The 144,179-nt window shown below is 42.1% G+C and overlaps 1 protein-coding gene across 2 annotated transcripts; it reads right to left on the bottom strand.

Moving 5' to 3' along the window:
- Window positions 1–51,324: 51,324 nt before the first annotated feature.
- Window positions 51,325–131,203, bottom strand: MRPS5 (mitochondrial ribosomal protein S5). 2 transcript variants are annotated; one of them, XM_009556549.2, is made up of 11 exons: window positions 131,046–131,203; window positions 121,634–121,771; window positions 112,046–112,171; window positions 111,500–111,733; window positions 105,587–105,621; window positions 76,821–76,911; window positions 69,192–69,238; window positions 68,067–68,124; window positions 62,144–62,206; window positions 53,088–53,224; window positions 51,325–51,699 (listed from the first exon to the last, which is right to left on the bottom strand). In XM_009556549.2, exons 1-11 carry the CDS (start codon window positions 131,101–131,103, stop codon window positions 51,478–51,480), a joined length of 1,209 nt encoding a protein of 402 aa, XP_009554844.1. In that variant the 5' UTR covers window positions 131,104–131,203; the 3' UTR covers window positions 51,325–51,477. The 2 variants fall into 2 exon arrangements, with proteins under 2 accessions (XP_009554844.1, XP_053919817.1); XM_054063842.1 differs by lacking the exon at window positions 62,144–62,206.
- Window positions 131,204–144,179: the final 12,976 nt, after the last annotated feature.

The raw sequence follows: 144,179 nt of genomic DNA, 5'->3' as shown, positions 1-144,179 counted from the left end.
TTGACAGGCAACTTTTTACGAAAAAAGAAACTACTTATGGATAACTAGGCAGACAGGTTTTTCTGTGAACTAGAAAGGCAAAGACGAGGAAACTCTAGTATATTGTTCTTCAATTCCCATTTGCTTTTTGCCATGAAAGCGCTCCCGGGACAAAGAGCTAACGAGGAGCAACAGTCTGGGATAGCATGTTCCCTTTGGCTGTTGTTGGCGTAATGTTTCCAATTCAAAAGCAAAGCTTTCCTGAGAACGAACCTGTCCCAGCTCTACCGGTCTATACTTGAGGAGACTCTTAACCCTATTGTGCAATTCCAGTAACAGTTCTGCAAGAGATGTGATTCACACGCAGCTTTTACGAAACAAGAAACTACTCTTGGATAGCTTGGCAGACAGGTTTTGCCGTGAACAAGAAAGTCACAGATAAAGAATCTATACTACAGTGTTCTTCTATTGCCGAGTTGCCCTTTGCATTGAACGCGCTCCCGGGACAAAGAGCTAAAGAGCAGCAGCATTCCGGGTTAGCTTGTTTCCCCTGACTGTTATTAGCGAATGTTTCCAATTCACAAGCAAAGCTTTCCTGAGAACGTTTCTTCTCACCGCTTTACCAGTCTACACTTGAGGAGACGAGGAGACTCTTAACCATATTGTGCATTTACAGTGACAGTTCTGCAAGCGATGTGATTCACACGCAGCTTTTACGAAACAAGAAACTACTCCTGGATAGCTTGGCAGACAGGTTTTGCCGTGAACAAGAAAGTCACAGATAAAGAATCTATACTACAGTAGTCTTCTATTAGCGAGTTGCCATTTGCAATGAAAGCGCTCCCGGGACAAAGAGCTAACGAGCAGCAACACTCTGGGCTATCTGGTTCCGCTTATGTGATATTGCTGAACGTCTCCAATTGAACAGGAGAGCTTTTCTGAGAAAGTTCTTGTCGCAGGTTACCGTTTTATAGTTAAGCAGATTCCTTACCATATTGTGAATTTTATAGAAACAGTTCTGCAAGAGATGAGATTCTACACGCTGTTTTTATGAAAGAAGGAAGTTCTCATGTTTATTTAAACAGAAAGGTATTGCTGTGAATGGAAAGTTACAGATAAAGAATCTATAGTACAGTGTTCCCGTAATCCCGATTTGCCGTTTGCAATGAAAGCGCTCCCGGGACAAAGAGTTAACGAGCAGCAGCATTCTGGGTTAGCTTGTACCCCTTGGCTGTTATTAGCGAATGTTTCCATTTCACAAACGAAGCTTTCCTGAGATCTCTCTTGTCGCCGCTCTACCAGGTTATACTTGAAGACACTCATAACCAAACTGTGCATTTACAGTGACAGTTCTGCAAGGGATGTGATTCACACGCAGCTTTTACGAAACAAGAATCTACTCCTGGATAGCTCGACAGACAGGTTTTGCCGTGAACAGAAAGTCACAGATAAAGAATCTATACTACAGTGTTCTTCTATTGCCGAGTTGCCGTTTGCATTGAACGCGCTCCCGGGACAAAGAGCTAACGAGCAGCAGCATTCTGGGTTAGCTTCTTTCCCCTGACTGTTATTAGCGAATGTTTCCAACTCACAAGCAAAGCTTTTCTGACAACGAACCTGTCGCAGCTCTACCGGTCTATGCTTGAGGAGACTCTTAACCATATTGTGCATTTACAGTGACAGTTCTGCAAGATGTGATTGACACGCAACTTTTTACGAAAAAAGAAACTACTTATGGATAACTAGGCAGACAGGTTTTTCTGTGAACTAGAAAGGCAAAGACGAGGAAACTCTAGTATATTGTTCTTCAATTCCCATTTGCCTTTTGCCATGAAAGCGCTCCCGGGACAAAGAGCTAACGAGGAGCAACAGTCTGGGATAGCATGTTCCCTTTGGCTGTTGTTGGCGTAATGTTTCCAATTCAAAAGCAAAGCTTTCCTGAGAACGAACCTGTCCCAGCTCTACCGGTCTATACTTGAGGAGACTCTTAACCCTATTGTGCAATTCCAGTAACAGTTCTGCAAGAGATGTGATTCACACGCAGCTTTTACGAAACAAGAAACTACTCCTGGATAGCTTGGCAGACAGGTTTTGCCGTGAACAAGAAAGTCACAGATAAAGAATCTATACTACAGTGTTCTTCTATTGCCGAGTTGCCCTTTGCATTGAACGCGCTCCCGGGACAAAGAGCTAAAGAGCAGCAGCATTCCGGGTTAGCTTGTTTCCCCTGACTGTTATTAGCGAATGTTTCCAATTCACAAGCAAAGCTTTCCTGAGAACGTTTCTTCTCACCGCTTTACCAGTCTACACTTGAGGAGACGAGGAGACTCTTAACCATATTGTGCATTTACACTGACAGTTCTGCAAGCGATGTGATTCACACGCAGCTTTTACGAAACAAGAAACTACTCCTGGATAGCTTGGCAGACAGGTTTTGCCGTGAACAAGAAAGTCACAGATAAAGAATCTATACTACAGTAGTCTTCTATTAGCCAGTTGCCATTTGCAATGAAAGCGCTCCCGGGACAAAGAGCTAACGAGCAGCAACACTCTGGGCTATCTGGTTCCGCTTATGTGATATTGCTGAACGTCTCCAATTGAACAGGAGAGCTTTTCTGAGAAAGTTCTTGTCGCAGGTTACCGTTTTATAGTTAAGCAGATTCCTTACCATATTGTGAATTTTATAGAAACAGTTCTGCAAGAGATGAGATTCTACACGCTGTTTTTATGAAAGAAGGAAGTTCTCATGTTTATTTAAACAGAAAGGTATTGCTGTGAATGGAAAGTTACAGATAAAGAATCTATAGTACAGTGTTCCCGTAATCCCGATTTGCCGTTTGCAATGAAAGCGCTCCCGGGACAAAGAGTTAACGAGCAGCAGCATTCTGGGTTAGCTTGTACCCCTTGGCTGTTATTAGCGAATGTTTCCATTTCACAAACGAAGCTTTCCTGAGAATCTCTCTTGTCGCCGCTCTACCAGGTTATACTTGAAGACACTCATAACCAAACTGTGCATTTACAGTGACAGTTCTGCAAGGGATGTGATTCACACGCAGCTTTTACGAAACAAGAATCTACTCCTGGATAGCTCGACAGACAGGTTTTGCCGTGAACAGAAAGTCACAGATAAAGAATCTATACTACAGTGTTCTTCTATTGCCGAGTTGCCGTTTGCATTGAACGCGCTCCCGGGACAAAGAGCTAACGAGCAGCAGCATTCTGGGTTAGCTTCTTTCCCCTGACTGTTATTAGCGAATGTTTCCAACTCACAAGCAAAGCTTTTCTGACAACGAACCTGTCGCAGCTCTACCGGTCTATGCTTGAGGAGACTCTTAACCATATTGTGCATTTACAGTGACAGTTCTGCAAGATGTGATTGACACGCAACTTTTTACGAAAAAAGAAACTACTTATGGATAACTAGGCAGACAGGTTTTTCTGTGAACTAGAAAGGCAAAGACGAGGAAACTATAGTATATTGTTCTTCAATTCCCATTTGCTTTTTGCCATGAAAGCGCTCCCGGGACAAAGAGCTAACGAGGAGCAACAGTCTGGGATAGCATGTTCCCTTTGGCTGTTGTTGGCGTAATGTTTCCAATTCAAAAGCAAAGCTTTCCTGAGAACGAACCTGTCCCAGCTCTACCGGTCTATACTTGAGGAGACTCTTAACCCTATTGTGCAATTCCAGTAACAGTTCTGCAAGAGATGTGATTCACACGCAGCTTTTACGAAACAAGAAACTACTCTTGGATAGCTTGGCAGACAGGTTTTGCCGTGAACAAGAAAGTCACAGATAAAGAATCTATACTACAGTGTTCTTCTATTGCCGAGTTGCCCTTTGCATTGAACGCGCTCCCGGGACAAAGAGCTAAAGAGCAGCAGCATTCCGGGTTAGCTTGTTTCCCCTGACTGTTATTAGCGAATGTTTCCAATTCACAAGCAAAGCTTTCCTGAGAACGTTTCTTCTCACCGCTTTACCAGTCTACACTTGAGGAGACGAGGAGACTCTTAACCATATTGTGCATTTACAGTGACAGTTCTGCAAGAGATGTGATTCACACGCAGCTTTTACGAAACAAGAAACTACTCCTGGATAGCTTGGCAGACAGGTTTTGCCGTGAACAAGAAAGTCACAGATAAAGAATCTATACTACAGTAGTCTTCTATTAGCCAGTTGCCGTTTGCAATGAAAGCGCTCCCGGGACAAAGAGCTAACGAGCAGCAACACTCTGGGCTATCTGGTTCCGCTTATGTGATATTGCTGAACGTCTCCAATTGAACAGGAGAGCTTTTCTGAGAAAGTTCTTGTCGCAGGTTACCGTTTTATAGTTAAGCAGATTCCTTACCATATTGTGAATTTTATAGAAACAGTTCTGCAAGAGATGAGATTCTACACGCTGTTTTTATGAAAGAAGGAAGTTCTCATGTTTATTTAAACAGAAAGGTATTGCTGTGAATGGAAAGTTACAGATAAAGAATCTATAGTACAGTGTTCCCGTAATCCCGATTTGCCGTTTGCAATGAAAGCGCTCCCGGGACAAAGAGTTAACGAGCAGCAGCATTCTGGGTTAGCTTGTACCCCTTGGCTGTTATTAGCGAATGTTTCCATTTCACAAACGAAGCTTTCCTGAGAATCTCTCTTGTCGCCGCTCTACCAGGTTATACTTGAAGACACTCATAACCAAACTGTGCATTTACAGTGACAGTTCTGCAAGGGATGTGATTCACACGCAGCTTTTACGAAACAAGAATCTACTCCTGGATAGCTCGACAGACAGGTTTTGCCGTGAACAGAAAGTCACAGATAAAGAATCTATACTACAGTGTTCTTCTATTGCCGAGTTGCCGTTTGCATTGAACGCGCTCCCGGGACAAAGAGCTAACGAGCAGCAGCATTCTGGGTTAGCTTCTTTCCCCTGACTGTTATTAGCGAATGTTTCCAACTCACAAGCAAAGCTTTTCTGACAACGAACCTGTCGCAGCTCTACCGGTCTATGCTTGAGGAGACTCTTAACCATATTGTGCATTTACAGTGACAGTTCTGCAAGATGTGATTGACACGCAACTTTTTACGAAAAAAGAAACTACTTATGGATAACTAGGCAGACAGGTTTTTCTGTGAACTAGAAAGGCAAAGACGAGGAAACTATAGTATATTGTTCTTCAATTCCCATTTGCTTTTTGCCATGAAAGCGCTCCCGGGACAAAGAGCTAACGAGGAGCAACAGTCTGGGATAGCATGTTCCCTTTGGCTGTTGTTGGCGAATGTTTCCAATTCACAAGCAAAGCTTTCCTGAGAACGAACCTGTCCCAGCTCTACCGGTCTATACTTGAGGAGACTCTTAACCCTATTGTGCAATTCCAGTAACAGTTCTGCAAGAGATGTGATTCACACGCAGCTTTTACGAAACAAGAAACTACTCTTGGATAGCTTGGCAGACAGGTTTTGCCGTGAACAAGAAAGTCACAGATAAAGAATCTATACTACAGTGTTCTTCTATTGCCGAGTTGCCCTTTGCATTGAACGCGCTCCCGGGACAAAGAGCTAAAGAGCAGCAGCATTCCGGGTTAGCTTGTTTCCCCTGACTGTTATTAGCGAATGTTTCCAATTCACAAGCAAAGCTTTCCTGAGAACGTTTCTTCTCACCGCTTTACCAGTCTACACTTGAGGAGACGAGGAGACTCTTAACCATATTGTGCATTTACACTGACAGTTCTGCAAGCGATGTGATTCACACGCAGCTTTTACGAAACAAGAAACTACTCCTGGATAGCTTGGCAGACAGGTTTTGCCGTGAACAAGAAAGTCACAGATAAAGAATCTATACTACAGTAGTCTTCTATTAGCCAGTTGCCATTTGCAATGAAAGCGCTCCCGGGACAAAGAGCTAACGAGCAGCAACACTCTGGGCTATCTGGTTCCGCTTATGTGATATTGCTGAACGTCTCCAATTGAACAGGAGAGCTTTTCTGAGAAAGTTCTTGTCGCAGGTTACCGTTTTATAGTTAAGCAGATTCCTTACCATATTGTGAATTTTATAGAAACAGTTCTGCAAGAGATGAGATTCTACACGCTGTTTTTATGAAAGAAGGAAGTTCTCATGTTTATTTAAACAGAAAGGTATTGCTGTGAATGGAAAGTTACAGATAAAGAATCTATAGTACAGTGTTCCCGTAATCCCGATTTGCCGTTTGCAATGAAAGCGCTCCCGGGACAAAGAGTTAACGAGCAGCAGCATTCTGGGTTAGCTTGTACCCCTTGGCTGTTATTAGCGAATGTTTCCATTTCACAAACGAAGCTTTCCTGAGAATCTCTCTTGTCGCCGCTCTACCAGGTTATACTTGAAGACACTCATAACCAAACTGTGCATTTACAGTGACAGTTCTGCAAGGGATGTGATTCACACGCAGCTTTTACGAAACAAGAATCTACTCCTGGATAGCTCGACAGACAGGTTTTGCCGTGAACAGAAAGTCACAGATAAAGAATCTATACTACAGTGTTCTTCTATTGCCGAGTTGCCCTTTGCATTGAACGCGCTCCCGGGACAAAGAGCTAACGAGCAGCAGCATTCTGGGTTAGCTTCTTTCCCCTGACTGTTATTAGCGAATGTTTCCAACTCACAAGCAAAGCTTTTCTGAGAACGAACCTGTCGCAGCTCTACCGGTCTATGCTTGAGGAGACTCTTAACCATATTGTGCATTTACAGTGACAGTTCTGCAAGATGTGATTCACACGGCAACTTTTTACGAAAAAAGAAACTACTTATGGATAACTAGGCAGACAGGTTTTTCTGTGAACTAGAAAGGCAAAGACGAGGAAACTCTAGTATATTGTTCTTCAATTCCCATTTGCCTTTTGCCATGAAAGCGCTCCCGGGACAAAGAGCTAACGAGGAGCAACAGTCTGGGATAGCATGTTCCCTTTGGCTGTTGTTGGCGAATGTTTCCAATTCACAAGCAAAGCTTTCCTGAGAACGAACCTGTCCCAGCTCTACCGGTCTATACTTGAGGAGACTCTTAACCCTATTGTGCAATTCCAGTAACAGTTCTGCAAGAGATGTGATTCACACGCAGCTTTTACGAAACAAGAAACTACTCCTGGATAGCTTGGCAGACAGGTTTTGCCGTGAACAAGAAAGTCACAGATAAAGAATCTATACTACAGTGTTCTTCTATTGCCGAGTTGCCCTTTGCATTGAACGCGCTCCCGGGACAAAGAGCTAAAGAGCAGCAGCATTCCGGGTTAGCTTGTTTCCCCTGACTGTTATTAGCGAATGTTTCCAATTCACAAGCAAAGCTTTCCTGAGAACGTTTCTTCTCACCGCTTTACCAGTCTACACTTGAGGAGACGAGGAGACTCTTAACCATATTGTGCATTTACAGTGACAGTTCTGCAAGAGATGTGATTCACACGCAGCTTTTACGAAACAAGAAACTACTCCTGGATAGCTTGGCAGACAGGTTTTGCCGTGAACAAGAAAGTCACAGATAAAGAATCTATACTACAGTAGTCTTCTATTAGCGAGTTGCCATTTGCAATGAAAGCGCTCCCGGGACAAAGAGCTAACGAGCAGCAACACTCTGGGCTATCTGGTTCCGCTTATGTGATATTGCTGAACGTCTCCAATTGAACAGGAGAGCTTTTCTGAGAAAGTTCTTGTCGCAGGTTACCGTTTTATAGTTAAGCAGATTCCTTACCATATTGTGAATTTTATAGAAACAGTTCTGCAAGAGATGAGATTCTACACGCTGTTTTTATGAAAGAAGGAAGTTCTCATGTTTATTTAAACAGAAAGGTATTGCTGTGAATGGAAAGTTACAGATAAAGAATCTATAGTACAGTGTTCCCGTAATCCCGATTTGCCGTTTGCAATGAAAGCGCTCCCGGGACAAAGAGTTAACGAGCAGCAGCATTCTGGGTTAGCTTGTACCCCTTGGCTGTTATTAGCGAATGTTTCCATTTCACAAACGAAGCTTTCCTGAGAATCTCTCTTGTCGCCGCTCTACCAGGTTATACTTGAAGACACTCATAACCAAACTGTGCATTTACAGTGACAGTTCTGCAAGGGATGTGATTCACACGCAGCTTTTACGAAACAAGAATCTACTCCTGGATAGCTCGACAGACAGGTTTTGCCGTGAACAGAAAGTCACAGATAAAGAATCTATACTACAGTGTTCTTCTATTGCCGAGTTGCCGTTTGCATTGAACGCGCTCCCGGGACAAAGAGCTAACGAGCAGCAGCATTCTGGGTTAGCTTCTTTCCCCTGACTGTTATTAGCGAATGTTTCCAACTCACAAGCAAAGCTTTTCTGACAACGAACCTGTCGCAGCTCTACCGGTCTATGCTTGAGGAGACTCTTAACCATATTGTGCATTTACAGTGACAGTTCTGCAAGATGTGATTCACACGCAACTTTTTACGAAAAAAGAAACTACTTATGGATAACTAGGCAGACAGGTTTTTCTGTGAACTAGAAAGGCAAAGACGAGGAAACTCTAGTATATTGTTCTTCAATTCCCATTTGCCTTTTGCCATGAAAGCGCTCCCGGGACAAAGAGCTAACGAGGAGCAACAGTCTGGGATAGCATGTTCCCTTTGGCTGTTGTTGGCGTAATGTTTCCAATTCAAAAGCAAAGCTTTCCTGAGAACGAACCTGTCCCAGCTCTACCGGTCTATACTTGAGGAGACTCTTAACCCTATTGTGCAATTCCAGTAACAGTTCTGCAAGAGATGTCACTCTTGCAGCCTTTTACGAAAAAAACGATACTTGTCATGGATTAGCTTAGGCAGAGAGGTTTTGCTGTGAACATTGAAAGTCAGAGCTAAAGAATCTATTACTACAGTGTTCTTCTATTGCGAAGTTGCAGTATGCAATTGAACGCGCTCCAGGACAAAGAGCTAACGAGCAGCAGCATTCTGGTCTAGCACTTTTCGCCTTAGCCGTTATTAGGCTGAAGGTATCCAATGACCAGCAAGCTATCCTGAACACATTCTTCTCACCGCTTACTAGTCTATACTTAAGGAGATTGCTTACCATATTGTGCATTTTACAGTGACAGTTCTGCAAGAGATGTGACTCTTCGCGCAGCTCTTAGGAAAAAAGAGATGCGTCTCATGGTTAGCTTGGCAGAAATGTCTTTCTGTGAACAGGAAAGTCACAGAGAGCGAATCTGTACTACAGTGTTCTTCTATTAGCGATTTGCCGGTTGCCATGAAAGCGCTCCCGGGACAAAGAGCTAACGAGCAGCAACAGTCTGGGTTAGCTTGTTTCCCCTGACTGTTATTAGCGAATGTTTCCAATTCACAAGCAAAGCTTTCCTGAGAACGTTTCTTGTCGCCGCTCTACCAGTCTATACTTGAGGAGACGAGGAGACTCTTAACCATATTGTGCATTTACAGTGACAGTTCTGCAAGAGATGTGATTCACACGCAGCTTTTACGAAACAAGAAACTACTCCTGGATAGCTTGGCAGACAGGTTTTGCCGTGAACAAGAAAGTCACAGATAAAGAATCTATACTACAGTGTTCTTCAATTCCCATTTGCCTTTTGCCATGAAAGCGCTCCCGGGACAAAGAGCTAACGAGGAGCAACAGTCTGGGATAGCATGTTCCCTTGGCTGTTGTTGGCGTAATGTTTCCAATTCAAAAGCAAAGCTTTCCTGAGAACGAACCTGTCCCAGCTCTACCGGTCTATACTTGAGGAGACTCTTAACCCTATTGTGCAATTCCAGTAACAGTTCTGCAAGAGATGTGATTCACACGCAGCTTTTACGAAACAAGAAACTACTCTTGGATAGCTTGGCAGACAGGTTTTGCCGTGAACAAGAAAGTCACAGATAAAGAATCTATACTACAGTGTTCTTCTATTGCCGAGTTGCCCTTTGCATTGAACGCGCTCCCGGGACAAAGAGCTAAAGAGCAGCAGCATTCCGGGTTAGCTTGTTTCCCCTGACTGTTATTAGCGAATGTTTCCAATTCACAAGCAAAGCTTTCCTGAGAACGTTTCTTCTCACCGCTTTACCAGTCTACACTTGAGGAGACGAGGAGACTCTTAACCATATTGTGCATTTACACTGACAGTTCTGCAAGCGATGTGATTCACACGCAGCTTTTACGAAACAAGAAACTACTCCTGGATAGCTTGGCAGACAGGTTTTGCCGTGAACAAGAAAGTCACAGATAAAGAATCTATACTACAGTAGTCTTCTATTAGCCAGTTGCCATTTGCAATGAAAGCGCTCCCGGGACAAAGAGCTAACGAGCAGCAACACTCTGGGCTATCTGGTTCCGCTTATGTGATATTGCTGAACGTCTCCAATTGAACAGGAGAGCTTTTCTGAGAAAGTTCTTGTCGCAGGTTACCGTTTTATAGTTAAGCAGATTCCTTACCATATTGTGAATTTTATAGAAACAGTTCTGCAAGAGATGAGATTCTACACGCTGTTTTTATGAAAGAAGGAAGTTCTCATGTTTATTTAAACAGAAAGGTATTGCTGTGAATGGAAAGTTACAGATAAAGAATCTATAGTACAGTGTTCCCGTAATCCCGATTTGCCGTTTGCAATGAAAGCGCTCCCGGGACAAAGAGTTAACGAGCAGCAGCATTCTGGGTTAGCTTGTACCCCTTGGCTGTTATTAGCGAATGTTTCCATTTCACAAACGAAGCTTTCCTGAGAATCTCTCTTGTCGCCGCTCTACCAGGTTATACTTGAAGACACTCATAACCAAACTGTGCATTTACAGTGACAGTTCTGCAAGGGATGTGATTCACACGCAGCTTTTACGAAACAAGAATCTACTCCTGGATAGCTCGACAGACAGGTTTTGCCGTGAACAGAAAGTCACAGATAAAGAATCTATACTACAGTGTTCTTCTATTGCCGAGTTGCCGTTTGCATTGAACGCGCTCCCGGGACAAAGAGCTAACGAGCAGCAGCATTCTGGGTTAGCTTCTTTCCCCTGACTGTTATTAGCGAATGTTTCCAACTCACAAGCAAAGCTTTTCTGAGAACGAACCTGTCGCAGCTCTACCGGTCTATGCTTGAGGGGACTCTTAACCATATTGTGCATTTACAGTGACAGTTCTGCAAGATGTGATTGACAGGCAACTTTTTACGAAAAAAGAAACTACTTATGGATAACTAGGCAGACAGGTTTTTCTGTGAACTAGAAAGGCAAAGACGAGGAAACTCTAGTATATTGTTCTTCAATTCCCATTTGCTTTTTGCCATGAAAGCGCTCCCGGGACAAAGAGCTAACGAGGAGCAACAGTCTGGGATAGCATGTTCCCTTTGGCTGTTGTTGGCGTAATGTTTCCAATTCAAAAGCAAAGCTTTCCTGAGAACGAACCTGTCCCAGCTCTACCGGTCTATACTTGAGGAGACTCTTAACCCTATTGTGCAATTCCAGTAACAGTTCTGCAAGAGATGTGATTCACACGCAGCTTTTACGAAACAAGAAACTACTCTTGGATAGCTTGGCAGACAGGTTTTGCCGTGAACAAGAAAGTCACAGATAAAGAATCTATACTACAGTGTTCTTCTATTGCCGAGTTGCCCTTTGCATTGAACGCGCTCCCGGGACAAAGAGCTAAAGAGCAGCAGCATTCCGGGTTAGCTTGTTTCCCCTGACTGTTATTAGCGAATGTTTCCAATTCACAAGCAAAGCTTTCCTGAGAACGTTTCTTCTCACCGCTTTACCAGTCTACACTTGAGGAGACGAGGAGACTCTTAACCATATTGTGCATTTACACTGACAGTTCTGCAAGCGATGTGATTCACACGCAGCTTTTACGAAACAAGAAACTACTCCTGGATAGCTTGGCAGACAGGTTTTGCCGTGAACAAGAAAGTCACAGATAAAGAATCTATACTACAGTAGTCTTCTATTAGCCAGTTGCCATTTGCAATGAAAGCGCTCCCGGGACAAAGAGCTAATGAGCAGCAACACTCTGGGCTATCTCGTTCCGCTTATGTGATATTGCTGAACGTCTCCAATTGAACAGGAGAGCTTTTCTGAGAAAGTTCTTGTCGCAGGTTACCGTTTTATAGTTAAGCAGATTCCTTACCATATTGTGAATTTTATAGAAACAGTTCTGCAAGAGATGAGATTCTACACGCTGTTTTTATGAAAGAAGGAAGTTCTCATGTTTATTTAAACAGAAAGGTATTGCTGTGAATGGAAAGTTACAGATAAAGAATCTATAGTACAGTGTTCCCGTAATCCCGATTTGCCGTTTGCAATGAAAGCGCTCCCGGGACAAAGAGTTAACGAGCAGCAGCATTCTGGGTTAGCTTGTACCCCTTGGCTGTTATTAGCGAATGTTTCCATTTCACAAACGAAGCTTTCCTGAGAATCTCTCTTGTCGCCGCTCTACCAGGTTATACTTGAAGACACTCATAACCAAACTGTGCATTTACAGTGACAGTTCTGCAAGGGATGTGATTCACACGCAGCTTTTACGAAACAAGAATCTACTCCTGGATAGCTCGACAGACAGGTTTTGCCGTGAACAGAAAGTCACAGATAAAGAATCTATACTACAGTGTTCTTCTATTGCCGAGTTGCCCTTTGCATTGAACGCGCTCCCGGGACAAAGAGCTAACGAGCAGCAGCATTCTGGGTTAGCTTCTTTCCCCTGACTGTTATTAGCGAATGTTTCCAACTCACAAGCAAAGCTTTTCTGAGAACGAACCTGTCGCAGCTCTACCGGTCTATGCTTGAGGGGACTCTTAACCATATTGTGCATTTACAGTGACAGTTCTGCAAGATGTGATTGACACGGCAACTTTTTACGAAAAAAGAAACTACTTATGGATAACTAGGCAGACAGGTTTTTCTGTGAACTAGAAAGGCAAAGACGAGGAAACTCTAGTATATTGTTCTTCAATTCCCATTTGCTTTTTGCCATGAAAGCGCTCCCGGGACAAAGAGCTAACGAGGAGCAACAGTCTGGGATAGCATGTTCCCTTTGGCTGTTGTTGGCGTAATGTTTCCAATTCACAAGCAAAGCTTTCCTGAGAACGAACCTGTCCCAGCTCTACCGGTCTATACTTGAGGAGACTCTTAACCCTATTGTGCAATTCCAGTAACAGTTCTGCAAGAGATGTGATTCACACGCAGCTTTTACGAAACAAGAAACTACTCCTGGATAGCTTGGCAGACAGGTTTTGCCGTGAACAAGAAAGTCACAGATAAAGAATCTATACTACAGTGTTCTTCTATTGCCGAGTTGCCCTTTGCATTGAACGCGCTCCCGGGACAAAGAGCTAAAGAGCAGCAGCATTCCGGGTTAGCTTGTTTCCCCTGACTGTTATTAGCGAATGTTTCCAATTCACAAGCAAAGCTTTCCTGAGAACGTTTCTTCTCACCGCTTTACCAGTCTACACTTGAGGAGACGAGGAGACTCTTAACCATATTGTGCATTTACAGTGACAGTTCTGCAAGGGATGTGATTCACACGCAGCTTTTACGAAACAAGAAACTACTCCTGGATAGCTTGGCAGACAGGTTTTGCCGTGAACAAGAAAGTCACAGATAAAGAATCTATACTACAGTAGTCTTCTATTAGCCAGTTGCCATTTGCAATGAAAGCGCTCCCGGGACAAAGAGCTAACGAGCAGCAACACTCTGGGCTATCTGGTTCCGCTTATGTGATATTGCTGAACGTCTCCAATTGAACAGGAGAGCTTTTCTGAGAAAGTTCTTGTCGCAGGTTACCGTTTTATAGTTAAGCAGATTCCTTACCATATTGTGAATTTTATAGAAACAGTTCTGCAAGAGATGAGATTCTACACGCTGTTTTTATGAAAGAAGGAAGTTCTCATGTTTATTTAAACAGAAAGGTATTGCTGTGAATGGAAAGTTACAGATAAAGAATCTATAGTACAGTGTTCCCGTAATCCCGATTTGCCGTTTGCAATGAAAGCGCTCCCGGGACAAAGAGCTAACGAGCAGCAGCATTCTGGGTTAGCTTCTTTCCCCTGACTGTTATTAGCGAATGTTTCCATTTCACAAACGAAGCTTTCCTGAGAACTCTCCTGTCGCCGCTCTACCAGGTTATACTTGAAGACACTCTTAAACAAATTGTGCATTTACAGTGACAGTTCTGCAAGGGATGTGATTCACACGCAGCTTTTACGAAACAAGAAACTACTCCTGGATAGCTCGGCAGACAGGTTTTGCCGTGAACAGAAAGTCACAGATAAAGAATCTATACTACAGTGTTCTTCTATTGCCGAGTTGCCGTTTGCATTGAACGCGCTCCCGGGACAAAGAGCTAACGAGCAGCAGCATTCTGGGTTAGCTTCTTTCCCCTGACTGTTATTAGCGAATGTTTCCAACTCACAAGCAAAGCTTTTCTGAGAACGAACCTGTCGCAGCTCTACCGGTCTATGCTTGAGGAGACTCTTAACCATATTGTGCATTTACAGTGACAGTTCTGCAAGATGTGATTCACACGCAACTTTTTACGAAAAAAGAAACTACTTATGGATAACTAGGCAGACAGGTTTTTCTGTGAACTAGAAAGGCAAAGACGAGGAAACTCTAGTATATTGTTCTTCAATTCCCATTTGCTTTTTGCCATGAAAGCGCTCCCGGGACAAAGAGCTAACGAGGAGCAACAGTCTGGGATAGCATGTTCCCTTTGGCTGTTGTTGGCGTAATGTTTCCAATTCAAAAGCAAAGCTTTCCTGAGAACGAACCTGTCCCAGCTCTACCGGTCTATACTTGAGGAGACTCTTAACCCTATTGTGCAATTCCAGTAACAGTTCTGCAAGAGATGTGATTCACACGCAGCTTTTACGAAACAAGAAACTACTCTTGGATAGCTTGGCAGACAGGTTTTGCCGTGAACAAGAAAGTCACAGATAAAGAATCTATACTACAGTGTTCTTCTATTAGCGAGTTGCCCTTTGCATTGAACGCGCTCCCGGGACAAAGAGCTAAAGAGCAGCAGCATTCCGGGTTAGCTTGTTCCCCTGACTGTTATTAGCGAATGTTTCCAATTCACAAGCAAAGCTTTCCTGAGAACGTTTCTTCTCACCGCTTTACCAGTCTACACTTGAGGAGACGAGGAGACTCTTAACCATATTGTGCATTTACAGTGACAGTTCTGCAAGCGATGTGATTCACACGCAGCTTTTACGAAACAAGAAACTACTCCTGGATAGCTTGGCAGACAGGTTTTGCCGTGAACAAGAAAGTCACAGATAAAGAATCTATACTACAGTAGTCTTCTATGAGCGAGTTGCCGTTTGCAATGAAAGCGCTCCCGGGACAAAGAGCTAACGAGCAGCAACACTCTGGGCTATCTGGTTCCGCTTATGTGATATTGCTGAACGTCTCCAATTGAAAAGCAAAGCTTTCCTGAGAACGAACCTGTCCCAGCTCTACCGGTCTATACTTGAGGAGACTCTTAACCCTATTGTGCAATTCCAGTAACAGTTCTGCAAGAGATGTGATTCACACGCAGCTTTTACGAAACAAGAAACTACTCTTGGATAGCTTGGCAGACAGGTTTTGCCGTGAACAAGAAAGTCACAGATAAAGAATCTATACTACAGTGTTCTTCTATTGCCGAGTTGCCCTTTGCATTGAACGCGCTCCCGGGACAAAGAGCTAAAGAGCAGCAGCATTCCGGGTTAGCTTGTTTCCCCTGACTGTTATTAGCGAATGTTTCCAATTCACAAGCAAAGCTTTCCTGAGAACGTTTCTTCTCACCGCTTTACCAGTCTACACTTGAGGAGACGAGGAGACTCTTAACCATATTGTGCATTTACAGTGACAGTTCTGCAAGCGATGTGATTCACACGCAGCTTTTACGAAACAAGAAACTACTCCTGGATAGCTTGGCAGACAGGTTTTGCCGTGAACAAGAAAGTCACAGATAAAGAATCTATACTACAGTAGTCTTCTATTAGCCAGTTGCCATTTGCAATGAAAGCGCTCCCGGGACAAAGAGCTAACGAGCAGCAACACTCTGGGCTATCTGGTTCCGCTTATGTGATATTGCTGAACGTCTCCAATTGAACAGGAGAGCTTTTCTGAGAAAGTTCTTGTCGCAGGTTACCGTTTTATAGTTAAGCAGATTCCTTACCATATTGTGAATTTTATAGAAACAGTTCTGCAAGAGATGAGATTCTACACGCTGTTTTTATGAAAGAAGGAAGTTCTCATGTTTATTTAAACAGAAAGGTATTGCTGTGAATGGAAAGTTACAGATAAAGAATCTATAGTACAGTGTTCCCGTAATCCCGATTTGCCGTTTGCAATGAAAGCGCTCCCGGGACAAAGAGTTAACGAGCAGCAGCATTCTGGGTTAGCTTGTACCCCTTGGCTGTTATTAGCGAATGTTTCCATTTCACAAACGAAGCTTTCCTGAGAATCTCTCTTGTCGCCGCTCTACCAGGTTATACTTGAAGACACTCATAACCAAACTGTGCATTTACAGTGACAGTTCTGCAAGGGATGTGATTCACACGCAGCTTTTACGAAACAAGAATCTACTCCTGGATAGCTCGACAGACAGGTTTTGCCGTGAACAGAAAGTCACAGATAAAGAATCTATACTACAGTGTTCTTCTATTGCCGAGTTGCCGTTTGCATTGAACGCGCTCCCGGGACAAAGAGCTAACGAGCAGCAGCATTCTGGGTTAGCTTCTTTCCCCTGACTGTTATTAGCGAATGTTTCCAACTCACAAGCAAAGCTTTTCTGAGAACGAACCTGTCGCAGCTCTACCGGTCTATGCTTGAGGGGACTCTTAACCATATTGTGCATTTACAGTGACAGTTCTGCAAGATGTGATTGACACTGCAACTTTTTACGAAAAAAGAAACTACTTATGGATAACTAGGCAGACAGGTTTTTCTGTGAACTAGAAAGGCAAAGACGAGGAAACTCTAGTATATTGTTCTTCAATTCCCATTTGCTTTTTGCCATGAAAGCGCTCCCGGGACAAAGAGCTAACGAGGAGCAACAGTCTGGGATAGCATGTTCCCTTTGGCTGTTGTTGGCGTAATGTTTCCAACTCACAAGCAAAGCTTTTCTGAGAACGAACCTGTCCCAGCTCTACCGGTCTATACTTGAGGAGACTCTTAACCCTATTGTGCAATTCCAGTAACAGTTCTGCAAGAGATGTGATTCACACGCAGCTTTTACGAAACAAGAAACTACTCCTGGATAGCTTGGCAGACAGGTTTTGCCGTGAACAAGAAAGTCACAGATAAAGAATCTATACTACAGTGTTCTTCTATTGCCGAGTTGCCCTTTGCATTGAACGCGCTCCCGGGACAAAGAGCTAAAGAGCAGCAGCATTCCGGGTTAGCTTGTTTCCCCTGACTGTTATTAGCGAATGTTTCCAATTCACAAGCAAAGCTTTCCTGAGAACGTTTCTTCTCACCGCTTTACCAGTCTACACTTGAGGAGACGAGGAGACTCTTAACCATATTGTGCATTTACACTGACAGTTCTGCAAGCGATGTGATTCACACGCAGCTTTTACGAAACAAGAAACTACTCCTGGATAGCTTGGCAGACAGGTTTTGCCGTGAACAAGAAAGTCACAGATAAAGAATCTATACTACAGTAGTCTTCTATTAGCCAGTTGCCCTTTGCAATGAAAGCGCTCCCGGGACAAAGAGCTAACGAGCAGCAACACTCTGGGCTATCTGGTTCCGCTTATGTGATATTGCTGAACGTCTCCAATTGAACAGGAGAGCTTTTCTGAGAAAGTTCTTGTCGCAGGTTACCGTTTTATAGTTAAGCAGATTCCTTACCATATTGTGAATTTTATAGAAACAGTTCTGCAAGAGATGAGATTCTACACGCTGTTTTTATGAAAGAAGGAAGTTCTCATGTTTATTTAAACAGAAAGGTATTGCTGTGAATGGAAAGTTACAGATAAAGAATCTATAGTACAGTGTTCCCGTAATCCCGATTTGCCGTTTGCAATGAAAGCGCTCCCGGGACAAAGAGTTAACGAGCAGCAGCATTCTGGGTTAGCTTGTACCCCTTGGCTGTTATTAGCGAATGTTTCCATTTCACAAACGAAGCTTTCCTGAGAATCTCTCTTGTCGCCGCTCTACCAGGTTATACTTGAAGACACTCATAACCAAACTGTGCATTTACAGTGACAGTTCTGCAAGGGATGTGATTCACACGCAGCTTTTACGAAACAAGAATCTACTCCTGGATAGCTCGACAGACAGGTTTTGCCGTGAACAGAAAGTCACAGATAAAGAATCTATACTACAGTGTTCTTCTATTGCCGAGTTGCCGTTTGCATTGAACGCGCTCCCGGGACAAAGAGCTAACGAGCAGCAGCATTCTGGGTTAGCTTCTTTCCCCTGACTGTTATTAGCGAATGTTTCCAACTCACAAGCAAAGCTTTTCTGAGAACGAACCTGTCGCAGCTCTACCGGTCTATGCTTGAGGAGACTCTTAACCATATTGTGCATTTACAGTGACAGTTCTGCAAGATGTGATTGACAGGCAACTTTTTACGAAAAAAGAAACTACTTATGGATAACTAGGCAGACAGGTTTTTCTGTGAACTAGAAAGGCAAAGACGAGGAAACTCTAGTATATTGTTCTTCAATTCCCATTTGCTTTTTGCCATGAAAGCGCTCCCGGGACAAAGAGCTAACGAGGAGCAACAGTCTGGGATAGCATGTTCCCTTTGGCTGTTGTTGGCGTAATGTTTCCAATTCAAAAGCAAAGCTTTCCTGAGAACGAACCTGTCCCAGCTCTACCGGTCTATACTTGAGGAGACTCTTAACCCTATTGTGCAATTCCAGTAACAGTTCTGCAAGAGATGTGATTCACACGCAGCTTTTACGAAACAAGAAACTACTCTTGGATAGCTTGGCAGACAGGTTTTGCCGTGAACAAGAAAGTCACAGATAAAGAATCTATACTACAGTGTTCTTCTATTGCCGAGTTGCCCTTTGCATTGAACGCGCTCCCGGGACAAAGAGCTAAAGAGCAGCAGCATTCCGGGTTAGCTTGTTTCCCCTGACTGTTATTAGCGAATGTTTCCAATTCACAAGCAAAGCTTTCCTGAGAACGTTTCTTCTCACCGCTTTACCAGTCTACACTTGAGGAGACGAGGAGACTCTTAACCATATTGTGCATTTACACGTGACAGTTCTGCAAGCGATGTGATTCACACGCAGCTTTTACGAAACAAGAAACTACTCCTGGATAGCTTGGCAGACAGGTTTTGCCGTGAACAAGAAAGTCACAGATAAAGAATCTATACTACAGTAGTCTTCTATTAGCCAGTTGCCATTTGCAATGAAAGCGCTCCCGGGACAAAGAGCTAACGAGCAGCAACACTCTGGGCTATCTGGTTCCGCTTATGTGATATTGCTGAACGTCTCCAATTGAACAGGAGAGCTTTTCTGAGAAAGTTCTTGTCGCAGGTTACCGTTTTATAGTTAAGCAGATTCCTTACCATATTGTGAATTTTATAGAAACAGTTCTGCAAGAGATGAGATTCTACACGCTGTTTTTATGAAAGAAGGAAGTTCTCATGTTTATTTAAACAGAAAGGTATTGCTGTGAATGGAAAGTTACAGATAAAGAATCTATAGTACAGTGTTCCCGTAATCCCGATTTGCCGTTTGCAATGAAAGCGCTCCCGGGACAAAGAGTTAACGAGCAGCAGCATTCTGGGTTAGCTTGTACCCCTTGGCTGTTATTAGCGAATGTTTCCATTTCACAAACGAAGCTTTCCTGAGAACTCTCTTGTCGCCGCTCTACCAGGTTATACTTGAAGACACTCATAACCAAACTGTGCATTTACAGTGACAGTTCTGCAAGGGATGTGATTCACACGCAGCTTTTACGAAACAAGAATCTACTCCTGGATAGCTCGACAGACAGGTTTTGCCGTGAACAGAAAGTCACAGATAAAGAATCTATACTACAGTGTTCTTCTATTGCCGAGTTGCCGTTTGCATTGAACGCGCTCCCGGGACAAAGAGCTAACGAGCAGCAGCATTCTGGGTTAGCTTCTTTCCCCTGACTGTTATTAGCGAATGTTTCCAACTCACAAGCAAAGCTTTTCTGACAACGAACCTGTCGCAGCTCTACCGGTCTATGCTTGAGGAGACTCTTAACCATATTGTGCATTTACAGTGACAGTTCTGCAAGATGTGATTGACACGCAACTTTTTACGAAAAAAGAAACTACTTATGGATAACTAGGCAGACAGGTTTTTCTGTGAACTAGAAAGGCAAAGACGAGGAAACTCTAGTATATTGTTCTTCAATTCCCATTTGCTTTTTGCCATGAAAGCGCTCCCGGGACAAAGAGCTAACGAGGAGCAACAGTCTGGGATAGCATGTTCCCTTTGGCTGTTGTTGGCGTAATGTTTCCAATTCACAAGCAAAGCTTTCCTGAGAACGAACCTGTCCCAGCTCTACCGGTCTATACTTGAGGAGACTCTTAACCCTATTGTGCAATTCCAGTAACAGTTCTGCAAGAGATGTGATTCACACGCAGCTTTTACGAAACAAGAAACTACTCTTGGATAGCTTGGCAGACAGGTTTTGCCGTGAACAAGAAAGTCACAGATAAAGAATCTATACTACAGTGTTCTTCTATTGCCGAGTTGCCCTTTGCATTGAACGCGCTCCCGGGACAAAGAGCTAAAGAGCAGCAGCATTCCGGGTTAGCTTGTTTCCCCTGACTGTTATTAGCGAATGTTTCCAATTCACAAGCAAAGCTTTCCTGAGAACGTTTCTTCTCACCGCTTTACCAGTCTACACTTGAGGAGACGAGGAGACTCTTAACCATATTGTGCATTTACACTGACAGTTCTGCAAGCGATGTGATTCACACGCAGCTTTTACGAAACAAGAAACTACTCCTGGATAGCTTGGCAGACAGGTTTTGCCGTGAACAAGAAAGTCACAGATAAAGAATCTATACTACAGTAGTCTTCTATTAGCCAGTTGCCATTTGCAATGAAAGCGCTCCCGGGACAAAGAGCTAACGAGCAGCAACACTCTGGGCTATCTGGTTCCGCTTATGTGATATTGCTGAACGTCTCCAATTGAACAGGAGAGCTTTTCTGAGAAAGTTCTTGTCGCAGGTTACCGTTTTATAGTTAAGCAGATTCCTTACCATATTGTGAATTTTATAGAAACAGTTCTGCAAGAGATGAGATTCTACACGCTGTTTTTATGAAAGAAGGAAGTTCTCATGTTTATTTAAACAGAAAGGTATTGCTGTGAATGGAAAGTTACAGATAAAGAATCTATAGTACAGTGTTCCCGTAATCCCGATTTGCCGTTTGCAATGAAAGCGCTCCCGGGACAAAGAGTTAACGAGCAGCAGCATTCTGGGTTAGCTTGTACCCCTTGGCTGTTATTAGCGAATGTTTCCATTTCACAAACGAAGCTTTCCTGAGATCTCTCTTGTCGCCGCTCTACCAGGTTATACTTGAAGACACTCATAACCAAACTGTGCATTTACAGTGACAGTTCTGCAAGGGATGTGATTCACACGCAGCTTTTACGAAACAAGAATCTACTCCTGGATAGCTCGACAGACAGGTTTTGCCGTGAACAGAAAGTCACAGATAAAGAATCTATACTACAGTGTTCTTCTATTGCCGAGTTGCCGTTTGCATTGAACGCGCTCCCGGGACAAAGAGCTAACGAGCAGCAGCATTCTGGGTTAGCTTCTTTCCCCTGACTGTTATTAGCGAATGTTTCCAACTCACAAGCAAAGCTTTTCTGAGAACGAACCTGTCGCAGCTCTACCGGTCTATGCTTGAGGGGACTCTTAACCATATTGTGCATTTACAGTGACAGTTCTGCAAGATGTGATTGACACGCAACTTTTTACGAAAAAAGAAACTACTTATGGATAACTAGGCAGACAGGTTTTTCTGTGAACTAGAAAGGCAAAGACGAGGAAACTCTAGTATATTGTTCTTCAATTCCCATTTGCTTTTTGCCATGAAAGCGCTCCCGGGACAAAGAGCTAACGAGGAGCAACAGTCTGGGATAGCATGTTCCCTTTGGCTGTTGTTGGCGTAATGTTTCCAATTCAAAAGCAAAGCTTTCCTGAGAACGAACCTGTCCCAGCTCTACCGGTCTATACTTGAGGAGACTCTTAACCCTATTGTGCAATTCCAGTAACAGTTCTGCAAGAGATGTGATTCACACGCAGCTTTTACGAAACAAGAAACTACTCTTGGATAGCTTGGCAGACAGGTTTTGCCGTGAACAAGAAAGTCACAGATAAAGAATCTATACTACAGTGTTCTTCTATTGCCGAGTTGCCCTTTGCATTGAACGCGCTCCCGGGACAAAGAGCTAAAGAGCAGCAGCATTCCGGGTTAGCTTGTTTCCCCTGACTGTTATTAGCGAATGTTTCCAATTCACAAGCAAAGCTTTCCTGAGAACGTTTCTTCTCACCGCTTTACCAGTCTACACTTGAGGAGACGAGGAGACTCTTAACCATATTGTGCATTTACACTGACAGTTCTGCAAGCGATGTGATTCACACGCAGCTTTTACGAAACAAGAAACTACTCCTGGATAGCTTGGCAGACAGGTTTTGCCGTGAACAAGAAAGTCACAGATAAAGAATCTATACTACAGTAGTCTTCTATTAGCCAGTTGCCATTTGCAATGAAAGCGCTCCCGGGACAAAGAGCTAACGAGCAGCAACACTCTGGGCTATCTGGTTCCGCTTATGTGATATTGCTGAACGTCTCCAATTGAACAGGAGAGCTTTTCTGAGAAAGTTCTTGTCGCAGGTTACCGTTTTATAGTTAAGCAGATTCCTTACCATATTGTGAATTTTATAGAAACAGTTCTGCAAGAGATGAGATTCTACACGCTGTTTTTATGAAAGAAGGAAGTTCTCATGTTTATTTAAACAGAAAGGTATTGCTGTGAATGGAAAGTTACAGATAAAGAATCTATAGTACAGTGTTCCCGTAATCCCGATTTGCCGTTTGCAATGAAAGCGCTCCCGGGACAAAGAGTTAACGAGCAGCAGCATTCTGGGTTAGCTTGTACCCCTTGGCTGTTATTAGCGAATGTTTCCATTTCACAAACGAAGCTTTCCTGAGAATCTCTCTTGTCGCCGCTCTACCAGGTTATACTTGAAGACACTCATAACCAAACTGTGCATTTACAGTGACAGTTCTGCAAGGGATGTGATTCACACGCAGCTTTTACGAAACAAGAATCTACTCCTGGATAGCTCGACAGACAGGTTTTGCCGTGAACAGAAAGTCACAGATAAAGAATCTATACTACAGTGTTCTTCTATTGCCGAGTTGCCCTTTGCATTGAACGCGCTCCCGGGACAAAGAGCTAACGAGCAGCAGCATTCTGGGTTAGCTTCTTTCCCCTGACTGTTATTAGCGAATGTTTCCAACTCACAAGCAAAGCTTTTCTGACAACGAACCTGTCGCAGCTCTACCGGTCTATGCTTGAGGAGACTCTTAACCATATTGTGCATTTACAGTGACAGTTCTGCAAGATGTGATTGACACGCAACTTTTTACGAAAAAAGAAACTACTTATGGATAACTAGGCAGACAGGTTTTTCTGTGAACTAGAAAGGCAAAGACGAGGAAACTCTAGTATATTGTTCTTCAATTCCCATTTGCCTTTTGCCATGAAAGCGCTCCCGGGACAAAGAGCTAACGAGGAGCAACAGTCTGGGATAGCATGTTCCCTTTGGCTGTTGTTGGCGTAATGTTTCCAATTCAAAAGCAAAGCTTTCCTGAGAACGAACCTGTCCCAGCTCTACCGGTCTATACTTGAGGAGACTCTTAACCCTATTGTGCAATTCCAGTAACAGTTCTGCAAGAGATGTGATTCACACGCAGCTTTTACGAAACAAGAAACTACTCCTGGATAGCTTGGCAGACAGGTTTTGCCGTGAACAAGAAAGTCACAGATAAAGAATCTATACTACAGTGTTCTTCTATTGCCGAGTTGCCCTTTGCATTGAACGCGCTCCCGGGACAAAGAGCTAAAGAGCAGCAGCATTCCGGGTTAGCTTGTTTCCCCTGACTGTTATTAGCGAATGTTTCCAATTCACAAGCAAAGCTTTCCTGAGAACGTTTCTTCTCACCGCTTTACCAGTCTACACTTGAGGAGACGAGGAGACTCTTAACCATATTGTGCATTTACACTGACAGTTCTGCAAGCGATGTGATTCACACGCAGCTTTTACGAAACAAGAAACTACTCCTGGATAGCTTGGCAGACAGGTTTTGCCGTGAACAAGAAAGTCACAGATAAAGAATCTATACTACAGTAGTCTTCTATTAGCCAGTTGCCATTTGCAATGAAAGCGCTCCCGGGACAAAGAGCTAACGAGCAGCAACACTCTGGGCTATCTGGTTCCGCTTATGTGATATTGCTGAACGTCTCCAATTGAACAGGAGAGCTTTTCTGAGAAAGTTCTTGTCGCAGGTTACCGTTTTATAGTTAAGCAGATTCCTTACCATATTGTGAATTTTATAGAAACAGTTCTGCAAGAGATGAGATTCTACACGCTGTTTTTATGAAAGAAGGAAGTTCTCATGTTTATTTAAACAGAAAGGTATTGCTGTGAATGGAAAGTTACAGATAAAGAATCTATAGTACAGTGTTCCCGTAATCCCGATTTGCCGTTTGCAATGAAAGCGCTCCCGGGACAAAGAGTTAACGAGCAGCAGCATTCTGGGTTAGCTTGTACCCCTTGGCTGTTATTAGCGAATGTTTCCATTTCACAAACGAAGCTTTCCTGAGAACTCTCTTGTCGCCGCTCTACCAGGTTATACTTGAAGACACTCATAACCAAACTGTGCATTTACAGTGACAGTTCTGCAAGGGATGTGATTCACACGCAGCTTTTACGAAACAAGAATCTACTCCTGGATAGCTCGACAGACAGGTTTTGCCGTGAACAGAAAGTCACAGATAAAGAATCTATACTACAGTGTTCTTCTATTGCCGAGTTGCCCTTTGCATTGAACGCGCTCCCGGGACAAAGAGCTAACGAGCAGCAGCATTCTGGGTTAGCTTCTTTCCCCTGACTGTTATTAGCGAATGTTTCCAACTCACAAGCAAAGCTTTTCTGACAACGAACCTGTCGCAGCTCTACCGGTCTATGCTTGAGGAGACTCTTAACCATATTGTGCATTTACAGTGACAGTTCTGCAAGATGTGATTGACACGCAACTTTTTACGAAAAAAGAAACTACTTATGGATAACTAGGCAGACAGGTTTTTCTGTGAACTAGAAAGGCAAAGACGAGGAAACTATAGTATATTGTTCTTCAATTCCCATTTGCTTTTTGCCATGAAAGCGCTCCCGGGACAAAGAGCTAACGAGGAGCAACAGTCTGGGATAGCATGTTCCCTTTGGCTGTTGTTGGCGTAATGTTTCCAATTCACAAGCAAAGCTTTCCTGAGAACGAACCTGTCCCAGCTCTACCGGTCTATACTTGAGGAGACTCTTAACCCTATTGTGCAATTCCAGTAACAGTTCTGCAAGAGATGTGATTCACACGCAGCTTTTACGAAACAAGAAACTACTCTTGGATAGCTTGGCAGACAGGTTTTGCCGTGAACAAGAAAGTCACAGATAAAGAATCTATACTACAGTGTTCTTCTATTGCCGAGTTGCCCTTTGCATTGAACGCGCTCCCGGGACAAAGAGCTAAAGAGCAGCAGCATTCCGGGTTAGCTTGTTTCCCCTGACTGTTATTAGCGAATGTTTCCAATTCACAAGCAAAGCTTTCCTGAGAACGTTTCTTCTCACCGCTTTACCAGTCTACACTTGAGGAGACGAGGAGACTCTTAACCATATTGTGCATTTACAGTGACAGTTCTGCAAGAGATGTGATTCACACGCAGCTTTTACGAAACAAGAAACTACTCCTGGATAGCTTGGCAGACAGGTTTTGCCGTGAACAAGAAAGTCACAGATAAAGAATCTATACTACAGTAGTCTTCTATTAGCCAGTTGCCATTTGCAATGAAAGCGCTCCCGGGACAAAGAGCTAACGAGCAGCAACACTCTGGGCTATCTGGTTCCGCTTATGTGATATTGCTGAACGTCTCCAATTGAACAGGAGAGCTTTTCTGAGAAAGTTCTTGTCGCAGGTTACCGTTTTATAGTTAAGCAGATTCCTTACCATATTGTGAATTTTATAGAAACAGTTCTGCAAGAGATGAGATTCTACACGCTGTTTTTATGAAAGAAGGAAGTTCTCATGTTTATTTAAACAGAAAGGTATTGCTGTGAATGGAAAGTTACAGATAAAGAATCTATAGTACAGTGTTCCCGTAATCCCGATTTGCCGTTTGCAATGAAAGCGCTCCCGGGACAAAGAGTTAACGAGCAGCAGCATTCTGGGTTAGCTTGTACCCCTTGGCTGTTATTAGCGAATGTTTCCATTTCACAAACGAAGCTTTCCTGAGAACTCTCTTGTCGCCGCTCTACCAGGTTATACTTGAAGACACTCATAACCAAACTGTGCATTTACAGTGACAGTTCTGCAAGGGATGTGATTCACACGCAGCTTTTACGAAACAAGAATCTACTCCTGGATAGCTCGACAGACAGGTTTTGCCGTGAACAGAAAGTCACAGATAAAGAATCTATACTACAGTGTTCTTCTATTGCCGAGTTGCCGTTTGCATTGAACGCGCTCCCGGGACAAAGAGCTAACGAGCAGCAGCATTCTGGGTTAGCTTCTTTCCCCTGACTGTTATTAGCGAATGTTTCCAACTCACAAGCAAAGCTTTTCTGAGAACGAACCTGTCGCAGCTCTACCGGTCTATGCTTGAGGGGACTCTTAACCATATTGTGCATTTACAGTGACAGTTCTGCAAGATGTGATTGACACGCAACTTTTTACGAAAAAAGAAACTACTTATGGATAACTAGGCAGACAGGTTTTTCTGTGAACTAGAAAGGCAAAGACGAGGAAACTCTAGTATATTGTTCTTCAATTCCCATTTGCCTTTTGCCATGAAAGCGCTCCCGGGACAAAGAGCTAACGAGGAGCAACAGTCTGGGATAGCATGTTCCCTTTGGCTGTTGTTGGCGTAATGTTTCCAATTCAAAAGCAAAGCTTTCCTGAGAACGAACCTGTCCCAGCTCTACCGGTCTATACTTGAGGAGACTCTTAACCCTATTGTGCAATTCCAGTAACAGTTCTGCAAGAGATGTGATTCACACGCAGCTTTTACGAAACAAGAAACTACTCTTGGATAGCTTGGCAGACAGGTTTTGCCGTGAACAAGAAAGTCACAGATAAAGAATCTATACTACAGTGTTCTCTTTTTCTGCAAGAGATGTGATTCACACGCAGCTTTTACGAAACAAGAAACTACTCTTGGATAGCTTGGCAGACAGGTTTTGCCGTGAACAAGAAAGTCACAGATAAAGAATCTATACTACAGTGTTCTTCTATTGCCGAGTTGCCCTTTGCATTGAACGCGCTCCCGGGACAAAGAGCTAAAGAGCAGCAGCATTCCGGGTTAGCTTGTTTCCCCTGACTGTTATTAGCGAATGTTTCCAATTCACAAGCAAAGCTTTCCTGAGAACGTTTCTTCTCACCGCTTTACCAGTCTACACTTGAGGAGACGAGGAGACTCTTAACCATATTGTGCATTTACACTGACAGTTCTGCAAGCGATGTGATTCACACGCAGCTTTTACGAAACAAGAAACTACTCCTGGATAGCTTGGCAGACAGGTTTTGCCGTGAACAAGAAAGTCACAGATAAAGAATCTATACTACAGTAGTCTTCTATTAGCCAGTTGCCATTTGCAATGAAAGCGCTCCCGGGACAAAGAGCTAACGAGCAGCAACACTCTGGGCTATCTGGTTCCGCTTATGTGATATTGCTGAACGTCTCCAATTGAACAGGAGAGCTTTTCTGAGAAAGTTCTTGTCGCAGGTTACCGTTTTATAGTTAAGCAGATTCCTTACCATATTGTGAATTTTATAGAAACAGTTCTGCAAGAGATGAGATTCTACACGCTGTTTTTATGAAAGAAGGAAGTTCTCATGTTTATTTAAACAGAAAGGTATTGCTGTGAATGGAAAGTTACAGATAAAGAATCTATAGTACAGTGTTCCCGTAATCCCGATTTGCCGTTTGCAATGAAAGCGCTCCCGGGACAAAGAGTTAACGAGCAGCAGCATTCTGGGTTAGCTTGTACCCCTTGGCTGTTATTAGCGAATGTTTCCATTTCACAAACGAAGCTTTCCTGAGAACTCTCTTGTCGCCGCTCTACCAGGTTATACTTGAAGACACTCATAACCAAACTGTGCATTTACAGTGACAGTTCTGCAAGGGATGTGATTCACACGCAGCTTTTACGAAACAAGAATCTACTCCTGGATAGCTCGACAGACAGGTTTTGCCGTGAACAGAAAGTCACAGATAAAGAATCTATACTACAGTGTTCTTCTATTGCCGAGTTGCCGTTTGCATTGAACGCGCTCCCGGGACAAAGAGCTAACGAGCAGCAGCATTCTGGGTTAGCTTCTTTCCCCTGACTGTTATTAGCGAATGTTTCCAACTCACAAGCAAAGCTTTTCTGACAACGAACCTGTCGCAGCTCTACCGGTCTATGCTTGAGGGGACTCTTAACCATATTGTGCATTTACAGTGACAGTTCTGCAAGATGTGTTGACAGGCAACTTTTTACGAAACTTGAGGGGACTCTTAACCATATTGTGCATTTACAGTGACAGTTCTGCAAGATGTGTTGACACGCAACTTTTTACGAAAAAAGAAACTACTTATGGATAACTAGGCAGACAGGTTTTTCTGTGAACTAGAAAGGCAAAGACGAGGAAACTCTAGTATATTGTTCTTCAATTCCCATTTGCTTTTTGCCATGAAAGCGCTCCCGGGACAAAGAGCTAACGAGGAGCAACAGTCTGGGATAGCATGTTCCCTTTGGCTGTTGTTGGCGTAATGTTTCCAATTCAAAAGCAAAGCTTTCCTGAGAACGAACCTGTCCCAGCTCTACCGGTCTATACTTGAGGAGACTCTTAACCCTATTGTGCAATTCCAGTAACAGTTCTGCAAGAGATGTGATTCACACGCAGCTTTTACGAAACAAGAAACTACTCTTGGATAGCTTGGCAGACAGGTTTTGCCGTGAACAAGAAAGTCACAGATAAAGAATCTATACTACAGTGTTCTTCTATTGCCGAGTTGCCCTTTGCATTGAACGCGCTCCCGGGACAAAGAGCTAAAGAGCAGCAGCATTCCGGGTTAGCTTGTTTCCCCTGACTGTTATTAGCGAATGTTTCCAATTCACAAGCAAAGCTTTCCTGAGAACGTTTCTTCTCACCGCTTTACCAGTCTACACTTGAGGAGACGAGGAGACTCTTAACCATATTGTGCATTTACACTGACAGTTCTGCAAGCGATGTGATTCACACGCAGCTTTTACGAAACAAGAAACTACTCCTGGATAGCTTGGCAGACAGGTTTTGCCGTGAACAAGAAAGTCACAGATAAAGAATCTATACTACAGTAGTCTTCTATTAGCCAGTTGCCATTTGCAATGAAAGCGCTCCCGGGACAAAGAGCTAACGAGCAGCAACACTCTGGGCTATCTGGTTCCGCTTATGTGATATTGCTGAACGTCTCCAATTGAACAGGAGAGCTTTTCTGAGAAAGTTCTTGTCGCAGGTTACCGTTTTATAGTTAAGCAGATTCCTTACCATATTGTGAATTTTATAGAAACAGTTCTGCAAGAGATGAGATTCTACACGCTGTTTTTATGAAAGAAGGAAGTTCTCATGTTTATTTAAACAGAAAGGTATTGCTGTGAATGGAAAGTTACAGATAAAGAATCTATAGTACAGTGTTCCCGTAATCCCGATTTGCCGTTTGCAATGAAAGCGCTCCCGGGACAAAGAGTTAACGAGCAGCAGCATTCTGGGTTAGCTTGTACCCCTTGGCTGTTATTAGCGAATGTTTCCATTTCACAAACGAAGCTTTCCTGAGATCTCTCTTGTCGCCGCTCTACCAGGTTATACTTGAAGACACTCATAACCAAACTGTGCATTTACAGTGACAGTTCTGCAAGGGATGTGATTCACACGCAGCTTTTACGAAACAAGAATCTACTCCTGGATAGCTCGACAGACAGGTTTTGCCGTGAACAGAAAGTCACAGATAAAGAATCTATACTACAGTGTTCTTCTATTGCCGAGTTGCCGTTTGCATTGAACGCGCTCCCGGGACAAAGAGCTAACGAGCAGCAGCATTCTGGGTTAGCTTCTTTCCCCTGACTGTTATTAGCGAATGTTTCCAACTCACAAGCAAAGCTTTTCTGAGAACGAACCTGTCGCAGCTCTACCAGTCTACACTTGAGGAGACGAGGAGACTCTTAACCATATTGTGCATTTACAGTGACAGTTCTGCAAGAGATGTGATTCACACGCAGCTTTTACGAAACAAGAAACTACTCCTGGATAGCTTGGCAGACAGGTTTTGCCGTGAACAAGAAAGTCACAGATAAAGAATCTATACTACATTGTTCTTCTATTAGTGAGTTGCCATTTGCAATGAAAGCGCTCCCGGGACAAAGAGCTAACGAGCAGCAACACTCTGGGCTATCTGGTTCCGCTTATGTGATATTGCTGAACGTCTCCAATTGAACAGGAGAGCTTTTCTGAGAAAGTTCTTGTCGCAGGTTACCGTTTTATAGTTAAGCAGATTCCTTACCATATTGTGAATTTTATAGAAACAGTTCTGCAAGAGATGAGATTCTACACGCTGTTTTTATGAAAGAAGGAAGTTCTCATGTTTATTTAAAGGGAAAGGTATTGCTGTGAATGGAAAGTTACAGATAAAGAATCTATAGTACAGTAGTCTTCCCGTAATCCCGATTTGCCGTTTGCAATGAAAGCGCTCCCGGGACAAAGAGCTAACGAGCAGCAACACTCTGGGCTATCTGGTTCCGCTTATGTGATATTGCTGAACGTCTCCAATTGAACAGGAGAGCTTTTCTGAGAAAGTTCTTGTCGCAGGTTACCGTTTTATAGTTAAGCAGATTCCTTACCATATTGTGAATTTTATAGAAACAGTTCTGCAAGAGATGAGATTCTACACGCTGTTTTTATGAAAGAAGGAAGTTCTCATGTTTATTTAAACAGAAAGGTATTGCTGTGAATGGAAAGTTACAGATAAAGAATCTATAGTACAGTGTTCCCGTAATCCCGATTTGCCGTTTGCAATGAAAGCGCTCCCGGGACAAAGAGTTAACGAGCAGCAGCATTCTGGGTTAGCTTGTACCCCTTGGCTGTTATTAGCGAATGTTTCCATTTCACAAACGAAGCTTTCCTGAGAACTCTCTTGTCGCCGCTCTACCAGGTTATACTTGAAGACACTCATAACCAAACTGTGCATTTACAGTGACAGTTCTGCAAGGGATGTGATTCACACGCAGCTTTTACGAAACAAGAATCTACTCCTGGATAGCTCGACAGACAGGTTTTGCCGTGAACAAGAAAGTCACAGATAAAGAATCTATACTACAGTGGTCTTCTATTAGCGAGTTCCCGTTTGCATTGAACGCGCTCCCGGGACAAAGATCTAACGAGCAGCAGCATTCTGGGTTAGCTTCTTTCCCCTGACTGTTATTAGCGAATGTTTCCAACTCGCAAGCAAAGCTTTTCTGAGAACGAACCTGTCGCAGCTCTACCGGTCTATGCTTGAGGGGACTCTTAACCATATTGTGCATTTACAGTGACAGTTCTGCAAGATGTGATTCACACGCAACTTTTTACGTAAAAAAGAAACTACTTATGGATAACTAGGCAGACAGGTTTTTCTGTGAACTAGAAAGGCAAAGACGAGGAAACTCTAGTATATTGTTCTTCAATTCCCATTTGCCTTTTGCCATGAAAGCGCTCCCGGGACAAAGAGCTAACGAGGAGCAACAGTCTGGGATAGCATGTTCCCTTTTGCTGTTGTTGGCGAATGTTTCCAATTCACAAGCAAAGCTTTCCTGAGAACGAACCTGTCCCAGCTCTACCGGTCTATACTTGAAGAGACTCTTAACCCTATTGTGCAATTCCAGTAACAGTTCTGCAAGAGATGTCACTCTTCGCACACCTTTTAGAAAAAACGATACTTGTCAGGGTTAGTTAGGCAGAGAGGTTTTGCTGTGAAATTGAAATTCAGAGCTAAAGAATCTATTCTGCAGTGTTCTTCTTTTGGCGAATTGCAGTATGCAATGAAAGCGCTCCAAGGACAAAGAGCTAACGAGCGGCAGCATTCTGGTCTAGCACTTTCGCCTTAGCCGTTATTGGTGAAGGTATCCAAAGGACCAGCAGAGCTATCCTGAACACATTCTTCTCGCAGATTACTAGTCTATACTTAAGGAGATTGCTTACCATATTGTGCATTTTACAGTGACAGTTCTGCAAGAGATGTGACTCTTCGCGCAGCTCTTAGGAAAAAAGAGATGCGTCTCACGGTTAGCTTGGCAGAAATGTCTTTCTGTGCAAAGGAAAGTCACAGAAAGCGAATCTATACTACAGTGTTCTTCTATTAGCGATTTGCCGGTTGCCATGAAAGCGCTCCCGGGACAAAGAGCTAACGAGGAGCAACAGTCTGGGTTAGCTTGTTTCCCCTGACTGTTATTAGCGAATGTTTCCAATTCACAAGCAAAGCTTTCCTGAGAACGTTTCTTGTCGCCGCTCTACCAGTCTATACTTGAGGAGACGAGGAGACTCTTAACCATATTGTGCATTTACAGTGACAGTTCTGCAAGAGATGTGATTCACACGCAGCTTTTGCTAAACAAGAAACTACTCCTGGATAGCTTAGCAGACAGGTTTTGCCGTGAACAAGAAAGTCACAGATAAAGAATCTATACTACAGTGTTCTTCTATTGCCGAGTTGCCCTTTGCATTGAACGCGCTCCCGGGACAAAGAGCTAAAGAGCAGCAGCATTCCGGGTTAGCTTGTTTCCCCTGACTGTTATTAGCGAATGTTTCCAATTCACAAGCAAAGCTTTCCTGAGATCGAACCTCTCCCAGCTCTACCGGTCTATACTTGAGGAGACTCTTAACCCTATTGTGCAATTCCAGCAACAGTTCTGCAAGAGATGTGATTCACACGCAGCTTTTACGAAAAAAGAGATGCGTCTCATGGTTAGCTTGGCAGAAAAGTCTTTCTGTGAACAGGAAAGTCACAGAGAGCGAATCTATACTACAGTGTTCTTCTATTAGCGATTTGCCGGTTGCCATGAAAGCGCTTTCTGGACAAAGAGCTAACGAGCAGCAACAGTCTGGGTTAGCTTGTTTCCCCTGACTGTTATTAGCGAATGTTTCCAATTCACAAGCAAAGCTTTCCTGAGAACGTTTCTTGTCACCGCTCTACCAGTCTATACTTGAGGAGACGAGGAGACTCTTAACCATACTGTGCATTTACACTGACAGTTCTGCAAGAGATGTGATTCACACGCAGCTTTTACGAAACAAGAAACTACTCCTGGATAGCTTGGCAGACAGGTTTTGCTGTGAACAAGAAAGTCACAGATAAAGAATCTATACTACAGTAGTCTTCTATTAGCGAGTTGCCGTTTACAATGAAAGCGCTCCCGGGACAAAGAGCTAACGAGCAGCAACACTCTGGGCTATCTGGTTCCGCTTATGTGATATTGCTGAACGTCTCCAATTGAACAGGAGAGCTTTTCTGAGAAAGTTCTTGTCGCAGGTTACCGTTTTATAGTTAAGCAGATTCCTTACCATATTGTGAATTTTATAGAAACAGTTCTGCAAGAGATGAGATTCTACACGCTGTTTTTATGAAAGAAGGAAGTTCTCATGTTTATTTAAACAGAAAGGTATTGCTGTGAATGGAAAGTTACAGATAAAGAATCTATAGTACAGTGTTCCCGTAATCCCGATTTGCCGTTTGCAATGAAAGCGCTCCCGGGACAAAGAGTTAACGAGCAGCAGCATTCTGGGTTAGCTTGTACCCCTTGGCTGTTATTAGCGAATGTTTCCATTTCACAAACGAAGCTTTCCTGAGAACTCTCTTGTCGCCGCTCTACCAGGTTATACTTGAAGACACTCATAACCAAACTGTGCATTTACAGTGACAGTTCTGCAAGGGATGTGATTCACACGCAGCTTTTACGAAACAAGAATCTACTCCTGGATAGCTCGACAGACAGGTTTTGCCGTGAACAAGAAAGTCACAGATAAAGAATCTATACTACAGTGTTCTTCTATTGCCGAGTTGCCGTTTGCATTGAACGCGCTCCCGGGACAAAGAGCTAACGAGCAGCAGCATTCTGGGTTAGCTTCTTTCCCCTGACTGTTATTAGCGAATGTTTCCAACTCACAAGCAAAGCTTTTCTGAGAACGAACCTGTCGCAGCTCTACCGGTCTATGCTTGAGGGGACTCTTAACCATATTGTGCATTTACAGTGACAGTTCTGCAAGATGTGATTCACACGCAACTTTTTACGTAAAAAAGAAACTACTTATGGATAACTAGGCAGACAGGTTTTTCTGTGAACTAGAAAGGCAAAGACGAGGAAACTCTAGTATATTGTTCTTCAATTCCCATTTGCCTTTTGCCATGAAAGCCCTCCCGGGACAAAGAGCTAACGAGGAGCAACAGTCTGGGATAGCATGTTCCCTTTGGCTGTTGTTGGCGTAATGTTTCCAATTCACTAGCAAAGCTTTCCTGAGAACGAACCTGTCCCAGCTCTACCGGTCTATACTTGAGGAGACTCTTAACCCTATTGTGCAATTCCAGTAACAGTTCTGCAAGAGATGTGATTCACACGCAGCTTTTACGAAACAAGAAACTACTCCTGGATAGCTTGGCAGACAGGTTTTGCCGTGAACAAGAAAGTCACAGATAAAGAATCTATACTACAGTGTTCTTCTATTGCCGAGTTGCCCTTTGCATTGAACGCGCTCCCGGGACAAAGAGCTAAAGAGCAGCAGCATTCCGGGTTAGCTTGTTTCCCCTGACTGTTATTAGCGAATGTTTCCAATTCACAAGCAAAGCTTTCCTGAGAACGTTTCTTGTCACCGCTCTACCAGTCTACACTTGAGGAGACGAGGAGACTCTTAACCATATTGTGCATTTACACTGACAGTTCTGCAAGAGATGTGATTCACACGCAGCTTTTACGAAACAAGAAACTACTCCTGGATAGCTTGGCAGACAGGTTTTGCCGTGAACAAGAAAGTCACAGATAAAGAATCTATACTACAGTAGTCTTCTATTAGCCAGTTGCCATTTGCAATGAAAGCGCTCCCGGGACAAAGAGCTAACGAGCAGCAACACTCTGGGCTATCTGGTTCCGCTTATGTGATATTGCTGAACGTCTCCAATTGAACAGGAGAGCTTTTCTGAGAAAGTTCTTGTCGCAGGTTACCGTTTTATAGTTAAGCAGATTCCTTACCATATTGTGAATTTTATAGAAACAGTTCTGCAAGAGATGAGATTCTACACGCTGTTTTTATGAAAGAAGGAAGTTCTCATGTTTATTTAAAGGGAAAGGTATTGCTGTGAATGGAAAGTTACAGATAAAGAATCTATAGTACAGTGTTCCCGTAATCCCGATTTGCCGTTTGCAATGAAAGCGCTCCCGGGACAAAGAGCTAACGAGCAGCAACACTCTGGGCTATCTGGTTCCGCTTATGTGATATTGCTGAACGTCTCCAATTGAACAGGAGAGCTTTTCTGAGAAAGTTCTTGTCGCAGGTTACCGTTTTATAGTTAAGCAGATTCCTTACCATATTGTGAATTTTATAGAAACAGTTCTGCAAGAGATGAGATTCTACACGCTGTTTTTATGAAAGAAGGAAGTTCTCATGTTTATTTAAACAGAAAGGTATTGCTGTGAATGGAAAGTTACAGATAAAGAATCTATAGTACAGTGTTCCCGTAATCCCGATTTGCCGTTTGCAATGAAAGCGCTCCCGGGACAAAGAGTTAACGAGCAGCAGCATTCTGGGTTAGCTTGTACCCCTTGGCTGTTATTAGCGAATGTTTCCATTTCACAAACGAAGCTTTCCTGAGAACTCTCTTGTCGCCGCTCTACCAGGTTATACTTGAAGACACTCATAACCAAACTGTGCATTTACAGTGACAGTTCTGCAAGGGATGTGATTCACACGCAGCTTTTACGAAACAAGAATCTACTCCTGGATAGCTCGACAGACAGGTTTTGCCGTGAACAAGAAAGTCACAGATAAAGAATCTATACTACAGTGTTCTTCTATTGCCGAGTTGCCCTTTGCATTGAACGCGCTCCCGGGACAAAGAGCTAACGAGCAGCAGCATTCTGGGTTAGCTTCTTTCCCCTGACTGTTATTAGCGAATGTTTCCAACTCGCAAGCAAAGCTTTTCTGAGAACGAACCTGTCGCAGCTCTACCGGTCTATGCTTGAGGGGACTCTTAACCATATTGTGCATTTACAGTGACAGTTCTGCAAGATGTGATTCACACGCAACTTTTTACGTAAAAAAGAAACTACTTATGGATAACTAGGCAGACAGGTTTTTCTGTGAACTAGAAAGGCAAAGACGAGGAAACTCTAGTATATTGTTCTTCAATTCCCATTTGCCTTTTGCCATGAAAGCGCTCCCGGGACAAAGAGCTAACGAGGAGCAACAGTCTGGGATAGCATGTTCCCTTTTGCTGTTGTTGGCGAATGTTTCCAATTCACAAGCAAAGCTTTCCTGAGAACGAACCTGTCCCAGCTCTACCGGTCTATACTTGAAGAGACTCTTAACCCTATTGTGCAATTCCAGTAACAGTTCTGCAAGAGATGTCACTCTTCGCACACCTTTTAGAAAAAACGATACTTGTCAGGGTTAGTTAGGCAGAGAGGTTTTGCTGTGAAATTGAAATTCAGAGCTAAAGAATCTATTCTGCAGTGTTCTTCTTTTGGCGAATTGCAGTATGCAATGAAAGCGCTCCAAGGACAAAGAGCTAACGAGCGGCAGCATTCTGGTCTAGCACTTTCGCCTTAGCCGTTATTGGTGAAGGTATCCAAAGGACCAGCAGAGCTATCCTGAACACATTCTTCTCGCAGATTACTAGTCTATACTTAAGGAGATTGCTTACCATATTGTGCATTTTACAGTGACAGTTCTGCAAGAGATGTGACTCTTCGCGCAGCTCTTAGGAAAAAAGAGATGCGTCTCACGGTTAGCTTGGCAGAAATGTCTTTCTGTGCAAAGGAAAGTCACAGAAAGCGAATCTATACTACAGTGTTCTTCTATTAGCGATTTGCCGGTTGCCATGAAAGCGCTCCCGGGACAAAGAGCTAACGAGGAGCAACAGTCTGTGTTAGCTTGTTTCCCCTGACTGTTATTAGCGAATGTTTCCAATTCACAAGCAAAGCTTTCCTGAGAACGTTTCTTGTCGCCGCTCTACCAGTCTATACTTGAGGAGACGAGGAGACTCTTAACCATATTGTGCATTTACAGTGACAGTTCTGCAAGAGATGTGATTCACACGCAGCTTTTGCTAAACAAGAAACTACTCCTGGATAGCTTAGCAGACAGGTTTTGCCGTGAACAAGAAAGTCACAGATAAAGAATCTATACTACAGTGTTCTTCTATTGCCGAGTTGCCCTTTGCATTGAACGCGCTCCCGGGACAAAGAGCTAAAGAGCAGCAGCATTCCGGGTTAGCTTGTTTCCCCTGACTGTTATTAGCGAATGTTTCCAATTCACAAGCAAAGCTTTCCTGAGATCGAACCTCTCCCAGCTCTACCGGTCTATACTTGAGGAGACTCTTAACCCTATTGTGCAATTCCAGCAACAGTTCTGCAAGAGATGTGATTCACACGCAGCTTTTACGAAAAAAGAGATGCGTCTCATGGTTAGCTTGGCAGAAAAGTCTTTCTGTGAACAGGAAAGTCACAGAGAGCGAATCTATACTACAGTGTTCTTCTATTAGCGATTTGCCGGTTGCCATGAAAGCGCTTTCTGGACAAAGAGCTAAAGAGCAGCAACAGTCTGGGTTAGCTTGTTTCCCCTGACTGTTATTAGCGAATGTTTCCAATTCACAAGCAAAGCTTTCCTGAGAACGTTTCTTGTCGCCGCTCTACCAGTCTATACTTGAGGAGACGAGGAGACTCTTAACCATACTGTGCATTTACACTGACAGTTCTGCAAGAGATGTGATTCACACGCAGCTTTTACGAAACAAGAAACTACTCCTGGATAGCTTGGCAGACAGGTTTTGCTGTGAACAAGAAAGTCACAGATAAAGAATCTATACTACAGTAGTCTTCTATTAGCGAGTTGCCGTTTACAATGAAAGCGCTCCCGGGACAAAGAGCTAACGAGCAGCAACACTCTGGGCTATCTGGTTCCGCTTATGTGATATTGCTGAACGTCTCCAATTGAACAGGAGAGCTTTTCTGAGAAAGTTCTTGTCGCAGGTTACCGTTTTATAGTTAAGCAGATTCCTTACCATATTGTGAATTTTATAGAAACAGTTCTGCAAGAGATGAGATTCTACACGCTGTTTTTATGAAAGAAGGAAGTTCTCATGTTTATTTAAACAGAAAGGTATTGCTGTGAATGGAAAGTTACAGATAAAGAATCTATAGTACAGTGTTCCCGTAATCCCGATTTGCCGTTTGCAATGAAAGCGCTCCCGGGACAAAGAGTTAACGAGCAGCAGCATTCTGGGTTAGCTTGTACCCCTTGGCTGTTATTAGCGAATGTTTCCATTTCACAAACGAAGCTTTCCTGAGAACTCTCTTGTCGCCGCTCTACCAGGTTATACTTGAAGACACTCATAACCAAACTGTGCATTTACAGTGACAGTTCTGCAAGGGATGTGATTCACACGCAGCTTTTACGAAACAAGAATCTACTCCTGGATAGCTCGACAGACAGGTTTTGCCGTGAACAAGAAAGTCACAGATAAAGAATCTATACTACAGTGTTCTTCTATTGCCGAGTTGCCGTTTGCATTGAACGCGCTCCCGGGACAAAGAGCTAACGAGCAGCAGCATTCTGGGTTAGCTTCTTTCCCCTGACTGTTATTAGCGAATGTTTCCAACTCGCAAGCAAAGCTTTTCTGAGAACGAACCTGTCGCAGCTCTACCGGTCTATGCTTGAGGGGACTCTTAACCATATTGTGCATTTACAGTGACAGTTCTGCAAGATGTGATTCACACGCAACTTTTTACGTAAAAAAGAAACTACTTATGGATAACTAGGCAGACAGGTTTTTCTGTGAACTAGAAAGGCAAAGACGAGGAAACTCTAGTATATTGTTCTTCAATTCCCATTTGCCTTTTGCCATGAAAGCGCTCCCGGGACAAAGAGCTAACGAGGAGCAACAGTCTGGGATAGCATGTTCCCTTTGGCTGTTGTTGGCGTAATGTTTCCAATTCACAAGCAAAGCTTTCCTGAGAACGAACCTGTCCCAGCTCTACCGGTCTATACTTGAGGAGACTCTTAACCCTATTGTGCAATTCCAGTAACAGTTCTGCAAGAGATGTGATTCACACGCAGCTTTTACGAAACAAGAAACTACTTCTGGATAGCTTGGCAGACAGGTTTTGCCGTGAACAAGAAAGTCACAGATAAAGAATCTATACTACAGTGTTCTTCTATTAGCGAGTTGCCCTTTGCATTGAACGCGCTCCCGGGACAAAGAGCTAAAGAGCAGCAGCATTCCGGGTTAGCTTGTTTCCCCTGACTGTTATTAGCGAATGTTTCCAATTCACAAGCAAAGCTTTCCTGAGAACGTTTCTTGTCACCGCTCTACCAGTCTACACTTGAGGAGACGAGGAGACTCTTAACCATATTGTGCATTTACAGTGACAGTTCTGCAAGAGATGTGATTCACACGCAGCTTTTACGAAACAAGAAACTACTCCTGTATAGCTTGGCAGACAGGTTTTGCTGTGAACAGGAAAGTCACAGATAAAGAATCTATACTACAGTAGTCTTCTATTAGCGAGTTGCCGTTTACAATGAAATTGCTCCCGGGACATAGAGCTAACGAGCTGCAGCATTCATGCTAGCACTTTCCCCTTAGCTGTTATTGGTTAAAGTTCCCAATTCACTAGTGAACTTTCCTGAGCACATTCTAATCTATACTTAAGCAGAATCCTAAACATAGAGGGCCGTGACAGTTCATCAAGAGATCTGATTCTCACGCAGCTTTCAAGGAAACAAGCAACTCTCCACGGTTAGTTAGGCAGAAAGTTTTTGCAGTGAACAGAGGCATCACAGATGAAGAATCTATAGTACAGTGTTCTTCTATTGGAGAGTTGCATTTCCATTGGCATTCTTCTGCAGATTACTACTCTATACTTTAGCAGATTCTTTACTATATTGTGCATTTTACAGTAACAGTTCTGCAAGAGATGTGATTCTACTCGCAGCCTTTTAGGAAGGAGAAAACTTGTCATGGTTATTTAGACATACATGTTTCGTCGTGAAATGAAATTCACAGATAACGAATCTATAGTACAGTGTTCTTCTATTCCCTATTTGCCGTTTGCAAATGAAAAGCACTCGCGGGACAAAGAGCTAAAAGGAGCAGCATCTGGGCTAACACGTTCCCCTTGGCTGTTACTAGTTAATATTTCCAGTCCACCAACAGAACTTTCCTGAGCACCTTCCTGTCGCTGCTGACTAATCTATATTTAAGCAGACTCCTAAACATATTGTGCATTTTACAGTGACAGTTCTGCTTTTTTTTAGGCTTAGGATTTAGGATTTAAGTAAATTTATTTCTGGTTTAGGATTAGGATTTTTGTTTTGAGTAAAGGTTGGGATTAGGATGTACATTTATTTTTAGAATTTAGGTTCAAGTTCAGGGTTATTACCTGGATTAGAGTTAGGGTAGGATTTAGGTTTTAAGTTATGGTAGGTTAGAGCTGGGATTTAAATTTTGGTTAAGGTTAAGTTCAAGTTACTTATTTAGGTTTAGTGTTCATATTAGAATTTAGGGTGTGGGTTATTATTTAGTGTTAGGGTTAGATTTCTTAATCTAGATTTTGAGTTTCTATCAAAAATAGTATTCTGTAATTTTCCAAGGAACACAGAATCATAGATCATTGAGATTGAGAAAAACTTTTAAGGTCATTTGAATGTAACCTCAGACCTAACACTGCCAAGTACACATCTAAAGCATATACTTAAGGGAAGTCCATGTTTTGCAAGGCTAGGATTTGGATTTTAACTTTGATTAAGGTTAGGATCAGGGTTAGGATATAAGTTTTGAGTAATTCTAGGTTAGGTTTAAGATTTAGTTTCAGTTTAGATGTTTAAGCATATTTGGAAAAGGAAAGGAACTTTGTATGAAGAACATAAGCTGGAATTGTTATTAGCCTGGTTAAGAGGCAATAATATGCCCCCAGAATCCCCACGTGTTTTTGATACTGGGACTTGGAAGGAAGCAGGCAAAAAATTGTTTGAGGGTGCCTCCAAGGGAGATTTAAACGCAAATCCAGTTTTAACAACGTGGTGCTTAGTAGTAGACGCATTGACAAACTTGTGGGCAGAAAAACAAATTGCCACTTGCACACAAACTCTCTGTTTGAAAATAACCATGAACAGGAAACTGTAGAAACAAAGTGCGGGTGGTGGAGCGGTACCGCCATCTAGTGACCAGATTAAGGAACCAATCTATACGGACGTGTCTGCAAAGCGAGATCGAACCCGGTGGTGAGGAGGATTTTAAGGACGAAATATCATTGTTGGAGTATAAAGAGCAAGGAAAGAAAAGGAGACAAGCTCAAACATGTGAATAACTACCCCCAAAAGGGAGGTTGCCGTACAATTAGCTTCAGTGGTCTTAATGCTTACACAAAAATTGTTGTGGTGGGACCGATGGCTCGAGTTTTGTGAAGTAAATGCAATAGAAAGGGCATTCTCTTGCAGAACTGTTACGGTAAAATACACAATAAGTTTAGGAGTCTGCTTAAGTATAGATAATATATAATAATTTAGACAATATGTGCTCAGATAATATTTCTCCCTGAAATGAGTCTTTGTTGAATTGAATATGGGGTTTGCATTTGTCTGCTTTTGCTAAAGCTAGAGCATTTTATCAGAGGCATTGCAATGTTAGCACTCGTCTCATAATAGCTGTTTAGTCACAATTCCTCCATCCTTTTCATTTCAACTAAACCAGTGTTAGAACACTGTGGTTTTTGAAGACTATTATTATGTATAGAATGCAATAGACTATATCATATGGGTATCGTTGTTGACTGCATTATACCTGTGGAAAAAAATAGAGTCAGTAGGGGAATGATAATCTTATGTAATTACATTTCTTCTGCTTAAAGATAATTGTAAATGACTGAATAAAAAGAAACAGAGCTTTTATTTGGGTTTAACCTTAGAACTTTGGATATTTTTAGCTAATGATGTTGTGAGTTTTATGAATGTATTTGTTTCCTGACTTCAATGATATTTGACAGTGAGAGTTTCCAAAGAACACAGTAGAAGAGTATTTTCTTCCACTAGTAAAACTTTTGTGAATCCTCCCCTTATCATTCACTATCCCATTCTTTGCTATTATAATGTTGCCTGAACAGAAGTGTCATATTAAAATTCACTGCTCTTCTTATGATAATGGTAAATTGAGCAAAATTCTGTTAAAAAAAATCTATTAAAAGATGATGGGACTATAATGCTATAAAATTTATGTGAGTGGGAAGAAACCCCACTTTGATATTGTGTTTCCCCACTTAGTTCTTTATGTTTTGAAACATACACATCAGATTTTAAGCATCCAAATTTCTATTTTTAACTGAAAACACAAATAAGATATATTTCCACTTTACAGTCCTGTAAGAACTTTAAAATAAAATGAAGGGAGTTACTGGTAAGAAAGGTTGATCTTGAAAATACCAATAACCTCTTATAGCCAACTTCCATATCCAAATCATTCATTTTAAATCCTGAAACATAATTCAGAATTTAATTAAATGCTACAACAATTGAAATAAACTGTTTTAATGTTTTGTTACATATATACTTTAAATTAAAATACTATCACAATTCGTTCACAAACAAATCTTTGTTGGATCAAATATTTGAATGCTTGAAGTTTTATATGACATGCAAATCACAAAATTGCTTACTTGCATTGTACTGGGAGGTACATTATAAAAGGAATGATGCAGTACAGTGACTGCAGTACAGTGTCCTTCTATCCTCAGAAAATTTTAAATTGACTTTCTTATTGTCCTGCGTGCAGTGCATTGTCACCTTGAATAAATAGTAGAACAAAATATTATATTGCTCCTCATTTTCAGCATAAGTATGAAGGCCAAATTGCTTGTCTTTCTGTCTTCAGCCTTGCAGCTTATAAAATGGCAAACATAGGATTCAAAAAAGAAATGGAGTAAGGAGGCACTGTCATTTCCTGCTGTAATTATATTTGTATCTTTGAAATATTTTTCTTTTTGGGAACGCCAATCTTCTATTGTGGGACTTCACAGCCATTAAAGTTTTTGGTTGTTCTGTATTTCTTTAGTGGATCAGAATATCATAGTATATGCTGGCCAAAGGCAATGTTTCTGTAATGAAAGCTTAACCATGTAAATTGACCTGGAGTTTAAGCAAGTGGGTTTTTTGGTCTCTGTGTGTTAAATTGCTGCTGCACCTTTTAATTACTTTTATTCCCAAGGTGGAATGTTGTAAATCATGTTCGAAGGAGGATAAAAATTAAGAAGTCATGTTAGCAAGGTGAAGTGAGCATTCAGTCGCATTTCAGACTAACAATAAGAATATCTATGATGGTTTATTTTGGTAATTCCCTCAGATGACTATGAGATTCCTTCGTTTTCTCATCTCAGAAGCGGCTCATAGCTCAATTCTTACATCCATGTAAGAATTAAGTGGAATTCAGGGGATTCCCACCCTCTATTTTAGTTTAAGACTTTTTGTCATAAAAGGCATATTTTCTTTCCATTTAGTAACCTGAAAAATTCTTCATATGTAGACAGACAGGATATAGGGAATGAACTGGCTTCAGCCTCTGGAATTGCTGTTTTCCTTGACACAAGGAACACAAACATCTATTAGAAAAAATGAAGGGTCCTAAACCAGAGCATCTGTGATTACAGTAGCCAAAACAGGTTTCTCTAGTACAAATGTACTCTGTAAAAGACCTGTCCTTTGAAATGTCATGTCTTTGCTCTAAAGCTGAATACTAATAAAGAAGTCTTTTCATTATAAGAATTCATGTATTCATGATTTCAGTTCAGCATAGTAAACCTTGCTCATTTTTTGAAATTTAGAAAGGTCTTTGTGAAAATCTTAGTACAAACTAAGATTTCAAATTAAGTCTTAGAAGTACTGTTGCAGTTAGAATGGGTGAGCTGCATGAGAAAAATAAAAAGCCACAAGTAGAAAGTAGTATTTTATGATTTTTTTCAATGACAGTTTAATAATTAATATAGATTCTCTACATTTCAAGATAGAGAATGAGAAAGAAAGAATATAGATAGATCTTACTCTGTATGGTGCAAGTTTTCCAATTAGCCATATGGTACTATTACTCTACTCATGTTTTATTAAGAGCATGAGTAGATTAGGAGGGAAACTCAAATCCTTCAGAATGTCATTTAAACGCAAGTCCAGTTTTAACAACATGGTGCTTAGTATTAGATGCATTGACAGACTTGCAGGCCGAAAAACAAATTGCCACTTGTACACAAACTGTCTGTTTGAAAATAACCATGAACAGCAAACAGTGAAACAAAGTGCGTCACAGATGCGGGTAGTGGAGCGGTGACCAGATTAAGGAACCAATCTATACGAACATGTCTGCAAAGTGAGATCGAACGTGGTGGTGAGGAGGATTTTAAGGATAAAATATCATTGTTGGAGTATAAAGAGCAAGGAAAGAAAAGGAGACGAGCTCAAACATGTAATCAGCTACCCCCAAAAGCGAGGCTGCCACACAATTAGCTTCAATGGTCTTAATGCCTACACAAAAATTGTTGTGGTGGGACCAATGGCTCGAATTTTGTGAAGTAAATGCAGTAGAAAACCTCGGGAGGCAACCAGGTGACCACGGGTGCCTATTCGGGAAAGCTGTGGATCATTATATGGGAACTGGTCCATTTACTGACCCTCAGGCACAAGCTAGGATGCTGCCTGAATTATTGAGAGATTCAGCATAATTAGCACTCAGGGCACTTGCGACATTACCCGAGGCCAGAAAACCACCGATATCTTTCACTAATATCAAGCAAAAGCCTGGAGAACCATATATGACATTCAAAGGCAGGCTGAGAGAAGACATTGATAAGGAGATCGAACACCTGGAAGCAAGACAGTCATTAATGTCAAAATTAGCCATAGAAAATGCAAATGCTGATTGTAAAAAGGCTTTGAGTGCGCTACCAAGAAATTCAATGCTTGTGGAGATGGTGGATGCAGCCAACAGAGTAGGGAGCATGGAAAACAGGCCAATGTTTTGGCTGGAGCATTTGCTGCTGCTTTATAATCATTGCAAGCTAAAAAAATGTTATACATGTGGCCAACCAGGTCATCTGATCTCCCAGTGCGGAAATCAAAATGTCAAAGGGTGCAGAGGCTTAAAGCACAAACGGGCGCCAGGAATTTGTCCAAGATGTTGTAAGGGCCTACATTTTGCTAACCAGTGTCGATCGAGATTTGACAGGGATGGTCATCCCATCGATCAACTTATGGGGACAGCTGAAGTGTGTATTGTCAACAAGTTCAAAACAGCATTTTTAATTTTGGCTGCTGATGAGTGACCACTGCTCAAGGTAAGGTGGAAAACAGAAACCAGTTTGGGTAGATCAGTGGCCATTGGTGAAGGAAAAGGTTGCTGTACTACAACAGTTAGTACAGGAACAACTGAATGCAGGACACATTAAGGAATCTACCAGCCCCTGCAACACACCAGTATTTGTTATACACAAGAAATCAGGGAAATGGAGACTGTTACATGACTTGCGTCGGATCAATGAAGTTTTAGAAGACATGGGTCCAGTACAAACAGGATTACCATCCCCAATCATGATCCCTAAAGGGTGGAAAAATTTAATAATAGATTTGAAGGATTGTTTTTTCACGATCCCAACACATCCTGGGGATAGTGAGAAATTTGCATTTTCAGTTCCTGTTATAAATAAAGAGGGACCAACGAGATGTTATCAAGGGGCGGTATTGCCTCAAGGGATGAAGAACTCACCAACGATGTGTCAACCCTTTGTGGATAAGGCCTTGAGACCTTTCAGGGGAAAACACAAGGAGATGTTGGTGTATCATTCTATGGACAATATACTGGTAGCTGACCAAGACTTAGAAGGAGTAAAACCAGAATTACATCAAATATTAGGTGAAAGCAAACTCCAGGTGGCGCCAGAAAAGGTGCAAGAGGAAGAACCATGGCAATATTTGGGATGGAAAAGTTAAGAACAGAGCATTGTACCTCAAAAGGTAACAATTTGAGTCAAAGTCCAAACACTTAACGATGTGCAAAACCTGGTTGGAACTATTAATTGGATACAGAATTTATTAGTAATTGACAATCAAACTTTGCAACCTTTGTTTGAATTATTGAGAGGAGATTAAAAATTAATGGCCCCCAGACAATGGACAAAGGGAGCAGAAAAGGCATTACAAGAAATTGAAAAGTTGATTAATGAGCGATAAGCACATTGCATACTGTATGGACAAGCAGTTAATTTGTTGATTATAAACAATGAAGTACAACCCATGGGAATAATACTGCAATGGGTAAAGGGAAAGATTAAAATTATTAGAACAGCAATTTTTGCCATGTCAACCACATAAGAATATTGTTACTCAGCCAGAAATGTTTGCCCAATTAATTATGAAAGGCAGAAATAGAATATTAGAATAGATTGGAAAAGAGCCACATGTAATCATTATTCCTATGATGGAAGAATACTTACAGTGGTGTCTGTAGAATAGTCACGTTCTACTAAAATAGCTTTGGCTGGTTTTACTGGACAGATAAAAATCCGTCATCCCAGTCACAAATTAATAATGTTTTTAGAACAACAGGTAATAGAACCAAAGCCAAAATGTCAAGACATTCCAGTTAAAGGACTCACCGTATTTACAGATGGCAGCGGAAAAACAGGTACGGCTGCCCTCACACAGTTAGAAGACAGGAGTGGAAATCACATGTGATAACATTACAAGCCTCACTTCAGATTGTAGAACTGAGAGCCGTAGTAGAGGTTTTTAGCAAATGGAGAAAATCACCAATAAATGTAGTCACAGATTCAGCATACGTAGCTGGAATAGTGTAGCGAATGGAGAGATCTTTTTTAAAACAAGTGAATCATGAGATGTTGTTTGATCAGCTAAGAACATTATGGTGGGAAATTCAAAACAGAGAACATGAATATTATGTTTGTCATCACCGCAGCCACACATCACTACCTGGATTTTGGATTTCTTTTGGAAGAAAATAGGAGAGCAGACATATTAACACAACCTGTTTTTATGTCACCTGTAACTAACTTATGGCAACAGGCATGATTGTCACATGAATTTTTTCACCAATCTCCCAGGGTATTGAAGAGACAGTTCCACATCCCTATCACAGAGGCAAAGGCAATAATCCAAGCATGCCCCGATTGTCAAAGAGTGACAAAAGGTCCTAGTGTTGTGGTAAATCCTAGAGGGATAATGATGTGCGAAAGCAGACAAGGGGGGCTGGGAGCGTTCATTAGAGCTTGGCATTATTCACCTTGAAGACCTTGGAAGCTGATAATGAAGGAGCCAGCTAGCAGCAGTTTACTGATAAGTGGGCACTGGAATGCAGAAAGCTGGCTGCATTTGGTTCAGGAGTTTGAAAACAGCCAGAGGAGACCGAGTCTGTGCAAAGTTCAAAAAGAAATATATTCATCCCGAGGAAGACTTCCTGCTTCATCCCTAAGACCCCAGCCAACGACCATCAGGAGGCACTACACAGGCGCAAGATTGGAGCGAACTTTCCAGATCTAATTATAATACGAAGTGGGGAAAGGTTATGAATATGTAGTAGGCGCTTATACCTATGCATGTCTTTACACTATAAGTAGCTGCTTGTTAAGCTATATGGTGTGCAAGCTAGGAGGAGAACCCCCTTGCACCCCAGCACTGGAAATAAACATACCTGCTTTATAACTAATTTTGGGTTATAGAGTTTGATTCCGCAAAACAATTTGGCACCCCAGATGGGACACCCTCTCTGCCCGGCTGCAGGATCGGTGGGGAGTGGGAGATTCTAAGGCGCGCCTCGGTAAGCTATTTCTCTGGAGAATCTCCCATCTCTATCCGATTGCTGTGAGGGGAGAGACGGCCCATCAGCGGGTGGACCAGGTATGTGATTTATGTATGATAATTTGGATGTACCTGCAGGATAAAGGGGGGACGAGTCCATAAATCGTAGATGGGATGCCTCACGTGTTGACAAACAGTTGGGGTCACTCCAAGATCTCGTAAGATTATGAAGGGGATAAAAATCCCCTTTCGTGCCAGGTGAGGAGGTGGCACTGCCCGCCCCCAGATAAAGTAGTGAATTCGCGGTTGTGGGTGCTCCCTGCTGTGATAGCAAAGCACCAGGTGAAATATAATCTCAAGATTCTCGTTAGACGGACACGCGGAGTGAGGGATTATGGTGCATATATTGTATTATAGATAATATTATAGTATATACTATTATTAATTGGGTACTCCTTGCTGAGGAAGCAGGAGTGCTGCATATGAGATAGCCATCATCTTCTACACCTGTTGCAAATCTTCAGTATTGGTACTGTGTATATTATAACATTGTTAAGAGCTCATTTTAAACTTCTCATATGTTGTGGAGTGTTTGTATGTGAGTGCATGGATGCCTGAGACGCAATTGAGCATTCCGATCCGCGGTTCTGCTCTCCTGGGAAGGAAGCAGCCGGAGATGAATGAAGCGAGTGATCGCTGCTATACGTTGTGTGTTTTATGTCATAAGTAGCTAATGTGCAGACCTTGTGGGAAAAGGCAGATTTGTGGTGACCACATTACCTTCTTTAAGTTCTGAAAAGGCAAATTTCATTAACACTACCACTTCCTTACTTTGCAGCTCCTAATTTCTACTAGCACACAAGGGGAACCTAAAGGTTTGTGTGGCTTGCCTTCTCTTGGAGGTTTCAGTCAGAAACTTCACAGTGCTTTACCCGATGAAGGGAAGATGCATTGAGAATGACATGTTGTTTTATCCTGCATTAGCAGTGAGAACAGAAATTAATGAGTGACCAAGAAAGGTTCAAGGGAGATGTCCCTTTGCAGACCTCAGCTTAAAAAAAAAAGACAGGCTGGGACTCTAGTGCTGAGTGATGGCCTACGCACCTCACAAGCTGAGCAAATGTGGTGTGAGATCTGTTTGGGTTGCACAAGGAACAGTGTTCAGGTCAAGGTCAGCCAGGGAGAGCTGGACTTCAGTTTGCTCTGGGTGCTGCTAGCACCTGTTCCTACAGATTGTCTTCAGTTCTTCCCAAGATCACACAAGGACCTGCCCAATACTGCCATCTCATCCCAGTACACAGATGTGGCTTCATTGGAGATGCTGACATCACCCACATCTCCAGTTTTTGTGGAGCAGCGGCCTTGTATGACCTCCTGTGGCACCACCACCATTCTTAGGTCAGAATATGGTGGGCTTTTTCCTATGCACTGGGTTAGGAAGTGCAAGAACAGAGTGCAAGGGGGCAGAACGACACCTTCAAGTGTGGATGAAAACACCTACTACTGACACACACCTTATTCCTGATAGTCACTTTAGGCTCTCTACTACCTAGGCTGAGGCTCTTTTTCAATCCCTGTTCATTTCAGCTCACCATTTCTGCAAGGACAGAAGCAAACCGAAGGTCATCTAAATGCAGTAAGAATTCATTCCTTTAGCTCAAAATTCTTAATTTTGCCCAATAGTAAGATGCAAACAGTATTTAGCACACATTCTCAAACAGTAGTTTGATACACTGTATACAAAAAAGTTTTCAAACTCAACACTTTGCATACTATGGAAGGTGGATTTAGATTGAGCTGGCAAACAAAAAAGTCTTTAGCAAAATACTCCACAGTCATGGCCTTTGAATTAGAATTTTCATTACCAGAGTGAGATAAAACTCAGTTACATTCTCCATGCTTGTTTGTATACACGTGACTGCTGTCTTTAGAAACTTGCACTGAGATCAAGGCAAAATATTGCACCTACGTGTCTTTAACATCAGAACTTCAAATTCCTAGGTTGGTCTTAAAGTAAAACAGGTGGTACAAGCATCTTTTGGCATTCAGAGAAATGCTCCGATAAGCACTCACAGACTGGAAAATACAGGATTTAACACCTTAATTGTTTTATAGCCTGAATCACTCTAACAGTTTGTAATAAAACATTGTTTGGTTCCACCCTCTTGCCATACCCAAGATTAAAACATGGAGCTGCCAGGTAGAGCATTGTGTCCCAGCATGTGGATGTAGAGTCTGTTCTTCTTCAGTGATGGATACTCCAACCAGTGAGCTAATCTAGCACCTAGCACATTCTTGTGTGTGTTGCAGCTGGAGATCTCCAACTGAAGTGGTTTTCAACTGTGGTCAGAGGTTGGCGTCTATATACTTTTGGCTTTAATACTCTGACAGCTGTAGCACTTTCTGAGTTCCAGGTAGGGTCCAAGTACCAAGTACTGTGCTCAGTACCAAACTGACAGAAAACCACGGTACGTCTTATCCCAGCACATGTGCAGAGGACATTCTTATGTCTGGATTGCAGCTTTTGGACTGGACTTCCAATATCAGTCGAAACACTACAATAACCCACAGGGTGGGTGGCTCTCCTCAGTTATTTTGGCTGTGCCTCATTTGGGGAACTCCTTCACTTGAATTAATACTGTTTGCACAACTCCAGCTGTTGCCCACCATCACCTCGCCCTGCTTCCTCCCACCAGAAGCCCCACAACTTCTACATTCTGATTTCACAGTTCCCTCACCACAACGAGCAACCCCAGAGAGGGAGTTGGAGAGTGCACATATTAACTCCCACTACTGCTCTTTGATTCAGGGTATCCCAGACACCGCTGTTTTCCAAAAAAGGCCCAAACAAACCCACGCTGAACTAATTCTGAGGATTCTTTATTGCTTTCACAATCTTATCTTTTCAGTAGTTTCACAAGAGCTTGTGAAAGAAACATGGGATCTTGATTAAACATCATCTTCAGGAACTGAGTAAACATATGCTTGAAGTAAGAGTCATGCTTATTAGCTGTTTTTGTCTGAATGTTCCCAATCAAACAGTGGTCAGAAGACTCGTTGGAAAGCAAACAGTTACTGAATGGTAGCAATGGGGGCAGCAATATGAATGGCATGAGAAAGCTACTGGTGTGCCCTCCTGAAATGTAAGCCCAGAAAAACTGTGTGTTTGGGTGTTGAGCTTTCCCAGTTGCATCTCCGCAATGAAGAGACAGAAGCACTGAGCATTTACTATACTGTCCGTCTGACACTTGCCCAGGGAGATTTCTTCATTCCCTGAGCTTCTTTCACCTCACTCCATTCCAGCTTTGTGTCTAGAACCTCATCTTCAGGCTCAGGATCCTTGCGGACAGTCCCCTCAGGCAATGCCACAACAATGGGCAGAGGGCCCTGCTCCTCTCGGAACTCCACTACGCAGAGACTCTTCTGGTTTGCTAACTGTTGGTGAGTCTCCTGGGAGCAGGAAAGAGAAAAGAAAATCAAAGTAATGACACACAATGTCGGTTCACTTCAAGTCAAACTCTACATGGTATATGAGGTAGGAAAAAAAAGTAATTTACTAATAAACAGTTTAAACACTGCATAAATTCAATGACTCTTCAGGCTCACCCTCATGGTTTTCAAACAAGCTAAGTGCATAAACAGCAGGAATTCAGATAACTAGACTGTATATATATTAGCATTACAATGTCATCCTAGAGGAACTTGCTTCTGGAATGCACTTGGCCAGAAAAGGCACATCCTATTAATAAGGATGCATACTGGCATGTTTGCAATGTGCCATTTTTATGCCTTTAAACGGATATAAATTTTGCTTTCATGATAGTAAAGTGCTTATTAATGCCCTGACAGGAAATATTACAGGAAATACATATCATATGAATTTAACATTATTTTCAACTATACCTCTTCCTTGCATACAGGTTGCTTTGTTAACACTCAGAATTTACAGAATAAATTAACTACTGGGAACAGGAAATTTTTCCCATTCAGGGCAGTAAAGAAAATATACCAAATACATATCTCTCAAAGCAATAATCTATATAGCAGGCCCTTCTTCTGTTTTTCTGTTCATTCTATGGAAGAGTTCTCCTAGACAGTGCATTGAAAATAGGCAAAGAGGGTCATAATCCCATCCCAGGGCTAAGCTGAAAATGTTAGCTAGGACAGGGTGACAGATTTGACAACTACAGATTTGTGGGGCTATACTGGGAATGTAAGCAGCTAAATCCTGGCAGCTACCAGGATGAACAAATGAGATAACCAAGAATTTCCAAAGGACTGACTCATCCTAAGGCTGGTGTTCAAAGGAAGTCAGATGAAATGCTGCACGTTAGATATTTCCATCAACTACAGCTCTCTCAGACAGAGATGTCTCCATTGCGGGCATTGTGAGTTAGAGGAAATGACACTACCTCTCTGATTTATTTTGGAGATCTTAATTGTATTAGCGATAGAAGCAGCTGTGATATTCAGTCCTTTGGCAAAGAAAATTTAGAATGCAGACAAACAAGCAGCAGCACCCAAAGCTGGGCCACAACTTACTTTGACCATGATTTTTCAAATGTCACAAAAAAGCTACAAATGAAAGTCCAGAAATTCAGACGTCCCCAGTGGGAATTGCACTGGGTGGGAATAGGCAGAGTTACTACATACAGATATTTGTAACTGAACCACTTCATACAGTTGCTGAGGAATTATTCACATGCTGATGTTGTTTGCTCTTCAGAAAATTACTTCATTTGAAGCCTAGATTATAAACTGTTTGAACACAAACTATTACAATATCAATTCTATTCTGCCACCTCACATAAAGTACAGAACCACTGAGTGCAATTTACCTGTTGTGTCAAGCCTTTAAAGAGAGCTCTGGTGATGTTAATCAAGTTTTTGGATCCAGAAACCTTGGCATACATATCTTTAATGCCAATTAGTTTGCAGATGGTGATGATTGCGCGGTGGCAATGAAGACCATACCCTGCGGCGAAAAAATATAAATTAGCATTATTTGTAAGCATGCAATTTGGCTAAGGAAAATAGAGAACTAAGACCTCTTCTTAGTTACTTTTGTTATTTAGCATGTTAGAACACATTAGATCTTAAAAACTGCAGCCATTCTGGGAAGACCATTCTTCCCATTCTTTGCAGCCTTGGTAACATAACGATCACTTTTTTTAATGTTAAATATACCTTACTTGACATATTGCAAAACCAAATAGAAATGTCACCACCTGTAAACTCAAAACATAAAATCATAAAAAACGAATCTGAAGAATTGTTTAATACCATACATTTGGGCAGTATTCCTTAGAAGTACCACTGGCAGTTTTAGAAGAATCTTCCACAAATATACTACACCACTCCTGGGAACATTCACCAAATATACAGCAATTTCTTTCTCCCGCTCACCTAAAAAAAAAAACAACTCTCATGCTTCCCCTAACAAAAAAACCAACAAGAACAACACCAGTGCTGCTGCTGCTAATAATTAATAATAACTACAATAACAAGAAGAAGAAGCAGAGAAGCATGGCAACAAGCTTCCTTAAGAGAGTACTGAATATAAGCCATTACAAGGGGAGAAGATCTAAATATAACTGGATCCTGACCAAGACTGTCTTTTCTAAAAAGCAATACCTTCACAGCCTCAAAAACGCTTGATTTGCAATTTCAGACAATAAACTGCTGAATGACAGATTCAGTAACACTTAATGATGATAAATTTGACACGTGAACCATGACATGAAAGTCCTGGTTCACATACACGATGGGTGGATTTAAACTGGTCTCTTATGGTGAAGTTACTGCTCAAAACAAGTGCTATGCTGAAGCACTGCTGAACTTTGGGCTTCCTTCTAGACAGACCCTGCAGCGGAAGTAATGTCAGTGTTTCTCATTCCCAAGGAGATTGCTCCTGGATGAGAGAGGTCTACTGTGCCTTCATAAAGCCTGAGATTGTGCAGAAGACCACTATTAGACACAGACCAGTCAGGGATATTGAGGAAGGAAGGAAAAGGGAAGTCTAAGTCAGTCTGTGGGCAATAATGCTCCAACAGAAATGTCTGGTCTAAATAAAGAGCTGCTGGGATACAGGTGAGTGCCCACTGGCCACGTCTCTTGCTGTTCATGAGCATTTGTGTAGCCAAAAAACCCATACCATATTTTATTCTACTCCACTCTTGGTGGGCAAAGCCTTGAGTAACAAAAGTGGGACTAGAGCTGCCAGCAAATAAAGGAGGACATCATTGTACCCACTTACATCAAATTCACACTTTGCAGTTACCTCTAAAATATGAACCTGCTATTGGCCTCCTGATTCAGCAACAGCAATTCATTAGCTTCTATGCAAAATATAACAGGCTCTAATTATGAAAAAGTTATGCTTGTTGTCTTCAGGCTACAATAGCTAGCAGAATGCTATGCACTACCAAGAGAGTAAAACAGCAAGGATTATCAAGGTACTGGGCAGAGACATCACTTTCTTCCTCCTGGCTCAGCAACTGGCATGAATTACACTTTGTTATTACATTAATGACACAGTGTGAGGGACAGGGAATGGAAATAAAGCAGGTAATAGACTCCTTGGAGTTAAAACTACATTGGAAAGACAGAAAAATACTGTCTATATTTCTAGAAAAAACAATTATTTTAATCAAGCTTAAAGAACAAATGAATCTTGCAACACTCGCTTTCAACTTGGAAAGCAAGAAGATGATAGAAAACAATGTGTGTGTGTCTGTGGAAATCACAGGCCAAATTACAAAAGCTTGTAACTATAAGAACTTCAAATTTGTAGGTAAGCGGAGAGGAAAGACAAACATATTTCAAAATTCACAAACATGACAGAGGTTTGCATGTTGTCGGCATCCATCTCCACCATTACATTAGCATTAATTGCAAATGGCTTCTTAGACTTGCCAGATTTTTCGAGGAGTCTAATTTTACTCTCTCACCCCCAAAGTGATTTGTTTCATGTGGCCTAGCTCTACTAATCTTTAAAAATTGGTTTGTGACAGTTCTAATGTATCTTACTTAACAGCTGAAAAGACAGGTTATTGATTAATACACTTTGTGGATAGTCTTGCCGGTGATTAAAAAAGCAATCCATGTCACCACTGTATGCTTTACTGTGCCAAGATGTCCCTTTTTCTTTTAACCTATAATCTGAAAAGAAACTAAATCCATCCAAAGCCATTTGTTCTGCCATTTGAGACAATACTGTTTTCCATGCTACAAGACAAAGTCAAGTTTTAGACACAATTACATATGAATGACCTCTGAATGGCTGTTTGTCAAAGTTTCATTTTCAGTGACTTAAAGTACTTAATTTCTGAAGGGTTTATTGCTGCTTTTCTCCCATCTCATTTCAATCAGGTTTCTAGAGATTGTTAATACATGAAACTCAGAAGCAAGCAAACTAGTCCACCAGTCACTGAACAAAAATTATTTCAAGCACAAAAGGAAAGGATTCCAACCACAAACTCCAACTGTAGAGACCAAGTTGTGCTCACATTTTTAAACTGATTCTGACACACACCCTACCTTACCGCAATTTAATTCAATGAGACCTATAACAGGCTTATCTAAATGTAACATTTTTTCTCACACTGAAAAAAGGTACAAAGGTAGCCAAAACAAGTGTTTAAAATGTATCCTTCTTATAAACTAACACAACCCTACTGGGCAATCTACATCAGATTCTCTGGGTAGAATCATTAACAAGGCCTTGGAAACAGAACATCCACTTTAAACCCACTCTAAGAGACCGCTTTCAGTTAAGTAAGTCCACATTCACATTGCACATTACATAACCTTTTTTAACTTGGATTTTCACTTGTCTAATATGTAATACTGACTATATGATAGGAGCATTCTCCACTTTAGAGGGTTTAGGAACAAATTCAAGATAGAAATGTTTAAACACTACAGTGACTTTTAATACTAAAATATTACAATCATTTGTTTAGTTAGCTGCCTGAGTCTTGTATAAAGAAACTGGAAATAAACTTCCAGCTGGAATTATGCAAAGCTTTAGCACACATAAGTATACAGAGGTAGAGCTATCAGCAAAAAGGAAGGAATCTTTCATACTTTACATACAGTCTACATATGCCATGGTCTAATATAAAAACTATGAATAATTGTCATTTCTTACACCCATTATTTACAGCTACAGGGTATCAGTGCTGAGCTTCACAGTCAGGTAAGTGTATTTGACAAAATGTCCAACTTTTTTCTGGGAAAGCAGCACACTACGGTTCGTCTCTGAAGTGCCTGTACATTAACTCATGCAGCATGGAGAATAAACATGAGGAATTACGAGATCGGTGTGCAGTTACAGGTCTATGATCTTACTGAAATCACAGAGATGTGGTGGATGGCTAACACGAATGGAGTGCTATAGCAGAAGGATACAGACTCTTTAGAAAGGACAGTTTGGGAAGATGAGGCATTTATGTGAGTTCCTCTTTATGTGAGAAAACAGCATGTGTGGAGAACTGCTCTGCTCTGTGGATGGATGGATGGATGATGAGCATCTGAGAGCTTACAGGTAAGGAGCTTCACATTCATGGGCCCTGATCTTCACAAGGACATCAACAGATGCTGGAGAAACAATACAGAAGAGTACAAATAAACAGGAGATAACTGGAATGCACTGATGACAACCTCATGGCTCAAGTGGCAGAGAAGCCAACAAAGCAAGCTGCTCTGATGGGCCTGATACGCACAAACAAGGAAGGGCTTCTTAGGGATGTCAAAGGCATCCTTGGCTGCAGTAACTATGAGATGATGTCACTCAGGATTCTGTGAGGAGGAAGCAGGGCAGAAACAAAGACCACAATGTTGGAGTTCATTCTCTTCAAGGATATTTGGAAGAGTTCTGTGGAATAAGGCCCTGGAGGGAAGAGGAGCCCAAGAATGCTGGTCATATTCAAGAAGCACCTCCTCTAAGTTCAGGAGTCGATCTCAACAAGCTGGATGTCAGGCAAAAATGCCAAGGAGCATGCATGTATGAACAAGATGCTCCTGGCAAAACTCAAAAATAAGAAAGAAGACAGAAGCAACAACAGGTAATCTGAGAAGAATACAGACATTGTCTGAGCACACAGAGATAAGAGTCAGGAAGGCCAAAGCTTTGGCAAAGGCTTCTATGAGTATCTAAGTGGCAAAAGGAAGACTAAGAAAAATGTAGGCTCACTGCTGAAAGGGGTAGATGAGCTGGTGATACAAGACATGGAGAAGGCTGGGGTATTGGAAGACCCAGGGAACTACCAGCTAGTAAGCCTCACCTACATCCCTGGAAGCTGATGCAACAATTTGTATCAGAAACGGTGTGGCCAGCAGGACCAGGGAAGTGATTCTCCCTCCGTACTCTGCAGTGGTGAAGCTGTACCTCGAATCCTGTGTTCAGTTTTGGGCCCCTCACTATAAGAAAGACATTGAGGTCCTGGAGCGTGTCCAGAAAAGAACAACAAAACTTGTGAAGGGGCTGGAAAACAAGTCTTACAAGGAGTGGCTGAGGGAACTCGGGTTGTTTAGCCTGGAGGAGGCCGAGGGGACACCTTATTGCTCTCTACAACTACCTAAAAGGAGGTTGTAGAGAGATGGGTGTTGGTCTCTTCTCCCAGGTGATAGGACAAGAGGGAATAGTGTCAAGGTATGTCAGGGAAAGTTTAGATTGGACACTAGGAAAAATTTCTTCACCAAAAGGATTATCAAGCACTAGAACAGGCTGCCCAGGGAAGTGGCTGAGCCACCATCCCTGGAGGTGTTTAAAAGGCAGGTAGATGAAGTGCTTGGGGACATGATTTAGTAGTATGACAGGTACGGCTGGAGCTGATGATCTCCAAGGTCTTTTCCAACCTAATGATCCCATGATTCTATGAACTAATCCTGGAAAACATTTCCAGGCACGCGATGTACAAGAATGTTATAAGAAGTAATCAGCATGGATTCCACATGGGGAAGTCACACTCGACTGACCTTATTATCTTCTATAATGAAATAGAGAGCTGTCAATATTATCTGTCTTGATTTCAGTAAGGCTTTTGACACTATCTCACATAAGATCCTCACAGACAACCTGATGAAGTTTTGGCTGGATGAGCACAGTGAGGTGGACATAAAAACTGGCTGAACAGCTGGACTGAGAGGATGGTAATAAGTGGCATGAACTCTAGAGGCCAGTAACCAGTGGTGTACCCCAAGGTCAATACTGGGCCCAATCATGTTTGACATCTTCATTAACGATCTGGATAGTGTGGTAAAGTGTACCCACATAAAGTTTGCTGATGATACAAAACTGGAAGGAGTGGCTATGCACCAGAAGGCTGTGCTGCCATCCAGAGGCACCTTGACAGGCTGGAGAAATGGGCTAACAGGAACCGTAGGAAGTTCAACAAGTCCAAGTGCACCCAGGGAGGAACCACATGCACCCACACATCCTGTGGGTCAAATAGATGGAGAGCTGCTTGGCAGAAAAAGGCTTGAGGGGTTCTGGTGGCCATCAAGTTGACCATGAGACACCAATGTGCCTGGTAGCAAAAAAGGCCAACAGCACCGTGGACTGAGCTAGCAGGACTATTGCCAGTGAGTCGAGGAAGATGACCCTTCCTCTCTACTCAGCACAAGTGAGGCACACCTGGAGCACTGTGTCCAGTGCTTCCCAGTATAAGACAGACATGGACATACTGGAGACAGACTCCAGCAAAGGGCCATGAAGATGATTAAAGGGCTAGAGCATTTCTCATATCCATACAGGCTAAGAGAGCTGGTACTGTTTAGCCTGGAGAAGAGAAGGCTCAGGGGTTATCTTATCAATATATATGAATATCTGAAGAGAGGGTGCAAAAAACATAGAGCCAGGCTCTTTTAAGTGGTGTGACAGGCCAAGAGGCAAAGAGCACAAACTGTAACACAGGAGGTACCATCTGAACATTAAGAAATACTTTTTCACAGTGAGGGTGAACAAGCACTGGCACAGGTTGCCCTTAGATGCAGTAGAGTCTCTGTCTTTGGAGATATTCAAAAGTCTGGACATGATCTTGGGCAGCCTGCTCTGTGTGATGCTGACTGAGCAGGAAGTTGGACAAGACAACTCCCACAGTCCTTTCCAACCTCAGCCATTCTGTGATATGCAATTTTCACTGGCAAATTGAATGGAAAACCCTCACTGAGCAGGGCAACAGCTACAAAAGAATTCCTAGCAGGAAAAAGTGAAGATAGCATAGAGGCAGTTTGTTTCTTCAATCTAATACAAAAATTGGAAGTAAATTAGGACAACAGTCTGATGAGGTAATATTAATCATAAGGTGACCCTGATTGTTCTTGCTGCTGAGGTTCATGAATGTAACATACCAGATGAGGAGGGATGGTATGTCTTATTATATGTTCCATTACAAGAAAATAGCATCTAATGTAAACCTTCCTATACCGTTTAACAGTAATAACATTGTTTGTACATGTATGGTCAAATGTGCAGTTCAGTTGTGCTACTGCTGGTCCGTGCATGGTTTTGCTTCATTATACTGAAAACCAAACCGAAGTTTCTTTTAAGTGGTTATTTTAAAAATCATAGCTCAAATTACCAAATATACCACTTTAAGAGCTCCCTAAATACAGAAAAACTGCAGAAACCCAAACAATAAAAGTCCGATTTCATACTCCATACTTTATTTCTAAGCCCATGCTATCACATTACTGTCACACTGATCAAAAAAAAAACGTTATCCCAGAATCAAATTATCACCTAATGAAACCTGTGTTGAAGGTTCATAGCAATTTTAGATGCTTTCAGAATGCATTAGTAAATCTGAACATTAATAATTATATTCCCATATTACTAACGTGACAGTGCAGAATAATACCAGACACACAAAATCAAATAGTATGTCCAAAGCATCAATGCTTCAGCTGACTCAAAGTTGTAGAAACTGGAAGCAGTTGAACATGACACTGTTCTGACTGGAAAATTAGCCCATATTTCTCACTTATTATAAGCTAAGCATTACATGCTCTTACATTTTAGATCTTATCGTAATGAAACTGAAGTGATTCACAAAGAGCTAGCCATGCAAATGAATTAGTTTGCTATATGTATATTAAAATTAGACGATCATATGTTAGCAGCAAACTAAATCCGTTTTCTATAGAACAGTAGTTGCTGTTACCTACCTCCTGTCCTCAATGCAAAGTTAGGCTAAACAAGTCAATTCAAACCTTTGTACTTAAAAGTCTAACTCTAAAGATTCATGCAAAGAAATGACCTAATGTCATCCTTGCAGACTTTCAAAACAGAAAGACCCTAGAAGGTAAAATAGATCACACTGAAAACTGCAATGCACTAAAAATAAGTTAACCTTTAGCTCCCCAAACTGCCTCATGTATTAAAACTTATTTATGTGTCAATCCTGAAGAACATGGCAGCAGTTTACAAGGTTGCTCTGCACGTCATTGTGATGCAAAGCACGTACTGCTACAGAAGGTGAAAAAAGGTATAGCAGAAACTCAGTGCCATGTCTTCAAACGGTCAGTGTTCATGTGGAAGCTACCAGAAACAGCACACTGATTTGCTATACTTCCAGCTACTGACAGTGATTTAGTACCACTATGGACTGAAAGTATTCTTAATTACAAGTTCTACCAATGGACTGCTAGCTGTAAGGGTACATTGAAGAAGAATGACAAGAACATGTAGAGACACAAACACAACCAACAAATGATAAGGGACATAGTGATGAGAACCAAACCTGGTCAGCCACACTAACTGATGAGAGCATGTGAGAGTGTGTGAATGTTTATTCTAGAGAGGTTATCTGATTGTGCACCTTGTCCATTGAGAAACTGAAGAAAAAGGGGGAAACCACAAACAAAATATACAGAGACAGAGACAATGACAAGCAACAACGATCACCACTAACTGATGGGCTATCAAGAAACTACAGGTGCCACTTCCAAGATGCTCAACCTGGACTTTTCAACTGGTAAGAATGTAAACCAGGGTAAACTTGGACTGGGAGGGGTGTAACAGTCAATCAATAGTGCTATACAAAAACAGCAGTGGCTGGAGCAGGACCACAAGTCATAGCCCATCTGCCTGGTGGCTGCTGGGGGGTTAAGCATCTGCATCTTTCCCAGTCTTGATGTGCATAAGGCACACATGTGTTTTCACTAATAAACTTTAAGCTGGACTAGCCAGTAAGTAGCGGGGGCTCACATCTGGGCTGGGGTATCAGATGAGCAGTGGGCCTGTGCTCATATACACAGGGGGACTTGTGAATGTGGGGTGCATAAGAGACAAGTGTGTGCATGCAGATGTGTTGGCTAGTGAGCATCACGCTGGACCAGTCAGTGAGTAGGGGACTTGTGAAGCAGGTAAGAGGGACCAGAATTTGGGCAGGGGTGCTGGGTGCTGGTAATCAAGGGACCTGCAAATGTGTGTATACCTGTGAACGTAGAGATTGTTGTGTGTGCCTGCACTAATGATCTTCTATCTTTGCCAGCCAAAGAGCAGGAAGGGACTTGGCTGTCTGTCTTTATGTTTATGTGAGTCCTGTATGTAGGTCCTGTTGAGAGCAATGCCTTGTTTGTTGCCAGCTGTGTCAGTATCCTGTATGCCTGTGCATGTACCCCTGTCTCTGGGATGCACACTCAGCTTCACTACTACTTGAACCTGCAAATGGAAAAGCGACAGCTGCATCCCTCAACCTGGGCAGAAGCCCTGGCTTCTGAAGCCTGGGCACTAGTCTGGGCTCTAGTGGTTGGGTGGGAGGGTCCTGGGTTGAAACAGCTCCAACCACTCTAAGAAAGTCAAACCTCAATTTGCAATAACAAAGCCGTATCATCAACAGTAGCCATTTCTAATGAAACCGCAAAATTTCCAGGCAGCATTAATTACCTTTGCTTTGCTTCTTCATGCGGATGGTTGTGCTTTTAAATTTCACTGTAATGTCATGGTAAACTGGAGGGAGAAAATAAAGTTTTTCAGAACTGTGAAGGAGAAGTTGGTTTTACTTTTTTTAGTTTACATAAATTTCTAGAATAGATTAGGAATGCTTAAACATCTGTGAATACTACATTACTACTGTATACAAAACCAAGCTTCACTTGAAAAATATGAAATATCACCCAGACAGAGCCTCAGTGGGTCCATGCAGCTACGCAGACCCTGGCCTGCAGGCAGTGCCCTCCTCCCCCACCAGCTCACGCCTCTGGTACCGGCTACACTTGTGGGAGATGTGCTCGCATAGGGGAACTCCTTCGCATTGTGGCAGAGCTGAGGGAGGAAGTAAATAGGTTAAATAGGTTAAATAGTAAAAAGGACTATCAGGGAATGTGAGAGGGAAATAGATCTTTGGAGCAGTGCCCTCTCCCAAACTCAGCAGGCTGCTGGAGCCAGTGTGGCTAAGCAGCTCCATCCTACAAACTGCAAGGCTGGGGGAACAAGAGATGGGGAATGGCAGCAGGAAACCTGCTCCCCCTACCCAGAAAACAAACCCCCAAATCACTCTCAAAAATAAATACGAAGCGCTGCAGGTAGAACCTCTCCCCAGGGAAGAAGAAGATGGCTCCCACAGCCTAGAAACATTCCCTAGGCTCAGGCATCCTCAGAGGACCTTAAAAACATCCTCTGTTAATAAAAAGAGGAGAGTGATTGTCCTAGGGGATTCCCTTCTAAAAGGAGCGGAGGAACCCATCTGCAGACCAGACCCGCTAGACAGGGAGGTCTGCTGCTTACCAGGGGCATCAGTAAAGGATGTCACTAGAAAACTTCCTTCCTTGGTGAAGGAAATGGATTATTACCCCCTGCTAGTATTTCAAATAGGCCATGATGACTTACAGCGCAGAAAGCTGAAAGCCATCAAAAGAGACTTCAGGGCTCTAAGGAGAATGATGGAGGGCTCTGGAGCACAAGTGGTGTTTAGTTCCATCCCAACACTAAGGAATAAGGAACAGGAGGTCAAAGACAAACAGCTGATTAATGCCTGGCTCCAAGCCTGGTGTGAGGAGAGAGCCTTTGGATTCTTTGATCATGGAGTGACCCACGCACCCCCAGGCTTTCTTACTAGGGATGGGACACGCTTGTCTGCAAGGGGGACTAAAGTACTTTCTAAAAATCTAGTTAGGCTCTTAAATATATCTTTAAACTAGATGTGAAGGGGGAGGGGGAGGAGACCAGGCTAGTTGGGAACGAGCCTGGTAGTGGGACTCCAGCAACTGAGATATGGTGTGCCGGGGTGGACCACCAGTACACCACCACAGAGCAAGATGGGGCGAGTACAGCTGGGGACCGCAAGAATGAAACTGGAACTGTGGAGTTAATTATTCCAAGGACCAGTCGATTGGGAATGAACTCTACTCCCTTTATGAGGGCTGAAGGTTTGTCAGCCCAGCTGAAGTGCATTTACACCAATGCACACAGCATGGGCAATAAAAGGAGAAGCTGGAAGCTGTTGTAGGGCAAGGTGACTGTGATGTCATTGCCATCACAGAAACGTGGTGGGATGACTCATATAACTGGAGTACAGCTATGGGGGGGTATATACCCTTCAGGCGGGACAGGAAGGGTAGAAAAGGAGGCGGGGTAGCCCTCTATGTTAAGGAGTGCTTTGATACTCTTGAGCTGGATTACGGTAAGGAAGGGACTGAGTGCTTATGGGCTAAAATCAGAGGAGCCCACAAGAAGGCAGACATTGTGATGGGAGTCTGCTACACACCACACCAGCCAAGAGCTGACAGCTCTTCTAAAAACAACTGGGGATAGTCTCTAGATCTCTACCTCTTGTCCTTGTGGGTGACTTCAATCTTCTGGATATCTGCTGGGAGTACAATACAGCAGAAAGGAAGCAGTCTAGGAGGTTCCTGGAGTGCGTGGAAGACAACTTCCAACTTGCCAAGGCTGGCTGGCAACGTCCCATGGGAGACAGTCCTTCTGGGCAAGGGACCCCACGAGGGCTGGGTGCTCTTAAAAAATGAAATCCTAGCAGCTCAGGAGCAAGCCATCCCTATGTTCCAAAAAAGGAGCCAGCAGGGGAAAAAGCCAGCTTGGTTGAACAGGGAGATTTTGGGACGCATCAAAAAGAAGAAGGTCTATGAGCTTTGGAGGAAAGGGCAGGCGTCTTGGGTGGACTGCAGGGAGGAAGTGAGATCGTGCAGGGTAAAAATCAGGAGGGCCAAGGCCCAACTAGAAATCAAATTGGCTAAGTCTGTGAAAGATAATAAAAAATCTTTCTACAAATACATCAACAAGAAAAGGAGGACTAGGGAGAATATTCAGTCCCTATTGGATACAGAAGGAACAACAGTGACAGGGGATGAGGACAAGGCTGAGGTACTTAATGCCTTCTTTGCCTCAGTCTTTAACAGCAAGGAAAACTGTTCCCTCTGTGTACAAACCCAAGAGTTAGAGGAGCAGAATGAGGCTCCAATGATCCAAGAGGAGGAGGTTAGAGACTTGCTTGCCCAACTAGACTCCCACAAGTCTATGGGGCTGGATGGGATCCACCCAAGAGTACTAAAGGAGCTGGCAAATGTCCTTTCCAAACCCCTTTCCATCATCTTCCAGCAGTCCTGGCTGACTGGGGAAGTTCCACTAGACTGGAGGCTGGCTAATGTTGTGCCCATCTACAAGAAGGGTTGCAGGGAGGATCCAGGGAACTACAGGCCTGTCAGTCTGACCTCAGTGCCGGGGAAAGTCATGGAACAGGTAATCTTGAGTGCTATCATGAAGCACATACAAGAGAACCGGTTGATCAGGCCCAGTCAACATGGGTTTACGAAAGATAGATCTTGTCAAACTAACCTGATTGCCTTCTATGACAAAATGACTCGACTACTGGACGAGGGAAAGGCTGTGGATGTAGTCTTCTTGGACTTCAGTAAAGCCTTTGACACAGTTTCTCACAGCATTCTGCTTCAGAAACTGCCTCTGGCCTGGACGGGCGCACACTCTCCTGGGTTGAAAACTGGTTAGATGGCCGGGCCCAGAGAGTGGTGGTAAATGGAGTTAACTCCAGCTGGAAGTCAGTCACAAGTGGGGTTCCTCAGGGCTCAGTACTGGGTCCAGCTCTGTTCAATGTCTTTATCAATGACCTGGATGAAGACATTGAGTGCACCCTCAGCAAGTTTGCAGATGACACTAAGCTGGGAGGAAGTGTCGATCTGCTGGAGGGTAGGGAGGCTCTGCAAAGGGATCTTAACAGGCTGGACCACTGGGCTGAGGCCAATGGCATGAGGTTCAACAAGGCCAAATGCCGGGTCCTGCACTTGGGGCACAAAACCCTATGCAGTGCTACAGACTGGGGGAAGAGTGGCTGGAGAGCTGCATGGAGGAGAAGGACCTAGGGGTAATGGTTGACAGCCGACTGAACATGAGCCAGCCATGTGCCCAGGTGGCCAAGAAGGCCAATGGCATCTTGGCTCGTATCAGAAATGGTGTGACTAGCAGGTCCAGGGAGGTTATTCTCCCTCTGTACTCGACACTGGTGAGACCGCACCTCGAGTACTGTGTTCAGTACTGGTGCCCTCACCACAAGAAGGATGTTCAGGCTCTGGAGCGTGTCCAGAGAAGAGCAACAAAGCTGGTGAGGGGGCTGGAGAACAAGTCTTATGAGGAGTGGCTGAGAGAGCTGGGGTTGTTTAGCCTGGAGAAGAGGAGGCTGAGGGGAGACCTGATTACTCTCTACAACTACTACTGAAAGGAGGTTGTGGAGAGGAGGGAGCTGACCTCTTCTCCCAAGTGACAGAGGACAGGACAAGGCGGAATGGCCTGAAGCTCCGCCAGGGAAGGTTCAGGCTGGATATCAGAAAAAAATTTTTCACGGAAAGAGTCATTGGGCACTGGAACAAGCTGCCCAGGGAGGCGGTCGAGTCACCTTCCCTGGAGGTGTTTAAGGAACGGGTTGATGTAGTGCTTAGGGACATGGTTTATGGGAGTGTTAGGAATGGTTGGACTTGATGATCCAGTGGGTCCTTTCCAACCTGGTGATTCTATGATTCTATGATCTGTGTGCTCCAATGATCCTCATTTAGTTTGAAATGAGCTCACCTGATATAATTTAACTTTCTTCCTCATAATCACATTTTTCTAATAATGCAGCTTTTAACCTGAGATTTCCCCATAGTCTTCAGTGTTCTTGGATTTTCCATACAGAGTTTAGCATTACAATCTTCTTGCATTTCTCTGCTTCAAAAGAAATACCAAACTCACATCTTCTGATGAGTGGCTGATTTAGTGGCTTACTTTCTGCATAGTGGATTCTAGCACTGCAGTCAAGATGGCTAAGAGAGGACCTCTATGTTAAGCAGACTGGAAAGCATGGTGGAAACACCACCAGTTTTTAATCAAATCCCCAATCTGCTAGTGCAGAATAATAAAGCTCAAGGAATAGCCTCATGAGGATAACAGCAGTTTTGTATTTGTAAGCTGAAGTTTTATTATACTGAATAGGTCCAGGGAGATTATTCTCCCCCTGTACTTGGTACTGGTGAGACTGCACCTCAAATACTGTGTTCAGTTCTGGGCCCCTCACCACAAGAAGGATGCTGAGGCTCTGGAGCGTGCCTAGAGAAGAGCAATGAAGGTGGTGAAGGGGCTGGAGAACAAGTCTTACGAGGAGCGGCTGAGGGAACTGGGGTTGTTTAGCCTGGAGAAGAGGAAGCTGAGGGGAGACCTCACTGCTCTCTACAACTACCTGAAAGGAGGTTATAGAGGGAAGGAGCTGGCCTCTTCTCCCAAGTGACAGGGGACAAGATAAGGGGGAATGGCCTGAAGCTCTGCCAGCGGAGGTTCAGGCTGGACATCAGATAGAAATTTTTCACAGAAAGGGTCATTGGGCACTAGAACAGGCTGCCCAGGGAGGTGGTGGAGTCACCATCCCTGGAGGTATTTAAAAGACGGGTGGATGAGATACTCAGGGGCATTGTTTAGTGGTTGATAGGAACGGTTGGACTCAATGATCCTGGAGGTCTTTTCCAACCTAGTGATTCTGTGATTCTGTGAAAATTTATCTACATAATGATGTGATTAAATATCCATATAATCTGTAAGGTACTACCTTTCAAAATTTTTCTGAAAGATACCTGAACATTTGTTATACTTCTACCATGCCTGACATCAGAGAGGACTTGTATGGTAATAAACTGAATCAAAGAAAAGCTGCCATAAAACATCACACTGACTTCTCCAGCCTATACTCTTGTCAACTGCTGGACTTTGTCAGCATACATGGACTGAGTCAGCAGAGAATCATTCCTGACATACCAAGGGGAAAAGCACAGATGAGGTCACTGTACAGAAGAAATGCCCAGAGAGTACCTGATTTCTTTAACTCAAACTGTGCCAGCAATCTTGCTACTATCCCCTTCCCCTGCCCCCATTTTAAATGCCTGAAATACTATGCATTAAGTATCCAAATTTTAAACATGGCAAAGTCAGGAGACTAGAAGAGAGACAAATTTCTTGATACTCTAACAACATCTCGTATCATGCAATCTTAAATTTTCTTCCTGGATCTTCCTGCAACTGTTGATATAAACCTCAGTGAAAGTAAACAATGGTGATATAGTTTACACACAGACTGACAGACTATGTACTTTGATATTACCACTGTCTAGCTAAAACACTCTTGAGGTTTCATACAGCATGCTAAAGAAACAAAATAACACACATCGAATAATGTAGTGATACAATGCATTAGATCAGAAAGGTTTTAATTAACATCTTTGTATACTTTGTAACTAGTTGCAACTCCCTCTTGTTTGTACATTCAGTACTAATACTGACAGTTAAAGATGGAGTCTAAAGAAACCATAATACTTACTTGTGTGGTTCCGATACAGCTCTACAAAATGTAAGCAGCGTATTGCTTTATTCTTTGCCTAGGGAACACATGCAGAAATATTTTTTTCTTAATTTTTCATGCAAAATTTTTAGAATTTACTATGTTCACATATCAGTTAACTAGACAGAAAAAAGGTAAGAAAGAAAACTTAAGAAAACAATTTTGCCACATCTATACTAAAGAAACGAAAAGGTTCTCTTTAAAGAACTGCTTGCTCCTAACAGATTTAATATTTAAAAAGATTTCTCAATATAGTAACAATACCAAACTCTGATAGCTTAGTTGAGCATTATAACACAAACTAGATTAATATAGATGGAGAAATAACATTTTGAAGTCTAAAGGAGCCTTAATAAGGTTGTTTTGCACGTGTAAGAGAAAAACTCCGACACACAAACTGTATGCTATATAGATATTAATAACAAGTGAGCAATGAGGGATAGGTATAGGCCATAGAAAAAGGAGTAGAACGAAAATAGAGAGTGCATTAATGGAATCTCATTGCAGGGCAACCTCATTATGCGTGTCCAAAGAAGCTGGTGAAGGGTCTAGAGAGTAAATGATATGAAGATCAGCTGAGGAAACAGGGTTCATTTAGTCTGAGAAAAGGAGGCTGAGGGGAGACCTTATTGCTCTCTACAACTGCCTGAAAGGAGGCTGCAGTGACGTGGGAGTTGGTCTCTTCTCCCAGGTAACAAGCAATAGGACAAGAGCAAATGGCATCAAGCTGTGCTAGGAGAGGTTTAGACCGGAGATTAAGAAAAATTTCTTCACTATAAGGATTATCAAGCACTCCATGGAACAGGCTGCCTGGGCAAATGGTAGAGTCACTATGCCTGGAGGTATTTAAAAGATGTGTACATGTGGTGCTTAGGGACGTGGTTTAGTGGTGGACTTGGTAGTGTCAGGTTTATGGTGGGACTCAATGATCTTAAAGGCCTTTCCTAACCTAAATGATTCCATGATTATTTGTATCAAGATGGATGATCATGTACATAGACTTAGTTCTTTGCACAGACTACAAAACACTGATTATTAAAAAAAAAAAGTAGGTATGAATTAGCTGTGCTTGTCATCAAACAACAAATAATGCAATCAACATACTTTCCGTAAGGCATTCATCCTGTCACCTGCCTTCCCCATTGCAAAACCTGCAAGAAAGAAGAGTCATTCTATTAGTGAGAAATATATAAGGTGAGACCTTCGGAAAGCAAAGTGGGAAAAATAGAGAACTTCAACCACATTTAAAATCCCTTGTAAAATAAAGATTGCTTTTATGCAACATCTGTGTTCAAGTCTTTTCATCACAGTAGTAATTGGATGAAGTGAGGAAGGCCAAGGCGCAGCTGGAGCTGAACTTGGCAAGGGAAGTAAAAACTAACAAGAAGGCCTTTTACAGGTATGTCAATCAAAAGACGAAGATCAAAGAGAACGTACCCCCACTGATGGTTGGAAATGGTGACCTCATATCAATACACGAGGAGAAAGCTGAAGTACTCAACAACTTTTTTGCCTCTGTCTTCACTGACCACTAGTCTTCTCAACCATCCTGGGTCAATGGACAACAAGATAGGGACCAGGGCAGTAAAGACCCTCCCACTGTTGGGATCAGGTTTGTGACCACCTGAGGAACCCGAACATACACAAGTCTATGGGACCTGATGAGATGCATCCCAGAGTCCTGAGGGAATTGGCAGATGTGGTTGCCAAGCCACTCTCTATCATATTTGAAAAGTCAGGGCAATCAGGAGAAGTCCCTGGTGATTGGAAGAAGAGTAACACTGTCCCCATCTTTAAAAAGGATAGAAAAGATAACCCTGGGAACTACCGACCTGTCAGCCTCACCTCTGTGCCTAGGAAGATCATGGGACAGATCCTCCTAGAAGCTATGGTAAAGCACATGGAGGACATGGAGGTGATTAATGGCAGCCAGCATGGCTTCAACAAAGGCAAGTCCTGTATGACCAACCTAGTGGCTTTCTATGATGGGATAACCACAGCAGTGGACAGGGTAAACTGATGGATTTGATCTATCTGACTTCTGTAAAGCCTTTGACACGGTCCCCCACAACACCCTTCTCTCTACACTGGAAAGATATGGATCTGATGGGTAGACTATTCGGTGGATAAGAAACTGTCTGGCTGGTCGTATTCAAAGAGTACTGGCCAATGGCCCCAAGTCCAGATGGAGATCCGTGACAAGTGGTGTCCCTCAGGGGTCTGTAGTGGGACTGGTCCTCTTTAATATCTTTATCAATGATATTGACAGTGAGATTGAGTGCACCCTCAGCAAGTTTGCAGATGACACCAAGCTGAGTGGTGCAATTGCCACACTGGAAGGACGGGATGTCTGTCAACCAGAGGGACTTGGACAGGCTGGAGAAGTGGGCCTGTGAAAACCTCATGAGGCTCAATGAGGCCAAGTGCAAGGTCCTATACCTGGGTTGGGGCAATCCCTGATTTCAGTACACAACGGGGGATGATGTGATTGAGAGTGGCCCTGCAGAGAAGGACTTGGGGGTGCTGATTGATGAGAAGTTTGACATGACCCAGCAATATGCACTCGCAGACCAGAAGGGCAATCGGGATGCATCAAAAGAAGCGTGGCCAGCAGGTTGAGGGAGGTGATTCTGCCCCTCTACTCCTCTCTCAGGAGGGCTCATCTGGAATACTGTGTCCAGTTCTGGGATCCTCAGCATAAGAAGGGTATGGAACCATTGGAACACGCCCAGAGGAGGGCTACAAAGATGATCAGAGGGCTGGAGCACCTCCCATACAAGGACAGGCTGAGAGAGTTGGGGTTGTTCAGCCTGGAGAAGAGAAGGCTCCGAGGAGATCTTATAGTGACCTGCCAGTACCTGAAAGGGGCCTTCAAGAAAGCTGGAGAGGGACTTGTAATGATAGGATGAGGGGGAACAGGTATAAACTGGAGAGGGGCAGATTTAGGCTTGATATAAGGAAGAATTTCTTCACCATGAGAGTGGTGAGGCACTGGACCAGCTTGTCCAGGGAAGTTGTGGATGCCCCACCCCTGGAGGTGTTCAAGGCCAGGCTGGACGGGGCAGTCTGATCTAGTGGGATGCCCCTGCCCATGGCAGGGGGGTTGGAGCTGGATGATCTTTGAGGTCCCTTTCAACCCAAACTCTTGTATGATTCTATGATTCTACCTTTTTTTTTTAGTCAAACTTGTTCCAAACAATTGAACAGTGGTGACTGCTTCGGCCAAAAAAGGTCATCTTCTGATCAAAAAGAAAGAATTTAAGGAAGCTGATGCAGATATATCTGTACAAAGCTCCAAGACCCTAGATGCAAAGGAGACTGGGTTTCTATTAATGAAACATAATGTGAAAACAAGATTTAAGAGAACAGTGCATTTGCAAAAAAAATGCATGCATTTAGAACAGAAAAAAAAAATGACTGCCACTTTACAAGCTGCCACTTAATTATCTCTGAACCCTCAGACCTACTCTTATTTACCAGATGAAGTGTGGTAGTGATGAAGAAAGAGATTTAACAGCAGTCTCGGAGTATTTGCAGTCAGCTCAGAGCAGGGCATCAACTAACTATATGGAATGAATAAGAGGATGTGACAACCAATTTTACAAATTCTGTAGTCCAACAATGTCAAAGTAGGTTGTATTAAAATCATTTAACTTCCAAATCAGCAGATATAGCTTTTTTGGTCCTTTAGAGCTTCTGCTGTGTCAGCTGTCCAAAGTCCTAATCCAAAAATCAATGGGATTGGACCCACTGGCCAACATTGACTCACTATTTTCATGCAGACGTTACCACAGAAATGGGCTGGAAGATACCTAGGAAAAACTACCATCCTGACTGTTGTGGTTCAACAAGCAAAGAGGGTATAATCACAAGCCTGGACACCGCTGAGGAAGAAGTAGACAGTCGAGGGTAGTGCCTGCTATCAGCTACCTCTTGAGACGGCTTTCTCTGTGCACACACCATGCACTCAGAGGTTTCTGTCACTTTCTAAATCCTGCACAAGAAAATGCAAGGAAATCATGCTGTTCTTTTAAACACATACACATAGAGCACAATAGCAGTGCATTAATTCTGTGAAGTCACAAAATAGATTAGAAAATGCCAAAAATGAGGTCACCTGGGCAACCTCAATTCAATCATTCAGCACATATGGATTAAAGTAAATCTATTTAATGAAAAGCCTTTTCAAATAAGAGGTAGGGAAGAATTTTTTCAGACTAGCATATCTTTCTGCTGGAGAACCACACCCTCCCCTCTATATAGATTTCTCTCCCTTCCTTCCACACTACAATTAAAATTCAGCTTGAAGAATGTATCTGGACTTGAATCGTTCATATAAATGAAGTCCTCATTATTAAAACAGCAGCTGACTGGAAATACATTTGTCTTATTAAAGCTCCCACATATATCCCATCATCAGAGATACCAATTCTACTCATAATAAAAGTAGACTATTTACATCCAGAAGGTGGATAGTTTGCATATATATTGAAGGCAGGATTTTCTTTACACTAGAGTGGTACTAGCAATGGAAATGCAGTTTCTTTATACTACAGGTACTAGCAATGGAAATGCAGTTTCCTGTACTCTGTCACCAATACAATACAAGCAAGATTCCTATCTCCGGATAGAGGTAGGAATCCTCTATTACTTGGGTCATATTTTTTTGATTATTTACTTCATAGATATTCACTTTCAAAGTTTTAGTGCATTCTTCTTTTAATTCTACACAGCTGCCCAACTGAGGTCTAACAAGAATTTTAATGTACATTGGTTGGTATCCACATGAGAATGTCAAGCAAAATTTAGCACATCTTCTTAAATAAAAATTACCCTGCAACAAAAAAGAAGTTTTTAACTCCCATATCTGAAAATTGAGTGAAAAATAAACCCTATTTCCTCAGTAACAGAACTAGAAGCATGAAGGAGAACTGTGCTGTACAGGGTGGTTGCACAGTTCTTTTGTGGATGCTTTTACAATGAAGCGGTATTAGCATTATCTTCTGTAATTCTGTCCTCAGATACTAGCCCACAAGCTTTGAATCTGACCCATCTCAAAACCTGGCTACCAGAAGCAAAGCATATACCTTTAAAAACCTTTCAGATAGGAATGGTAGGACTTGATGATCCAAGAGGTCTTTTCCAACCTGGTGATTCTATGATAATATGAAATTAAGGATGCCCAATAATTTTTGTAAATGACAACGTGGAACAGAAAATCCTTGAGAAAAAATTTACTTTTCTGTGACTACCTGTTAGCCTTCACAGATTTTTAAAAAAGACAGTGACAGTTTTAATTTGTTTGTTTTTAAAAAGACGGTGAAAGCAAACACCACATCACGGAATGTTTAGTTTTGCTTTCTCAATATGCAATATTGTCAAGCATAATATATCAGTAATAGGCAATATATAAAGACCTGGCTATACAATTTTTTTTTTGAACACAATCCTTAGAAAAATTAAAAATTGCAACCTTAACACATAAACTAACTTAGCATTCTCTACACTGAGTTTCCCATCAACAGCAATAACTGATTCGATTAAGAATTTTTCTTCCAACTTTTCACTTTGCATAAATCGACATAAAAAGCTGCAGTAGAGTGAATTCTTTTCTCCTCATTTCATAAAGATCAATTCTGGCCAACCCAAAGGCTCTTCTGGAAAAGACTGCTAAACATTCCCCTTGAAAGAACTGCCATTATTTATTGCAGATTTTTCCAAACTTCCACGGAAAGGAACATGGCACAAGATGCCACATATCAGTCATCTATTTCTTTGCTGTGAGTGATATTAAACTAACATAAGAAGCAGTACCATGATATCAACTGTAATCCAGGGCTAATTAATCCAAGTTAGATGCTGCACTGAGATGATTTGATCACTTCTAGAGACAGCTTGGTCATCACTACCCTGCAAGCATAATTATGCTTAGAATTCCATCACAAAGAAATCACATCTTTGAATCATAGAATCACCAGGTTGAAAAAGACCTCTGAGATCATTGTGTCCAACCATACCTACCTGCCACTAAACCCGTCTTTTAAATACCTCTAGGGATGGTGACTCAACCTCCCTAGGAAGCCTTTTCCAGTGCCTGATGACCCCTTCTGTGAAGAATTTTTTCCTACTGTCCAATCTAAACTTTCCCTGAGGCACCTTGAGTCCATTCCCTCTTGTCCTATCACCTATCATGTGGGAGAAGCACCCACCTCTGTACAACCTCCTTTCAGGGAGTAGGCAGTGATAAGGTCTCCCCCTCAGCCTCCTCTTCTCCAGGATAAACAACCCCAATTCCCTCAGCTGCTCCTCTTAAAACATGTTCTCCAGACCCTTCACCAGCTTCATTGCTCTTCTCTGGACACGCTCCAGGACCCCAATGTCTTTCTTACAGTAACGGGCCCAAAACCCTTCCGCGGGACATATGAACACAGCTAAGCCAACATCTAAACTGAAAGTCTTCGACCAGTATTCATTCTCCTGTATATTGCTTGTGCTATAAGATCTTTCATAATCTTACAATTCTTTTGATTTGTTCTCTTTTCTTTATTGCATAGATAGCATTTCTATGCTTAGACTTGAATTTGCTCGCTGAAGACACCACTAAAAAATTCATAATGGAGAAAGCCTACAAATAGGTCAACCTGCAGATTACTGAATTTATAATATGAAACCAGACTGAAAGGGTCCAGAGTATTCTATTTTTCCCTAAAAAGGTAAATACAGTATTTGTAGAAAGCCCATTGTAAAAATCAACTTTTGTATTTGTATTTGAATTTGTATTTGTATGTCTTAAACACCCATCTTGGTGCAAAGCTGTGTGTGCTTGTGGCTTTGTGCAGTTTGGCAGCAGCAGAGGAGAGAGTAGGTGCTACCCCTTCCTCACCTCCTCCTCACACCCCCCCCCCCACTGCTGAGCAGGTCAGTTGGGGCTGGATCATAACACCCATATGTTTGGTTTTTTTTTTTTTCCTATGCCTAACTTCAATAAAATAAGAAAGCTTCCTCATAAGGCTAGATCAGAAGGAAAGTTAGGGTCGTCTGATTTGGCCCATTCACTACAAACTTCTGAAGCAATATGCTAGCTGATACTAACCGTAAACAAGCCCTAAAAGTAGTAATAAAAAACTAAAGTAAACTAGTAATAAACTAGTAACTAAGTAATAAACTTAGTAACTAAGTAATAAACTAAAAGTAGTAATACTTCCAGGGGGCTATCCTGAGACTTACAGAGAAGAATAAAAAAGAAAAATTAGCCAGCTAACTCTACCTACAAATACTAACATTAGCTAGAAAATAACCAAGGTAAATGCACAACTGTCATGCTGCTCTTTGCTGCAAAGTGGTCACTGCTGTTAGAATGTTCTGGTTTGAGGTAAAGTAGAATCAGTTTTCTAACTTCAGCTAATTCTTGTCTAAGTGACTTCATTTTCTGAAAATTAACTGCATGTTTTTCAAACAGCATTTCTCTCTACAACTGATAACATGGAGCACTGGTATGCAGAAAGGTCATTGCTTATATTATTCCTACAGAAACCAAGCCATTCTCAAGTTGGTGGAATGCCATAAGTAAAAGTGAAGGAAAAGAGTCACACTTGCAGGAAGGGGCATACAGGATAGGTGACCCATAACTGACCAACGAAGTATCCCATGCCATATACATCATACTCAGTATAAAATTGAGGGATCACGAGGATCACTCTCTCTTCTTCAATGGCCGACATCCAGTGAGGACCTCATCTGTCTTTTTGCCCCTGATCCTGGATCCTTGGTGTTTGGTCTGCAGCCTCTGTGTTGACATAGTCATGGCTGACAAAAAGGGGGGCAAGGTAATTTTGTATATTTGTGTATATTTTTATTTTATTATTAATAGTACCTTCCTTATTATTATTGTTTCCCTAAAGCTGTTTTAAAGTTTTACTTTCCAACCGACAAGTCTCTCACATCCCTTTCTCCTTTACCTGGCAGGGTAGAGGAAGGGAATTGGGACCACAACTGCTCACAATTTTAGCTGCTCGAAGTTGGCTGGGGGTAACCCATGACAAATGAAAATAAACTCCCAAGAACTCCAACAACATGCAAGTGATTTTCAAAAGCAGAAAGATAAATCCGCATCTACTGACTCCTACTTCCTTAGACTGCATTTGCTCTACTAACTATAGAGCCTCAGGTTTATTTTAGTCAAGCATGGGCACTTCTGTGAAGGACACTCAGCTGAGTTTTCTTTCACCATCAGCGCATGAGGACAAGGGGACAAATACTGCCTGGTGCATGTCAGCCCACCTGCAATGTCAGGCACATTTTGCAAGGGCCTGATTCTTTCCTCTGAAAAGCAAACAACTACAATCTGCAGCTAGGTGAAACAAACAGTATCTAAAGTAAAAAGAAATGGTGTCTACAGGAAAGCATAGATGATCCCTTATGGAAGGATCTATCAGTGGTTAGTTGGACCACTCTAGAGTTAAATAAAAAACGTTTTTACTACTGGATAATATATGCTCCAAGCCTAACCACATATTACTACAAAACAGAGAGTCTTAATTAATACATATTTAATTCGATAATAAAGCTTACTTTTACAGAAGTAACAGGTGTTTCAATATTGCCCAGTGGAAAAAAAAGGGTAAATTTTCCTTCTTTTTTTAAGCATAAAACGTCCCTTTAAACAACCATGCCTCCCAAAGTCCTATTACAATGATTAATTTGGCATCTTTTACATACAGGAAATGTACATACCTGCAGCCCCTTTACCATTTCCAATAGCCACTAAGGCACGTATTGATTTTTTTCTGCCTTCCTTTGCCTTCATACAAAACACATTTTTCACCTGAAGAAAAAACCACAAAGCATCTTTTTATTGCACAGTCCTACTGTTTGCTTGGTACTTTTTTAAGAGAGCCAGTTTACCAAAAAGGAATTAGAGGTCTGTGTTGAAGCCTTACAATATATACTCTCTTTGTCAATGGGTATCATCTGCAATGGGACATTGGCTTCAAGGCTAATAAAGGCTAATAAAAGGCTAATAATATAAAGGCTAATAAAAATTTATACTCAAGACACAGAAGTTATCTCAGTATAATTTCATTAAAATATCCTCTCTGCTGTGTACAGCTGCACAACACATAATGCTCTAGTGCAACTAGCTTCATGTGTGATTTCAATCATGATAAGAAACATGGAAAAAAAAAAAGTGTCTTTACTATCCCACTACTCTTTTCACATTTTAACATATTTTAGAAGTGCTCTCAGCATTTGCTCAAGGCAAGTTGTTGCTTTACATGGGTTGAAACTTAGGACTGAAATCTATTTGCAGCCTGCAGGAGGCAGTCTCATTACTGAGATGACAGGTGCTAAAAAGAAGATATCGTTTAAGAGAGGGAAAGAAGAAAATGGTATCTGATTCCTGGAACTAGAAATCTTTACAGAAAATTCTGCAAGAAATTCAAGCAGAGGTGAAAGAAAGCTTTTTTTTTTGAGCAGGGGAACAGAACAACAATTGGGGAGACAAGTGGCTTTATGGTTAACATTCTGGAAGTATAAATTTACTTCTGCCTCTCCTACAGACACCCCTATGTGACTATAGGTGAGTCACTGCTTTACAGTCTCTCACCTTAAACAGCCTAATATGTCATCTGAGATCCTTTGCCCATCTAGTTCCTGTTTCAGTTCCTTTGGTTTTGCTTATACATTACAGTATAAGTTCATTTAAATAAGTATATAATTATATTTCATATGTAGTTTGTATACCATATATAATATATAAACTATATATTAAATAAAAAATAGAAATATATTCGATACCAAATATACAAAAATACGTACATACAAAATAACACACTGTATATTGCTTGACTGTGTAAGTATTTGTGTCACAGAATTACCAGTCAAAAGATAAGATTTATTTCACGGTTTATTTCTTCCCTTCCTCTCAAAAATGCATCAGGATCTGCTTTCTTGAAGCCTCAATATGATTTCCAAAAATTAAAACAACACTTAAACTAAACATGTACTGTTAATGAACAAATTAAGTACAGCTCTCCCCCTTTCCCTATATGTAATTCTTCAGTAAGCTAGTCTGGTGGTAGCATTATATATCTGAAAAGAGAATATCATAAAATAGTTGATCATGGCTTAAACATTCTTACTGAAATTCACAAAAAGAGCCCAACAGAAAACCCACAACAGAAAATTCACAAAACCCCACAGAAAACCAAACTGAACACCAAAAAAAATCCACTGACATCACTAGGTACAGATCGAGTACTTTTGAAAAAAATCCACCTCATTTTCATTAAAATAAAGATGCTGTTAAATTCAAGGTGCAGATATATTCTAGAGAGCACTTCAAAGAAACACCAGCTTTGCTAATTGCTTATTCCAAGCTATTTTTCTTTTTGCAATCTTGTTGCTTACAAGAACAAGCTAAAATAATAAGCCCCTTAAGATGAAAGCACTTGTGGAAGAAGGTTATTTGCAGAAAACAGAAAATAATGAAGATAGAAAGAAAAGAGAGTCAAGCAGAATGATCTCTCTAGGAGCATCACAGAATCACAGAGAATCATAGAATCATTAGGTTGGAAAAGACCTTGGAGATCACCAGCTCCAGCCGTACCTGTCTACTACTGTCTACCTGTCATGTCCTTAAGCATCTACCTGCCTTTTAAACACCTCCAAGGATGGTGACTCAACCACTTCCCTGGGCAGCCTGTTCCAGTGCTTGATAAGCCTTTCGGTGAAGAAATTTTTCCTAGTGTCCAATTTAAACTTCCCCTCATACACCTTGATGCCATTGCCTCTTGTCCTATCACTTGGGAGAAGAGACAACCTCCTTTTAGGTAGTTGTAGAGAGCAATAAGGATTCCCCTCGGCCTCCTCCAGGCTAAACAACCTGAGTTCCCTCAGCCGCTCCTTGTAAGACTTGTTTTCCAGCCCCTTCACAAGTTTTGTTGTTCTTCTCTGGACACACTGCAGGACCTCAATGTCTTTCTTATAGTGAGGGGCCCAAAACTGAACACAGGACTCGAGATACAGCCTCAGCAGTGCAGAGTAGAAGGGAAGAATCACTTCCCTTGTCCTGCTGGCCACACCATTTCTGATACAAGCCAAGATGCTGTTGGCTTTCTTGGCCGCCTGGGCACACTGCTGGCTCATGTTCAGTCGGCTGTGGACCAACACCCCCAGGTCCTTCTCTGCCAGGCAGCTTTCCAGCCACTCTTCCCAAGCTTGTAGCACTATATGGGTTTGTTGTGTTCCAAGTGCAGGACTCTGCACTTGGCCTTATTAAACCTCATCCTATCGGCCTCAGCCCATCAATCCAACCTGTTCAGATCCCTCTGCAGAGCTTTCTTACCTTCCAGCAGATCAACACTTCGTCAGTTTAGTGTCATCCACAAATTTGCTAAGGGTGCACTTGATCCCCTCATCCAGGTCATTGATAAAGATATTGAACAGGACTAGACACAGCACTGAGCCCTGGGGAACACCACTTGTGACTGGCTTCCAGCTGGAGTTAACTCCATTTACCACCACTCTCTGGGCCCAGCCATCTAACCAGTTTTCAACCCAGCAGAGGTTATGCCTGTCCGGGCTAGTGTTAGCCAGTTTCTCAAGTAGGATACTGCGAGATACTGTGTCAAAGGCTTTACTAATGTCCAGGTACACTACATTCACAGCCTTTCCCTCATCCTTCAAGTGGGTCACCATGTCATAGAAGTTTGGCAGGACCTGCCTTTCATAAACCCATGCTGAGAGGGCCTGATCACCCAGTTGTCATGTATGAGCTGTGATATGGCACCTAAGATGACCTGCTCCCTGACCTTCCCTGGCACTGAAGTCAGACTGACAGGCCTGTAGTTTCCTGGATCCTCTCTCTGGCCCTTCTTTTAAATGGGTGTAACATCTGCCACTTCTCCAGCTAGGTAGGTAGGTAGTCCCCTAGGACTGCTGGTAGGTGAAGGAAAGAGGTTTGGCAAGCACCTCCGCCAGTTTCCTTAATCCCCTTGGGTAAATCCCATCCAGCCTCATAGACTTATGAATATCTAATTTGCCTAGCAGGAGTCTAACCATCTCCTCTTGGATCAAGAGAGCTTTGTTCTGCTCTTCCTCCCTGTCTACCGGCTCTGAGGTTGAGTAGCCAAGGAGCACTTTAACTTATCATTAAAGACTGAGGCAAAGAAGGCTTTAAGCACGTCAGCCTTTTCCTTGTCCGTTGTCAGTATTGTTCTCCCTGTGTCTAGTAAAGGATAAGAGATTCTCCTTGGCCCTTCTTTTATTACTGATACATTTGTAGAAGGATTTTTTATTATCATTCACAGAATGGGCCAATCTAAGTTCTAATTGGTCTTTAGCCCTTCTGATTTTCTCTCTGTAAGGCCACTTCATCTTTGTAGTCCTCACAAGTTGCCTGCCTCTTCTTCCAGAGTTCGTGCATTTTCCTCTTTTTTTTCTGATCCAGAGCTTTTTACTCAGCCAGGCTGGTTTTCTTCCCTGCTGGCTCATTTTCTGGCACATGCGGACAGCTTGCTCTTGTGCCACCAGGAACAAGAGCATACTATTTTTGTTTTGCACGTACTTTTGTCCTCTACTGCCAACCTGAACAAGTACTTGTACAAAATATAGTTGGCATGTGTACGGTCAGAAACAAAGGATGTGACGTTTGTTGAAATCTACTCAAGAATTATTTTTCTCCCTTTCCAGAAGACAGCAATAAAAACACATGCAGTGAGCTCCCACACAAGCCTTTCTAAAACTGCACTTGTCAGCTCTTTGTGAGCAGCCACCCACCGGAATCAGAGCTATTTCATCTCTCCTGAGGCACTGTGAAGGCCTTTCAAACACCATAATGTGCATAGCCATGACTGCTGGAACAAGTGTCCTCAGATTCTCACCACCACATCCCCATGCCTCCTTAAGAAAAGAAAGCAGCGCTCTTTTGGAGTGCCCTCAGCAATCCTCCCTTTCTGTCTTGGAAACAAAGTGTAAGGCTGAGAGCCTATCATTAAATGGCACTGAAATTAATTAACACAAAATGAACAACGTGCCACTTTTAAAACATCATGACTTCCAAAAAGTGACTGAAATTAAGACACAACTCCCCCTATGTACCATGTTGCCACTCCAGCCAGATTTAAAGACAACTTTTTAAATTTGAAAACATCTATGCTCAACCTTAAACACAGTGTACCTCAAACTGTCTTTCTGTATCCATTATCCAGTGGTGATAATGGAAATTCAGCTTTCTTTTGAGAGCTGAAGGAAGAACAGCACCTCTCAAATATAAAGTGAAACCATCTCAAAACATTTAGTAAGAGGAGAAATGGCAAGCAACAGTTTCAAAGGCAGAGTTTAAAGTGTGGAAATAGGCTACAGTGAAAGACAGACTGCTAATGGTTATTGTGATTTCAAGTACTCATCAGCTGTTGCACTCTGTTAGCCTGCAGTTTTTTGACAGTCCAAAAATGAGCGTGACTGACAAGGTTTATTTCTTTTCCTTGCTCCCATTATGCCTGCGTATTGGGTTTGTGTCTCTATATTTCGCTTAGAGCTTCTCACTTTTCCTTACTATCCCATTGGACCCTTAGCAGGTCATCTTAATGAATTAAATATTCTCACATTCCACACACTCTTAGCAAGTAGTGTGGCTGACCAGGTTTGGTTCTCATTTACTTCAGGTGTTCAGATCAGTTTTGTGTCTCTCTATGTGCTCTTGTTCTCTCTTAGAGGAAGAGATGCTCTCTCCAACTATGTACCCTTAAAAGAAAAGCAGGGAATTCTTTTTTAAAAGAAAGCAGAGAATGCAACCCTATTAAGTCAGACATAAACACACCTACACAACCCATATATGCATACATACACAGCATGACCTGCAGATCAATGTGAACAGAAGCGAATAGCATTCACATAAACACAAACAGCACTAATAACCTCATCCTGTTACTCTCTCTGGCTGATTAGGATGAAGGTCCATTAGTGGGAAATATATATATACTTCAGTTGCCAGCACTTAGACTCCCCAATATATGCACATGCACCAAGTAAACATGAGTCCGTAACCCAAGAAAATAGTTAGAAATTGAGTCAGGACAGATTGTTCTGATCAGACACAAGTCATGTCAAGACAAGTATACCGACCAGTCCTGCTTAACATGCGAGCCATCATTTTTATCCCCTTATCCAGCTATTTTCCCACACTTTTTCCTCCCCAAATCACCCAGATCTCTCCCTTGCCCTCCCTTTGGTTCCTGCCCTAGACATCCAATAAATCTTGTGTAACACTGAAATGCTCTTGCTTTGCATTCCACAATGTGTCCCCTACCGCTTGGCAGTAACCTACCCTCAGACTGTGGGGTGCTCTGGAGACCCTCATCTTGATAAATGGCACCCCTGGACCATGGGGCTGAAGCTATCCTAGTATAGCCCCAGGAGGAGCCAAACAGCATGTCTTTTTCTCTGAGCTGGTAGTTTTCATTCCCTTGCCTGTTTCTGTGCTCCTCCGGTTTGCACAGATATGCCTCTGATAGGGTTATGGCTCTCTTGTGCTGGTCCTGGAAGGAATGTCAACAGAGTGTTATGTGGATTCCTCTGCCTGCTATTGCCTCTGGACTCCTCTGTGTGTGGGCAGACAGGCCTTCTATCACATAACCTAACGATCAGTGGTCTTTCCATCTTGGCAATCAGTAGAATAAATTAAGTACTTCTCTCTCTAGAAGAATTTTATTCAGTAGATGTAACTTCTGAGAAGTGGGAAGATTAGCATCAGAGATCCTGTTCACAATGCATTCATCCCTCAAGGACACAGTAAGTGAGAAATCGCAATACAGAAAATAATCTAGAGATACTGAAATATAAAAATTCATCTGGACTCCTCTACCCTTCACTCAGCTCTGGGATAAACCCCAAGTGCAGTTCTCATTCAAATTAGTAATAAGCCCAACTTGCAGAGAAAGTATCGACTTCGTTTAGAGCTGGAAGTTTTCCCCTGTCACATGTATGAAACTCTCTTTTACAACTCATTAGGAAAAATAATATAGCTTGAATGCCCTACTGACCCAGCATGTACCTATGTACCTAAATGTGGCAACATACTGCAGCTCATATCTGAGTACAAATCCTTTGGATTAACCCCTCAATAATGTACACTCAAAGTCACACTACATCTTAAGTGGCTTTGTTTCCTCTTCAAAGGATAACCATGCTGAATTGCAATTCACTGAAAAGCTTCTGAATGTTCCAAATGCCTATTACTTCATCCATAGAGGCTGACACGTAGGAGAGAGAAAAGATTTAATTATTAACAGAAAATGTTAAAGATAGCATCCCTGAAGCCTTCTTTAAAGGCAGACCAAATGTCTTGGGAACTCCAAGAATATGAGAAAGAAATTCTAGTGCACAGCTCTGACCTCTCATTGTGTCCTGTGACAGGTTGCTTCAGGTGCTATCTTAAAAACTGTCCAAAATTTCATTGTCAGTCTAAGGATACTGTCAATATCATCCAAGGAACAGAAAACTTCCCTGTAGTTCCAAAAGCAAAATCTAGAGCTCCAATGATCCCAAAGTACTTTTGAGCCAGCATCTCATTTGAAGTAAATTATTGTTCAGAGGGAATGCATATCACATAATTTTTCACTCAATTTCATGCAGAATTTCCTTTGCACAAGCCTTTTTTATTGTACCCTTTGCAATAGCAAGAAAACAATTTCCAAGGACTTATAGAAACAAAGGTTTTAGACTGGGTATTAAGGAATCTTCTTTTTGTCACAAGTAGCAAGTCTATCAAGAATATTGTGCGGTGTTGAAACAAATATGTATCCGTGGGTTTTTTTCCTGCTACTTCATGGCAAGTTGAAACTATAGCCTTATATTCTGATAACAAGCCCTTGCTGCACCTAGACAATTCAGACGCTCTGACCCTGCTCAGATTTTGGCTAGCGCACACACACACACACACACTCCTATGCTAAGGCCTGATGTATGCTGGGAGCAGCTCCATTGGGTCAAACTGAGGGCAACACATAGGCAAACACAATGGCCAAAGCTATTACGCAGCCACAGCTGCCTGCAGCTTACTGTCCCCTGCAGCCATCCTCCTTGCATACTGATTGTTTTGCAGTTTCTCCAGAATCCTCTAACTCATGGCAATGGTATAGACCAAATTTCCAGGCTGGATGGTATAAATATGTCTGCTTATCCGAAAAGATTTTGAAGTGGATCTGAGAGCAGCTAGACTTGCTGAGGATTTCATGCTTCCCAGTGTGATACAGGTGAGATGCCCACACTGCAACACTGGAGGAAAGATGAGCACTCTTGCCATTGGCAGGTAACTATTCTGCTCACAGATAAACAAGTTGCAAGTAAGAAGTTATGAATTACAGAACTTTTGAGTTAGAAACCTCATTAATTATGTGTTTGTTTCCCTTCCTAGTTAAGCTCATAAAATAAAGCTTAATTTACAGAGTATGTGGCCCTGAAAATCTGAGCACATGGGCAGCACAACCCACATCAGATGGAAGTTGTGCAGACCCTGATTTCTTCAATTGCTCTATTCAGTCTTGCTTCTCCAAAGTGCCATACAGTAGTTGAGGAACATGCTGCATCTCCAAACAGGTCTCAGGCAATCAAAACAAGCAGAATTGAATACAGCTGAATATCTGAAGAAAACAGGGGAGGAACAAGCAAATGACCAAAACTCAATGGAGAGAAACCACCAGCTTTAAGAAATTACAGGTTTTGCACAAAGTCTTGTCATGTCAGGTCTTGGATATGAGCTGCCAATACAACTCTATTGAGCATACCCAATCTCAAGTCAATTCAACTGAGAATGAAGTCTGTAAATACTACTTTAGGTAACAGTAAAAAAAGGAGAGAGAACACTTCGGTGAAAGCCTAGAAACTGGTGCATTCACTGCACACTATCTTGATTATAAGTATTTCTTCTCGAATTCATCACTAACACAATTCCTAAAAAAATATCCTTATGCTTTTCAGAATATCCTCTCAATTATCCACTTGATGCAATTTACTTTCACCGATTCCACCTAATGAAGAACTAGTTAGTTATCAACACCCTGTGGGTGTTGATTGACAGCTGACTGAATATGAGCCAGCAGTGTGTCCAGGTGGCCAAGAAGGCCAATGACATCTTGGCTTGTATCAGAAATGTCGTGGCCAGCAGGTCCAGGGAGGTTATTCTCAGCACTGGTGAGACCGCACCTCGAGTACTGTGTTCAGTTCTGGGCCCCTCACCACAAGAAGGATGTTGAGGCTCTGGAGCGTGTCCAGAGAAGAGCAATGAAGCTGGTGAAGGGGCTGGAGAACAAGTCTTATGGGGAATGGCTGAGAGAGCTGGGGTTGTTTAGCCTGGAGAAGAGGAGGCTGAGGGGAGACCTTATTGCTCTCTACAACTTCCTGAAAGGAGGTTGTGAAGAGGAGGGAGCTGGCCTTTTCTCCCAAGTGACAGGGGACAGGACAAGGGGGAATGGCCTCAAGCACCGCCAGGGGAGGTTCAGGCTGGACATCAGGAAAAAATTTTTCACGGAAAGGGTCATTGGGCACTGGAATAGGCTGCCCACAGAGGTGGTTGAGTCACCTTCCCTGGAGGTGTTTAAGGGACGGGTGGATGAGGTGCTGAGGGGCATGGTTTAGGGAGTGTTAGGAATGGTTGGACTCGATGACCCAGTGGCTCCTTTCCAACCTAGTGATTCTGAGGCAAAAAACTATCATGACAGAGGATATGGTGTAGGTTACGGTTTTTACCATGGAAGAATGGCTCATGATTTAATAGCAGTGAACAATCCAGGGTTTGCTGTCTGTAGCTAGGCCTGACCTTGAGATAAGATAAATGGGAGCAGAATACAAGAATGTGGAATCCAGCGCGGGAAAGTCCCGAAGAGTCGTGATGATTACTTTGTATCTGCCCCTTTCGCGTGCTCAAGAGCGTCTGGCCAGTTATGTGACAGCATAAGGCATATGAACAGCGGGACATAACCAATTAGGATTTGTTTTGTTAGCGCGTGCATTATTGAGATAAGTATATAAGAAGTGTAAGGTGCATGAATAAATGAGAACGATCATACTCATATTGAGACTCCATCGTTACTCCGGGTCCACCTCCCACTCCGACATCTGGTAGCAGAGGATGGTTATAGGATGCCTTTGACTTTTCCGAGACTGTGGTAAGCAGCTAGAGGAGGGGAGTGGGAAACCGCGGCTAAGGGAAGCGCTGCCTGTGCATAGTCAAGGTAGACAGCTGGTGTGAGGTCGCTCCTTGCCCCTTAGGGATAATTATGGAAACAGAAGCTGTGGCAACGCTACTTGCTGGAATCCCCTCTAAGAGAGGGCATGAACTGCCCGCAAAACTGCTGGAAACAGAAGCTGCGGCAACGCTACTTGTGGGAATCCTCTCTAAGAGAGGGCATGAACTGCCCGTAAAACTGCTGATAAAACTTCTGCATTTAGGTACTTTACTGATCCGCACACTATGGTTTTTGTTACAGAGTGGCGAGATTATGGAGAAACGTTGTGGCAAAAGACTATATCAGGAACAGACAAGGATGAAAAGGAAGTTAAAGCTGTTCGGGGGGACTGCACGATCACGAAAAAGGGCAAAGAGCCTTTTGGGGGCTGTGGGGAAACTTGGTGAACTGTTGTTAATACTTTACAAGCGCTGAAGGCGGAGTCAAAAGTTGCCGCTGCCACTGTGCGCGCCATAGCCTCCCCCAATCCCCCGGCTGAAACTAATCGCACCATGACAAGTCGTATGAGTGCTTTCTTTGGGGTGAGCCAGAATTGCCCAATGAAAGGAATGATTGGGAAAGTTTGTACCAGCGTCTGGGAGCTCTTAAATCCGGCTGTAAAAAGAGGTAATGCGTCTGAGGACATAGACCGCCCCAGTGCGCCGGAGGCACACGATGTTCACCCATCAGAGGGCGGAAGTGCAATGACACAGAAACTGGAAGTGCCCACAGTAGCCAGCTGCGCTGATAAAGTGCCGGGAGGACGAAGCTGTCGGGCTACCAAGGAATCAGAGGAGGAAGAAGATGCCACGAAAATGCTGTAACAACCAAGGACTGTTACCTGTTAAACAATTGATACAAACCTTATTTTATAATATATGTGCATATTGTAAGTGTTGTATGTGTTTGGTACCGTGTATAGTTTAAATATTCATACCATCGTGCTCTTCTTATTGACCGGTTGTAAACAATATCGCATAGGTATATTAAGCCAGCTCTCAAAAGAGTGGTTCTGTGTGTGTATGCGTGTGTGTGTTTAAAGCGCTTTAAACGTTTGTAAGATTTGCAAATTGGGTTTTGGTTATAGGAGCTTGAGCCTCTGTTTGTTTCGATTAATCTTAAAAACGCAACTCTGAGACCTTTCAATCCCAAACGTCCACTAAGCCGGCAAACAGGTAGATTTACCTGGGACCTTTGAAGTGAAAGGCTGCACAGGACAAAATTTCAAACTGAAAAAAAAAAATACAAAAAGAGCGTAGACAATAGAAAAAGAAAATGGAAAAAAACCCAGCCCTATGGCTGTGTGTGAGTTTCCCCCCCACACTATTCCCCTCCCAGCCCTGTGGCTGTGTGTGAGGTTCCCCCCCCCCCCCCCCCCCATTCCTCCCCGCCCTTACTCCTGATATGTGAAGGTTTTTTGTTTTGTTTCAGCTTGGCAGTCCTTATCTCTCTCTAGGGGAGTAACAATTTATGAAGAACACTCTGCATTCCAGCGTCCCTTATAAGAACTGTTTGATGAACTGGCACTGCAGACATTGAGGGATATGCTGAGAGATAAAGGACTTGTTGTTGCACCTGAAAAAGTACAAAGGTCAGCTCTGTGGAAGTATTTGGGCCGGCACATTTCTGATGCCCAAATCCGACCACAGAAAATCGATCTGACGACCAGTTTATGTACTGTTAAAGATGTTCAAACATTGTTAGGGAATATTCAATGGGTCCACCGTTGTGTGGACATTTCCAACTCTGATATTGCTCCCTTGACTGTGTTGTTGCACAATGCCGACACAGCCTGCAAAATTGAGCTTACCGCAGGCCAAAGGACTCTTTTACAAAAAATCAGTTGTCGCTTACAAAATATCTTGGTCATCTTGGAAGATACTGAATTTACCGATATCGCTTTTGGTTTGTAACAATAGCGAATCCCCATAGGCAGTCATCTGTCAATGGCAAAACAAAAGAGGGGAATCTGGGAAGGACAGAGACCTGAATGACCCTGCCATTGCCAGTAGCAAGAGAACCGATAAAGCTGAATCATTCTGGGTATTGGAATGGGTGTTTCTGGGTGTGCAGCCAAAAATGAGCATTCAAACCAGACCCAAAGCTGTGGCAGAGTTAGTACGAAAAGGCAGATCTCGAATTATTGAGATCAGCGGTCAAGAACCTGCAGACATTAGCATTCCAGTTAATGCTGTAGACCTAGAGTGGTGGTTACGAAATGTAATACCACTTCAGGAAGCCCTATTAGGATTTGAAGGACAAATAAATTCGCAGCAGCGGCAAGGGAAAAAGTGGCAGATATTGTCATGAAATCAGTGGCTGGAGAGAACGAAAGTCAGTATGCAACCACTGGTGGATGACCTTACTGCGTATTCTGACGTTGGAAAACGACTGCATCGTGCTGTTTGTGTATGGCACGAACATGCTGAATGGCACAAGCATATTTTGGAGGGACAGCCCCAAGACTCTTTACAGACCTTAGAGTTAACTGCTGTTGGTTGGGCCCTGTTGAATTGGCTAACCAACCCTCTTAATGTTGTAATGGACTCATTATATGTAGCAGGAGTAGTCCCAAGATTAGAGGATGCTCTTTTAAGACAGACAACTAATCCAAGATTAGGAGCATTGTTTGTGCAATTACGCTCCATGCTTCAACAACGCAAGAGCCTTGTTGTGTTATTCATGTGCGAAGTCATCAACTTGACGTGGGACTAGGAAGGGGTAATCAGATAGCAGATAGCTTCATTAGTCCAGCTCAGCATATGCCCCCTATGGATAAATTTTGTGTCGCAAGACAGAGTCACGACCAATTTCACCAGAATGCCAAAGGGTTAAAACGACAGTATGGCTTAACAGAGAATGAAGCCCGTAGTATTGTACAAGCCTGTCAAAGATGTGGAAATCATGGTCCAGGAATAGGGATCGGAGTTAACCCTAAAGGACATCTGGCAAATGGATGTCACTCATATTGGGGAATTTGGAAGACTAAAGTATGTTCACGTGACAATCGATACCTTTTCGAAATTTGTATGGGCAACTGCATTACCTGGTGAGAAAGCACAACATGTGTGTAAACACCTGTTGTCCTGCTTTGCTGTAATGGGGGTGCCTGAGACCATAAAAACGGATAATGGGCCTGCCTATACTAGTCAAAAGACGGTCTTTTTGTCCAAGTGGGGAGTACAACATATCACAGGAATCCCGCATGTGGAGAGTTTTTGTAGAGACATGGCTTGAGGAGAAGAGACGTGAGAAAATACAGCTGGTGAAATAATAACAGCCTCGTACAAGGCCACAGTCTCCCTGAGCAAGAAGTTAGGCGATAACAGGAGATAAAAACAGGACCTAGAAAAACCACAAACATCCTAGGAATGTAGCAATAGAGGCAGGGCTGACACTCTGTATCGGACCAATGATGAGCCTTACTTTTGTAATATGTATGAGCCTTATTACTGTTATTATAAAAGCATGCCTATCGTATCAATAAATCGAGACTTGTTGATCATCATCGGATGTGCTTGTCTCCCGTCGACTCCGTCAAATGGTGACCCCAATGTACCCCCTGGACACCACGGACGACCCCGTCAAATGGTGATCCCCGACATGCCGGAGCAAAATGCAGGCATTGAACCACGGACGAGCGACGACAGGGTAAAAGTTCGGGTCCTGAAGCAGCCGGGACGGCAATAAGCGCGAATAAAAGTAAGGTGACCGTATAGACGAGCCTGAGGACGCGCCGTGCTCTGGGCGACCATATAGATGGGCCCGGCCGATACGTGCTGCCGAGACCTTGAGGGGCTGCAACAGCGCTGATAAATTAGGTATGGAAAGGCAAGCAGCATATAATTTATTTACCGCTTTCCTGGAAGAGCGGCGGGTTAAGGGAATAGATTTGCAGAAGGAGTTAACGAGTCTTTTAACAGATGGGCATGCTAAAGGCTTATTCATAAATCCGCATACCGTACATGAGCTGACAGAGTGGCGAAAGTTCGGAGATGTGTTGTGGGAGGCTACATTACAGGATGATAAAACGGCAAAAAAGTTGGGAAAGCTATGGAGGGTGGTACATAACGAGCTTTTACAGTACCAGGCAGAAAAGAAAGCAGCTGAGCAAGCATCTGCTGCTCACACAAAAAATAGAAACTATGAAAGAGAATGGTCCCAAACTACTCCTTTGCCCCCTACGGTCACGCAGGTGGCTTTACCCACCCCGCCGCCACCGCCTTCTGGCTCTGGCTCAGAGGCAGCTTCTGAGCCGTCCGCACTCCCCGAAGAGCAGGGGCCGCGGCCGAAAGCGCCCCCGGCCGTTCTCCCTCTGGGCAATGAGACAACCCCTGGGGCGGAAAGCGAGTTAGCGGAGGTCATTGCCAGGGAGCGGAGAGAAGCTTGGGCTGCGCTTGCAAAAGAAGGCTTGGAAAGGGGAGATCACTGTGCGGTTAATGCAGCAGCACAGCTAGCATGCCCGGTGATCTTCCAGGCTCAGGCAGGTGGAGGACTGATGGCAACAATTACTGCCCTTGATTGGAAATTGCTGTCACAGTTGCGATCTACAGTCAGCCAGTTCGGGGTGACAAGTGAGCCAGTAAAGCAGATGTTAGACTACATATGGGGCACTCAAGTGCTTCTGCCCGCTGATTGTAGAGGAATAGCAAAGTTAATATTTACACAGCATCAACAGCTTTTATTTAATGCACATTGGCAAGCGATTGTTAACGAATGCGTGGCAGTACAGAGGCAGCCAGCAGATCCTCTTCATGGAGTGACAGCTGATGAGCTTATGGGGCTGGGAGCGTTTCTCCGCACGGAAGCTCAGGCTATGGTGGGACCAGACAAGTGCCGAGAGGCTATGAGATTGGTCAGATTGGCTATAGATAAGGTAAAAGAACCTGGAGGAGTACCCGTATATATGGGAATCAAGCAGGGTCGGGAAGAACCGTTTGGTGCATTTATAGATAAGGCTGCTGCCGCAATAGAAAAAGCAGGGGTACCCGAATACATGCGAGGGGCACTGCTAAAACAGTGCGCTCTTCAAAATTGCAATCAGGCTACACGGAGTGTGATTAACACCTTGGGTGCAAATTGGACCATAGAGGAGGCATTAGAAAGGATGGCTCAAATGCCGTTAGGATCACAAGCATTTTTAGTAGATGCTATTAAGCAGCTGGGGCTGGGATTACAGGAACAGGCAAAGGCTTCACAAAATCAGGTGTTAGCTGCTCTCGCACCCCTTCAAGCGTCAGCCGCAGTTAATTCGGCTCCATCGGGAACCTGTACGCAATGCTACAGATGCGGAGGCATGGGTCACATGCGCCGAGAATGCCAGGCTACAGGGATATGGTGCCGAAAGTGCCGTTCGGATACTCACACTACGGGCGCTTGTCGGCGGAGGTCGGGAAACTCCGGCAGGAGCGCGAATCGCAGTGGCCGCGCTCAGACACAAGTCGCCTCTGCAGCTCAACCGACCTTCCCTGCCCCCAACCTGCCACCACAGGGAGCCTCGGGCTGGACTTGGCAGCAGCAGTAGAAATCACGCTAATGACATCGCACCCACAAAAGATCCCAACAGGAATTAAAGGACCTATTGTCATACAAGGTCGAGCGGTGGGTGCACTGCTATTAGGACGATCGTCTGCCTCTATGATTGGATTATTTGTGTTACCTGGTGTTATTGATGCGGACTTTACTGGAGAAATTATGATCATGGTGCATACTCCTTTTCCACCCGTTCAAATTAATAAGGGACAGAGAATTGCTCAATTGGTACCGTTGGAGCAAATGACAAAAGAGATAAAGCCTATAAGGGAACAAGAGAGGGGAGAAAAAGGTTTCGGATCCACTGGCGGCCTGACCTTGCTGACTTTAAATCTTAATGAAAGGCCCAAGAAAACCGTGGAGGTGGAATATCAAGGACAAAAGAGGTCATTTTTAGGCCTTTTGGACACTGGGGCTGATTCCAGCATTATTAGCCCTAATTGCTGGCCTCCACATTGGCCTTTACAACCGGCTGCCACCACAGTGACCGGGGTTGGAGGTTTAACCCTGGCCAGTCGTTCCCCTCCTATCAAGGTGAACATCGATGGAAAACAATTAACAACTACTTTCTCGGTAGTCCAATTGCCACCTACCGTGCAGTGCCTTATAGGGCGGGACATTCTGACCCAACTGGGAGTGGTGCTAACCAATGAGCACCCTTTGGGGTAGTGGCCGTTGCCTGGACTTTCCCGATACCCATTACCTGGAAAACCAGCTCTCCGATGTGGGTTAAGCAATGGCCTTTAAAAAGGGAGAGTCTCCAGCGTGCTCATGATCTAGTGAAGGAGCAATACGAACAGGGGCATCTGCGACTATCCACAAGCCCCTGGAACACTCCAATTTTTGTGATCAAAAAGAAATCAGGAAAGTTTCGTTTGTTACATGATTTGCGTACTGTCAATGCCCAAATGGAACCCATGGGGGCTTTACAACCAGGATTACCTAATCCCGCAATGATTCCTAAGGATTGGCCACTACTAATTATTGATCTTAAAGACTGCTTTTTTTACTATTGCCCTTCATCCACAAGACATGATGCGATTTGCATTTACATTGCCTGCACTTAACAGGGAGGGGCCGGACCAAAGATTTGAATGGACAGTACTCCCGCAGGGAATGCGCAATAGTCCTACTTTATGCCAAATTTATGTTGACTCTGCATTACAGCCCCTGAGAAAGAGATGGCCAAATGTAGTGATTTATCACTATATGGATAATATATTGTTTGCCCAACCAAAACCTTTTACTGAACAGCAAATTCAGGAGATACGGACTGCCTTGGCACAATTTTCCCTTGTTATAGCCCCTGAGAAAATTCAAACAACAGCTCCGTAGAAATATTTGGGATGGACAATGTCGGAACAAATAGTTAAACCCCAGAAGCTACAACTGCAAACAAAACTCACAACTCTGAATGAGGCTCAGAAGTTACTGGGCGATCTTCAATGGTTAAAACCGATTGTGGGAATACCAAACGAACTGCTGGATGAATTACGCCCACTTCTCAAAGGTACGGACCCAGCAAGACCGATCCGTGTTACTCCGGAACAACAGCACACTCTTCAGAATATAATGGACTGCATTACACAGGGGCAAGTCCATCGGCGAGATCCAGAATTATCCATAGACCTGACGATCTGGAACGGTCCCAAATACCTCCTTGGGGCACTGACTCAATTGCAAAAGAAAACGGGGGAGATAAGGGTATTGGAGTGGATTTCCCCCGCGCTACAACAAACCAAAACTCTGGTTCAAAAGGTCGAAATGCTAGCAGACTTAATAAAGAAAGGCAAGGAGAGAATGCTACAAGTAGCTGGAACCCAGCCAGCAGTAATCAGGATGCCAATTAAAAAGGATACCTTGGACTGGTACTTGTGTAATAGGGAGGAGCTGCAGGAGGCACTTTTAGGTGCGAGCTGCCCCATTGAAACAGAAAAGCTCCGGCAGGCGCCAGTTCAATGGATTGGGGAATGGAATTGGATCACTCGGCCAAAACGAGAAAATTCCCCTATCGCAGATGCTCTTACGGCATTCACGGATGCTGGCAGAAAATCCAGAACTGCTGCAATAACATGGCAAGAAAAGGGACTATGGAAACATCAGATTTTACAAGCAGAAGCTGCAGACAGTCTACAGACTATGGAACTTTTAGCAGTAGTATGGGCAATATCACAGCTAAGAGGACCACTGAACATCGTAACAGACTCTTTGTATGTTGCTGGGGTCGTAGCTAGAATCGAAGACGCCTCTATAAAAGAGGTGCAAAACCAGAGGCTGTATGAGTTGTTGGTACAGTTAAAAAAGGCTACAAGGTTAAGGGAGCACGCTTATGCTGTGATTCATATTAGAAGCCATAAATGGGAAGCTGGCTTGGGTGAGGGTAATGCTAGAGCAGACAGACTAGTGTCTGTGGCTCGGGGCACTCCACTGCCAGGCCAGCTGCTAGCCAGAGAAGCTCACTCTATGTTTCACCAAAATGCAAAGGGCTTGCACCGAGAGTTCAAAATCACAATGGCAGAGGCGAAGGCCATAGTTAGGGCCTGCCCGATTTGCAGCCATCACAATGGAGGTGGTGGTCTAGGCTTAGGGGTAAACCCACGGGGACTACAATCAAATGAGCTATGGCAAATGGATGTTACGCATGTCCCTAACTTTGGTAGATTGAAGTATGTGCATGTATCTATTGACACCTATAGTAAGTTCATTTGGGCAACAGCACAGGCAGGAGAAAAGGCTATCCACGTGGAAAGGCACCTATATAGCTGTTTTGCAGTAATGGGGACGCCAAAAAGGATTAAAAACGGATAATGGGCCTGCTTACATTAGCAAGAGAATAGAAGGGTTCTTAAAGAGTTGGGGAATTGAGCATATCACAGGCATTCTAAACTCCCCAACAGGGCAAGCTATCATCGAAAGGGCTAATGGCACTCTGAAAAGGTACTTGGCAAAACATGAAAAGATTGCTGATCCCCAGGCAAGGTTATTGAAGAGCTTATTTGTGATCAATCACTTGTGCATATTTGGGGATGCAGAGTACCCTCCAGCAGAATTACATCATCGGCCAAATGAAACTACCGAGCAGAAAAAAGGACGTGTGGGTGAAATACAAGAGACCCTAAGACAGGGTTATGGAAAGATCCTGCTAAGGTTATGTTTTGGGGGAGGGGATATCTTTGTGTCTCTACCCTACAGGACCGGTATTGGTGCCTGCAAGGTGGACTAAACCTGTTCTCGATGCAACAACTGCCAAGCAATCTGACGGAGGAAGACAAGAGGAGAATAGAGGAGAAGCTGCCACTGATCCTACGACCGCTGCTGTTACAGTCGAAAGGATACTCGAAAGCCATCGACAGGGTTTTGAAGCACTGCCAGACCTTTGAAGGACTAATTACAACCATTGGACGGTTATTGGAAGTATTACATATGGGGCCAGCGGGTCAAAATTGTCTTGATTGTAATAATCCATGTTGTGCTGCTTGGGTAGCTTTGTATTGCAGGGGTGCAATAAGATCTTTTGGATAGAACAGTCCCTAGTATGTGACTTATGGTGTAACAGGTGTGCATTTAACCATAACTTTAACAGCTGGCAGAAAGAGCTGCAAGAGCAAACAAGGCTAGCAACAACCACGGCCTTAGCATTTTTTGAAGCACCTGAACAGAAAATATTGGCTTACTACCGTTGGGAATTGGAGAATATTGTTAAAAGGGTTATAGTTCAAGGTAGATCTCATATTATCTCTGCGAGGTGTAGCAAATTGGTACCCATAACACAGCATTACGTGGTAGGGCCCATAAGAGGAGATCCTGACAGGGAATTGGATCAGTGCTTGAGCAAGTTACAGGAGTTAAAACTGCAACAGCTAGGAACAGTAAGGACTAAAAGAAATAGGGGGAGAAAGGATAGAAGAGAAAAATGAAGCCTGTTTCTGCTGTATTGCTTAGTGCTGTAGTAGCCAGCATAGCAGGAGTTATACGCTTTACACGCTTTAATCAGCCAAGAGATAACATCTGGGTAACATTGGCAAACCAAACTAGTCAATTGTCATTTTGCCTTAGCTTAGGAGGGGTTACTAATCCTTTCCGAACTTGCCTGTTAGGTTTGCCTGCTTGGTCCCCAGGGGAATTTTGTGGTTTTGTGAACGAAAGCAGCCTGTGCAAAAACTTATCGAGCGCTGAGGGCTGTAGCCAGGTGTCTCCCGAGTGGGGAGGTAACCCTCAGATTGAGGATGGCTGCCAACAATGTAAGATCATACTGTCCTTGAACATCACCCTGCACTCTCCCCCAGAAGAATTAGATCTCTTTGGAAGTGCAAATGCCAGTTTATCCAGTGTCAAACAGGGGGGGTTGGTTCGGTTTTGAGCCACTGAACCTAAAAGACTTTAACAAGAATCGCAAAATTGGGCCAGCCTAGACTCATCCCTGGAATCAGGAACAGTGAATAGCCAGCTTTACTCCCAATGTAACGGTGCCAACATTACGGCCCCGAAGAAATTGCCCCCCCAGGATATTTTTTGTGGAGACAGAGCTTGGAATGGTATACCGGCAAAGCCACAGGGAGGATCCTTTCTATTTGAGGGAATTTATCGTTGTTCCATCCTAATGTATCCTTATTAGTGCAATGGAGTCAGAGAAAAACGCAGTGTGCACGAGCTAGACTGCGGTCAGATAGGGAAACCCACGTTTTGGAGTCAGACGAACCTTCTTGCTCAGAAAGAAAATGGGGGAAATGTGGAGAGTTTTTGTAGAGACATGGCTTGAGGAGAAGAGACGTGAGAAAATACAGCTGGTGAAATAATAACAGCCTCGTACAAGGCCACAGTCTCCCTGAGCAAGAAGTTAGGCGATAACAGGAGATAAAAACAGGACCTAGAAAAACCACAAACATCCTAGGAATGTAGCAATAGAGGCAGGGCTGACACTCTGTATCGGACCAATGATGAGCCTTACTTTTGTAATATGTATGAGCCTTATTACTGTTATTATAAAAGCATGCCTATCGTATCAATAAATCGAGACTTGTTGATCATCATCGGATGTGCTTGTCTCCCGTCGACTCCGTCACCCGCACTCTCCCACCGGGCAGGCTTTGGTGGAGCGAACTCATCAAGTGTTGAAAGATTATTTACAAAGACAAAAAGACACTGAAATGGATGTGCAAATGAGATTGAATAAGGTTTTGTTCACATTAAACTATTTGTGTTTAATGAGTGATAGAGAAGAGCCACCGGTGATAATACATCATCAAAGTAAAAGGTTGAATGAAAAGACAATTATCCCCAGCTTTCGAGTATTATATAGAGATCCAGTAATGGGAACCTGGAAAGGACCTGTTGCTGTAATATTTAATGGTCGAGGATATATGTGTGTTTCCACGGAAGGTGGTCCTAGGTGGATACCAGCGAAAAGCATTTAACCCTATCAAGAGATGCCATCAGAGCGTGATCAACGGCCTACACAAGAAGATCCTGCACAGGAATGAATGAAGAAAGCTCTAATTGTGGGAATTGTGATCCCTGGGTGTTGCATAACTGTGGTGACTGTGATAATAATCAGTGGCCCTGTAATATGGACTATTAAGTATCAAGATTGAAAGAAAGTAAAAGAAAACTGTAGGCACTCTTGTAAATGGAAATGGTATCGAAAATGAGGCAGTTTTGGCTGTGTTTAGTATGTTTAAAACTAGTCATTGCAGTCTACCACCTCGCACTGTTTCATCTGTGACAAAATGTATGGGTTACTCTTGCACAAGTCTTGAACATTACTAGTTTTGTGCCAGTTTGGCGACCCCAAGCTTACCATTTGTGACTTGTCTTATAGGAGTTTCCATAAAAAGCAAGAGTTGAAGTCACAGTTTAACATCACTAGTAACCTACCCTTTCAATGGGAAAACGAGAGCGAAGCATTCGATAAATATGATAATTGGGATAACAAACTTCCAATTGGATCCGAACCACGAGAACTTGAACTTGTGGATTCATTGAATGCTACGTATTGGTTTTTGGTTTTTTTTTTTGTTTGTTTGTTTTTATAGGTTTAGCATTTTGTTTACTATTGGCACATGGTCATGGCTGTGGTGATTTTGACCAAGGTCTCTCCATTTTTTTCTCTTTTCTTTGATTTGGATGGATTATCCAACTGGTTAGGATTGACTGGTTGGCTTAGGAGAGTATTAAAAATGGGATTAATGTTGTTGATAGTTATACTTGTAGAAATAGTTCTTTTCAGTTGTGTAAGGTTATGTCTAAGACAAATGCTATCACGAACAACAAATGAACCCTGGCTTGTTCAAAATAAAAAGGGGGAATTGTGGAAGAATGGCTCATGATTTAATAGCAGTGAACAATCCAGGGTTTGCTGTCTGTAGCTAGGCCTGACCTTGAGATAAGATAAAAGGGAGCAGAATACAAGAATGTGGAATCCAGCGCGGGAAAGTCCCGAAGAGCCATGATGAGAACTTTGTATCTGCCCCTTTCGTGTGCTCAAAAGCGTCTGGCCAGTTGCGTGACAGCATAAGGCACGTGAACAGCGGGACATAACCAATTAGGATTTGTTTTGTTAGCACGTGCATTATTGGGATAAGTATATAAGAAGTGTAAGGTGCATGAATAAATGAGAACGATCATACTCATATTGAGACTCCATCGTTACTCCGGGTCCGCCTCCCACTCCGATATTTTACTATGTTACCATATTGATTGTGAAGAAAAACATAAAAAAAATTCATCTGAGGATGTATGACATAAAATGAAGCCTTCCAGTTAAAAATAAGAATGGCATATTTTAACTACAGCTGTAAATGACCAATATTATTACCTTATCTTAAACAACAGTAAATACTGCTACGAGTTCTCTTCAAAGAAATTCTTCCTATTCATTAATGCATGACCAATACAGGAAATGTGCCTTCAGGTTGACAGGGAAAGAAAGAAACAGGTAGTCCAAGTCACATACTGTAAGTAAAGCAATAGTCCATAGGAAAGTCAGAAACAAAACCCATACGCAGTCCCTACTGCTCTCTCATTACACTCACTCAAGCTAGCTTTTCCTGTGACTACTTTAGTCTATGTGAAGATCCGACCTTGTCTATACTTTATTCTACACGCAGGGAAAAAGCAAATTAGCTTTTCTGTTTCATTATAAGAAAAAATTCTAAAGAAAAATTTCTCTCCTTTAGCAAGGGAGTACAGCCTTTTTAGTACCATAATCAGAATAGAAAGGCTTTTGCACCTTTGTTCATTACACAGTCTTTTAAAAATGGCTTTTAGTTTCTTGCTGCAAAGGGTAATTCCCCAGGAAATATTATTTTAATCTCCTGTACTGTTGTGAAGATAAATATAATGGAAAAGACACACAGAAATAGCATCAGGTATGCCATCTATTTAAAATAAGATGCTAAAAACGATCTGTTTATTTCAAAATTCTTACTTGTTATTAGAAAATTACAGGATTCAATTCTGTTGGGCTCACTGCTGGCTTTGAATATAGCAGTTCTTGCTGCTGCTGCTATTTTTCTGCAAAAAACACTCCTGTTTCTCAGTTCACATCTGTGGCAATCTCACATAACAGCAGAGTACCAGCCTGCTTCTAAAAGCTTTTGTAAAATTCACATTTAATAAAGCAATAAAACAGATTTCCATAGCACACGAAAGTATTGCACAACAACTTATTTTGTTGTTTAATCTAATGAATTTGTCTGTAAATAATTATGCCAGCACAGAATGGCCAACTTTATAAAATACCTACTGTAGTATCCAAACTGATAGACTTGTCACAGTAACAACCCAACAGCCATTTTTTCTGCAGCGTGCCCTTTCAATTAACTGAAAACAATGCCAGCTGCAGAGGCTCATTAATAAAAACAACTTCTTTTATGAGCAGTCTTACAATCTGCCTTCCAACACAGACACAACTGAAGGCTAAGTGGTCCAAACAGTCCTTGCTACATAAGAGGCAAAGCTCAGATTGCCCAGTCCACTCAAAAAAATCATTTACTTAAAGGAACTTTAACAAATTGTGCTGCTTTGTCAAAACCCACCACAACAATCTACCATGTCTACTACCCCCAGTCTAAGAGGAAGTAAAAAAATAGAGAAGGCTTTTCTGATTCTTCAGCATCCCAAATGAAATGACACATGTGGTTCTAAAGCCGAGAATAACAGATTAATTTTGTATGATAAAATAAGAATGCATAAAAAGTGCATGGTGCAATCCAGGATATCTCATTAACGCTCACGTAAATGTTCCTTTTTTGATCCATTTATCACTCTCAACACAACCCCTCAAATATTATTATACCTGTACCATCTCACACAAAGCTGATCTTAAACAGAACTTTAGTTTTAAAATAAATTGCAAACATATGCACAGAATAAAATAGCTTTGTCAAGATAGCAGAAGGGACCCTACAAAACTCATCTTACTATAACAGGGCCTAAGTGCTGAAATTCAGGAAAAAGATTACTCAGACAGCAAGGTAAAGAAAGGTCTAAAAAAACCTTTAAAGATGACTGACACAAAAAACTGAAAAATAAACTATTTTTCATTTGCAAGGACGTTATCACTCTGAGCAGCAGATACTGGAAAGTGATTTTGCTCAACATCTTCAATGTCATCGTAAAAGAGCACTACTGAGTAGCAGAGGCACCTGAGACAATGTTTGCATACTGTTTCAGGACAAACAGAAGATGAGGAAGAACCAAATTCAGTGATGGAGGGATTCACTACATATAGGGGGAGAGAGGACTCTACAAATAAGGAAAAGGAAGGACATGTATTTTTAACGCTGGCAGGATAATTGCTAGAACCTTCTGCAAGTTCAAACCGGACAGCGTTATTCTCAAATGCATCAAAGTAATCAAGCACAAAAAGAGAACAGTTCAACTGCTTGCAGATACATATAAATATGGACTAGATTACAGACTACTCCCAGCTGTTACCAGGGAAGAAAGCATTCCTCTTCTCTCTCATCACACGCACTGACAAAAGTAGAGATGTACTTTCACCTCATGATAGTGTCAGATGAATACTCCTTGGGAGCTGCCTGCCTGTCTTTGAAGGTTAATCTGCCCTATCTTAATAATTACGCTACTTATAAAGTAAAATGCACAAAGATGTCTACAGATTAAATGAAATGCACCAGAAAAGTCTTAAAGAATCATAGGAAAATGGGTTGGAAGGTTACTGATTTTGTCTTCCCACCCCCTCCGGACCGATTTATCTAACTCTTAAAATGTCCAGTGACAGACATCCCATGTACTCCCAGAAATCCATTCTAGCATTCAACTTTCCCTTTGCAACTGATTCTTTACATCTACGTTTCCCTTGCTCATTATTTCACTTGATTGCTTCTTAGCCTTATCATAGCAGACATGGAGAAGGACAATCCTTTCCATTTTGGAGGATTTTTAAAAATACACAAACCAACACACAACTTTCAATTACACAATCTGACACTACAATATATCGTTTTCCATGTCCACTACAACAAGCAAGTATTTTAATACATAGGATTAATCTACAAATCATTCAAGTCACTGGATGGGCTCCCAACTGATGGATGGTGTCTCAGCAAAATGCAGGAAAGTAATCAAGGACAAAGCAACCCACTTGCTTATGTATCAGGACAGGAGAAAACCCTTGAGGATTTTCTGGAGTAGAGCCACCAGTCAAATCAACTTCTGACTTGAGTAACAATTCTTTTAACTTTCAGACAAGAGGCTGTTGTGATCCCGGCTATTCTGTTTAAGGAAATGTTTCTCATAATCTCTCTGTCCCAATTAAATAGACTTAAAGTAACTCAATTTCCACCAGGATATGGTTGTACACAGTTGAAAATAAATGAATGACGCTCTCAGTTCCCACTGGATCAGGTTGCTCAAAGTCTCAGGTTGAATGTTTCCAGGGATGGGGCGTCTACCACCTCTCTGGTGAACCCGTGCCAGTGTTTCACCACCCTTGGCATAAACAGTTCCCTCCTTCTTTTTATCTTCTCTGAATCCAGTTTCTTTTAGTCTAAAATTATTACTCTTTGTCTTATCGCAACAGGCCCTGCTAAAATGCCTGTCCCCATCTTTCTTACGATCAGAGGGTTGCCACCCTCTGATCATGTTTGTTGTCTCCTCTGGACACACTCCAACAGGTCCATGTCTCTCCTGTGCTGAGGGCCCCAGAACTGGATGGAACACTCCAGGTTGTGTCTCAACAGAGTGGAGCAGAGGGGCAGGATAGCCTCCCTCAGCCTCCTGGCCACACTGCTTTTGATGCTACCCAGGACACTGCTGGCCTTCTGGGTTGTGAGCACACATTGCTGACTCACGTTCAATTTTTCATCCAGCAGTATCCCCACATCTTTCTTGGGCTGCTCTCAATCCTTCATCCTCCAGCTTGTATTGATACCAAGAGTTGCCTCAACCCAGGTGCAGGACTTCACACTTGGCCTTCTTGAACCTCATGAAGTTCACATGGGCCTACTTAAGTGAGCTTGTCCACATCCCTCCGGGTTGGATCCTGCCTCTCAGGCATGTCAACCACACCACCCAGTCTGGTATTGTCTACAAACTTGTCGAGGGTACACTCCACCTTGTTGTTTATCTCACTGATGAAGATATTAAACAGTAGTGATCCCAATACAGACCCCAGAGTGACACCAGTTGTCACGGATCTCTATGTGGATATCAAGCCAATGCCCACTTGCCCTCCAGAGGTGACCATCCAGCCACACAGTCCACCCATCAAATCTATCTCTGTCCAATTTAGTGAGAACGATATTGTGAGGGACCATGTCAAAGACCTTACAGAAGTCCAGAGAGATGGCATCGAAAAAACCATGCACTGTGGAATGAGGGAACCCTGAACAGGGAGTGAGGGGCAGGCTGCTCCTGACTGTCAGTCCCAGCAGCTGGCACGTGGTGGCTGACATGGGGAGGCAGTCCTGGAAGCAGCTGCGGGAGATTTAAATGGCCCCCTAGGAACTCAGCGACCAGAGCATTGCAAAAAGGAGTAAGCAAACAGGTGTGGGCCTTGTCAGAGGGGTGGGCTCAGCAGTTTACCAGAGCGGATCGTGAAGGCAGGGCAGGCAGGGAGGGAACAGTCTATGCTCAGGAGGCGAGTTCAGTCAGTGAGAAAGAGCCCAGCCATGGTGTCTACCCAGCAGGAAGCTGCATCTTCTGCACCTGCCAGAAGGGACGTGTCAGCCAAAACTGAGCTCCCAGGAAAAAATTCAGCCATCCATGTCTCAGGCTGAGGGACTACCACCAGCTTGCACTGGAAACAGAGGGCAGCAGAGGCTACAGCTGTATCCGGTGCAAGCAGGTGGAAGACCTCAGCATGGTGGCAGAGCTGTGAGGGCAAGCAGAGAGGCTAAGGAGCATCAGGGAGGCTGAGCTCCTAGATAGACTGGTGGAACCACAGTCTGAGCTCCCTGATATAGGAACAGGGACAGACACTGGAAAAAGCCCCTGATGAAAGGGATTTGGTATCCTCCCCCCACCGGGATGTAGACAGGGACTTAAAGGGATGTAGTGAGCAGAAGCAAATCCACCAATGGGGCAGAAAACGAATCCCCTACCTGCCCACGCCTCCCCTGCTGCCTCTGCACAACAGATACGAGCTGTGGAATACTGAGGAAAATGTGGGTGATGACTCGTCTACATCAGAGGAAGGGCCAAGGCTAGAATGACAACCCCCCGGTGATAACTGCCACGGGGTGGAAAAGGTGAGTCGTAATTGTAGTAGACTCCCTCCTGAGGGGAACAGAGGGTCCAATATGTTGAGCAGACCCTACTTACTGATCACCCCAGTTGGAAGTGGTCAGTTTGACACAGAGTAGAGGGCTTTTGCTTTTAAGGGATCAACTGTTTTAGAAAATATCAAGTCCTTTTAACACATTAAACACTTTAAAAAATAATCAAACAAACAAACAAATAAATAAATTTGAGATTTCAGGTGTCTAAAAAACAAACTTCTGGACACAGAGATGGAAATTACTTCACCACTCCTACCACAAGTCTCACTAAAATTACAATGCAAGTAGAAGAGAAAGGAACGTGCAAGGATAAAGAGCGAATAATCGTTCTCACTTCCAGAGCTGTTCCCTTTCTAGATGCTGTGCTTCCTCTGATTCTGAACTGGAAGCAAATGAGTCACAAGGTATCAATTTATTTCCAAAGTCATTATACCCCCCCAACACTGTCTATACTAGTTCTATGCTTTCCATAGCAACCAATACATTTGAAACGACAGAAAAACTAATAGTATAAATGGAATGCATAAAATGTCTTGCAATAGTGTGGGTGTGCATAGTACTAATTATTAATAACATACTTTGGAATGAGTTGCAAGTTGCCTTCCTTAGTAATGGCTTTTCCATTGAGAAGTAACATAACTCTTCATATCTGCATTACTAATACTTTACATTTCACTAGTAAAAATCTAATGGATCACCATGTCTTTGAAGCATAATTCACCTTTATCATATTTAAAAATATGTATCTTCTCTGACCACATTCTAAGTGGTGTTTCTGTTGAAATCATTAAGAATTTGGGCTACTAAAGAACTTGCTTTGGTAGCTTTAAGGACCTTACCCTTCTGCTTGAAGTTTTGCTGTCAGTCAGAAAATACTTTGAGTGACATGGATTTAGTGGCCAGTTAATATTACTTCATGCCAACAAAGGATTTGCAAACAATCAGTTCCACATTAAAAGCTACTGTATACTTGAAAAATGTAATGAAATTTAAGATATTAAATATTTTTAAATCTCTGTAGCTTCTTAACTTATCACGAGAAAATTATTCTAAGGTGATTCACTGATTTCATTAAATACCTAGAAAAATCAGAATGCATTTCAGCACATATTCTTTAAAATACTCCACCCTTCCTTTAAGAATCAGTCACAGAGTTCAAGAGTACAGAAAATAGTTCTATGACATCCAATTAGCAGCAAGTTTGCAAGATAAGCAAGTGGGAATCAGCCTTATTACTTGCAAATAAAGACAGCAGCATATAATAGATCTTATTTACTAAAAACCAGAGACAAGGAAAATACTGCAGCACAGACATATTCTGACACTTACTCGTTTTGATTCATAGTTATTTTTAAAGTGAGATGATGCAACATAATCTATTTAGAAGTAGGGTGGAAACAAAAGTTACATTAGTTCAGTCACAACCATCATCCTTACTCTGTCAATAAATATAACAAAGTGGATATAAATATATGAATGGGAAATTTTGTCAGAACATTTTTTCCAGGAGACACAAATATCATAGGTTAATGCACTTAGGACAAGTAAGTATTTTATGACTTGAGAGGCACACAAAATAGGATCTTCACCCACTGTCTGCCCTGTGCTACCACTACTCCCCTTGAAATAATTCCTTATTTTACAAATAGAATTATACAACTTCCTACTTATAGTTTCGTCTGAGAAATAACCCCGTGGGTTCCCTACTATGGTAGTATGTGAACTACTAAAGCTATATCTGCAGAGTTACTCAAAACTACCTTTGAATTCAATAATATTTGCTCAACAGAGAACATAAGACCCCAATGAAAAGAATGACAGATTACGCCATGCAGTAGAAACAGAATACCAGACTAATTCCCATTGCTGTAAGATTAACTTAGCAAAGACTAGTTAAATAATTTCAAGGTCAATATAAAATTATAATTATAGTATTAATATTTATAATATAATAATTATAAACCTTGAAGTCCTTGAAAATATTTGTAATGCTTACCTCAATGACTCTTGTCTCAAAATCTTCATAAGTTTCTGTTGGGAGAAAAAACAGGTATTACAATTCCTTGTATTACTTACCTATCAGCACTGCTCCCTGTGGGAGGTATAATTTTAAAAAAGACAGTTGTTACTTGACTCCTATAGTTCTTCATGAAGCATAGCAGTTTTTTTTTATTTATTCAGTAAAATCAAGATATCTGAAGGAAAGGAGCTTAAAAAAGTCAGTTCAAACAATAACTTCCCAGAAATCGTACTACTACTCTTGTTATAATTACAACACAGCTCCAGTTATAGTTAAGGGATGACAACTGTTAAACAGATCCTTTGCACTCTGTTAGGGACCCCAGTTTCCAACTGCAAACAGTATCTTATCTTTTTAAGTACCTTACATGCAGGCAAGTCAGATAGAAACAATCTCCAAAGACTGTCTAACCTAACTAACCAGAGTAGCACACAGGAAAAACAAGAATAACTTTTTTTTTTTTTAAATGGTGAAGCAAGACCTATAAATGTAATTGCTTTTTTTTGAACATCACAGAAAGCAAAGCAGATAAAAAAACTTGAGACATTACCAGAATCTGTTGAATATTTTGATCACAAGCTAAGCTACACATCCTCTCCAAATTAAACTTGAAGTTTTCCTTTGGAAATCACTGCAGCTCGCCATTTATACTGAAGCATTTCTGTTAAATTGTATCTGACAGTCTTCCTAATGCTCTCCGGCTGCAGAAATGCTTCAAAAAATTAACTATCCACGGCATGTTATGAGAAGAGAGTATTTTGGGTTTCCACTCACTTGCAGTGTAAACTGCCTTCTTCCCTAAATATTCCTCTAAAACTGTAAATGATATACAGATTTCATATACGCTGAGAAAAAGGCTGTAAACTGTTAAATAAAAAGGTATATCATCAAATGGGTAATTTCCACCATGACCAAACTATTATCCAGTATTGTTCAGCATATTCTGAAACTTGTATTAGATAATCAACAGGGATTCATAGAAATTGCAAGTATTTCTTGATACATATTTCTGCAAAGTTCCAGAAAGGGAAGGAGGGGATAAACAAAACAATAAAATTCAAATAATGAAGAAACACATACCCAGACTTTTTTTCTTATTTTTCTATATCAAATGCTGCCTGAAAAAAAAAAATCTTTGCAAAGATATTACATTAATTATTATTAAAGTTACAGTATCATTAAATTTGCATAGTTGAGGTGTTTTGCACTGTAAAATAAAAATTGCTTTTATGCAACATCTGTGTTCAAGTCTTTTCATCACAGTAGTAATTGGATGAAGTGAGGAAGGCCAAGGCGCAGCTGGAGCTGAACTTGGCAAGGGAAGTAAAAACTAACAAGAAGGCCTTTTACAGGTATGTCAATCAAAAGACGAAGATCAAAGAGAACGTACCCCCACTGATGGTTGGAAATGGTGACCTCATATCAATACACGAGGAGAAAGCTGAAGTACTCAACAACTTTTTTGCCTCTGTCTTCACTGACCACTAGTCTTCTCAACCATCCTGGGTCAATGGACAACAAGATAGGGACCAGGGCAGTAAAGACCCTCCCACTGTTGGGATCAGGTTTGTGACCACCTGAGGAACCCGAACGTACACAAGTCTATGGGACCTGATGAGATGCATCCCAGAGTCCTGAGGGAATTGGCAGATGTGGTTGCCAAGCCACTCTCTATCATATTTGAAAAGTCAGGGCAATCAGGAGAAGTCCCTGGTGATTGGAAGAAGAGTAACACTGTCCCCATCTTTAAAAAGGATAGAAAAGATAACCCTGGGAACTACCGACCTGTCAGCCTCACCTCTGTGCCTAGGAAGATCATGGGACAGATCCTCCTAGAAGCTATGGTAAAGCACATGGAGGACATGGAGGTGATTAATGGCAGCCAGCATGGCTTCAACAAAGGCAAGTCCTGTATGACCAACCTAGTGGCTTTCTATGATGGGATAACCACAGCAGTGGACAGGGTAAACTGATGGATTTGATCTATCTGACTTCTGTAAAGCCTTTGACACGGTCCCCCACAACACCCTTCTCTCTACACTGGAAAGATATGGATCTGATGGGTGGACTATTCGGTGGATAAGAAACTGTCTGGCTGGTCGTATTCAAAGAGTACTGGCCAATGGCCCCAAGTCCAGATGGAGATCCGTGACAAGTGGTGTCCCTCAGGGGTCTGCAGTGGGACTGGTCTTCTTTAATATCTTTATCAATGATATTGACAGTGAGATTGAGTGCACCCTCAGCATGTTTGCAGATGACACCAAGCTGAGTGGTGCAGTTGCCACACTGGAAAGACGGGCTTGTCACCCAGATGGACTTGGACAGGCTGGAGAAGTGGGCCTGTGAGAACCTCATGAGGCTCAATGAGGCCAAGTGCAAGGTCCTACATCTGGGATGGGGCAATCCCTGATTTCAGTACACGATGGGGGATGATGTGAGAGAAGGATTTGGGGGTGCTGGTCAATGAAAAGCTTGACATGAGTCGGCAACATGAGCTCGCAGCCCAGAAGGCCAACTGTATCCTGGACTGCATTAAAAGAAGTGTGGCCAGCAGGTCAAGGGAGGTGATTCTGCCCCTCTACTCCTCTCTCCGGAGACCTCGTCTGCAGTACTGTGTCCAGTTCTGGAATCCTCAGCATAAGAAGGACACGGAGCTGTTGGAATGGAGGGCTACAAAGATGATTGGAGGGCTGGAGCACCTCCCATACAAGGACAGGCTGAGAGAGTTGGGGTTGTTCAGCCTGGAGAAGAGAAGGCTCCGAGGAGATCTTATAGTGACCTGCCAGTACCTGAAAGGGGCCTTCAAGAAAGCTGGAGAGGAGCTATTCGTAAAGCCTTGTGGTGACAGGACGAGGGGGAACGGGTATAAACTGGAGGGGGGCAGATTTAGACTGGATATTAGGAAGAATTTCTTCACCATGAGTGTGGTGAGACACTGCAACAGGTTGCCCAGGGAAGTTGTGGATGCCCCATCCCTGGAGACAACTAACACAGTTCTTAGTAACCAATCAGATAATGCCAAAGTTTTGCATTCAGCAGAGTTGTATAAAAGCAGCCTGCTTTTTCAATAAAGGGTCTTCTGTTACTAGAAGTTCAGGAGTCCATGCCTTAATTCCCTCACCTTCCAACCCTAACTATTCTAATGAAACACTGAACACACAGCTCTGTTCAAGTGAGCATCACATATTCAGCTGTAAGTGGTGAACATACCCTTTTCACTACACAGAAAATACGTTTCTGCTCTGTCATTACAATGGACTTCAAAGAAGAAAGATGTTTTCAAAATGTCTTACAACATTGTGGGAGAGGAAAGAGCAAGAATATCGGAGAACTCTGGGCATGACATAGGCACCCTATGTGTACTGCCGCCAAAGTAAGTCAAATGAGAGAGCACAAAACCATGCAAATTGCAGTCCAGTCAGACCTTATCCACATCTTCACCCTGACACACACCATAAGAAAAGTCAGCCAGCAAATCTCTTAGGCTTGGCTTTTAGCAGTCTAGCATTTCTCAATATCAATTTTATAGAAGCAAGCAGAATCCTGGATACTGTCCAAAAGATCCCATTTTCTCTAAGTTTCTGTTTTAAAACCTGATGACCACATAAACACCTGAATATAAATTGCAAATATATTTCTATCCTTTTAAGCTATTGAGAGATATTTATAATTGATTTTAATATAGACACATTTTCCACAAGGAGTACCTATTAGCAGCTTGACTGTGGAAAAACTGACTTTGAAAACAATGGATAATGGAGTAAAACTCAACATCTTAGTATAAGCAGAACAGATAAGAGATCCTTCCACTCTCCTGCTTTTCCAATTTATCTCATGAACAAGAGCTTTTCAGTATAACATAAAACATCAGTGTTAATCAAGGCATTTAATACTTATTTTATTGGTGCTGCCACAGTGAGAATCTGGAGAAAGGCTTACAAGCTGAATAACAGTGAAGAACTGGGGATTCATTTCTTCACCAAACATTGCTTTTTAATTTAAAAATAACAGAACAAACAGATGAACAAGATCATCTTAGCTCAATTTAGATACCTGTTAATCTACGAGAAGAAGACTTCTAGCTCACAGTATATTTATGCCCAACATGCACTCTGTTCCCTTTCTGAGGCCTCCACAGTTGCAAAGAAACAGTATGAACTTGGAAGAAAAATAATTTTATTTCCAACTGAAAAATACTGTTCTTTCTCTACTCGTAGCTAGCACAATAAGCAAAGATGTGGTGGAAAAGACCCCCCTGGAAAGAATGAAGCATATACAATCACAGTATTTCCCCAACTTTTTTTTTTTTACAGATTGGTCAATTTCAACTGAATTTGTCAGATGTTGAAGTCTAACAACACCAGGATTTCTACATACTTTCTGTACCTGTTTTTACTAGAAAACATGAATTCTGCTGAAGGGAAGCTGCAGCATATGCTCAACCTCCACATGTTTAGACTAGAGAATCTAATAGTAGAACATGAGGAAGGGTGGGATTGCAGAATCAAAATTAGAACTGATTCTTGCTTAGAGACCAGGAATCCAGCCATGCCATAGACTCAGGACAAAAGTATTTGTTGGCATTGGATGTTTCATGTCTATTCCTTCTACCATCTTGAAAGTGCTTTGCACACAGCCAGTGTCCTACCTCCTGTGCAAAACCATTAATTCTGTGAACAAAAAAAAACTATGGGGATCTGAAAATTCCCACAATTTTTAATGGATTAAAAGGAAACTAGTGTATACTAATCAGAAACTGCTTTTTCTCAAGCCCATTTATAATACAAGCTGACAGTCCCATTTTCCTCTTTTGACTGTAGCACCCTTTCCTCTTTTTGGCAGAACTTGATCTGACTACTACAGACACCACGCAGCCAACTTTAATGAACGTAATCAACATCATTAGTATCAGCCAAAGACAAAATGAAAACACCACAAGTTAAAAGTCACATAAGTATAAAAGCTGTTTGCAATGGCTGCCACTTCTTTTAGTGGAAAAAACCTACTTGAAAATATATGTAAATTTAAAAACAAAATAGTCTTGTTTTCAAAGTATGGAACTAGAACATGAAATTTCCTTGACTTTCTCTATATTCCACCACTGACTAATGGGGCACATGGAAAAATTCATTAATTTCTCAAGCTTTCTATTTTTCCGTAGGAAGATTCAGTGAAAGGCTGCAAAGTCCATTGTCAGGTCACTGCCTTCTATGGAATTTTTGCATTCAAGGTAATAAAATGAAATGCAGGGAACTAAATATACAAAAGCTCTCATTTGTATACTTAAGTATTATGCTGATATTAAAATAGAATGACTTGCTCTTAAAATTGAAGACAACCAAAAAAATACTCAGAGATTTGCTCTCTTTAAATTCACAAGGTAAATCTGAAGGAAACAAGGTATCTCAGACAGAAATAGAAGCCACAAAATAATCTCTACCAGCTACTGAGAAATAGTAGACAGCAACAAGAGCATGAATTTACATAGCTACAAAACAGAAAGCTACAAAAATACCAGCATAACTTCAATCTACACAGATAAAGGCATTGGATCACATTGGAAAGACAATGCTCTCACTACCTTGTGGCTTGGTTCAAAGCACGTCTGAATTTTTAATGAATGTCCAATAGAGTGTAACTAGAAAATATTCACAGACAGAAAGAAATTAATAAACAAAGCAGCAGGCAGACTGGGGAGCAAAGGTGAGTGTAAGAAGATCAGAGAACAATATAAGTGTCTTTGCTTTAGCTGCGTTGCTTCATGCATGAGCACAGACCAGAGAAGTATAAAACCAATTTTCAATTACAGGAAAAGTCTGGATCTTACTTTCTCTGAGCCTCTTTCTAGAAAGGCTAAGTAAGACTAAGACAGGTACTCAGTATTCTTACCTCCGTTAGGACCTGGGTCAGGAGGATCCAGAATGACGCCTCCCCAACACTTTCCACTCCATCCTCCCTCTCTCTTAACCTTTGTTTTTCTTTTCTTCTCCCATGTATCTCTCTGCTGAACAATTTCAGACTGAATTCTCTCTCGTTCTTCTTTTCTTCGTTGAGTAACTGTCTGGACCCTACCACTTTGTATCACAGGAGCATTAAGACCAGGCCAGAGGAAGCCAGAACGTCCTTAAAGACAACAAATGAAAATTATGGTTTGTGTCAAATTAAGACTGTAACTCTGCACACTGGAAAAATGCAATAAAATTGAAAGTTCTCACTTATTTCAAGTGTGGTTTATGACACAGAATTTATATTTAAAAACCAAGAACAACATTAAAAAGATGTATCAGCATTTTTCTTTAAAAGAAAAAAAAAAATCTTAAGCAGTTGTGACACCAGAGAAATTAACAGCTATTTGTCAATTTATTAAATTAAGAAACACCATACACAATACACTATACTATACACATGCCTTCAGCCCCTTATTTCTGAACCTACCTTCACCAATCTCCTGGCCTTTATTGAGATTCTTCCTCAGCTTCTTCTTCCTTCTCTTTCCTCTTCCTTTCTTTACTCCCACACCAGTCTCTGCCAAAGCTCCTTTCCATAGCTCATCAGCTGTCACTGCAATAAAAAGACATGAAATTCATAAGTAATAAATAAGTAGACCTTATACCACAAAGTGAAGCTGTTGTGTTTGAAATATATTTCTGAAAAAACATTATGGAATCCATACGTTTTTGGAAAAAAACATGTTCCTATCACCTCACCACAACTGCAGGACCCAAGGATTGATTAAGAACAGGCCAAGCATTCACCTGGGATGAAAAGCAAATTATTGGCCTGCCCTCAGAGTTGGTCTCTAAGTGTAGCTGAAACAGTATGAGAGTAGAGAAAACAACGTCAATTATTTGTGCCTGGTATATTAGATGGCAAAAAGTCTGTTCCCATCCCAGACACCTTATAAACAAATTCTTCACTACTGAGAATTGCATTCCAGTGTATGTTCGCACCAGGAAAAGCCAAGAGAGATGTCGTTCTGTCAGAGTCCGTGAACACTAGTATTAAGTCATCCTTCTAAAGCAGGCTGTGTTGTGAGTCTAGAAAGATAATCAAGTCAATCATGCTGCTACTTTGATTACATGTCTAGTATCCAACACAAGTATTAAAGTGGACACAGTAATCCACTCACTTTTAAACAACGCAAGTTCTCAGTGACAACTCAACTGCCAATACATTGATAAGTTATCAAATAAGAATTTTTGACATGGCACTGACATGATGAAACTAAAATATTAAGCATTATCTTCACTGGGGTGCAGGCAGAGCTGGGTTATTTCATTAAACTGGGTTTTATGATCTCTCCAAAAAAGACAACTGCAACCCTGTCCCATCAGAACTACTTAAAATGGTCTACAGGAGTTCTTGATATTAGGCTTTCCTTGTAAATTGACAGCTTTCTTCAGAAGCCTGGAGAGCCCACGAGCAGTTAACTTTTTTTAAAACTCTTAATAGGTTTTAAAAACTGTTGGCTTTTAAGCTTCTTTTTTTTTTAACAGATCACAATCTTTTGGTATTCTTTAACCAATTCAACAAAACCATCTGTTAAGGCTCAAAGCCAAAAAGAACTATGGTCAGATGCTTCCTCTATTTGTAAAATGGACATAGCAATGAATAAAATGTTGTGTGGAAACCTTATGAAAACTCTCAAACTTCTGGTAATGGAGGGAGCTTATAAGAAAAATAAGGACAGACATTTTAGCAGGGCCTGTTACAATAGGACAAAAGGTAGTGGATTTAAAGTAAAAGGGAGAGGGTTCAGACTAAATATAAGGAATTGTTTATGCTGAGGGTGATAAACAGTGGCACTGGTTGCCCAGAGAGGTGGTAGATGCCCCATCCCTGGAATCATTCAAGGTCAGGTTGTATGGGGCTCTGAGCAACCCGACCTACTGGAAGATGTCCCAGCTGAGGCCTTTAAAGGTCCCTTCCAATCCAAACCATTCTATGATTCAATAACTTCAACTTCGGTCTCCCATTTTCTTCAAGAACAGGTGTATGTCTCTTTTTCCACAAATCGCATTCCAAAAAAACATGCCCCAAAACTGTTTCTGTTTCCAGGCCCATCCCCATCAGTATTTAAAAGATTTCTAAGCCAGAGGCCGGCACAGAGCAGGCTACATGAACTACATGAACAACTAGGATTTGGCAGCTCACTATAATTTAAATCACTTAGGTCAGGAAAAAGAAAACTCAACTGATTTTTGAAATGTAAATGTTTTACCTTTTCTCTCCAGGGTCTTATAAAATGTGCCTAATAACAATATCCTTGATTACAAATCATTTAAGATAAAGGTGCTAGGCAGAAATGGAACAGAGTAGCTGCCTAGCAGCAAAACCTATAACTCACTTCAGTGGCTGAACACCAATCAGACATGAAACAAATGATTTAGATGTCAATTTCAATTGCACACATTAACACTTAATTTCAAGCACAATATTCATTAGTGGCTGGAGGCACGCTCACTATTACATTAAATGCCTAATTCCAAAACAAAAGAAGTGAACCATACAAAATAAAAATCATGTCTGATTTTATATCCCTTCAGAATCTTCAATTGAATTCGTACACTTTCAACTCAGTCCATACCATCATTTATTTCTGACAAGCTGTATTTGCAATATAGTATTTTCCTGTTAGTTTTAAAAGAAGAATCTCATTTTAAGATTTACTCAGCCTGTTTAAAGATACTTATGGAAACTACTTAACTCCTCTACAAGGCTGAATCCTCTCCTTAACAATTCAAAATGGAATACCGTGCAGATTACAATACAAACAGATTCATTTATGAGAAGAAAATGGAAAAATGGCATACTACTGTTGGATGGTTTACCTACAATATGCAAGATTCTAATGCAGTTTCATCAAAATCAGCATGTTCACTCCAAACAAGAACTGTCCTTGCTACTTCCTCTATCTCCAAACTGCAATTGCCTGCCATCACATGACATCACAGCTTCTTGGCTCCATGTCAAACCCCAGTCTGCAAGCAGAAAAGTATGAATCCATAAGAAATGGGGAGTAGTCCAGCAGTACATCTAAGTTTCCTAAGTAACCATGCTCAAAACATTCTTTACTTTAACTGCAAAAGAGACTCCTTACATTCTAAATGAATGTGTATGATGCATATCTGATACTGAGTTTTGATGAAAGGCAAAGATATAAAAATTCCACTCTCCAAGTGATGCCTTTAAAAGGAAAAGGGGGCTGCTTTAGCAAAATATGTGTTTTGCAACTTTGCCTCAGCTCTTTCAAGACGTCATCTTCTGAGGATGTTCTCTGTTAGCACCATAGGGACTTCATTCAAACAAAGGGCCTCTTTTCAAAGTAAGGCAAGAAACTGGCACGTCTGTGTCAAGGTCCACTAAGCAAACTAAAAAGTATGAAGAAAATGCACAGGCAGTTGAAGGAAGGACAGGTATTCTGGGAAAAAGTATAGGAATGCTGCCTAGTTTTGTAGGGATAGAGCCAGGAAGGTCAAGACACAGCAGGAGCTGAATTTGACAACAGATAAAAGAATAAAAAGAAGGAATTCTACAGGTATGTCAGTCAGAATAGGAAGGTCAAAGAAAGCACACCCCTCTGACGAACATGACTGGCAAACTGATAACCATGGACAAGGAGGCAGCTACTCAACAACCTCTTTGCCTCAGTACTGTTTAATACCTTAATCAATAACATAAACAGCAGGATGGAGTGCACCCTCAGCAAGTTTGCAGACACCCCCAAACTGAGTGGTACAGTTGACACGCCTGAGAGGCAGGATCCCACTCAGAGGGACGTGGACAAGCTTGCAAATTTAGCCGGTGTGAATCTCATGAGGTTCAACAAGGCCAAGAGTGAGGTCCTGCACCTGGGTCAGGGCAATTTTTGGTATCAATACAGGCTGGAGGATGAAGGGATTGAAAGCAGCTCTGCTGAAAAAGACTTGGGGATACACCTGGATGAAAAACTGAATATGAGTCAGCAAGGCATACTCACAACCTAGAAGGCCAACACTATCCTGGGCTGCATCAAAAGCAGTGTGGCCAGGAGGCTGAGAGAGGCTATCCTGCCCCTCTGCTCCACTCTGGTGAGACACTACCTGAAGTACTGCATCCAGTTCTGGGGTCCTCAACACAAGAAAGACATGGACCTGTTTGAGTGTGTCCGGAGGAGGCCACAAACATGATCAAAGGGATGGAACACTCTCCTATGAGGAAAGGCTGAAAGCTGGGTCTGTACATCAAAGAAAAGACAAAGCACAGGGGAGACCTTCTTGCGGCTTTTCAGTACTTAAAGGTGCCTTATAATAAAGATAGGAACAGACATTTTAGCAGGGATTGTTGTAACAGGAGAAGAGGTAATGGTTTTAAACTAAAAGAGGCTAGATTAAGACTAGATATAAGGAAGAAAACTGTTTACATTGATGGTGGTGAAATATTAGCATAGGTCGCCCAGAGAGGTAGCAGGTGCCTCATTCCTAGAAACATTCAAGGTCAGGTTAGGTAAGAGTTTGAGCAACTTGATGTAGTGTAAGGTGTCCCCACTGAGGGACTAGATGATCTTTAAAGGTTCCTTCCAACCTGAACTATTCTATGATTCTTTGAATCCTAGGAAGAAGAGAAGAATATAAAGCATTCAGTCTAGACAGCCCAGTATTGACATATCTCTCCCCCCCTTGAAGCTGCCGAAGAGGGCTGCTGCTTTGCTGAGTCGTGGGGTGGAGAGGGGCCAGACGGAGGTCTGGTGGCCACTCCACATCAGTGGCCATATCAAAGCCCATCTGTGCCGCAAGGATGAATAGGGGAGAATGAGCCATTATGTCTCTGCCACTCATTTGTCTATCAGAATGACTAAACTGGCACCTGGTCATCCCCTCCCTTATCAGATTTACACCATAGCTACAGAACAAAGACTCAAGAGGTAATCCTCAAAACAAAAGTATTAATAAGACTTATGAATAGAAATCTACGTATATTGTACTTGGATTATTTAGACTATGAGTTTTTTGTGATGGAAACATCCTGATCTACTACCCTGGATTTTCTGGATTCCTACACATTTGTGGGGGTGGCACTGACAGGAAGCAATCCACTGTGTTCCTTACCATCAGTGCTGCTGACAAGGGTAAAGGAGATGGGACGACTGGTACCCCAGATGTTATCATTCCAGAATGGACTGTAAGAGAATGAGAGGAGCAAGCCTTAACGGGAGCTCCCTCTCAGCTGGTCTGAGATCCCCCACTGATGTCAACAATCTACAAACACTAGAGCATTTGCAGAAACTTCACTCGCAGCAACTTCGAGGAAACATCTAAAGACTTTATCACTGAACTCCGTCCAGGTCCTATAGTTCCTCACAAATCTTTATAGGATGCTAATGTTGGTCAAGACTTAAGCTTACATTCTTGACTTAGAATTGTAACATTATAGGTAATAAAACAAATGTTTAAATACAGTTATGGGTCCTAGTCTGTCTCCCTCGGGGTGTGACAAGTATTGAGATTACACTTATGTGGGTTGTGAGCAGTACCTAACTGTGGAACTGCAAGAGTCTGGACATTGAAAATGTCTGAGAAAGGCAAGGACTACTGCAAGACCATAGAGGTGAACCTGCGGCCACGTAAGATATTACCATGGGAGAGATATAAGATGGTTTTAGATAAACTTCACAGACTAAAAATTACAACCACTTATTCACAGAAGTTTAATGACATAATTTAAAAAGTAAAAAAGTTCTCATTATGTGGATTACAGAAAAAAATACATTTTGGGGTGTCTGCAAATTTGCTGACAGCAAAAGATGTCTCTATAGTCTGTTACTCCGATAGGAGACCATTGAAAGGTTTTGGGCAACCTCCCCTAAACCAAACCTACTGCATCATGATAGTACAACTAAATCCCTGGAGCTGGAAAATATTATTCTGAAAGATGTACTCATAATGCTACACAGACACAGCGAATAACTCCACTTACCTGCAAACCCTGAGCACAGTTGCTCAGTGCACTTGGTGGTAGAATTTCACATTTTTTTAAAAATAGCAATGTCAGCAGGAAGTTGGAGACATGGGATTTTCAGGTTAGCCACAATTCAAATCTTGAAGAAATCCAACTACAAACCCAGTCATTAACAGACTAAAAATTTGTTATTGTAAAGAAACAACCAAAATTGCTGTAAATTATCCTGGCAAACAGGATAAAAAGCTGAGAAATTGTATTTTCTCTCCATAATATCTCATTAAAAAACCAGGACCTTAACTTCGCTAATAGATGCTGTTGTAGATGCTACTGTTTTTTGAAGGTTGCTTTGATTATTAAAGCTTTCATTTGTTGTTTATAAGTATTACAAAGCTGATCTCAGCATCAGCAGATAGATATAGAGAACAGATTCCAGTGATGTTTGCAAGTTGGCCTGGTTCATTTTGTCAATACAAAATAAAAATCCAGAGGGCAAGCGCCTTCACAAAAGTTCCACTGCACAGCAACAAATCAAAACTCAATAAAATAGCTGTCCTCATTAAGTAAAATTAACTGTAAGGCAATTAATATTGACCTCCCTTTTCCTGACTAAAGCCAATTAACCAGCTGTTCTTCAATGCACATGGACACAAAGGCATCCTCGTCTAAAAGAAAGAAACAGTTGGATGTTTGGAGCTGTTTACATCCTTAATGCTGAAACATCAAAAACTCTTCATATGTTATACTCATCAAAAACATCAAAACTCTTCATATGTTATACTGACAACGACAAGTGGTAAGTCAGTAACGATTTATGTGAAGTGTGCACTCCTAAAGAAAAAAGTTAGAAAAATTGAAAAAAATATAGTAAAATAACTTTTCTCTCTGATCCTTGAATCAGGCATGGCAGAAAAAAGGAATAATTTAATCAAAGAAAACAGGACAACAAAAATTTAATATAAAATGTATAGGATAAGGCTTTCAGGAGCTGATGATTTCAATAAAGAACACAAACAGACAAAATGTATGATTTAATCATTGACTTAAATGATTGTTACAACCCAGTTCTATAACCTCTGGAAAATCATCACATTCATTATTCTGTATCCTAGTCTAAAAGGAAACATCACCTAGCAACAGAGAAATTAAGTTCTTTTCCTTTGCTCCCAAGTGTAACTAATGGAATTAATACTGTGCATAGGAATGTGTATTTTTTATGTATTTTATATATCCCAATATCAATCAAAAGCTCTTTATTTTCACATACACCTGGCTACACAACAGATATTGAGAAAATTGTGCTTGCTGGTTTGGATGTCTGTGGCCAAAGATAACTTTGGTTGGGAGACAGTCAAACTATTTCAGTATTCAGAATACATTTGTGTGCTTCTGCTGCCCTCAGGAATGACAGCCCAGCTATTTCAATGCATTTATGTTGCTATCAAATTTAAACGGTCTATATCTCACATTCTCCACATCTACAGGCAGACAGATACATACTTCTTCCATACAGCACTTTTTACAAATGTTTTACAAATGTTTAAACAACTGAAGCTTAAGGATCTGTTCAGAAAGTCTGGATTGGTGGGATTTCCCAGTCTGTATGCCTATGAACATGTAGATATACTGAAAGGCAGGGAAAATAGATCAGGCCCATCGTCTCAGATAAAAGCTGGACTGAAACAGGCACAAGCAAGACATTATCTGCAAATGCCAGGTCTATTGAGACACACTGGAAAAGGAGGCAAGACTTTTCAGAGGAAGTTATTTATCTTGTGAACATAGCCTCAAAAACCTCAGGTCCTTCCACATCTGTTAAGTAAACAGAAACTGAACGGCTTCCTCTAGTGAGGCGGGGGGATGGAAAAGGGATGGAAAGGGGAAGGAACAAAAACTAACACTGGAATAACAAGATCATTTTAAATTACTTCATTACAAATTCATGAAATATGTCATCAGGCAAGAAGAAACCTCTGTTTCTGTCAGAGTTGCAGGAGACAGCCATCTGGGTAAGGATCACAGACTGCCTAGGAGAATTGCAAGTCCTCCCACTTAAATAAATACCTTCTATTTAAATGAGTTAAACTGTTTTTCATAGTTAAGTTGAAGGTACAGATGACCATACAAACAAGAGCATGATAATATTTTTAGAAGTATGATGGAAGAGAAGTAAATCTTCACTAATGAGACAGAAAACTATAGTAACCTTTCTGCATTTTTACTGTTAGTACTTCAGAAGCAACTGCACTGGTAGTGGATGTAAGTGATTTATACTGCTAATATCTACTTCATTTGAATTTTGAAGATTTTATTTCTGAATTCTGTAAGAAAAACAGTTCTAAGGATAACTGTATTTTGCAGTATAAATCCTCCAGTCTTCTAAATCTAATGGGTACTGTCTCCGCTGAATATATAAAGGAATCATAGAATCATAGAGTGACTAGGTTGGAAGGGACCCACTGGGTCATCGAGTCCAACTATTCCTAACACTCCCTAAACCATACCCCTCAGCACCTCGTCCACCTGTCCCTTAAACACCTCCAGGGAAGGTGACTCAACCACCCCTGTGGGCAGCGTATTCCAGTGCCCAATGACCCTTTCCGTGAAAAATTTTTTCCTGATGTCCAGCCTGAACCTCCCCTGGCAGAGCTTCAGGCCATTTTCCCTTGTCCCGTCTCCTGCCACTTGGGAGAAAAGGCCAGCTCCCTCCTCTCCACAACCTCCTTTCAGGAAGTTGTAGAGAGCAATAAGGTCTCCCTTCATCCTCCTCTTCTCCAGGAGGTACACTTAAATTCTTCTAAGTTATTATACCTCATTAATTAAGGCAATAATTTTAGTTAGTTTGCCTAAATATAACTTCCTTAAAATTTTATTAAGTCAAACAATGGGGATGTCACAACAAACACTTGATTCAATCATCTAACGAACATTTTTAATAATTATTCTAATAAGACAGCTGGCAAAATTCCCAGTAAAATACACCTCATCTAGATTCTGTGAATATGAACAGAAGCATAATTAAGGAAACATCTAACCTACAAATCACATTGCAATCACTGACGGCACTACATTTTAGACTTAAGATAAACAAAAAACAACAGTGCCTAGCTTTTTACATATTCTTATCTTGTCACTGCTTCACTGTCTAAGAAATATTTCTAAATTAATTTTTCCTACAGCTGGCATCCTTAGAAAACCCTTACAATGCAAAGCCTATGGTTCACACTGAAGCCTTGTACAAGACTTTTGAGACCTCTTTACCCTCAGTTGTTTGAAATCACACAACAGTCACAATTTTAAATCCAATTTCTGTAGCAAATGTAAAGGAGGCCACTGAGATGTTGAGAAGACTAGGAAGAGACCACCAGTTCTGAAAGCCTAATTTTGCAGAGCTCTTATATTCTATGGATTATAAACAATGAACTTTGACTCTCAAATGCTGCGGTTATCTCCCCCAGAGATTATGTTCTTACTATTCCTCCTCTTCCCCTATGGGATAGGATAAGGAACCACAGAGTAGATGTCATGGCTACTTCAGATATCTCAGTTCACAGTCATAAGCATGAATTTAAACACCTATCATTTCTCAAATACGTTAAGCATGGGTGTAATTCCTCTCATGACCGAAGGAAAATGTTGCAGCTGGCCAGACAATTAGCAGGCCATTATCAACAGCTTTTGTTTAATATGTTATTGCATTTTAGTTATTTCATTTTTGAGACAGCACAGCTGGAACAGTATGCCTTGTGTGGCTCAAAAATAATTTGGAAAACAAACACACAATTTATATTCTCAATAAAGAATTTGGAAGGATAGGGGAAAGTGTTTCTCCCATCCATCCAGTGATATATGTTAATGGATTAATCTAAATCAAACCCATTTTTGCTATTAAAAGATAATAAACTGGCCTTGTGTATGCGGCTCTGTCAATAGGTGTAGTTGCAATTAGAAACGTAGGATATAGGTAACGAGTAGATACAAAAAGTTACTACACATAGATTTTGATTACTGTATCTCTACAAAGTACATCTGTTCTTTCCTTCTTGTTCAACACAGATAATAATTTTAACCTAACTTGAGACTTACGCGTATTGAAGAAACTGCTTTGTCTGCATTGCTCAACTGTCACATTCCAGGCGGCAGAGATGGAACATCGTGTCTGGAAAGCCCACGTAAGGCTAGAATATGAACAAAAACTCCCTTTTACTGGCACAGAAGCAAACCCTGAGAAAGAAGACAGAAAGATGTTTATATATAGGATATTTTCTTCCTTAAAACAGCATTTCCTGCAAATACACACCAGAAATAAAACCAGTAATAGTTAATCATACAGCTTGGTTTCTGAAGGGAATCGGACTTGAACATTCTGTCTTAAAGTACAAAGCAAGTTCCAGAAGAGGGGGGAAATACTGCAATAGAAAATGCCACAAAAAGAAGAAAGCTAGAAGGCTTCTATCATATTGCTGACAGACTGAGAATGCACCCTCAAAAACCAGAAATATTGTCCTGGTGGCAAAAAATGCGATAATGTTCCTGGACACAATCAAAAGTGATATATGAATACACCATAAAATACGACACATGCTATGAAAAACAAATCTGAATTTAGCTCAATAATCCTGTTCAGTATCTTCATTAACGATCTGGATGGTGAGGTACAGTGTACCCACACTAAGTTTGCTGATGATACAAAACTGGAAGGAGTGGCTATGCACTAGAGGGCTGTGCTGCCACTCCATCCAGAGGCACCTTGACAGGATGGAGGAATGGGCAGACAGGAACCTCAGGAAGTTCAACACGTGCAAGTGCAAAGTCCTGCACCCATGGAGGAACCACATGCACCTTCACACCTTTGGGGACAAATAGCTGGAAAGCAGCTTGGCAGAAAAAGGCCCAGGGGGTCCTGGTGGCCACAAAGGTGACCATGAGCCATCAATGTGCCCTGGTAGCAAAAAAGGCCAACAGCACCCTGGACTGAGCTAGCAGGACTGCTACCAGTAGGTTGAAGAAGGTGATCCTTCCTCTTTACTCAGCACAAGAGAGGGACTCTGTTCAGGTCTGGGCTCCCCAGTATGAGAGACGCGGACATACGGGGGAATTGGACATAAGGAAAGCTACAAGGTGCTCAGTCACTGAAGCAGGCTCTCCAGGGAACAGCACCAGGCCTGTCAGAGTTCAAGGAGCATCTGGACAACACTCTTAGTTGTAAGGTTTAGTGCTAGGTAGTGCCATGATGAGCAGGGAGTTGGAATTGATCCTTATGGGCCAACTTGATCCTTATTTCCAACTTCAGAAATTCCATGAGTCTATGAGAAAGTCCAGCAAAGGGACGTAAAAATGGTCAAGAGACTGGAGTGTTTCTCATGAGAGTCTGAAAGATCTGGGACTGTTTAGCCTGGAGAAAAAACAGGCTCAGGAGGGATCTTACCTGTATATAAAAATATCTGAAGGAAAGGTATAAAGAAGACTGAGTCAGGCTCTTCTCATTTGTGCCTGGTGACAGGATGAGCAGTAGGTGCAAATTTAAAAACACAAAATTCCATCTGAACATAAGAAAACATTTTGTTTTCATTCTCAACTGAATATGATCATAGGTAATCTACTCTAGTTGACTCTGCTTAAGCAGGGAAGGTGAACTAGATGACTTGCAGAGGCTTCCAACCTCAACTAGTCCATGATTTGCAAATACATGAAACTGATTTACACTGGCATCCTAAAATAAGAATGTACATCCAGAAGTATCTTCCCCCACGGCCCTCTGGATTTGATTACTAGAAATGTAGCCAATTACACATGCTTTTATCACCTCCAGAACAGATTTCTTCATATAGCATATACAATGGTGCTTTTTCTGCCAGGTGGCTCAGCTAATACAGAAAGGTTGCTATTCCATTAGCCAAAGGGAACAGGATACAACTGCTAAGGCTCAGGTGCTTACCTACAACAATGAAAGCAAGATATACTTTCATCCACTGCCCAGCACACAGGCATGGTTCTTCAAGAAGAAAGGAATCCATATTCTTCTTACTTACATAATCAAATCAAACCAAACACTTCGCATATTCAACAAATTTAGAAGGGTTATACAAGGTCTGACATAAAAAAACCCCAAGATTAACCCGATAGCTTAGGAATGAAGCTGAGAGACAACTGTTTCTAACCTGTCACAGTGAGACAAGATTCAACTTCATCGCTTAACTCAAGTATGAGTGGACACGTGTTCAAAAAAACATGATTTCTTACCCCGGGTCAGAAAATGTCAGTGTGCAAGAGTGAACAGCAAATTAACACCAAGGTTCTTGTGAAACTGAAGAAATCTGTAATGGAAATTTTTCAATTATTGACTGAGGTTTAAAGTGAAGAGACCCTGAAGATCAAGTCAGTGCTCAAAGTAACCCATTTTCTGTCAGCAGATGTTAAAAGCAAAAATGACAGAGATCCTCAACAGCCTTTCCAAGAATGACGTGTGGAATTGCTTTGAACGTTGGCAGCACTGTATGCAGCTATGAGACAACTCAGAAGGGAACTGTTTTGAAGGTAGTTGATTTTCTTAATTTGCTAATAAGAGTTAAAGTCCTGGGGTTTTTGTGTCAGACCGTGCATTATCTTGAAATCAATACATGTTGATTAAATTTACATGTTGATTTAATTACAATTAAAAAAAATAAAAATCTACTTCTTCCTAAACTACATTTAAATTCAATCTTTTCAGCTAGATTTTAAAAGCAGACCATAAGCATGACTTTTGTCACATTCTGTTGGTATCCGGTATCAATAAAACAATCCATTTTTTAAGTTCGGACCATAGCTCCTTCTAGGTAAATAACAATCAGTTCAGTTAACTGAAGTAATGTAGCTGGAAGCTCTAAAGGAGTCCTCTCAAAGTAGTCTTAAAATGTAAATTTATCATGATTTTTTCCTATGAAAAGTTGAAGTTGGAAATAAAATGCCATTATAAAAGTTTTGTGAAAAAATATTAATTTTTACAAAATCAAGGCAGCCTAGGGAAAAAAAAAGAAAAACAGGACTAGATCTGGTTAAATTTGTAGAGAATGCAGAACATATCAGTGTCATAGTATTAGACACATACAAAGAATATGCTAGTCACTACACAAACACTCCCTTTCAATTCAAAACTTACTGAAGCAGCAGTCAATCCTAATACAAATTACATTGACAACGTTAATGATAACTCTATAAGCACACAAAATTTTTGAAGTGTTTTGTGTTTTTAATAATGCATTTAATGACAAGCTGGTAATCTACAAGATTAAGTCAACAGTTCATCTGAGAACAATGTTCATACAAATTACATGAAGTACTAATCTAAGTTTTAGAATAGCACACAATTAAAGAAATTATTTTCAAAAAAATAACATCATGTAACTACGACTTTTTAAAGTCACACTGTGTGGCAGTACTTATAATTTCCCTTGTTGCACCCTTTAGTTGCCTACAGCTAGAAATTGCTTCAAAATAACTTGCGAAATCTAATCCCGTCTTATACATGCACTTACAATGTTTCATAATTCAAAGATTAATTCAAATGGCATGTTTTTCCCCATTTCATGTACTTCCTGTTGGCCTATAAATCATCTTTTCACATACAAGAGCACTTCTACTGACAATTTCCATGAAAAAAACTTGTTTTACTACAAAGACTTAATAACTTGCAGCTCTTAACAACTTTGAGAAAAATGAGAGAACCAAGATCTGGACATTTATGAACAGATGCATTGGTTTAAGATAATAATGGCCTAAGAAGGCCAGCATTCTGTTGTCACTCAGCACTATAAATAGCTGCTGGGGATAGTAAAAAGTGAGGAAATGCATACAATACTGTCCTCCTTTGCCCTTTTCTCATTTTCTGATGACTTTCAGTACAGGTGATTTCCTCAGAACCACGTAGACATCCTGCATCCACAACACATCTACTACTTATCATATAATGAAACAGATTTTTTTTAAAAAAACTATTATCATTACTACTTCCAGCCTGTCTTTCATTAACTCCATGCTTAGGAAAGCTCAGAGGCTGTGTTGACCATATTCTGGACACCGGGAGATGAGAGTGTCTGAGTGCAGCAAGACAAACGGAGGTAGAGACAGAAAAAAAAAAAAAACAAAAAAACAAACCCACAAACAAACAAACAAACAAATAAAACCCAAACAAAACCAAAACTAAATCCACACAATTCCCAAAGTCTGTTGGTATTTAATAAAGCATGCCCACACATTCCTGCACACATACTGCTACCAAGGGAACAGACATTTTGAAAGGAGAGCAAAGAATAAGAGTAGTTATGGAATGTAAACAGCTTGAAACATCACATCTCAATAAAACAGCATTTTGACGGGCAAGTATGTTAATGCATCTTATCTTCCATGCTCTACGTATCCTCCAAACATCCACAATGGGATTTTTATTAAAAATCTAAAATGTTTCTTATAGTAAGCTATTCAAAACAATCATTTGTAAAAGCAAGACAGGTCATGAATGCTTGACTGATGTCTTGCTGCCAGCAAGACAAATTGACAAAGCAGGGAAAAAATGCATGCTTTCTACATTTAAGCCATGCTCTGCACTAACAGAAAGTTAACTCCTCAGTGATACTTACTTCCCTGCTATAAACACTTCATTTAAAACTTTGCACTGACTTTTAAGTTTTGTCTTTTATTGGCTAAATACAAAATTTTATATAAATATAAGTATACGCACATTCAGCACTAAGAACACTTAGCAAAACCACATTAAAGCCATTTCATTCTTTCTACAAGATACAACAGAAAACGCAATCTCAAGATAGGTAAAAAAGTATACTTAAAATGTTATTTCTGCAAATTTTAAATCCGAAACAGTTTTCTGACACTCACTCCAGTTCACACACAAGTCACCTAGTTCACTGTATACATTTCATTATAACTTTCCTAATAACCTTTATTTCAGCTACCTACTGTTTTAACATGCCACCCATATGAGATTATGCACAAGGTGCATCATAAGTCACCACACACAATGACCAAAATTGGCTGGCAGGGCCATTTGCTTTCTGTATCATCTAACAAACATTCTGAAAGACAACATGCATGCTGAACATTCACTTATTTACCTAACTAATGAACGCAGTGTTCAGCCAGCCTGAGAAATAATTCTATGTTTTTTTAAACGATTGGCAACAATTTAATAATCTCTTCTACTTCTGAACTTATTTTACCTACAAATTAAATAGAGAAAACTGTTCTTACCCATACCAAAGAGAAAGAAACACTGCACTAAGTTGGTTTCATCAGTAAGAACTGTAGTGTAAAAAAACTTAAAAAGAGCCATCAAGATGCTTATTGTGTACTTCTAACTAGAACTTTGAAAATACTGCTCAAGTATAGTTCCAGACATACAAACTTCAGGCTCTAGGCTGAAACAATCAAAACATTCTGAAAAGGTTTATGTACAAGAAAAAAAGAGACATTCTAATTAAATTCCAAATTGCAGTTCTGGAGATAGGAAGCATTATTAACTTCGCCTCTAACGGGAAATGAAGTTTGGGGAATTTTTTTTGTCTGTTTTTTCTGCTTAGCATTTTGCTCTCTGCTTTTTATTCAAATGAAACTGTTATGCACAGAAGTAATACTTCATTCAAAGAACTGCAACAGGGAAAACACTTGAGAACTGTTACTATTTTTTTCATACCATCTTGTAAGTGTTCAAGAAAGGTCCATGCAGTGACCACTGCGTCTTCGCAATGATAAAAAATGCTTTTTAAAAAAATCCTCCAGCTACCTTGGAAAAATCCGGATGTGACCAACTTAATTTCTCAAGCTAAAAAGTATGCATTTAAAATCACAGCAGATGGAAAGGGTCATTATCTACCTGGGCTAAGCATGGAACACAAAGGTAATCAAGTCAGTAAGACTTAGAAGGTGACACCTGAAAAGATAATTATTTTAATTAATCACTTAAGAGCAGTTGCAGCCTTTTACTTTTCCTGGTTTCCTTTCAAGAAATATTTTTAATTATTTTTTTAGGATATACACTGTGACTGGATAGTGAAAATGTTTTTATCCTCCACCAAGAAAACATCACCCGCCTGCTTTCAAACCTCCCTGATCGCTCAGTCCATAACAGCAGTTTGGCTTCAGAATGGGCATCACTTCACTACAGATTACCCTGAGGAAGAAGAGAGACCAGGAATTCATTTAACTGCTTAGATTTGTTATTTATTTTTCCTTTTAGGAATGGAGGCAAGGAAATTTTTAGAGGACTGTATAAGCTGAAAAAAGCTAGAAAACTTTATTTTGCCTTTAAAGGAAAGAAAGAAGAGATCTCCTCTAATGAAAGAAAAAAAACATGCCCAGCTTCCAGGTGTTCTAATACCAAGCTTTATATATAATTTTACCAATGTAATCTGGCCTTTCTTTGCACCTCAGCCACCAACTTTCCCAGGAGAACAGAAATTTTACCTAGAATTTAAGAGCATATGAGCCACCTAGGCTGTACAAAGGATTCTGAGACAGGTTTGCCAGGGTGCACAGCTGATGGCATACTATGACTCTACAGTATGAAAGTCACTTTGGAGGAAAAGTGAAAACAAAAGGAGGCAGAAAGACATAATGTATCCCAACGCAGTCTCCAATGCTGCCACATAAGAATTTTCCATAGTACATCTATACTTTTCATTAGGATTCTTGTAGAGTCTTCACTGGATACATGCAGGCTGGCTGGTTGTTAACACTATGAATGCAAGGCATGGGATCCCCTGATGAATCAAAAATCTGTAACACAGAGGAAAGCAAAGGGAAGAAAAGAAGTTTTTAGTGCTCCTGCCAGTTGCTACCCCAGAGAACCTACTAAGCACTACTGGGATTCACAGGAGGCTGTAGCAAAGTGGATGTTGGTCTCTTCTCCCAAGTGATAGGCAACAGGGGAGACCGAATAGCAACCTTCCAGTACCTGTAGGGGGCCTACAAGAAAGCTGGAGAGGGACGTTTTACAAAAGCATGTAGAGATAGGAAGAGAGGCATGGCTATGAATTGGAGAGGGGCAGATTTAGACTAGACATAAGGAGGAATTTCTTCATGATGAGAGTGGTGAGGCACTGGAACAGGTTGCCCAGGGAAGTTGTGGGTGCCCCATCCCTGGAAGTGTTCAAGGCCAGGTTGGATGGTGCCTTGGGCAGCCTGATCTAGTGGGAAGTGTTCCTGACGATTCTATGATTCTATGAAATGGCCTCAAGTGGCACCAGGAGAGGTTCAGATCAGACATCACAAAATATTTCTTCACTGAAAGGGTAACCAAGCACAGGAATGGGTTGCCCAGGGAGGCAGTCGAGTCACCATTCCTGGAAATATTTAAAATTGAGGTGCTCAGGGATATGGTTTAGTATTGGACAGGCGCAGTTGCACTCTATGATCTCTAAGGTCTTTTCCAACCAAGTGATACTATGATTCTATGAACAAGTGGAGAATACTGCTCTAAGGGCTCTGCAACAATGCCAGGTCAGTTTGGGTGAAAAGGGATGAAGCTGCTTAAAAGACAGGCAGCTAAGTTGCAAATGGAGGGCATTAGTAATACAAAAGGCATGGCACTGCAATAACTACATCCCACCTTATGTTTGTGTCAACACCTCAGTAGTACTCACTGCTTAAAAGCACTGTACAACGAATAATTTTAATTTTCTCTTATAAGAAGTATGCAGGTTAAAAAAAAGGTGTCTAACAAGATTAACTACATAATTCAGAGAATGGCATCCAGCAAAAGTTTTCAGTTATACATTATTATTTCTCATAAGAGGTCCAACAAATAAAAACTAGACTAACACTACAGCTTGGGAAACAAGAGTAGGAGAGGAGAGACAAAGAGATGGTTAGAGAACATGTTCTAACCTGTCACAGTGAGAGAAGATTTGATCTCTTCACTCAGTACAAGTAGAAGCGTGTTCAAATATAGACGTTTTCTTTCTCTCGGTCAGAAAATGTTGATTTTCACCAGCCTGCAACACTTTGCCTGTGTGGCAGCTTTTAGCTCATAACAATATAACTGTGCTGGAGAACCCACCCTGTCTTGAACCCTGGCAGCACTGTATACAGCTGTGTGTCAACTCAGAAGGGAAATATTGGTAGTGATGGTAGTTTCTTAATTTGTTAATAAAAAGAGGTGCAGGGGCAGTCTTGGGGTTTTTGTATCAGACCTCATGTATCAAAAGACAATTTTCCAAATTTTCTAACTACAATTTTTGAAGGACAGATTCAAAGCCAAGTCTGATCTTTAGTGGAAAAAATACACATGCTCTCACATTTAGGATTGTAACATTTTAGGTAATAAACTAAATGTTTGAATGAAGTTTGGGGTACTACTCTGTTTCCCTCAGTGTGTGACAACTAGGAAAAATAATACATTTGAGTTTTGAAAAGTAAGTGCAGAGGATTAAAAAAATAGAAAGAAATTACTACTGAAGAACAAGAGAAATCTAGAAAATAAATTTATATTTCTATCAATTAAAAAAGTCCATGAAGAGAGAAGAGGAGAAAGGCAAAAATAATGGAAAGAAAACAATATTTGAATTAAAAAGCAAACAACCTCACTCCAGTATCTTAAGGCGTATATTACTGCCCAAGTTACTCTGATGGGATACCAGGTTTCCAAAGACACAGCTGGCCTGCCCCAAACCCTGTAACATTGTACAAGATCTGCCTGAAAACCGTTTATGATCTGAAGTACAGGTTTTCTGAATGTGAAATAAATACAGAAATTGCTACGTAATGACAACAGCAACCTTGTACACTTATGACAGTGGAAGTGTAAAGCCAATTATTCATCACACTTCCTGTCCTGGAATTACACATACAAGAATAACTAGATTCACACTACTTAGCAAATTATAGGCTTTAAAAGAACATAACACTGGTTTTAGAACTCTCCTTAATATTCTTCATATATAAAGAAAACTTCTATCTAGCTCTCATAGGACCCGGAGAAGCTGAACAGACAAGGGAAACACAGAACAGTTGGGACTGGAAGGGACCTCGAGATCATCCAGTCCACCCCACCCTGCTAAAACAGGATCACCTCGAGCAGATTGCACAGGATCACGTCCAAGCAGATTTTTAACATCTCCAGAGGAGACTGCACAGTCTTTCTGAGCAGCCTGTTGCAGTGCTCCGTCACCCTCACTGTTAAGGTTTTCCTCATGACTCAGTTGAACTTACTGTGCCCACTGTCCCTTTGTCCTGCCACTGGGCGTCACTGAAAAGACTCTGGCCACAGCCTTTAGATACTTGTAAGCATTGATGAGATCTCCTCTCAGTCTTCTCCAGGCTAAACAGACCCAGATGTCTCAGCCTTTCCTCATAAAACAGATGCTCCAGTGCCCTAGTCATCTTCACGGCCCCCCGCCAAACCCTCTCCAGTCGTTCCGCAGCCTGCATGCACCCGGCCGTACACGCGCACATATTCCCGTCGGGCCGCGCAGAGACACCCCCAGCACCGCGCGCCCCACAGCACCTCGCCACGCCGCCCGGAGAGCGCCACGAGCGCACGCCAGCGCGATCGCTGCCGCCATGCTGTCCCCGACCCCGCTCCCGGCATCCCGCGCAGCTGCCCGCTCAGTGCCTGTTAAGAGAGCTAAGGCGGGGGAGCACCGCTGGAGGGAAAACTAAGGGCGGAGCGCGAAAGCCAGCAGTTGACACTCAGCTGAAACCTAACCGAAACGCTCCGACCCCTCTCCGCCAGCATCTTCACAGCTGGCGGTCACACGGCGAGCGACCGAACAGCCGGGCCGCAGAGTCCTCTTGCAGGACCCCAACGGGCCGAGGCGCCGCCCTGCCCGGCCTGAGGCAGCCGGGGGTGAAGACGCCCCCTGCGTGCGCGCTGCGCTGGTTCTTCCGCAGACCGTGCAGCCGTCGGTGCTGGCCGTCGTGGGATGGGCGGTGGGCGCAGATTGGCTTCGCCTGTGTTTTAGGCGTCTCCCCTGCGTCTGACAATAACCGGCACGTACTCCCACTGTACTCGGTGCTGAAGAGGTCTCACTTCGAACGCTGGGTTCAGTTTAGAGCCCCTCAGTACAACGGCATGGAGGGGCTGGAGCGCGTCCAGAGAAGAGCAGTAAAGCTGGTGAAGGAGCTGGAGCACAGGGTTGTGGAGTGGCAGAAGGAACTGGAGCTGTTTAGTCTGGAGAAGAGGAGGCAGAGGGAAGACCTTATCACTCTAAAAATGCCCGGAAGGAGGGAGAGTCAGTCTCTTGTTCCAAGTAGCAAGAGATAAGACTAGAGGAAATTGCCTGAAGTTGTGCCAAGGGAGATTTAGATTGGATATTAGGAAAAATGTCTTAACCAGAAGGGTTGTTAAGTCTTGGAAGAGGCTGCTCAGTAAAGTGGTTGAGTCTCCGTACTTGGGAGTATTTAACTTGTAGATATAGTGCTTAGGGACATAGTTTAGTGGTAGAGTTGACAGTGTTGGGTTAACGGTTGTACTCCATGATCTTTAAAGGTCTTTTCCAACCTAAATGTTTCTATAATTCTATGATGCTGTCAGACATGGCTTGCAGCCTCCCCACAGCCCTGTTCCTTCCTGAACTGCAGCAGCAGCAGAAGCACCAAATGTGCTTGTGGAACTGTTCAAGACCCCCAGACTCACTCACAGCAAGTGTAACAAGACCTGGCAGTTCACATGCTGCATGCACACACTTTGCACCCTCTGGTGCAGTCCTCTTGGGCAGAAACCATCTCATGCTCTCCTGCCTCGTGTCAGCACTGTGGCCGAGGGTCATCATTATACCAAGAATGAAAAGACAGGAAGCTAGGGGATGAATTCTTGCTTTTTGAGACAGTTTTGGGGACAGGGAAAATTTTGCTGGAAATTATTCACAGCAGCTTTTCACCGTCTTATTTTTCCCCTTCCTGTGTGGCAAAGCCAGTGGAGATGTTCGTGTGCCTGCCCTGTTTTGCAATACAGGCATTTTCATGTGCTGTCTTATGGTCTTTCTTGATGCACTAATTCCAGTATTAAATGCTACAGTAATAACAAATAGTTTGTGTTGGTGAGCAGAAGCAGACAACCTAAAGCATGTTCACTGTTTGTCATGCATTCAACATGTAACATGATTGTTGCTTTGTACCTTATGAAACAAAAGTACACGGAAAAGCTCTAAAGGAGACTTTCTTGTAGTGTGCTGACAAACCAGCTGCTGGCAGAAAATTGTTGCAAGGCAACTTTAAACAGGACTTTTATCTTCTCAAGCACTTTAAATATGCCTGTTCTTACAGCATTAAGATACTACATACTTCAGGATGTAACCCTGTTAGTGTCATTAAGGATAAAACCAATTGGTCTCTCATAAATTCCTGCAGATAAGTCCCTGCAGTATTTATTTCCAGTTCTTCCTTTTGAAAATAATTGTGTCACGTAGAGAATTAAACTCTTTTTTATTTATGTACTGGGTGATCTAATGGAAGTACCACTTTCTGTGCATTTACTGCAGAGGAAGTATTTGCCTTGTACAAATTTGCTACATAGAAGAAAAACTGCAGCCGGTGAAATGGCTGCTTTGCAGCTCTACACTCTCATGCCACTGTATAGCTGTCAGTGCTGAGAGTATAGAGATGAGTGTGTTTTTTCTGGTGTCAAAGGGTTTATGGTTTATGCACAAGCCAGTCTCTCAGTATGCTGCACAGATGACGAAAGATAAGAAGAAGTTGTGTGCAGAGCTGAAAGCCAGTTCCTGGAGTTCACTACTGGTCATTCAGACACAAGATCCAGCTCAAAGAGGCCAAATTGCCTCCTTCCTGACAGTTGTTTATTACAATTACTTTGCTCCCACCCACTCTGAAAATGGGTCTAGATCTTAAGAAAAGGATTTCCAAAAGACTAAATCATCTTGAGCAAAACCTTCCAAGTCTGAAGAGTTAATAAAGTTATGAATTGACACAGAGTGGTTTGGGGTTTTAGGGGTTTTGCTTAGACCCTTTTTAAATAAAATCTGGTTCCATTAGCTTTGAACTATTATTATCTTACCTGTTTGAAACCCAAGTCCCCTCCCTAGAACTGGAAACAGCATGCTAAGTCTCCCCATGTGCCCTGAGCTCCACAGAGACACAAGTAGCCTGCAGAAGTCTTTATGTTAGGGCCAAAGCCCCAGAAAAGGGCAACAAAGTTGGTGAATGGGCTGAAGAACAAGTCTTATGAGGAGAGGCTGAGGGAACTGGGCTTGTTTAGCCTAGAGAAAAGGAGGCTGAGGGGAGACCTTATCACTGACTACAACTGCCTGGCGTGCACTCTCAGCAAGTTTGCAGACAACACCAAGTTGAGTGGTGCAGTTGCCATGCCTGAGGGACAGCATCCCACCCAGAGGGATGTGGACAAGCTTGCAACGTAGGCACATGTGAATCTCATGAGGTTCGACAAGTCCAAGTTTGAGGTCCTGCACGTGGGTTGAGGCATGGACCTGTTGAAGTGTGTCCAGAGGAGGCCACAAATATGATCAGAGGGATAGAACACCTCTCCTATGAGGAAAAGCTGAGAGAGCTGAGGTTGTTCATCTCAGAGAAGACAAGGGTCTGGGGAGACCTACTTTCAGTACTTAAAGGTGCTTTATGAGAAAGATGGGGACAAACATTTTAGTAGTAGGACCTGTTGTGATAGGACAAGGGGTAATGGTTTTAAACTAAAAGAGGCTAGATTCAGACTAAATATAAGGAAGAAACTGTTTACGCTGCGGGTGGTGAAACACTGGCATAGGTTGCCCAGAGAGGTGGTAGGTGCCCCATCACTGGAAACATTCAAGCTTGGGTTGGATGAGACTTTGAGCAAACTGAGCTTATTGCAAGAGGGTGGACTAGATAAAGGTCCTTCCAACCCAAACTATTCTATGATTATCTGATCTTTATTGTCATAATGATTCAATGATGTTATGAGAAAGATAAGAGAATGTGCTACATTAAACTTATCAAGACTTGTGATTTATTGAGGAAGCTGTACTTATTCTCTTTAAGCTCGAGCTCATCCATGAAACACTCAGGTAAGATCTGTTGCTGAAAATCTGGTGGGAACCCTAGTCTGCTCCATCTGGAATTCAAAGTATAATACTGACCCATGCTCTTCATATAGCAGTGGGCAACAATATGGTGATAAATTCTACATGAAACCAAGTATCATCTGTGGACAGCTGAGTCACGTGTACCCTGCTACTGATTCAGGGTAAATTGTTGCTCCCGAGCCATGGTGCTTTTGCAGCATAGTATCATAAACAGTGATATAAAAATCATAAATCATAAATACATATCTGAAAGGCTTTGCAGTGACTGCTATATATATTTTTATCTACCCTTGACAGTTCAAATATGTTGAAATATCTGGAGTAGTGGGCTGTATTGTTTATGAACATTGGTAGAACAAAATCAAGCAAACAAAAAAAAGAAAACCAAAAACTAGCACTGAGCTGAGAATGATGGAATGGTGGTGCATTGCCCATGCTCCATCTCTGTTATAAATTTAAAAATTACCTCAAGTGGAGGCACTGGGAATAGTAATTTGCAATGACTTCTGGGGGTGTTAGTGAGGAACATTGTTTTACTACTAATCCTTTTGGCAAACCCTTTGGATCCCTCAGACTTGGGTTGCTTCATCATGAACTCATCCTCATCTTTTGTGGGCAGTGTAGTCATCCTAATTGAAGCTGTCATACAGTATGCAACGAAGTGGACTGTTATCACCACATTGTACAACATTGTACGTATTGGTTTACATGTCAAGGCTTCAGAAGGGGAGGGGCTGCAGAGGTGGCTTCTATGAGAAGACACTCGAAGTTGTCCCCATGTCGGACAGAGCCATTTCCAGCTGCTGGCCACAGCTGAGCCTATCAGTGAAGCTGGTAGCACCTCTGTGATAACATATTTAGGAAAGGATAAAAAATGCTGTGCAACAGCAGGTGGAGAGGAGTGAGAAAATGAAAGAGCCCTGCAGACATCAACAGCAGTGAAGAAGGAGAGGGAGGAAGTGCTCCAGGCATTGGAGCAGAGAGCACAGAGAGGACCACAGTGAGGCAGATTGTCCTTCTGCAACCCATGGAGATCACAGTGGAGGAGATACCCACCCTGCAGCCTGTGGCACACCCAATGCTAGAGCAGGTGGATGTGCCCTGAATGAAGCTGTGACCACATGGAGGACCCATGCTAGAGCAGGCTTCTAGCGGGAACTGTGGCCTGTGGAGAGGACCTCATGCAGGAGCAGGTTTTCTGGAAGGATCTGTGACCCCAGTGGGGATTCGTGCTGGAACAGCCTCTTCGTGAAGGACTGCACCCCATGGAAAGGACCCATGCGAGAGTAATTAGCGAAGAACTGCAGCCCGTGGGAAGGACCCACATTGAAGAAGGTTGGGAGGGACTATATCTCATGGGTTACTCACTGGAACAGGGGACCTCATGCTGGAACAAGGGAAGAGTGTAAGGAAAAAGGAGCAGCAGAGGCAATTTCTCTTTATTTCTCATCCTACTGTGTTATTAACTGGAAATAAATTAAATTAAACTCTGCAAGTTAAGTCTGTTTTGCCTGTGGTGGTACTGGGTAAATGATCTTCATGTCCTTATCTTGACCCATAAGCTTTTTATTTTATTTTTCTCTCCTTGTCCTGCTGGGGGCGGGGTGTGGGGGGGTGATAGAGCGGCTTGGTAGGCACATGGTGACCAGCCAAGGTCAACCACAGGGCCATTTAGCAGACTTGGGTGCAGCCTGGGACAATATGGCTAGGAAATACTTCAAAGTCATAGCCCAGGCATGCATAAGGCACACTTACATTCTCACAAACACAGCCATGAATGCCAGCTTCCAAAAAGCCTGGCATCTGGGAGAGGAGGCTGGTCAGAACAGGGTCCCATTATGCTCCTGTCTCTACAATGAAATGGTCTCGGGAGAATTCACCACAGGACCAGAATGCTGCAACATTTCTAACAGTCTGCTGGTGTACTCCTTTTTTATTGCTCCCTAATTAGCTATGTTTTCAAATTTTTCTCTCTAATGCTGGTTTAGCCACACCAAGAGGTACTGTGCCTGGAGGGTCCCTGGCTGACGCTGTGATATGTTTTCACAAGGTGGAACCTCTAGGCAGTTAAGAGACTGACTGGAAATCAGTGGAACAACTTCAGAGCTGCATCCTGTCAAGATATGATCTAAGCAATTGTGCAAAGATTGAGAACTAGTATTTTTGCTTCCATAATGCATGCTTTGATTTTCTGTTTCCCTTGCATCCTTGTAAAGAAGCTGTTGAAATAGTCTGTCAACAGATAAAGATTTCAGCAGCGTCCTGAGATAGCATACTTAAGGAGAAGGGAGCAAAGCGTGTGAGAAACTAGATTTTCCTGAAGTTCTTTTCTGCTCCACAACATTCATGTAACGGATCCTGACCTATGAACAGTCTGTCACACCCCGAGAGAGAGAGAGAGTAGGACCCAGAACTGTATTTAAACATTTATTTTATTACCTATAATGTTACAATTCTAACTCAATAATATAAGCTTAAGTCTAGACCAACATTAGCATCCTATAAAGATTTGTGAGGACCTGTACGGAGTTCAGTGATAAAGTCTTTAGATGTTTCCTCGAAGTTGCTGTGAGTGAAGTTTCTGCAAATGCTCTAGTGTTTGTAGATTGTTGACATCAGTGGGGGATCTCAGACCAGCTGAGAGGGAGCTCCCGTTAAGGTTTGCTCCTCTCATTCTCTTACAGTCCATTCTGGAATGATAACATCTGGGGTACCAGTCTCCCATCTCCTTTACCTTTGTCAGCAGCACTGATGGTAAGGAACACAGTGGATTGCTTCCTGTCAGTGCCACCCCCACAAATGTGTAGAAATCCAGAAAATCCAGGGTAGTAGATCAGGACATTTCCATCACAAAAAACTCATAGTCTAAATAATCCAAGTACAATATACGTAGATTTCTATTCATAAGTCTTATTAATACTTTTGTTTTGAGGATCACCTCTGAGTCTTTGTTCTGTAGCTATGGTGTAAATCTGATAAGGGAGGGGATGACCAACTGGTTTGCCCAACCAAAGATACTTCAGCCTCAGAGGGAAAAACTAAAAGTTACTAATAACCAAATCAAGTACAATATTTCAAGTCCATGGTCTGCAGTCAATGCTGATCTTTGCAGCCACTCAGGGTGTGCAAATACCTCTATTTTACAAGGGAAGATATGGTCGAGAGGCATAAGTGCCCATGGAGTCCCACAGCAAAAGTGCCATGGAGTAGTTCAAGACCATTAACTGGAGCTAACATGTTGGGACCTTCGGGGCTTAAGTGCAGGATAAGCCCTGACAAGAAAGTGTGGTCATTAGGCTGGATGGCCTATGGTGTGGTTGTCATTTATAAATACAGAGGTCTTCCTTGATGAAAGCACATCATGTCCTCAAGCATCCTATTTCCAAGCAATAGTAAATCTGTGCAGAGATCTTTTTTCATTCTGTATCTTCAGCCCATTTGAAAAGACTCCAAGAATAAACAGTCACCATGGAAAAAAGTCCCAGTCATTGCATGGTCTTGCTCCAGAAGCCAATAGCGAGTTTTGTTCTTTTTTTTTGTCAGCTGAGAAAATGTTATTGTCATATATATCCTTGCAATGGTATGAAGCTGAATGCTTGACTTCAGAAGATATTCCTTGCCAAGGAAAATCAACTGAGTGCCTTTTGCTTCGAGAAACCAAGGACAAAAGCTGGATTTTTATTTTATTTTTTTTTAATTTGCCTGATATGTTGTCATCAGTGTGTGAATGAAGGCACATAGAGGAATATCTGTTCCCTATAAGGGTAGAAGATAAACCTTTAGACTGCATCTTTCCCTGGAAAACATTATGAGGAAATGGAGATCAGAATTGATTATGGAGGTCTCAAAGGCCTTATTAAGGAATCAGGTGCCCCAACTCTACTGATCATCAATAAAAATTGTGTATCAAAAATAGTTTTGAGAATCTTCCTCTGCTTGAGACAGTCCCAGACATCCACTGCAGCACAGAAGATTGCAACACAAATATGTGTTAATGCTGAAGACTTACAACCTTAAAGACTCAAAGAGTTACTTAAATATATCACTAGCTTCAAACCCCATGAACCTTCTGCTGTATTACCAGGAATGAAATAAAAAAAAAACCCAACAATCAAACAAACACTGTTGAGAAGTTAAATCATTGCTCTGTTTAAGTTTATCCTGAAGAAAATGGATTTTTTTTAAGGCTGGTTGACTCATGAGACCAACCAGGAACAACAAGAAGTGGAAAAACAAGTTATCTAAGCTGCTCGCAAAAACCTTCTCCAGACATTGTGTGAATGGCAGCTGTTGACCTGTAACAGGTTCACAAGGAGTTCTTGAACGATAGGCCTCCCATGCAGAACTGGCAAGGCATTTGTAATGCTAGTGAAAGCCCAGAAAAACATGGGAAAAACTATGACCTGGCAGGGATGAAGAGTACAAGCAAAACCAGACCATCCCACTCCCCTCCTAAAGTAATTTGAGCTAGCTGATGAAATGGAGACTGTTGCCACAGGAATCAACTGAAGCCAGAGCCAGCAAAAGGTAAGGACATCTCTGTGGACTCCTGAGGATCTTAGATATTGTATTTCATGATGCTGTTTTGAAATCAACATAGAATCATAGAATTAATTAGGTTGGAAAAGACTCTTAAGATCATCAAGTCCAACCATAACATCAGACGTTTTGCTTGAGTTTAAGCTTTCCTTACTAGATAATCTCTAAGGCACATATGGGGCATACATCCACCTAGTGCTGGCTTCATATGACTCTGGAAGCACTTCAGATGATCCCTACCATATTCAGATGGGATCAGATTCCTGCCTGGCAGCAGCAAATACTCAGTACAAGAACCCTGGCAACCTCTAGGAGTTCCCTGTCTTGCTTCAGTAGTTTGTTTAAGATGTAGATCTCAGCAGCTATGTGCCATTGTTCAGGGATGTAAATGTTTCAGGGTAAGCAGGGTGTAAAACTTATATTCAGCTTGCATTGAGGACACTTCTAGCTCTGTCACTCCTACTCAGGGGTGTGCAGCGCAATCTGTCTCACAGGCATCATCTCATAGAAATGCTGCAGAGGAAGCCACTGTGCTCACAGAGCCAAGCTATGGGTAGTCCATGCAAATGCCTGCAGTTGCCAAGCAAACCTGTGGCCTCTCATAAAAATAAAATCCAAGTCAAACTTATTTCCCAGAAGACATTGTTGACAGCTACTAATAATTAATCTCATCCTCGTTACCCCAGTCTCCTCTTTGTCTCTGTTATTTCTGCTGTATCTCTTAACACTTACTATGTCATTCGACTGTGCGTACCCAGTCTGCACATGTGCCAAATGTTAGCATGTCCCAGACTCCAGAAACTCCTCCACTGTTTCCAGATTTGCTGTTGCAGGAACAAAACCTAGTTGAACCAGCTCCAAGAGTGATTGCTTGTGTTGTCCTGATTTTGTTCGATCTAGGAGTTGTGAGAAACCTGCCAAAGATCAAAGCATCTCCCCTCCATTTTCTCCGTCCCTGCCTCCCTCTTCCCAAATTTTGTTGAAGTGAGTTTGAAGGTTTCCATAATTGCACAGTACTCTCCTCACATTAAAAAAGGGGGAAAAATAATATCTTGGGGATCATCAAAAATAGTTTACTAATAAACATATTATCCAGTTTGCCTGCTTACAGTTGACAATATTCAAATTCAGTCAGCTGTTTAGCAGAGGAAGGCTGCTAGTCATAATTCCTTGAATGCCCTGTTTATTTGTGGCTGACAGACTTTAACTCTAGAGGTTTTTCAACGATATCTCTATCAACAGCACTTCATTGTCAGTCTGGTGCTGTAAGTGCCTAATGGTCAGCATGTTCCCAGATTCCTGCTCCACAGCACATTAGGCAGAGACATGGTAGGCTCTTGGATCCCATTACAGCCAGTCACCAACTCACAAAACACTATTTCACAATCCAGTGAAAGACATCTAGCAGCAAAGTTATAGTAAATGCTCAGAGGATAAGGAAAGCCCTCATCTTCCTCTGTTTTCCATTTAACACTGAACTTTGCAGGGTATATTTCACTAGCAAGGCAAAGTGATGCCAGTCTATGTTAAACTGCTTGTAAAAAAAAGTGGACAGATCCAGGAGATTCCCATGTCTCCCACAAACATCACACATGTCCTGTATTGGGGAAAGTGAACAGAAGACAACTTTTTTAATTACTCTGGAACAAGGCCAAAACATTCCAAAGTAAGATTTACACCAATTAATTTTCATTCCCTGGTTACAAAGCAACATAGAATCATAGAATTATAGAATCATAGAATGGTTTCAGCTGGAAGGGACCTTAAAGAACATCCAGTTCTACCTCCCCTGCCATGGACAGGGACACCTTCTACTGGATCAGGTTGCTCAAAGCCTCATCCAAACAGGTCTTGAACAGCTTCAGGGATGGGGCTTCCATGACTTCTCTGGGCACCTGTTCCAATGCCTCACCACCCTCACAGAAAAAGTTTCTTCCTAATATCTAATCTAATGCTCCCCTCTTTCAGCTTAAAACCATTAACACTTGTCCTATCCCTGCAACCCCTGATCAAGAGCCCCTCCCCAGCTTTCCTGTAGGCCCTGTTTAAGTACTGGAAGGCTGCTATAAGGTCTCCCCAGAACTTTTTCTCTAGGATAAACGAGACCAACTCTCTCAGCCTGTCCTCGTATAGGAGGTTCTCCAGTCCTCTGATCATTTTTGTTGCCCTCCTCTGGACTTGTTCTAACAGATCCATGCCCTTCCTATGCTGAGGCCTCCAGAAACGAATGCAGTACTCCGGATGAAGTCTCATGAGAGCAGAGTAGAGGGGCAGAATCCTCTCCCTTGACCTGCTAGTTACACTTCTTCTGATGCTGGCTCATGTTGAGCTTATCATCCCACCAGCACCCCGAAGTCCTTCTCTACAGGGCTACTCTCAATCCTTTCTCTGCCCATCTGTGCTTGGGACTGCCTTGACCCAGGTGAAGAACCTTGTACTTGGCCTCACTGAACTTCATGAGGTTCATGCAGGCCCACCTCTCAAGCCTGTCAAGGTCCCTCTAGATGGCATCCCTTCCTTCCAGCATGTCCACCGCACCACATAGTTTGTTGTTGTCAGCAAACTTGCTGAGGTTGCCCGCAACCCCTTTGTCCGCATCTGTGACAAAGATGTTAAACAACACTGTTCCCAATACCAAACCAGAGGAATGTCACTCATCACTGGTCATTGAGGCCTTGACCACAACTCTTTGGATGTGACTATCCAGCCAATTCCTTATCCACTGAGTGGTTCCTCTGTCAAATCCATATCTCTCCAATATATTGATCAGAATGTCATGTGGGACAGTGTCAAAGGTCCAGGTAGATGATGTCAGTAACTCTTCCCTTATCCACCAGTGCTGTAGCCCCATTGTAGAAGGCCACCAAATTTGTCAGGCACAATTTTCCCTTAGTGAAGTCGTGTTGGTTGTCACCAATCACCTACTTTTTTCCCCATGTGCTTCAGCAGAGTTGCCAGGAGAATCTGCTCCATGATCTTGCCAGGCACAGAGGTGAGACTGACGGGGCTGTAGTTCCCTGGCACTTCCTTTTTTCTCCCTTTTTAAACATGGCAGTTATCTTTCCCCTTTTCTAGTCACTGTGAGTTTCACCAGACTTTTAAAATATGACGCATATCTTACCAACTTCATCCACCAGTTCCCTAAGGACCCACGGATGCATCTCATCAGGTCCCACAGACTTGTGCACCTTCAGGTTCCTTAGATGGTCTCACACCTGATTCTCTCCTACAGTAGGTGGTTCTTCGATCTCCCAGTCCTTGCCTTTGCCTTCTGCAACTTGGGTGGTGTGGCTTGAGACCTTGCTGGTGAGGACCGAGGAAAAAAAGTCATTAAGTACCTCAGCTTTCTCCATATCCTGGGCAACCAGATCTCCTGTTTCCTTCTGCAGAGGGAGGCTGCTAAAAACTATATTGTTATTATTATTATTATACGCAGCTCTGCCCTGAGGTTAAGGGTCTACTTTAAATTTGGGGAATATCCCAGATATCTTTAGAAATGTTGGACACTGGTGTGACAAAGTATTCAATTTTTTTTCATTGGATACCCTATGTCTTATTATTTGTTAAGAAAAACAAAACCATGTCACCATTTACGAACATCAAAAGTGAAATTGTGACTTTGAGGTATGGTGGCTGCTGTGCAGACAATGTTGATTTTTTTTTTTTTTTATCCTGTCTAGGGCAAGGACAGAAACTCTGCCTATATACCATATCCACGAATCCATCTGATTTTCTTGTGTGCTGAGCAAAAGAGTGACTTGACATCTAGCTGCTCAGCAAAAAGCTAGCTGCAGGAACAGCCTGGGCCCTCCCATCCATCTTCTTACCTTTTTTCTGCATAGCTCACCCCACAGTCCGGGGCTCTGCATCCTGATGTCTGTCTTCAAGCTGCTGGCCTAGCAAGAGACTATGCCAAAGCTGCATCCTTGCAGAAGACCTGCGGATCCCCATTGCCATAGGAGATGCAGCATCATATTGGTGATTGGTCTTGGTGATCACCTGCAGCAAGCAGTTTCAGCTGGAAATTGAAGATGCACTTCCCTGTGCTGTGCCATGCATGAGTATGTGATGGTCAGGCCATTCCATATGCAGTTGCAGTGCTGGGGATTCAAGGAGCTGAGCACAGCAGCAGAAGAGGGCATGAAAAACACATCCCTTGAAGCTCAGCAGACCAGCAGGTGCCAGGTTGCCCATTATGAAGGAGTCCTGGCTCAACAAAGCTTCCTTGTGCTTGAGGCCATTGAACAGTGAGCAGCTCTGGCTCTGCCATCCAACAGCCCCAGGGAGCAAAGGCACCTGGAACAGCCAGGTGGTACATGAGTCAACTCATAGGGCTGCAAAACTACCCTAAAAGCCCTTGATGAAGAGAGAGATAGCAGTAGTATGAAAGGAGAAACTATGGACACAGGAAGAGAAACACAGAAGTCCAAAAGAGGAGGGGCAAAATGTGGAGAAATATCAAGACTGCTATTTGGAAGGAATAGGATGGAGACAAGAGGGAGAAGGCTGGCAAGTCCAGTGCAGACGATGGAGTGGGACTTGATGTGCTCAGATGAGTAGCCTGTTAGGGCCATGCAGTGGCTTCAGACTGCCCTCATCCTAGATGGCAGTTGATCCTGCCATGCCATGCAGCTAGGAGGACACTAGATTGAGATGAATGAAAACCACTCACAAGAGAAAGGCAATATTATTTTACATTTAGTTAATTCCTAAGTGAATTGCTTTAATGCTACACAAAATACACAATTGTGTTTAATAAGCTGCTGAAATGCTCTCTGGGAATACTTCAATAATATCACTATTCTCACAGAGGAAAATTGCTGTGGAGAAAAATGCATGCGTTCATACCTAAAATGTTCTGAGTGACAGGTTGCCAGCTATTATCTTTAGGGCACATGGTAGCCAAATTCATTATTATGAAATGTTAAAATATTTATGCTTATCACTACTGTGCAGCCTGCAGGACAGACTGCAAGCTCACTTGTACTGGTGACAGCTAAAGCAATTCCAGGATAGGTTAAATGAAGTCAATTCCTGCTTCTTCTTACTTTTTGTCATAGTGCACA

This window comes from Cuculus canorus, chromosome 3 (genome assembly GCF_017976375.1).
Source record: "Cuculus canorus isolate bCucCan1 chromosome 3, bCucCan1.pri, whole genome shotgun sequence".
Taxonomy (NCBI): Eukaryota; Metazoa; Chordata; class Aves; order Cuculiformes; family Cuculidae; genus Cuculus; species Cuculus canorus.
The sequence above is the reverse complement of the archived record's forward strand: the minus strand, read 5'-3'. Positions and strand labels throughout refer to the sequence as shown.

Coding starts and splice junctions, on each gene's coding strand:
- MRPS5 (XM_009556549.2), bottom strand. CDS start 131,103: ATGGCGGCAGCGATCGCGCTGGCGTGCGCTCGTGGCGCTCTCCGGGCG. Junction 112,172..121,633: donor AAGCAGTTTCTTCAATACGC/GTAAGTCTCAAG, acceptor TTTTTATTGCAG/TGACAGCTGATGAGCTATGG. Junction 62,207..68,066: donor GCTGTATCGGAACCACACAA/GTAAGTATTATG, acceptor TTCTCCCTCCAG/TTTACCATGACATTACAGTG.